A 144179-nucleotide genomic window follows, 5' to 3' on the forward strand; every position below is an offset into this window, starting at 1 on the left:
GAACCAGGTTTTCTACCAGGGAACTTCTCTCCTAGTGGGTAGTGGTGTGCTCGTAAAAGTTGATTCTTCTGGGGAGGTAAAAGCCCCAGTTTGTAGTGTATACTGATTTCCATAGTGTAACTGCTTCCACCATGCTGACTTCAAGCTACAGTGTAAGTGGGGTCACTGAGCAGAGATGAACTCACCTGTGTCTCAGCCTTAAAGACAATAGGAGGAAATTACCATCAATAAAGGGCTTCCCTCATAGCTCAGTTGGTAAAGAATCTGCCTGCAATGCAGGAGACCCGGGTTCAATCCCTGGGTCGGGAAGATCCCCTGGAGAAGGAAATGGCAATCCACTCCAGTATTCTTGTCTAGAAAATCCCATGGATGGAGGAGCCTGGCAGGCTACAGTCCATGAGGTCACAAGACTTGGACACAACTTAGCTACTAAACCACCATCACCATTAATAATAGTAAAAGTTGTGATTAGAAAGTCATGTTTCTGAGAACTTATTGCCATTTTTTCCTAATATTCATTTAATTTATATGCTTATATGGTTTGATTTTATAGTTTAAATGTAATGTTTAACAACAAGCACAAAATCTCTGGACTTTTCACAATAGACATTGGTGAGCCCACCAAGCCAGCTCCAGCACACTCATCAGCTCAGACATCTGGTTTCTCCTGCTGACTCAGGGCAAAGATGGTGGCAGGGGGGTAAAAAAAAAAGGTTTCTGGCAAAAGTGCAAAGGCTTGACAACACACTCTGTAGGTCAGGCCATGGGGAAGAAACTGACATGCACACGTTTTCAGGGGAGGAGGAGTGGGTTAAAATGGTGTGACCTCTAAGAGTAAAAAGCCTGGCTTAAAACTCAACATTCAGAAAACAAAGATCATGGCATCCGGTCCCATCACTTCATGGCAAATAGTTGAGGAAACAATAGAAACAGTGACAGACTGTATTTTCTTGGGCTCCGAAATCACTGTGGACAATGACTGCAGCCATGAAATTAAAAGACACTTGCTCCTTCGAAGAAAAGCTACAACAAACCTAGACAGCATATTAAAAGGCAGAGACATTACTTTGCCAACAAAGGTCCGTCTAGTCAAAGCTATGGTTTTTCCAGTAGTCATGTATGGATGTGAGAGTTGGACCATAAAGAAGGCTGAGCACCGAAGAACTGATGCTTTCAAACTGTGGGGCTGGAGAAGACTCTTGAGAGTCCCTTGGACTGCAAGGAGATCAAACCAGTCCATCCTAAAGGAAATCAACTCTGAATATTCATTATAAGGACTGATGTTGAAGCTCCAAATCTTTGGGGACCTGATGCAAAGAGCCAGCTCATTGGAAAAGACCCTGATTCTGGGAAAGATTGAGGGCAGGAGGAGAAGGGAGTGACAGAGGATGAGATGGCAGAATGGCATCACTGACTCAACAGATGTGAGTTTGAGCAAACACCAGGAGACAGTGAAGGACAAGGAAGCCTGGAGTGCTGTGGCTCAGGGGGTCGCAAAGAGCTGGACATGACTAGGCGATGGATAGTCTATGTAATGTTGGATAGTCTATGTAATGTCCACACAATGAAATGTAATGCAGTCATTAAAAAAGAAATAATTCAAGATATATTGTTAATTCTTTAAAAAGATGCAGTAAAATATATGTAAATACTCATCTATCCTTATACAGGCATAAGGCAATATATAAAATTAATAGTGTATTAGTTTTCTTACTGTATAGCTTTGCTTTCAAAGACACATACTATCATTCAAAGCCTCTCCAAGAATTAAAAAACCTACATATCAGCCTCTCAAAGCAGGTCAGTGGGTTTTTTTTTTTTAAGTAAATGTTTCCAATACCACATCATGAATCTGACTGTAATACTGTGCTCCATAAAAATTTTAGTATGGTTAGTGAATAGGCTTTGCCTGCATGACCACAAACTCTCTTCATGTCTGATGCTTGGTTACGTTGAATTTGATCTGCTGACTGTAGCATACAGCATCAAATCTGAATATTGACTTCAGCATCCACGAATAACAGAAATCACTCAGCTTAACTTTTCTATTTTTAAATTGAGCATCAGTGTGTGTGTGTGTGTGTGTGTGTGTGTGTGTGTGTGAGACCCTGCTACCAAAAACACACTAACACACATTTGCTATAAACTCAGGTTCAGCAGAAACCAATGAACCTTAAAAAGAGTCTTTTCAATCTTGGGCTGGGAAAAACAGCAGATCACAAGGAGCAAATCATTGCTCTAAAAGAAATTTTAATTGCTGGTTATACTTCGAATCCAGATTACTTTGAAAGAAAAGGCAATGCTGATACCTAGTGCTATCAAATTTGGAGGTCTGAGCAGTTCAGTCAAATAAATTATTGAGTCGCCCACTCTCAGCATCATTCTCTTGTTTTCCATCCTCTTAACCTCATGTGTCAAAGAAGGATGAATTCCTGAAATAAAGGAAGTCATCTAACATCTAAATCTCACATTGGAAAAATACTGAGGCTTTAATTTTTCATGGCAAAGCTATACTAAATATTCATAGAATTTGGCTTTCCTTGACACAAACGCAGGCAGCAGAAATAAAACTGACTGACAGTGGATAAAGAACACAGGCAGGCAGGCATAGTCCATCAATCTCCTGTTTGAACCTGTAGCCTCACTGAAGCTCCCAGTAATACACCTTCGGGGACAAGCTGTTCTGGATAGCACCTTCCAGAACCTTAGAGGCTGGCTCCTCTGGGAAGTTGTTCCCTATTTATTTGGTTGGCAGCATCTGACAATGCTAGTGACAGGTGTGTCGTAGGGTGTCAGCCACACTGTGGGAACTGCCACCCATGTGTCATCTCTCTGGACCGTCTACCCCGCCAGGCTGTGTAGTCCTGGGCTCAGCTGAGCAGCCCTCCTGAACGGGGTCTTCACCTTGAACTAAAGGTAATGAAATGCTTCCACCAACACCAGTCCCCCCAGAACTGTGTCTTTGAGCCAGCCTATCAATCTTCTTGAACGCTCCAAGCAAGGGGGAGTCTCCTCCTCCTTTGTATACGGGGGTTTGAGGGGTGTGTGTGTGTGTTTTATTCATCAGATCTCATGTTATCCTCATGGTGAAACGTAGGAGAATAGACACCAAAAGTCATATGGCTGGAAAGTGCTTTAAAACTGAACCTGCCACATATCCAGCCTACCACGTCTTTACTGGAGTGGATTCCAAAAGTGAAAGTCACATCTGACTCTTTGTGACCCCATGGACTATACAGTCCATGGCATTCTCCAGGCCAGAATACTGGAGTGGGTAGCCTTTCCCTTCTCCAGGGGACCTTCCCAACCCAGGGATCGAACCCAGGTCTCCTGCATTGCAGGTGGATTCTTTACCAGCTGAGCCACAAGGGAAGCCCAAGGGAGGGAGCAGATTCTAGAAGGGGGAATTTTTATGTTGGGAATGAGTGGGCTTTGTTTCATTTTGTCACTTTCTTTGGAAAAACCTCAAACTTACAAGACAGTTGCAAGTACAGCTATGTATCTTTTACTTACATTTCCAGTACTTTGGCCACCTCATACGAAGAGTTGACTCATTGGAAAAGACTCTGATGCTGGGAGGGATTGGGGGCAGGAGGAGAAGGGGACGACAGAGGATGAGATGGCTGGATGGTATCACTGACTCGATGGATGTGAGTCTGGGTGAACTCCAGAAGTTGGTGATGGACAGGGAGGCCTGGCGTGCTGCGATTCATGGGGTCACAAAGAGTCGGACACAACTGAGCAACTGAACTGAACTGAACTGAACCAATAGCTAACATTTTGCTGCATTTGCTTCATCATATAGATAAATAGGCAGGCAGACACACACATATATATATTTGTAATAATTATTGTTATAAAATTAATTAAATGTTGCAGACAGTATGACCTTTCACCCCTATAAATGCCTGTTTCAGCATATACTTCCTAAGAGTAAGGTTATTATCTTACATAGCCACAGCAATCAAATTCAGAAAATGTAACACTGACATACTACTACACTGAGGCTGTATAAATGATCTATTCCCCACTAAGCTTTGACTCAGTTTTAGTATCCATTGATATTTGCCAGAATCAATTATATTCATGATAGTTGCAAATAGTGGAAGAGTTTTTCACCCGCCTTCTACTCTGAGCAGGTTTCTCCAGTTATTTGTTGGTAGTTTGTTTTAAAATTCATATATTTATTCTTACTAAAACTTTATATTACTGCATACGGACTATGGATTGTGATGACGACTTACTTCTAATCTGTCCACCATTTGACCACTGGCAGTTTGCACTGTTTGGTTGTTATGAATAAGGCTGCTTTAAACATTCCTGTACAATTTTTGTTTGAACACCTGCTTTGTTCTTGGGGTCTTTCCTCTCCCATTTTAAAACCACTTGGCTATTTGGGTCTCCTTGAAATTCCTTATGAATTGTAGAATTGGCTCTTCCATTCCTATTTTTAAAAAAAAAAGCCATTGGGACTTTAAGAACAATTTGATTGACTCTATAGATCACTTCAGTTGTCATCTTAACCACAGATAATTTACCAGTTTTTCTACAATACCACCACCCTCTTTCGGGTCTATTCACTTTAGAGTTAGCTCTACACATGGATGCAATTTTATATCCTGTTTCTTGGAGTCTTTCTTTTTAAAACATGTACTGATTATTCATGACACAAACTACAACTCAAAGAAATCAAAAGTGATTCCTATAAACATTTCCCATGAGTGGAAATACATTTTCTGAAAATGAAAGTCATTCCGTAGTCCAAAAGCAGTGAAAAGCTATGAAACCCAGTGACCCAAGTGTAATAAAAAACAGGCATCCCAACGTAAACTGTTTAAGATGCTTAACAACAAGAACATTCTCCCTCTGCTCCCTCTTCTAAGTGGTATCTCCCAGAAAGAAGCTTGTACTCTACTCATCAGGAAGTGTCAACTGCTCAATCATGTCCAACTCTTCGTGACTCCATGAACTGTAGCCCACCAGGCTCCTCTGTCTCTGGGATTTTCCAGGAAAGAATATTGGAGTGGGTTTCCATTTCCTTCTCCAGGGGATCTTCCCCACCTAGGGACTGAACCTGGGTCTCCTGCACTGCAGTCAGATTTGTTTACCACTGAACCACCAGGAGAGCCCTCACCCTCCTCTGGCCCCGCAGTCTCTATGGCTGCTGCCAATCTTATAGAGCTTGCCTGGCTCTGGCGGCGGGCAGGGGCTTGTGCTGGTGGTCCCACAGGACTAGAGCCACTGGAGACAGGGTCCCCAAACAGTTACCAGCCCCCAGGAAAAGCGAGAGACAAACACTGGAGGAGCCCGGTCTTTCTGCAAAGAAGCACAGTCACTTACCTCACAGCTGCAGCCTGAGGGGCAGCTTCTAATCAAGCTTATCTAGGGCCTAATACAATCCCATCCAGAGACATTGGAGCGCTCCTGTCTTCTTCGTGTTCTCGTCCTCGCGGCTGTGCTACAGAATGCTGGTATATCCCAGAGGGCAGCTTTCACACGTGGCTGGTGTCCTGGATTTTGCAGCTGCTGCCCGAGGGAGGGGGGGGCGGAGGCAGGGGGAGATGTAATCCCCCTTGGTTACCTGGCTCAGGTGGCCACGGGGGCCTTGTGTTCCTGTGTCCCTTGGGACAGTAACAATCAGAGACAGTTCTTGGCAGGCTCCCAGCCCCAGGGCACCACAAAGACAGCTGATGGAAATGCTCCCAGGCTTTCTGTGAAAGAGGCCTATTTGCTTGTCCTGGAGCTTAAGCTCAAGGGCAGGCATCTCGTGTGGCCCACATCTCCCAGGAGGCCAAGGCCAGTGGGCATCGGCTTAGCGCTCTCTCACTGCCTTGCTTCAGCTTGTCAGCATCCCTTGGAAGTGAGCTTGTACGTGAATCTAGTGCCCTGGACTTCATGGCTGATACCCAGGGAGGTCCCTTCATTGCCTAGCTCTGGTGGCCAGCAAGGCTTGCATGCCAGTGTCCCACGGGATTGTAACAAATGGGGACAAAGTTTCTAGCCAGCTACTACGCAGGGCACAGCACAGAAAGCAGACTGAACACACTCCCAGTCTCTCTGAGAAAGAGAAAGGCTCACCCCGGAGCTCCAGGCTGAGGGGCAGGCTTCAGGTTCTCACACACCTAGGGGTGCACCGAGGTGCAATCCAGGGATGGAGACCAGTGGGGGCCATCTCTGCACTCTCCCTCTGCCTCACTTCTGGAAAGGAGCTTGTACACTCACCTGGCGCTGACTTTTGTGATTGCTACCAAGGCGACACCTCTGGATGGCCTGGCTCTATGGCCAGGGGACTTTTGCTGCAGTCCCGTGGGGCTGCGGGCTTCCCTGGTTGCTCAGATGGTAAGAAGTCTATCTGCAATGCAGGAGACGCAGCTTTGATCCCTGGGTTGGGAAGATCCCCTGGAGAAGGTGACGGCAATCCACAACAGTATTCTTGCTTGGAAAATTCCATGGACAGACAAGCCTGGTGGGCTACGTGTAGTCCATGGGGTCACAAAGAGTCAGACATGACTGAGCGACTAACACTGCAAAGGCTGCTGCCTGAGGAATCGGCTTCCCGTCAGCCCGAATCTAAGCGCTAAGATTCTCCACTTTGGACCTTGACAGGTATTGGCACACCCTCAACTACTGGGAGCCACTAAAACAGTCACTTAGACAATCACAAAAGTTTAAGGACAATCAAGAGCAAGGGCAGAGTTAACGCTCATTTCCTACACAAGGCCACTTCTTCAAGACGGGGAGAGGTGGCTACTTTGTTTAATGCATAGAAACAAACACAGAGAGTCAAGTAAAATGGAGACACAGAGGAACAGCCCAAAGGAAAAAAAAAAAAGGAAGAGTAATCACTTTAAATCAATTTATGAGGCCTACATTACCCCGATACCAAAACCAGAGAAGAACACCGCAAGAAAATAATAGGCCCATATGCATGATGGACAAGATATGAAATACTCGACAAAATACTAGCCAATGAAATTCAACAATATCTTAAAAGGATCATATGCTGTGACCATGTGGGATTTATTTCAGGGATACAAGGATGGTTCAACATTCACAGTAATCAATGTAATACATCATATTAACCAAAAAAAGACACAAATTATGTGATATCAATAAATGCAGAAAAAGCATACAACAAATTTCAATACCCATCTTATAATAAAACTCTCAACAAAGAGGATGCAGAGAGAATGTATCTCAACATAATAAAGGCCATACATGACAAATCCATATAATATGCCATGTATGACATCATAGTCAATGGTGAAAAGCTGGACGTTTTTCCTCTAAGACTGAGACAAGGATGCCCACTTCTGCCACTGTTATTCAACATAGTATTGGATATTCCAACCAGAACAATTAAATAAGAAAAAAATAGACGGTACTCACATCTAGAGAATTCCATGGACAGAGGAGTCTGGTGGGCTACAGTCTGTGGGGTCACAAAGAGTCAGACACAATGATGCGATTAACACTTTCACTTTTCACATATCAGAAAAGATTGTATAACTGCCACTATTTGCAGATGATATGAAATTGCATATGGAAAATCCTAAAGATTGCACACACACACAAACTGTAGAATAAATGCATTCAGTATAGCTTTGGGTTACAAAATGACTATACAAAAATCTAACGTGTTTCCATACACTAACCTTATGCGGTTTCCATAAATGTTATGGCCAAATTCAAATAATACATTTCTTTGGGTCATTTTTAGCCACAAGAAGAACCATTTCATTTCAGCAATCAAATGTCCAACTGACATTAAATAACCTTATTAATTTAAACCAATTCCTCTCCTCTAGCTTTGGTGTGATTTGACCTTGAAGGCTCATTCTGAGAAACTGCTCTGGTTTTCTGCATCTGCTTTCACTCCCTAGGCTGCCCTTAGCTCCCCCAGTGCTGAACAGGAACTGGGAAGAGCAGAAAGGAACAGTTGGCAAAGATGCTCTATGTGTTTACTGTACCATATCCTCTTCCTTAATATATGGGCAAACTGCACTTCCCAGCTTCCTCTGCAGTCAGTTTGGCTAATAAAAGTCACTTTCAGAGCAAGTCAGGAGCCTATATACCTGGCCCACTCATCCTAAGGTCTCTGCTGCAAACAGCCTTTGAGACCACATGTACTAGATGATATAGCAACAAGGCACCCAAACCCCATCCATCTCTATACAAGCACAGAAAGAGCTTTCACTGTGTTAAGCTGATGTGATTTTCAGTTAATTGGTGACTGCGGCATAATCAGTTCTACTATGACTGATACCAACAGTAGGTAGCTGCAATGATTGCAACCATGCATTGTCCTCTGGTGCAGCAATTTCCAGACATTGATTCTTTCTCACCCAGGGGCACTGCCACAAGACCCTCAGAGATAGCCCCACCCCTCAAGATGCAGGCAATGCCCCTCCTCTACCTGGCTGCTTTTGACTCCTCGGCCCTTGACCTTCCCCTTGGTCCCTTCAGCCCTCCAGACAGCCCTCTTGCACAGGGTTTTTAAAGGACTAGGCTGGTCATACCTGGTTCAAGGGTGCCACATATATGATGCTCCTAATACAAGCCCATCTTTCGCTCTTTCTGCTTCTCTAGCCAGTTATCAGAACCACCTGAGTTTAGATATTTTTTAAGCCATACATCAAATCCCAGTTCTTCTGTGACCTGCAAACTACAGGAGACACATCAAACTTTCTGGGTGATCCCCTCGAAGCCTCCCCAACACATACACTTGGCTTGAAATAAGGAGAAACTATTTCTTGCTCTGTAGCAAACACAGGAAATGCTACAGTTTTGTCCTGCTTTTCTCTTCTGAGAGATTCCTCCGCCAGGGTCTTGAGCCTACATTGTTTCTACTGGAAATGGATGACCAACAGTGCTAACCAATCTCAGTCTGTCTCCTTGGTCTTAAATTTGGACCTAATTTCAGTTCAGTTCAGTTCAGTTCAGTCGCTCAGTCGTGTCCGATTCTTTGCGACCCCATGAATCGCAGCACGCCAGGCCTCCCTGTCCATCACCAACTCCCGGAGTTCACTCAGACTCACGTCCATCGAGTCAGTGATGCCATCCAGCCATCTCATCCTCGGTCATCCCCTTCTCCTCCTGCCCCTAATCCCTCCCAGCATCAAAGTCTTTTCCAATGAGTCAACTCCTCACATGAGGTGGCCAAAGTACTGGAGTTTCAGCTTTAGCATCATTCCTTCCAAAAGAAATCCCAGGGCTGATCTCCTTCAGAATGGACTGGTTGGATCTCCTCGCAGTCCAAGGGACTCTCAAGAGTCTTCTCCAACACCACAGTTCAAAAGCATCAATTCTTCAGTGTTCAGCTTTCTTCACAGTCCAATTCTCACATCCATACATGACCACTGGAAAACCATAGCCTTGACTAGACAGACTTTGTTGGCAAAGTAATGTCTCTGCTTTTGAATATGCTATCTAGGTTGGTTATAACTTTTCTTCCAAGGAGTACGTGTCTTTTAATTTCATGGCTGCAGTAACGCTGAAGAAGCTGAAGTTGAATGGTCCTATGAAGACCTACAAGACGTTTTAGAACTAACACGCAAAAAAGATGTCCTTTTCATTATAGGGGACTGGAATGCAAAAGTAGGAAGTCAAGAAACACCTGGAGTAACAGGCAAATTTGGCCTTGGAATACAGAATGAAGCTGGGCAAAGGCTAATAGAGTTTTGCCAAAAAAAAAAAAAAAATGCACTGGTCATAGCAAACACCCTCTTCCAACAACATAAGAGAAGACTCTACACATGGACATCACCAGATGGTCAACACTGAAATCAGATTGATTATACTCTTTGCAGCCAAAGGTGGAGAAGCTCTATACAGTCAACAAAAACAAGACCGGGAGCTGACTGTGGCTCAGATCATGAACTCCTTATTGCCAAATTCAAACTGAAATTGAAGAAAGTAGGGAAAACCACTAGGCCATTCAGGTATGACCTAAATCAAATCCCTTATGATTATACAGTGGGAGTGAGAAATAGATTTAAGGGACTAGATCTGATAGATACGAGTGCCTGAGGAACTATGAAATGAGGTTCTTGACATTGTACAGGAGACAGGGATCGAGACCATCCCCATGGAAAAGAAATGCAAAAGAGCAACATGGCTGTCTGGGGAGGCCTTACAAATAGCTGTGAAAAGAAGAGAGGCGAAAAGCAAAGGAGAAAAGGAAAGATACAAGCATCTAAATGCAGAGTTCCAAAGAATAGCAAGAAGAGATAAGAAAGCCTTTTTCAGTGATCAATGCAAAGAAATAGAGGCGAACAACAGAATGGGAAAGACTAGAGATCTCTTCAAGAAAATTAGAGATACCAAGGGAACATTTCATGCAAAGATGGGCTTGATAAAGGACAGGAATGGTATGGACCTAACAGAAGCAGAAGATATTAAGAAGAGGTGGCATGAATACACAGAAGACCTATACAAAAAAGATCTTCATGACCCAGATAATCACAGTGGTGTGATCACTCACCTAGAGCCAGACATCCTGGGATGTGAAGTCAAGTAGGCCTTAGAAAGCATCACTACGAACAAAGCTAGTGGAGGTGATGGAATTCCAGTGGAGCTATTTCAAATCCTAAAAGGTGATGCTGTGAAAGTGCTGCACTCAATATGCCAGCAAATTTGGAAAACTCTGCAGTGGTCACAGGACTGGAAAAGGGCCGTTTTCATTCCAATCCCAAAGAAAGGCAATGCCAAAGAATGCTCAAACTACCACACAATTGCACTCATCTCACATGCTAGTAAAGTAATGCACAAAATTCTCCAAGCCAGGCTTCAGCAATAGTGAACCGTGAACTTCCTGATGTTCAAGCTGGTTTTAGAAAAGGCAGAGGAACCAGAGATCAAAGTGCCAACATCTGCTGGATCGTGGAAAAAGCAAGAGAGTTCCAGAAAAACATCTACTTCTGCTTTATTGACTATGCCAAAGCCTTTGACTATGTGGATCACAATAAACTGTGGAAAATTCTGAGAGATGGGAATACCAGACCACCTGACCTGCCTCTTGAGAAACCTATATGCAGGTCAGGAAGCAACAGTTAGAACTGGACATGGAACAACAGACTGGTGCCAAATAGGAAAAGGAGTACGTCAAGGCTGTATATTGTCACCTTGCTTATTTAACTTCCATGCAGTGTACATCATGAGAAACGCTGGGCTGGAAGAAGCACAAGCTGGAATCAAGATTGCCGGGAGAAATATCAATAACCTCAGATATGCAGATGACACCACCCTTATGGCAGAAAGTGAAGAGGAACTAAAAAGCCTCTTGATGAAAGTGAAAGAGAAGAGTGAAAAAGTTGGCTTAAAGCTCAACATTCAGAAAACGAAGATCATGGCATCTGGTCCTATCACTTCATCGGAAATAGATGGGGAAACAGTGGAAACAGTGTCAGACTGTTTTGTTTTTTTGGACCTGCTTTAGGGGGTAATTAACTTAGTGACAGTGAAAGCCACTCAGTCGTGTCTGACTCTGCGACCCCATGGACTATACAGTCCATGAAATTCTCCAGGCCAGAATACTGAAGTGGGTAGCTTCTCCCTTCTCCAGGGGATCTTCCCAACCCAGGGATCAAACCCAGGTCTCCCTCTAGAGATACTTACAAATCCCAACTGAACCTGAGAGGAAAAATAGCCTTACATCCAATTACATCAGTAAAACCATCACTGGGGTTTTTTTGTTACTTCAATTATCCAAAATCATCTAAGAGTTACTTTACTAAAGACTCTGCTTCTTCATCAATAAAATGGGAATAATAATAAAATGAAATCATGCATTCAATAAATAATCCTAGTTTTATTATCACATGGAAACTAAAGAGGATTGTGTGTACCAAGTGAGATAAAGCACGTAGAAATATTTTATAATATGGAACGGACTATTTTGTATAGGAAATATAGGAAACCTCTATTATTTACACAGGAATATGAGAAGAAACACAAACACACTGGCACAAGCTATGATGGTAAAAATTTGCTGTATTATATGGTACGCTTAAATGCTAGAAACACACACACATACAGAAGTTTCAAGGCAACCTATGAAAATGTGTTTTATGTAATCATTTAAAATTTATTTACGTATTTATTTTTGGCTGCACTGGGTCTTCATTGTGTGTGCTTTCTCTAGTCACAGTGAGCAGAGGCTACTCTTCGTTGCGGTACCTGGGGCTCTCGTTGCAGTTGCTTCTCTTGTTGCAGAATACAAGCCCTGTGGCCTTCCCAGTTGGTGCTAGTGGTGAAGAACCCTCCTGCCAATGCAGGGACGCAAGAGACTCGGGTTCAGTCCCTGCGTCAGGAAGATCCCTGGAGGAGGGCATGGCAACCCACTCCAGTATTCTTGCCTGGAGAATCCCCATGGACAAAGGAGCCTGGCGGGCTACAGTCTAGAGGGTAGCAAAGAATCAGACACCACTGAAGGAGTTTAACACGCATGCATGCACATGAACAGGCTCTAGGCATGCAGGCTTCGGTAGTTACAGGCTCAGGAATTGTGGCCCAAGGGTTAGTTGTTCAGCAGCATGTGGGCTCTTCCCGAGTCAGGGATCGAACCTGTGTCCTCTGTATTAGCCGGTGAATTCTTAACCACTAGACCACCAGGGAAGCCCCTACCAAGATTTCAAGCAGCAAAAATGCTAGGAACACCAACGCCTGCTGTCACCACTGCTCCCCTCCCTAAGAATCGCTCTATGCCCCAGAGAAGCCAGTAACAACTGACTGTTCCCTGGTCCCTATTCCATGCTGCTGCTGCTGCTGCTGCTGCTAAGTCGCTTCAGTCGTGTCCGACTCTGTGCGACCCCATAGACGGCAGCCCACCAGGCTCTCCCGTCCCTGGGATTCTCCAGGCAAGAATACTGGAGTGGGTTGCCATTTCCTTCTCCAATGCATGAAAGTGAAAAGTGAAAGTGAAGTCGCTCAGTTGTGTCTGACTCTTAGCGATCCCATGGACTGCAGCCTCCAGGCTCCTCCGTCCTTGGGATTTTCCAGGCGAGAGTACTACAGTGGGGTGCCATTGTCTTCTCCATCGAAATCCATATCCCCCTCTCTGGGGTAAAGATTTCTTCTAGTAGGCAAATACCACTCCTAAATTTAGGTTTTGAATAAATCAGAGTTGTATGTAACTCAGGCCTTTCTTGACTTTTGACTTCAAAAAGCCACAGTGTTGATTTGGTTTCTTTCTTCCAAGCTCCTGTTGTCTTCCTGAATAACTTTAGGTCAGTTCTTTATCAATCATTCAAGAAGTGAATTCAATTATTTCTGAATGAAATGTATTTTCTTTTCCAAATGTATTTCCCTTCTCAACCTCATTCAGAAATTATGAAGCTGGATGACTCCCATTTTGATGGCAAACTGCCTGGTTCCGTCAGTTTTGGCAAAAAGCAAGAACAAATCATTCTGACCTGAAGCTAATGGCTCCAGGCTTCATAGGACATCACAAATATAAGGAAGCTGAAATCCCTGCCTAATGAAGTGTTGGGAGGTTATAGAATGAATTATTTCAAATTTATGTATTTTTTTTCAGACACATGCATAAACCAACTAATTTTCATTATGAAATTACATTTATAAATATAGTTCAGCTTCTAGATCTATATTACAGAGATGCTGGCTCAAATATACTGAGATACATGCACAAGATACTTCTACCCTGAGATACTCGTTCAGTTTGCTTGGAACGCTCTTGGGTCAAATACTCACGTGGCTTGCTCCCTGACTTTACGCAGTTCTCTGTTCAATGGTACTTTGCAGAGAGAACTTTCCCGAACCCCCTACCTAAAACAGATCCATCACTCCCTATTCTCTGCCACTGTGTTTCAACAAGCCTCACTGGTCTACCAGAACACTGAACCGGCCAGGAAGTCATTTGCCCTGGGTCTCCATGCATGTGTAAACGTCCACAACAGGAAAGTTCTGGGAGCCTCTTTGCCTCATGATAGTCAAGAGATGTTTCCAGGTGCTGTTTTTGAAACACAAATGGATAATTTTGCTGACAGATTCAACTTTTTAATGTTCTAAAAATAGGCTTAAAGTCATAGAAGTTACAAAGAAAGCACACCTTGATATACCTGACTTAGCCGCTAGAAGTCAACGTCAATTCCTTTACGCTTATGTAACATTTTACAATTTAGCAAAACATTTTTATACAAATTATTTGCCTTTATCCTCACCCAAATCCTCTGATGCCAAGCAGACAATATCCTCATTTTACAAATAAGTAAACTAAAGCTGAGACTAATTATGTGTGTTGCTTACATTCACCCAGCTAAAATAGTACATTCAGGACAAGAATCCTGGGAACCTGATTCTTAATCCCTGACAAGTAATTAATGTATACCTCCTTACTACATTTTTTTTAATGGAAACTTATAGAATTTTACTTAATAAGGAAACACTAAAGTAATAAATTTATTTGTAGGTAGTCAAATGTTTAATGAAATAATGAGTGAATAAGCAAACAAAATATTTTCAAGGAATAGCAACCATTGTTTTCAAATACATAACAACTGAAAATAAGCAGTAAAAGAGATCTTCAGGAAATCTCTCACAATAAACAGACAAGTGGTCCTTCATGATCCGTACTTGCAACTTATGTATATATTAGGTTAGCCAAAAAGTTTGTTCTATTTTAAGCAAAAATGAAAGATAATTTTCATATTCACCAAGAACTGTATTGAACAACGAATCCACTAACCAAAGGAACATTTTGGCCAACTCAATATAAGACCTCCTTGTAAACAACTGTCTGTCAACCTTGAATGGATGTACTTAGGCAAACTGATACGTAAAAAGTAATTCAGCCAAATCCTATGGGAGTAATAAAACAATTAGAATCAGGGCAGCCAGAAGCTAAAGTTCTATATCTTAGGAGTGCTTCCTCCTCAGCTTTCCTGTCTCTAAATTATTAGTATGTTTCCCCAAGTTTAACTTCTACTTTTCTTTGTAGGTACCATAAAAAAAAATTCCCATGAAAATTAACTGCTGTCATGGGAAAAATTCCCCATGAAAATTAATTAGGATTGTAAAAATAAAGAACCAGTGCCTACCTAATACTGAGCATTGGTGCCATTCGTACTCTTTTCCTTGATGACGTTATAGGGAAAAACCATCTTGTCCCAGTTTCTTGCTGGACCACAGACATCCCAGAAGTGCAGTATCAGCAAAGTTAAAACAGGAAAGTAGGGATTTCACGGCCACTGGTGGGGGGCTCCCCAAGTGGCGCTAGTGGTAAAGAACCCACATGACAGTGCAGGAGACGCAAGAGACCAGGGTTTGATCCCTGGATCAGGAGGATCCCCTGGAGGAGGGCCCAGCAACCCACTCCAGGCTTCTTGCCTGGAGAACCCCATGGACAGAGGAGCCTGGTGGGTTACAGTCCATGGGGTCACACAGAGTCGGAGACATCTTAAGCCACTTAGCACGCACGCATGCAAGAGAGCTGATTAGGAAACAACTGTGATGACGAAACATAGCTCTGATAGGGCTGATCCAAAACTAGGTCTCCATCTAAACTTTTCTAATTATATCTATATTGTTGACTTAAAAATAGTCTTGTTATGATGTATCTATTTTCTGCCAGGGACAGGAGGTAAAGGAAAGGCTCTCTTATGCTAAGAGGCGGGGGGAAAAATGCAAACCTAAATCATGGCATTGAATATCAAGCAAGATACAAAATGCTTGGAGAAAAGAAAGGTCAGAATAGGTTGCAGCCCACAGGAAAGTGGACAGAATGAATGCACATATGCTAATGAAGTGGCAAGGCTGAGGGAGAAACTGGAACAGGTGAGGAAATGAAAGTGAAAGTGAAGTCGCTCAGTCCTGGCCGACTCTGCGATCCCATCGACTGTAGTCTACCAGGCTTCTCTGTCCATGGGATTTTCCAGGCAAGAGTACTGGAGTGGGTTGCCATTGCCTTCTCCAGGGGATCTTCCTGACCCAGGGATGACAATAAAGATAACAGGTGAGGAGGGCCCCTCAAAGGGAAACAGGGGCGACAATGAAGATAAAGCAGAGCTTTGGAAGCTCGGAGCTATGGATGAAAAACTATTGCCTGCCTTATCAGCAAACAAAAGATGCTGTGGCCTTTAAGCCATCAGCCACGCCCAGCAGTGCACCCTGAGGGGACTCAGGATGGAAAAGAGCAGGATGCTGGCCCCAGACAGCTGAGGCGCACGTCAAAGGAGCAGTATCACTGAGCCCAGACTCTTGCATCTTTCATATACATGCATGCTAAGTCCCTTCAGTCGCGTCTGACGCTGACCCCATGGACTGTAGCCCGCCAGACACCTCTGTCCATGGGGTTCTCCAGGCAAGAATAGTGGAGTCGGTTGCCATTCCCTCCCCCAGGGATCTTCCCAACTCATATATATGGAAAAGCCTAAATTCATTAACTTAAAATGCCTGGTGGGGAGTAGGAGTGGGAGGGAGGCTCAAAAGGGAGGGGATATATGTATATTTAAGAGCTGATTCCCACCACAGCAGAAACTAATATAACATTGTAAAGCAATTGAGTGAGTGTTAGTCACTGAGTCATATCCAACTCTTTGTGACCCCATGGACTGTAACCTTCCAGGCTCCCCTGTCCATGGGATTCTCCAGGCAAGAATACTGGAGTGGGTTGCCATGCCCTCCTCCAGGGGATCTTCCTGACCCAGGGATCAAACCCAGGTCTCCTGCATTGCAGTCAGATTTTCTTTATCATCTGAGCCACCAGGTAAAGCAATTATCCTCCAATTAAAAATAAATAAAATAAAATGCCTGGTTTTCTTTAACGGTAATCTTCTGGTGTTCTGACTACTTGGTTTTTATTACAAAACCCCCTATCCATCCTGGCTCCTCCCTTATGTCTTTGGAGCCCTTCCTCAGAGTGATCTGAGAGGCTGTCTTACAGGCTTAAGTCCTCAGAAAATCCACCAAATAAAACATAATTCTCAATGTTTAGGTGGTGCATTTTTTTCCCCAGTCAACAGAACTCAATTTCTAGAAGAATGGTTTTCCACTGATAGAAAACCAGCTTTCATCCTAATTTTAAACCTAAACATGTTTAACAGCAGTGTTTCAAACTCTTACCCACGTGTTCAGGCTTGAGACTGGGGGGCTACAGCTTAATGAAATGGAAAATTATGCCCCAGCCCACATGTCAAAATACATATACTCCATGTAGAAATATAGATGTGCCTTTATATCTGCTACCAAAGATACAGTCCTCTTGTATACAGTCCTGCTGAACCACGGGTAACACCTCAAGATGAATATCTAACCTAGATTACAAGCAAGTCTCCCACCCAACAGATGTATGTTCTTCGATAAGAGCAACCCCGGAGCATTTGTAATGTCAGCTACAAACTGGCCCTGCCAAGGGTGCTTGTCATCTACTTCTATAAGGACTGAATCATGAGCTGCTGCAGCTGCTGACCTTCAACACCTCCTGAAGGAGTTGAGGGTGGAGAGCAGAAAAGAGGCACTCTGTGCTCAGGGGGGAAACGGGCAGGACAGGTCTTCAGATAGTTAGATGTTCTCAGGAGTTGGTTTTATGAGCCCAGTTCTTGTCTCTCTTCATATCTAGAAAAGCACTGAAATCGTTCATGGTGACACTGTTCCTCGTGACTAGCAAAGTCTTCATGAGACTAACAGGAACCTTCTGGAAAATATGTGCTTGATTGCATGTACTCCCCCTTCACCAAAACCACATCTATACTGACCTTACCCCGTGCCTCTGTGGAGCAGTCTCTCAGAGCTATCTGAGGTGCTGTCTCCCAGGCTGCAGTTCTCATTTTGCCCCAAATAAAACTTAGCTCGCAGCTCTCACATTGAGCATCTTTTTAGTCGACAGCACATTCTTTAGTGCAGAAGGGGCTGAGTGGCATCTTCGGAGCTGGGACAGTACCCTTCCAAATCTATCTATCTCCAAGATAAGTACAGACATATGTCTAGGCTATCTGGGGAATTCTAATAAGACAAACATTTCTAAACGCCACTGAAACACTGAAGTGTGCCAAGCCCTTCTATATTCTCCTGAGGTTTAATTACAAAGTAAAACATTTGGGATGAGATGGTTATATCCATGCCTTAGAGAAAACCATTGGTAGAAAATAAAGTAAAATACCTAAATGTCTAGGTGTTAGCATTTCTTTAACTTTTTCTCTGAATTTATATAATCTAATTGAGTCTGTGTATATGTTTTCCAGTTCTACTAAGAACTAGTATAAAAACATTCCTAAGCTTTTTTTCTCATTACACATAAGCAACTAATCCCTTTAACATTTATCCATTTTTTTTCAAATATCATTACCATATTGAATTCTTAATTCCATACTTCTAAACTACTTCCAGAGCTTTGGAACCACTCACACTGCTTCACTCTACTCTCCCTCAAATCAGTTTTGTATTTAGCTTCAAATTGTTTCTTCCCAAAGCACCAGTGAGCTTCCCTGATGGCTCAGCAGGTAAAGAGTCTGCCTGTAATGCAGGAGACACAGGGGACGCAGGTTCGATCCCTGGATCAGGAAGATCCCTTGGAAGAGGAAATGGCAACCCACTTCAGGATTCTTGCCTGGAGAACCCCACAGACAGAGGGGCCTGGTAGGCTCCAGTCCATGACGTCACAATGAGTTGGACATGACGTAGCAACTAAGCATAGAGGAGCACCAGTACAATTTTTATTTAAAGTATCTTAATAACTGCATCATTTCTGTTCAACCAGGTAGCCCCCCTGCTTGGCTGAGCATCCAAAGATTCACCTGGAACTGATAAACCCCTAGTTTTGTAGTCTCCTCTCTCTCCCCCTTCCCACAAAGCTCTGCTCCAGCCCATCAGAAGTACTGCCTTCTCTGAACCAGCTGTGAACTTGGCTCCTTCTATGTGTTCTGTCCCTGCTCCTCCTTCAAGATCTGGTAAGTCAGGATCCATCCCTGAGCCCCCTCTCCTGGAAGCACCCAGGGGCACGGGCAGGAGTCAAAACCCGCAGTATGCATGGACCTCAGACTCTACTTCTCCCAGGGATGCCCTGACACGCCCCTCTCCTCGGCCCACCTCCTGTAGACTCTGCTGTCTAGTTTATCTCCCAGCCTTTCGCCCTTTAACCAGATGCTCTGGTTCCTCTGACTTTCCTCCTGTCGCTGGTTTATCCTCTGTGCCTCAACTCAGTATCAAAACAATCTCATCCTCCCTCTCCAGACTTTCCGCTGATTGTTTATTATTTCTTCCTTCCCCTCCTCTTGACTGCCTCCCAGCTACTTCAACCTGATCCTTTCCCCCACTCTTAGGAAGAACGGCTATGGAATCTCAACCGTCCTCCAGGAACCTCTAAAAACCCCACCCATGGTCCAGCCTGGAAAGGGTCAGCCAGTGGTTCCTGCAGCCCCTTCCTGGCCGTGACTGCCATCTTGTGGACACAGATAGTAACTGCACTGGGGCTGGCCTCAAACACCCACCTAAGAACCGAAAGACTTCATGACAAACAAGGTATCTTAAATACTGCCTTTTGCACCGTGCCTATACTGGGTGTTCCAGGCAAATGAAAGTTCTGTTATTGTTGTTCCATCACTAAGTCGTGCCTGACTCTGCAACCCCATGCACCCCACCAGGCTTCCCTGTCCACTATGTGCCAGAGTTTGCTCAAATTCATGTCCATTGAGTCAGTGATGCCATCCAACTATCTCATTCTCTATCATCCCCTTCTCCTGCCCTTCATCTTTCCCAGCATCAAGGTCTTTTCCAATGAATCAGCTTTTCGCATCAGGCAGCCAAAGTATTGTAGCTTCAGTATCAGTCCTTCCAGTGAATATTCAAGGCTGATTTCCTTTGTGAAATACAAGTTCCAGGTTTGCTCAAATACTACCCCTGGTAGAGGCATTGGGGTACAAATTTCATAAAACATCTCATATAAAACCCTCTATCCTACAGAGCACTTAGCACCAAGCTTTCTCCTGAGCTCTTACTAAATGTTCTGGAAAATTCCCAATCTAGCTGTTCAAACCACGGCCCTATAATTAACTTGGAGGCGACGTACCTCAACTGCAAATCAAATGCCAGGACGCTTTGCTACCGATAGACTAGATTCCAAAAGGCTATTTTTAGTTTCATGCGTTTTGTGAGAAATTTAAACTTGCAGTCTCTAGATGCAGTCCCACTAAATATGAGAATGGATCAGACCTTTGAAGTTTTAAAACAAGGCAGATTCTCATTTTCCTTGTGAACATGCATTCTGTGGACAACTCTTTTCTCTTTGTTTCATTCTGCTATGTTTTCGGTCTTTGCCCTTCGTCCTGGGGGTTCTGTTTGCCTCCCTGCCCTCCCCACCTTCCACCCACATCACATCTTTCTCTTCCCCGCTCTGTGGGGAAAGGTGCAAATGAAAGCCCTGAGCTCTCTGACTTCCTGTGGAGTTGGGTCCTTGAAAGGAAGGAACACCTTCAGGAAAGCCATGTATTAGCTAGCTGGGGCTGCATAACAGTAAACTGGCTTGACCAACAGAAGTTTAATTTCTCACAAATAGGGAGGCTACAAGTCCCAGATCAATGTGTCAGCAGTGTCTGGCTGGGTTGATGTGTTCTTATCAGGAAAATACCTAGATGGAGATAATAACCAGCCTCTTCTTTCCATATCTCCTGAGCCCCTGTGACTTGTGAATCAGTAGCTTCATGGCCGCAGGGGAGAACTAAGCCATCCTAGAACAGAATAGTCAACTTCTGAGTGAGGCAGTTAACTGTAAGGGAAGAATAATAGTCTGGAAGAATGGAGGAGGATTTGAGAGAGGCAGGAACTTGGGAAAGAAAAGTGTTGGGAATACTATCAACTTGCTTTTTTGTTGTTTATCAAGGACAAAATATGGATGAGCCGGCAATGCCATTTCTGGGTATTGATCTAAGGGAAATGAAAACACTAACTCAGAAAGCTATCTGGACCCCCATGTGCACTGCAGTGTTATTCACAAGAGCCAAGGCACGGAGACAACCTCACTGTCCATCAGGGGACAAACGGACGAAGAAAAGGCAGCGCACACCTGGGGCTTCCAGGTGGCTTGGTGGTAAAGAATCCGCCCTCCAAGGCAGGAGATGCAAGAAACACGCTTTCAGTCGCTGGGTCAGGAAGATCCCCTGCAGAAGGGGATGGCCACCCATTCCAGTATTCTTTCCTGGAGAACTGCATGGACAGAGGAGCCTGGCAGGTTACAGTCCATGGGGTCACAGAGTCGCCTGGCAGCTTACAGTCCATGGGGTCACAGAGTCAGACACGACTGAGTGCCCGAGCACATACATATACATGCGAGAGAGGTAGACAAACACTGCACACATACGTACATACAAACTGAGTGACTATTTCCTAATGCGTATATACACATGCTTATATGCACACATGCATATATGTGCGCATCATACCCATACACATGCAATTGGTATGTGTGTGCATATAAACATTTGTATGCATATGTACAATGTATGTGTCAGTTTAGATCAGTCACTCAGTCATGTTCCAACTCTTTGCAACCCCATGGACCGCAGCACACCAGGCTTCCCTTTCGCCATCTCCCAGAGCTTGCTCAAACTCATGTCCATCGAGTCTGTGATGTCATCCAACCATCTCATCTTCTGTCGTCCCTTTCTCCTCCTGCCTTCAATCTTTCCCAGCATCAGAGTCTTCTCCAGTGAGTCAGTGCTTCGCATCAGGTGGCCAAAGTCCTGGAGCTTCTATGATGTGACAGGAACTTCGTTAAATTTTTATGTATCGAAGTAGAGGTGGTACACAGTATTATGCTAGTTTCAGGCGTGCTGCTGCTGCTAAGTCGCTTCAGTTGTGTCCGACTCTGTGCGACCCCACAGACGGCAGCCCACCAGGCTCCCTCGTCCCTGGGATTCTCTAGGCAAGAACACTGGAGTGGGTTGCCATTTCCTTCTCCATCTCCAGCATCAGAGTCTTTTCCAATGAGTCAACTCTTCGCATGAGGTGGCCAAAGTACTGGAGTTTCAGCCTTAGCATCATTCCTTCCAAAGAACACCCAGGGCTGATCTCCTTTAGAATGGACTGGTTGGATCTCCTTGCAGTTCAAGGGACTCTCAAAAATCTTCTCCAACACCACAGTTCTCTTAGTCCCCTTCATATATTTCACCCACCCCCTCACCTTCCTTTCTGCTGGTAAGCCCCCTTTTATTCTCTGTATCTGTTCTCTGGGTCTATTCAGGTTTTGTTTTGCTTGTTTTCTTTTTATAGATTCCACATATAACTGGGATCATACGGTATTTCTCTTTCTCTGATTTATTGTACTTGGCATAATACTCTCTAGATTCATCCATATTACTTCAAATGATAAGATTTCATATTTTTATGGCTGAATAGTATTCCATTGCGCGTATCTTCACCACACCGTCTTTGTCCAGTCATCCGTCAGTGGACACTTTGTTTGCTTCTATATCTTGGCTATTGTAAACAGAGCTGCAGTGAACATTGGGGTATAATATCTTTCCAAATTAGTGTTTTCATTTTCTTCAGGTAAATATCTAGAAGTGAAATTACTATATCACATGGCAGTTTTATTTTTAATTGTGTTGAGGAACCTTGTGTAGAATAATTTCTCTTGATGCAAAGGAATTTATAATCTAACAAAGATGAAAGTCACACCATGATTACCTGACCTGATTTCAGTAGTACTTGTCAGAAGGCGAATGATGCAATTCACCATGAGTGTTAAATGGTCTTATTTGGAGAAACCAATCATGGGGGAGATAGCTTTGAGGAAAGGAAAAATTAAAGAAAAGCTAGAAGACGAGGATTGTTGTTGCTGTTCAGTCACTCAGTTGTGTCTGACTCTGCGACCCCCTGGACTGCAGCTCACCAGGCTTCCCTGTCCTTCACCATCTCCCAGATTTTGCTCAAACTCATGTCCGTTGAGTCAGTGATGCCATCCAACCATCTCATCTGCTGTCGTCCCCTTCTCCTGCCTTCAATCTTTCCCAGCATCAGGGTCTTTTCCAGTGAGGCAGCTCTTCACTTCAGGTGGCCAAAGTATTGGAGTTTCAGCTTCAGCCCCAGTCCTTCCAATGAATATTTAGGCTTGATTTCCTTTAGGAGTGACTGGTTTGATCTCCCTGCTATCCAAGAGACTCTAAGAATCTTCTCCAGCACCACAATTCGAAAGCTCTGATGGTTAGATTCTATTTTCCGAATTAGACCTCCCCAGGTGTTACATGTGCTCACAAGTGCAGAGCAAGCTTAACGCATGCTGTCAGGCTCTACCTGGTCAGACGATATGCTAAAGTGACAGCGTGAACTGCTGACATTAGAGTCATCAATTGACTTGGTCTTGGCACTTCAGGATTCAAAACAAGATAAGTCACAAGGATTCAGTTTAGACAGTAGTTACAAGCATGTTAGTTACCCCAAAGAGTTGAGGCTCTGCAAGAAATTCAACAAAGCAGAGCTTTGGAACTTAGAGACAGTAGAATAAGACAGTGAAATGGATCAAGAGCAATTTGGCATCTTCTCAAAGAAGAAGAAGGAAATGGGGAAAGAGTGCTAGTTTTTTTTATTCTACATCATTTGATTTTAAATGGCTCTGAAGCATACTGTCCTGTTTGTACAGTTCTGGAAATATTCAAGGCACCCTTGTGTGTCCACCGACACACTTATCCTAACAATATTCTGTCTTCTGCCAGGCACGTCTCAATCATCTCTGCAAGTTATATTATGTCATTTAATCTTTCCAGTAAACCCACAAGGTATATTCTAATGGAATTCTCATTTTACATGCAAGGAAACTGAGGTTCAGCAAGGTTTGATCATTTGCACAGGAATTTTACAGCTAGAAAATTACAGTTATTCTTTAGTCTCTAAGTCATGTCCAACTCTTTTTCAACCCCCTGGACTGTAGCCCACCAGGCTCCTCTGTCCATGGGATTTCCCAGGCAAGAATACTGGAGGGGGTTGCCATTTCTTTCTCCAGGGGATCTTCCCGACCTACAGATCAAACCCAGGTCCCCTTTATTGCCAGGCGGATTCTTTACTGCTGAGCCACCTGGGAAGCCCTAGTCCACTGCAGAGCTACCATCTAAATTCAACTTTGCTGGTACTAAGTGTCTACTTATACCATGAAATGGATTATTAACTAGTCATATGCCAGGGCCACCTTCTGGCTGTGCCACTTTAGGCACCTCATCTGTAAACTGGAAAAGCTGCATGCAGTTTGCTCTAATATCACTCTGGCTGTAAAATTATTTGGTGTCACTTAACAATGGTGCAGGAAGCAGATGACAAGAGCCCCAGGGGGAGATATAATTGTAATTTCAGAATGTGGTCACCAGATGACAGCATTGTACTTCAGGCTGACATGATTCTCAAGGACAGATTTTGCCATCAAGGAACTCTGCCCATATGCCTGTTAGGAAAAGCAGGATCTTTCTCCTAAAGGCATCTGCTCAGCATAGAATTATCCAGACTGTATACAAGCTGGGAACAAAGCAGTGCGAGGGCTTCCCTGGCGGCTCAGATGGTAAAGAATCTGCCTGCAGTGGAGGAGACTCAGGTTTGATCCCTGGGTTGGGGAGATCGCCTGGAGAAGGGAATGGCAACCTACTCCAGTAGTCTTGCCTGGGAAATCCATGGACGAGAGGCACCTAGAGGGCTAGAGTCCGACAGGACTGAGCCACTAACATTTTCACTTTCAAAGCAGGGCAAATCACCTCCACCCCTTCTCAATCATTTTTAAATAATTTGACTGTTCAAATTTTAAAAGAACATGAAAATAGTCATTCTGGTGAAAAAAAAATCAGAATTTCTTTGACTTCCTCACATTTGTTTACCATTTAAAATTGATTTCCTCTTATTTTACATGTGTTGGGCTGGCTACAGAAATATTTCTACTTCTTAGGGTCTTTAGAAGCCTTAGTTTGGCATTGATCGAGGGACTGATAAACAACATGCATTTTGCATCTTTTTTCATATTCACGAACAGTCTTTTTCAGAAATGTAATACTTCACAAGGAAAGATGTTGGCTCATTACTTCGAGTCAGAAGCTTCTCCAACTTTTTGCAGACAAAGCTGTGAAGACACTTTTTACTTGACCTAGATCCTCAAACCTCTCTCTTAAAAGATCCAAGACTTCCTGCCCGCTCTGAAACTTCTCTGAGCACAGAGAAGAAATCACTCCTTTTACTTGAACACCATGTTTCTTCCTTCTCTTTTTTTGTTTAGAATTAATTGTCTTCAATTAATTCTAGACCCTAAAACCTCCAGGTCTGGGCACTTTCTCCATCAAAATTAGGATTTCAGATACTCTCTCCCTTGCACTTCAGCCTGGAGCCCTGGGCGACAAGATGGTTCTGACGCAACTGCGCCCGCCCACCTGGTTCTCTTTAAGGTGGGCAGGGGCTGCCCACCAGTGACCCAGGAGAAACCGACCCAAGATTAATGTTGCCTAAAAATTCCCACTACAGATGTCAGTTCTGAGCTGCGAGAGTCCTGTAATCAGAAGGGAAATACAAGGTGGCAGGCACTTTCTCTCACTGCAAAATGTTAAGTAACCACACATCAGAGACGTGGAACAGACACACAAGGACACAAGGAGTATCATTAAACAGGGAGGGAAAACTGAGCCTCTCAAGAGCCACTGGAGAACAATCTCAAGTTTCATTTCAATGAGCGGTCCCAGGGAAGAGAGAACACACAGAAATTGTATTAAATGCATCAGTTCAGTTCAGTTCAGTCACTTAGTCATGTCCGGCTCTTTGCGACCCCACGAATCGCAGCATGCCAGGCCTCCCTGTCCATCACCGACTCCCAGAGTTCACTCAGACTCACGTCCATCGAGTCAGTGATGCCATCCAGCCATCTCATCCTCTGTCATCCCCTTCTCCTCCTGCCCCCAATCCCTCCCAGCATCACAGTCTTTTCCAATGAGTCAACTCTTCGCATGAGGTGGCCAAAGTACTGGAGTTTCAGCTTCAGCATCATTCCCTCCAAAGAAATCCCAGGGCTGATCTCCTTCAGAATAGACTGGTTGGATCTCCTTGCAGTCCAAGGGACTCTCAAGAGTCTTCTCTAACACCACAGTTCAAAGCATCAATTCTTCAGCGCTCAGCCTTCTTCACAGTCCAACTCTCACATCCATACATGACCACAGGAAAAACCATGGCCTTGACTAGACAGACCTTTGTTGGCAAAGTAATGTCTCTGCTTTTCAAAATGCTATCTAGGTTGGTCATAACTTCTCTTCCAAGGAGTAAGCGTCTTTTAATTTCATGACTGCAATCACCATCTACAGTGATTTTGGAGCCCCAAAAAATAAAGTCTGACACTGTCTCCACTGTTTCCCCATCTATTTCCCATGAAGTGATTCTAAATGTTGAGCTCAGGAAGCTATTTAAAGAAGGGAGCATCATTAAAACTCACAAGTGACTGTTGTTTTTCAGTCGCCAAATTGTATCCAACTCTTTGCAACCCCATGGACTGCAGTATGCCAGTCTTCCTTGTCCCTCACCATCTCCTGGAGTTTGCCCAAGTTCATGTCCATTGAATCAGTGGTGCCATTCAGTCAATCTTAGGAAATCAACCCTCAATACTCATTGGAAGGACTGATGTTAAAGCTGAAGCTTCAATACTTTGGCCACCTGATGTGAAGAGCCAGCTTACTGGAAAAGACTCTGATGCTGGGAAGACTGAAGGCAGAAGGAGAAGAGGGTGAGAGAGAATGAGATGGTTGGATGGCATCACAAGTGACAGTGGTCCTTTATTCTTGACATCTCTGGGGTTTCACCCTGAGCTCTAGAAAAGTGTTCTTGCCTAGAGAATCCCAGGGACAGGGGAGCCTGGTGGGCTGCTCTCTATGGGGTCACACAGAGTCGGACACAACTGAAGTGACTTAGCAGCAGGAGAGAAGGATGGTTGCCCTCTGCATTTCAAAATCCCCTCCAAGCTGCCCTCAACAGGATAGAGGTGGCAAATGAGAGCTCAAGTTCCCATGACCTCCGCTGGCCTCTTTGAGTCTGTCTTTGGCTTGACCTGACCTGAGGGATATATACTCAGGACCTAGCACACCTGTGTTTACTTTATTATTACCTCTTCTCCTGGATTCAAGATAACACAGCTGTCATGCCATCACCTCATTGTCTGGTTTCCAAAATAGACCCCAATGTTCACCCTCCTCTATTTTGGGGAGGAAATATCACCTATCCATGAGATCGACATAATAGTCATTTCAAAGCGAGACATTAATTGGTTTCAGAAAACACTGGCCCCGAAAATCATAACCAAAGAACACACCTCAAATTTATGAAGTAGATCATTCCATCCCTTAAAACAATTCCTAGCGAACTACTTGCCCACTGGGACAGGCACTGCCTAGTATAAATTGTTCGTGAAGCTTAATTGAACATCATAGCCTAATGATTGACTAATTCAGGATTCCTGATACTTCAGACATATAGGGCTCTCATTCATTCATTCATTCATTCACCAAGCTTTCATTCAATATTAATGAAGTGCATGTCTGGCACCTGCCACGGACTGGGGACAGCATCGTGGCAAGCCCAGTGTGCACTCACATGGAGGGGAGAGGCTGCCATCAGTGCCATGGTAGACACGTTCAGGCTGCCCCAAGAGCCCAGGAAGGAAGAGGGACGGGAAGATATGAGAAATTTTTAGGAATCTGAATGGGCTAGAGTTGGCACTTGGACCTAACGCTGAGAAGAATGTGTTAAAAACAAGTCCTAAATTTGTAGTTCAAGTTCACCTAACAAAGGTGAAAGCGTAGACTATGGAGAACAGTGTGGGGGTTCCTTAAAAGTCTAAAAATAGGGGGAAACTGCCCAGAGGCCTGATGAAAGAGAAGGGAAGCAAGCACCAGGTGAGGCCACTGGGCTGGTTTAGGGCCGCATGAAGAGTGAAGCCTCAGTTTCAGGCAGTCTTTTTGCAGAGCTCCAAGCAGAGTGCACATCAACTCGCAGCTGCAGCAGCAGGGAGAGGAGGCCTAGCATTGGGCTCTCCGGCTTGAGATGTGGTTGTATGAGTCTCATGAAATCAGGGACATCACCTGCCTGCGTCTCTGGGACCAGCGCCTGGCACGAGGCAAGAATACTGGAGCGAGTTGCCATTTCGTTCTCCAGGGAATCTTCCTGACCCAGGGATTGAATCTGCATCTCTGGGGTCTCTTTCATTGGCAGGTGGATTCTGCGCCACCTGGGAAGCCTCAGAGGAGATGGGTGTAGTCTCTGGGGAGTTTTGAGGAAAAGAATCAGTCACCAAAAGGAACACTCTAGCTGAACTGAGAAAGAATGGAGGTGGCCGGAATGGCAGCAGGCTCTGAGAGAGAGGCCGACCGAAGGGTGCTGGTGGGAACCGAGAGGAGCGACTCTCTTCTCACTCGAGACACTTTTCTTGGACAACTTGAAGCACTCCGGCTGCCACGGTTCTAATGGTCATTCATGTGCCGATGTCCCAAGGCTAATTCTTCCAGCCCAAATCTATCTCCTGAGTCTCAGTCTCACATATCCAAAGATCTACTGGTCATCTCCTCTTTCACTGGGTCAAGGGTGCCTCAGGCTGCCCTTTATCGTTAGTCTCCTCCTGCGCCCCATGTATTTCACTACTGAAGTCATGTGGCTATGCCTCTTATTAAAGGCTCTGTCTTTAAGAGGCCACTGCTAACTTACGTTAGTGGACAAATCTGTGCTGGCCCATGAATGCTCCATAAACACATCGTTATGGTTTTGTTGATCAGATTCTCTGCCCATACTGCTGGCTTGAAGGATTGAACATAGCATAGGTAGGTTTGTTTTGTTTTGTTTTTCAATTGAAGGATAACTATTTTATAGAATTTTGTTTTCTGTCAAACCTCAATACGACTCAGCCATAGGTATGCATATATCCCCTCCCTTCTGAAACTCCCTCCCATATCCTTCCCCATCCCACCCCTCCAGGTTGACGCAGAGCCCAGGTTTGAGTTTCCTGAGACATGCAGCAAGTTCCCCACTGGCTATCTATTTTACACATGGTAATGTAAGTTTCCATGTTACTCTCTCCATAGGTAGGTTTAACTGGGACAGGATGATGGGATGATACTTTAGAAGACAGTTAAGGACAGGGTGCCATAGAGGTCAGGTGTTGAATACTCAAGAGGATAGAGGATCAGAATTAGAGTGGATTCTTTATATTTTGCAGTTTTGACCAATAGGGGCTTTGACATTGGATATATAATTCTGACTTTGTCACTTTTGTTACAAATAGTAAACTTACCATGAAGCCAATACTCAAGAGTTAAGGCTCTGTAGATATTATGAAATTTTAAAATGTGAATTCAGTTTTCTTACATTTCTATTGGGAATTTTTTTTTGTCCACTCCCTATTATAATTTTAGAATTTACCATTCATTCTTTTGACTCTAAGCAAAGGAGTTAATTTTGTTCTGGAAAATATTTAGTTAGAAGGGTGTAAGATTCCCTGTTCTGTGATCTTTTTAAAAAAACGTATAATTTGTGTGTAAAGGAGCTTAAGAAATATCTTCATCTTTTTTTGTCTCTAATAAATGGTTTTTAAAAAGACTTCCTTTGTGGTCCAGTGACTGGGACTCCACACTCCAAATGCAGGGGGCCTGGGTTCAATCCCTGGTTGGGGAACTAGATCCCACATGCTGCAACTAAGCAACCAAATAAATAAAATAAGAAATATTAAAAAAACAAAACCTAAAAATAGAGCTACCATATGATCTAGCAATCCCACTTCTGGGCATATATCTGGAGAAAACTCTAATTCGAAAAGATACGTGCACCCTAGTGTTCCTTGCAGCACTATTTACACTAGCCAAGACAAGTTCAGTTCAGTTGCTCAGTCGTGTCCGACTCTTTGCAACCCCATGAACCGCAGCACGCCAGGCCTCTCTGTCCATCGCCAACTCCCGGAGTCCACCGAAACCCACGTCCATTGAGTCGGTGATGCCATCTAACCATCTCACCCTCTGTCATCCCCTTCTCCTGCCCTCAATCTTTCCCAGCATCAGAGTCATTTCAAATAAGTCAGCTCTTCACATCAGGTGGCCAAAGTATTGGAGTTTCAGCTTCAACATCAGTCCTTCCAATGAATACCCAGGACCGATCTCCTTTAACCAAGACAAGGAAGCACCCTAAATGTCCATCGACAGAGAAATCGATAAAGATGCGGTATGTATACACAATAGGATATTATTCAGCCATAAAAAAGGAATGAAATAATGCCATCTGAAGCAACATGGGTGGAACTATAGATGATCACACTAAGTTAAATCAGGGAGAGACAAATACCATATGATATCACTAGTATGTGGAATCAAAAAAACAGTAAAAATGAACTTATTTACAAAACAGAAAACAAATTTACAGTTACCAAAAGTGAAAGGGGGATAAATTTGGGCTTTGGAATTAGCAGATACAAACCACTGCACATTAAAGAGATAACAAGGACCTACTGTATAGTCCAGGAATCTATATCCAAAATCTTGTAATAACCTATAATGGAACAGAATTTGAAAAAAATATTTACAAAACTGAATCAATTTGCTTTAACCTAAAAGTAATAAAATATTGTAAAACAATACTGTAAATCAACTATCAGTTCAGTTCAGTTCATTTCAGTCACTCAGTTGTGTCCGACCCTTTGCGACCCCATGAATCGCAACACGCCAGGCCTCCCTGTCCATCACCAACTCACGGAGTTCACTCAGATTCACGTCCATCGAGTCCGTGATGCCATCCAGCTATCTCATCCTCTGTCATCCCCTTCTCCTCCTGCCCCCAATTCCTCCCAGCATCAAAATCTTTTCCAATGAGTCAACTCTTCACATGAGGTGGCCAAAGTACTGGAGTTTCAGCCTTAGCATCATTCCTTCCAAAGAAATCCCAGGGCTGATCTCCTTCAGAATGGACTGGTTGGATCTCCTTGCTATACTTCCATAAAAAAAGAAAAAAGTGATGGCATAAAGCATAATATAAAGTTGGCAACATAAATCACCATGATTTTTAAGATGATTTCTAAATCTATTGGTAAACACAGAAATATAGGAGGGGAGTTATTCAAAACGTCAGGGGACTGACTGCTTTCAAGTTAATATTTCTGAAGTTTAGAAATCTTAAACTTCAGCTCTTCCTAGGCCTACTAGTGCCGGCAATGGCAACAAGTGTTGGCCACATCTGCAAGGTCCAGGCCATGTTCGGTTCCAGTGCTAAGATCGTGAAGTCCAATGGCAAGAAGCCAGATGAGTTTGAGTCCAGCACCTCCCAGGCCCTCCTGAAGCTGGAGATGAACTTGGACCGCAAGGCCCAGCTGCGGGAGCTGAACATCGTGGCCGCCAAGGAAATTGAAGTTGGCGGTGGCTGGAAAGCTATCATCATCTTTGTTCCCGTTGCACAACTGAAGTCTTTCCAGAAAATCCAGGTGCAGCTCGTGTGTGAGCTGGAGAAGAAGTTCAGTAGAAAGCAGGTCGTCTTCATCACTCAGAGAAGAATTCTGCCTAAGCCAACTCGAATAAGCCTTATGAAAACTAAGCAAAAACATCCCAGGAGCCGCACTCTGGTCACTGTGCATGACAACATCCTGGAGGACTTGGTTTTCCCAAATGAGATTGTGGGCAAGAGAATCTGCAAGAAGTTAGACAGCAGCCTACTCATAAAGGTCCATTTGGATAAAGCACAGCAGAACAACACGGAACTCATGGTTGAAACATTTTCTGGTGTCTATAAGAAGATCACGGGCAAGGATGTTAATTTTGAATTCACAGAGTTTCAGTTGTAAACAGAAATGACTAAATAAAATATTATTCACGATTTAAAAAAAAAGAAATCTTAACTTCATAGTAACAATATTTTTGGAAGACACTTTTAGCCCATAAGGCAATGGTACCCAAAAAAGGGATGCAGATTACAGTAAGGATTAAGGAATATTTACAAAGCCGACTGTTTCAGTTCAGCTCAGTCGCTCAGTCATGTCTGACCCTTTACGACCCCATGAATCGTAGCACGCCAGGCCTCCCTGTCCATCACCAACTCCCGGAGTTTATTCAATCTCATGTCCATCAAGTCAGTGATGCCATCCAGCCATCTCATCCTCTGTCATCCTCTTCTCCTCCTGCCCCCAATCCCTCCCAGCATCAGGGTCTTTTCCAATGAGTCAACTCTTCGCATGAGGTGGAAGAATGTATTGAGTATCCATAATCAATTAATATAAATTAAAACTACTTGGTTTTATCTGCAAGTGAAAAGACATAATGTTGCAAATATCTAATACCATAAACACACTGAATTTTTGCGCACACACACACAAAATCAAAACTCCCTTTATTTATTGTATTTTAAAAGTCAGAGAAAACTGTGGAATACATACAGAGATTTTGCATTTCTGGACATCATTATTGACTGGTGGGCAGGAGGGTGACAATAATCATTCACCATCAGAACTGATCCTCGTTAACATCCCTCAGTATCCTCTGCTTGCTCTGGCTTCATCTTTCTTTCCAAACTGTGCTTGTCTCTCCACCTGGAATATCTCCTGCTCTAGAGTAAATGCCCTTTGTTCCATGTAATTTATAAGATTTTCATAGCATCAAACAACATCTGACAGGGTTGTTTTTCACGTGTCTGTTACAAACCCCATCACGCTGTCTGGATCATGGAGCTCAGACCACTGAGACACAGCCCCTTGTATCTTGGCAAATCACATCCTTGTGCCCTGAAGCAGACTGCTCTTTCATTCCTGCGGTGGTGTGATGCCAAAATGGATAATCATAATAACAGTTCTTTTAGACCTATCCCAGTGTTTGGATATCTCTGGTGTTTATGCTCTTAAAAAAAAATAAAACTTCTTTCAGGCAACATGTATCTTATTGAGAGCATGTGAACAACGGTTGCTGTACTCAGGGAGCGCACCATCTCTTGGAAAAGATTATGAGATGAGATGAGATGGATGAGATGGATGCACGTAAAATTGCAGTACACTTTCCAGGTGTGCGTGACAGAGCAGCAGAGCCTTTCAGCTCTGTGGGATCTCAGGGGGATGGCCAGGGGAGGATGCTGCTGGGGGCACCTCAGCAGGGGCTAGAGGCAAATGAACAGGGCAGAGAACTCCATCAGGAATAAAATAGGAGGGAAAAGCTAGTGCTAGTCTTCCCTCCCTCAAAGTAAAGAAATCCAAGCCACACGAAGTATATCACCTCACACCAGTCAAAATGGCTATCATCAAAAAATCCACAAGCAATAAATTCTGGAGGGGGTGTGGAGAGATGTGAACTGTCTTACACTGTTGGTGGGAATGTACGCTGCTGTAGCCACTATGGACAATAGTATGGAGGTTCCTTAAAACACTAAAGATAAAACTACCATTTGGTCTGGCCATCTCACTCCTGGGAATATATCTGGAGAAAAAACATGACCCAAAAAGATGTATGCACCCCAGTGTCCACTGCAGCCCTGTTTGCAATAGCCAAAACGTGAAAGCAACGCGAATTCCATCAACAGAGGAACAGATGAAGATGCGGTACATAAACACAATGGAATATTTCTTGGCCATTAAAAAGAATGAAATAATGCCATTCACAGCAACATGGATGGATTGTCATATGAGTGAGGTCAGAGAGAGAAGTATCAGATGATATCACTTCTATGTGGAGTCTAAAAAGGCACAATACAAATGAACTTATTTATAAAACAAACAGACTCACAGACTTAGAGAATGAACTTATGGTTACCAGGGTGGGAAGGGATAGTTAGGGAGTTTAGGACTGACATGTACACACTGCTATATTTAAAGTGAATAACCAGGATAGGGTGAGAGATGGGAGGAAGGATTAAGAGGGAGGGGACATATGGACACCTATGGCTGATTCATGTTGATGTATGGCAGAAACCCACACAATATTGTAAAGCAATTGTCCTCCAGTGAAAAAGATAACAAAAAATGAAATAGATAACCAGTAAGGACCTACTGTATAGCAACAGGAATTCCGCTCAATGTTATATAACAATCTACATGGGAAAAGAATTTGAAAAAGAACAGAGCCATGTATATGTGTAACTGAATCACTTTGTTATACAACTAAAACTAAAACATTGTTAATCAACTATGCTCTGTGCTTAGTTGTGTCCAACTCTTTGTGACCCCACGGATTGCAGCCCACCAGGTTCCTCTGTCCATGGGGATTTTCCAGGCAAGAATACTGGAGTGGGTTGCCATGCCCCACTCCAGGGGACCTTCCTAACCCAGGGATCGAACCCAGGTCTCCCACCTTGCAGGTGGATTTTTTACCATCTAAGTCTATTCCAATGTAAAATAAAAAGTTTAAAAAAAAAAAAGAAAGAAAGAAAGAAAAGAAATCCAAGCCACTAAGAATTGTTAACAAAAGTCCATTACAAAGCAGTAGGTGATAACAAGGTGTCAATGATAAGTTCATCAATTATAACCAATGTCCCCTCTGGTGGGGGATGTGAATGGCCAGGGAGGCTGTGCATGTGGAAAACTGGGGATTTATGGGAAATCTCTGTACCTACCTCTGAGTTTTGCTCTGAATCTAAAAGCACTCTAAAAGATAAAGTTGGGTTTTTAAAAGGGTTTCCTTTAAACACTGTTTCTCTCCAGCCCAGCTTCTCAGACAGTTGAGCGCAACCTGACTCCCCTGACTCCGCTGGAGGTGGTGCCCTGACCCGAGTCTTCTGTTCCATTTCCCAGTGGCAACTCTGCGGTGTTCTCCTTATAGGAACTTGGCCTGCACTCCTCAGTCCTCCCCTGTGTTTCTTCTCCTGAGGAACGGTGGGTGGATTTGTGAGGAAAGCATTCTGTCTGTTTCCTTTCACTCCGTGCAAATGTGCTCACGGCTAGGCCAGTGCCAGCCGCCTGCACTCCTCCGAGTGGGGCCACCCAGCAGCTGAGCTGGGCTGGGGTCCAGGACTCTGCCAGCTGCAGTTCCAGCCCCACTGGTAACATGACCCACACCAAAGTGTGTGCAGGGTGCTGGAGGGTCTGGGCTGCCAGCTGGCGGTGACTTGCCCACATGCCTGTCTTCCAAAGAAGACAGCCCTTTGGTCCAAGGAGTATGTCATGTTCTGAAACTGAAATCTCATCATGGGCCTGGCTGTTTTATCACTATCCCCCACTACACACTGCTTAGCAGGACTGATGGAAAAGCAATCCACGCTGGTCTCTGTCCCAAAATAAATAGGACAATCGGCATCACACTGATGAGTTTGGAGAGAGTAAGAGGAAAAAGTGACCTGCCAGCCAAGAGACAATGTTGAAATTTTTAGTCCCAATCCAAGACAGAGTTACTGGTGGTCGCAGTTTAGAAGACCATTTATAGAGACGGCCATTAGGCCACTTCTATTCAAGTCAAAGCCCACAGGATTCTTACTCACCAGTGAAGAGGCATAGGAATCAAGAACTCTGTCCACAGAAGGAAAGACAAGGTTAACTTATCACCCAAGAGCCCATCTGATCTTGCCTGCTGGGATGGCTGCTTCCCACAGGTTTCCATGGTGCTCAAGGGCGTTAGGGTCCCAGATGGGGGAGCTCAGGGCTTTAGGGATCATAGAGCTTGTCAGAAACCCATGAGCCACCCAATAGATCCCCAGCCTCTCAACACTTGCTGCCATAGCTCCTGCAAATGAGAATCAAAGTTTGGGATCGACATGTATACTCGGCTATATTGAAAATGAATAACCAAGGCCCTGCTGAACAGCACATGGAACCCTGCTCAGTGCTATATAGCAGCCTGGATGGGAGGGGAATCTGGGGGAAAATGGATACATGTATACGTATGGCTGAGACCCTTCACCATTCATCTGAAACTATCACAACATTGTTATTTGGATATACTGCAATACAAACGTTTTTAAAAAGTGAAAAAAGGAGGTGGGCTGCTTCCTCAAGTGATGGAAAATCTTTGATACGGTAGAAGCCCAGAATTTATCTCTCAGAGACACACATAATGCAAGACTTTGGAGGGGAAGCAGAAACAGAGAAACAGTATCATTTCTCCAAAGGCCATCTTTCCTGGAGGTGCATGTGAGCATGCTCTTTGCACATCCAGCTCTGCAACTTGGTGGTGATTTGCCCCAAAGAAGGGCCCTGGTGGCCTTCATGCAGACACAAAACTCCACTCTGTCACGCCAAGTCAAGAGATGCAAGGAGAGAGACCCAGCCAGGACAGTCTTCAGTAATTAAAGGGTCCTGGAAAACTCACTGTCATTGAGAGACCTATGGGTGCTGGACAGGAAATCATTTGTCCCCTCCAATCACTGAATGCACAGTGGGCCCGAGTGGGAGCCTGGGTCACCTCTGGGAGAACACAGAGGGTAGTTGTGTCATCTACCATCAATGAACGTTTGGAAAAAGTACATGCCAGTCCTAAACTGGACAAGGACCAGGGCAGGAATCTAGCCCTAATGAGGAAACAGCAGGACGGACAAAAAGGCCCCAACAGCTGAATTAGAATGAGATGTGTCCAGCTGGGTGATAGAGACACGTAGGACATAGTGGGAACGCAAAGAGGGGCACCCAATCCAAGGAGTGGCCCCTGAGTGCCATCCTCCACAAGCACAGAAGGAAGTGGGCCTAGGGAGAGTTCAAACCGTGATACCAACCCTGGTTCTGTCCACTCCAGGTACCTTGAGCAGGTCACTCGACCCTCCCGAGCCTCAATTTTCTATATAAACTGAGCTCAGTGATTTGTTCTAACATCAGCCTGCATGTTGCTGTTGAGGCATTTTGTAGACATGATAAACATCTACCATCTTGCCAAAAAAGGTCCGTACAGCAAAGCTATGATTTTTCCAGTAGTCATATGTGAGTCTGAGAGCTGGACCATGACGAAGGCTAACCATCAAAGAAGTGATGCTTTTGAACTGTGATGTTGGAGAAGACTCTCGAGAGTCCCTTGGACAGCAAGAAGATCAGACCAGTCAACTCTAAAGGAAAGCAACCCTGAATATTCATTGTAAGGACTTGCCAAAGCTCCAATATTTTGGCCTCCTGATACAAAAAGCTGACTCACTGGAAAACACTCTGATGCTGGGAGAGATTGAGGGCAAGAGGAGAGAGGGATGACAGAGGATGAGATAGTTGGATGGCATCACCGACTCAATGGATATGAGTCTGAGCAAACTCCAGAAGAGAGTGAAGGACAGGGAAGCCTGGCATGCTGCAGTCCATGGGGTCGCAAAGAATCGGACATGGCTGAGCTACTGAATAACAACAAAGTCAGTCGACTTTAAGTAGATTATTTCCAATAATGTGGGTGGGCCTCAGCCAATCAGCTGAAGGCCTGAAGAGCAAAGTCTAAGGTTTGCTTGAGAAGGAATTCTACCTCAGGACTGTAACTGAAAAGTCCCCCCTTGAGTTTCCAGCCTGTGTGCCCAATTGCTCAGTTGTATCCAAGTCTTTGCAACCCCAGGGACTGTAGCCTGCCAGGCTCCTCTTTCCATGGGATTCTCCAGGCAAGAATACTGGAGTGGGTTGCCATGCGCTCCTCCAGGGAATCTTCCCGACATCTCCTGTGTTTTCTCCATCACAGGCAGTTTCTTTACTGCTGAGCTACTGGGGAAGCCCCAAGTTTCCAGCCTGCCAGCCCCCAGAAGCACGTGAGCCAATTCCTTAAAAGCAAATCAACACATCTCTCCATCAATTTCTATCCCTCTCCCCTTCATTGGTTTTGTTTCTCTGAAGAACCTTGACTGATTCAAGGATTAATTCAGTAAAAACAAAAGTGATGAGAAGGGATTTAAAATTATGTAATTTCATAAAACTAAGAGATTAAGAGAGGAAAAATCCCTCTCAAAGAATTGAGCTGGGGACTTCCCTGGTGGTCCAGCGGCTAAGACTCCATGCTCCCAATGCTGGAGGCCTGGGTTTGATCACTAGTTGGGGAAATAAGATTCCATATGCTGCAACTGAGATCCAGTCCAGCCAGACAAATAATTAAATAATTATTTTTTACATTAAATTAAAAAAAAAAAAGAATTTCCATAGGCAGCAGCAGTGAATATTCCTTGTAGAGCATGAGAGCCGTCCACCCATGGATTGACTGAACTTTAAGAAGACATTTTTGGGTCATATGGATAAAGTTGTCATACAAATATACAGTGGAATATTACTCACTCATAAAAAATAGAACACATTTGAGTCAATTCTAGTGAGGTGGCTGAACCTAGAGCCTGTTATACAGAGGGAAGTCAGTCAGAAAGAGAAAAACCAGCATAGTATATTAATGCATCCATACAGAATCTAGAAAAATGATATTGATGAACCTATTTGCAGGGAAGCAGTGGAGACGCAGATGTAGAAAATGGACTTGTGGACGCAGGCGGGGAGCGGGAGAGTGGGACGAATGGAGAAAGTAGTATCAACAGATATACACTCCCAGGTGTGAGATGGATAGCTGGTGAGAAGTTGCTGTGTAGCCCAGGAGCTCAGCTGGCACTCTGTGGTGACCTGGAGGGCTGGGATGGGGGAGGGGAGGGAGGCTGGGGAGGGAGGGGATGTATAATCATGGCTGATTTGCCTTGTTGTATGGCAGAAACCAACACAACACTGTAAGAAGTTTTTTTTTAATATATTTAAAGAAAAAATAGAGTACATCTTTGACACAAAACTGGGGAAGTGACTGCAGCCACTGGATAGTTCATTTAAAGCCTCGTATCTACAAAAGCAGATCCCACGTGTTAATCCTCATCAAGCTAGATATGGGATTAAGCTGGACACCACAAAGAACCACCAAAACAGATGGAAGCTGCAATGCCCAGCAGAGGGAGTGATGCCTCGGCGCAAACAGTGGTCGCCAGAGGTCTCCTTGTGGCGGCTGACCCTGCCTGTTGGGGAGGACCTGGACACAGTCTGGGGACTTTCAGAAATCCCTGAGGGTGACTTTGCAGGAGTGGAATCAGCTTGAGCATGCCGGCACTGTGTGTTGCCAGCCAATAAAACACAATTTTCAGATAGTTTTGTTACTAAACCACAATCAACTGAAACGTTTGGAGGTAAATGGTTGCGGTGGGTAGGCTGTAAGCTTAAGTGCTGTGTTTTATGTATCATGTAATTCCTGCGTGTTTATTTACTCTTCAAAACATCAATATCCACAGAGCTGCAAATAAGCTAGTAGGACCAAGGCTCAGCCTGAATGAGGTTTTCTGTCTAAAGAGGTGTTAATACAGGGATGTATGCATGCTAAGTCACTTCAGTCGTGTCCGACTCTGAGACCCTATGGACTATAGTCCGCCAGGCTCCTCTGTCCGTGGGATTCTCCAGGCAAGAGTACTGGAGTGCGGAGCTAGTTCTTCTCTAGGGGATCTTCCTGACCCAGAAATTGAACCTGCATCTCTTGCACCTCCTGCATCGGCAGGCAGGTTCTTTACCACTAGTGCCACCTGGGAAGCCAAATACCGGTATACCTAAGTCAAAATGATCTTTTTTTATTGCACCCAGAAATCCATCTCTTGACAGTCGGTCCCTTGCTTCAAGGTTTAAACAATCTCAAAATCTTCACAGGTTTAAATACAAACAACCCTGCAGAGCACACAAAGAAAAGTCTTCCCCTCCCCACCCACCCCCACAAGCGATGACTCATTCTGTCATCTGGGACTAAATGGAGAACACATTTCAGGAACGAGAGCACGTCGGTGCATTTAATTCCGGCCTGGAGAAGGACTTGCAAACTACACCTCTCAAAGCAATAAGAACTTCAACCAAGAGGACATTTAGAGTCATTCTTATTTCAGGTCTTCTATCCTGGCCTAAAGTGGGTCACTGAAACTCAGATAAAAATTATAGAAGTGGGGACTTCCCTGGCAGTCCAGTGGTTAAGACTTCACCTTCCAATGCAGGAGGTGTGGGTTCAATCCCTGGTCGGGGATCTAAGATCCCACATGCCAGAAAAACAAAAGAGAAAATAGAAACAATATTGCAACAAATTCAGTAAAGACTTTTAAAAATAAATTACAGAAGTGGTGGTTGAAAATACCAATTGACTACATTGCTATTGACATATACACCCAAGCTAATATCTGCTGCTATAAAGTGTTCCTGTTTAGCCGCTAAGTTGTGTCCGACTCTGTGACCTCATGGACTGTAGCCTGCCAGGCTCCTCTGTCCATGGGATTTTCCAGGCAAGGATACTGGAGTGGGCTGCCATTTCCTTCTTTGTGCAAAACTCTTTTTTTCCTTCTCTCTTCCCTTCCTTTACTTTTTTCTTCCTTCATCACCCTGGACCCCCATCATGTACTTTCCTTAACTCTTAAACCCCCTCCTGCCCACAACCATAGGCAAAATAGAAGTGAATCAGCATGCGACCCATTGCTAAGTCTAGAGTAAAAACATCACCCAGATTATCTCTCCACTAAAATAGTTGGAATTCCCACAGTCGGGAAAGGAGAGGAGGCAAGTGACATTCCACCGTGAGTTTCTGGAGGACTGCTTCCAGTGGGAGTTACAGAGGATTGCCTAAGACTTCACAGGGCATAAGTTCTGTCCTCGCTGGAACTGTGAGAACATCTGTGGGTCATAAATCTTTGAGGAACAGTTGACATGCCACAGCAGTAGGCATTTGGCAAGAATCACATAAATCCATCAGTTGCTTAAATGTACCTATCAAATGCTGGGTCAAGTGATGAAAAACTAGATACAGAGGTTCCTGCCCTGAAGAGGTGTGTGGCTCAATCGTGGCAAAAAGTCCTAGAGATTTTCCTTCATTTGCTCATTTCCTACACGCCCAAATAATAGCGGAGTGTTTGGGACCCGGCCAGGAACAAGAGGGGGCTTCCCTGGTGGCTTAGTGGTAAGAATCCACCTGCTAATGGCAGGAGATGTGGGTTTGATCAGGAATATCCCTTCCTGAAGGAAATGGCAACCCACTCTAGTATTCTTACCTGGGGAATTCCATGGACAGAGGAGCCTGGCAGGCTACAGCCCATGGGATTGCAAAGAGTTGGACAAGACTTAGTGACTAAACAAGAAGGAACCAGAGAGACTCAGAAATGACCTCACCAAGAAACACCCAAGGCCAGTCGTAATGATACATAGAAAACAGGAGACAACACTGGAGAACTCTATTTTAAACATATAGATTTTAAAACTGGAAGGATATACCAAAAGATGTTATTGGTCATCTCTGAGTGGGGTATGATAAATATTCTCCTCTTCTTCAGGTAACTCGAGCAGCTCCTGCTCTCTCACCAGAATCAGACCTCTTCTCCGCTCTGTTGTGCAGCACAGCCCCTCCTCTCATAGGCATCCTTTCTGTGAGTTTGAGGCACTTGACCTTCCTTTCCCCGAGCAGAGGAAGGCACATGACCAGGACCAGCCAGAGGATGCTGGCCAATGGCTGCCCACTGTGGCTAGGTCAGGGATGTGCATGGGCTCTGAACTTGGACATCAGCACTTTCCCTGGAGCATCAGGAAAGAGGCATGTCTTCTCTCTGGGTCACTGTCAGCTGGTGAAAGTGAAAGTGGTTTAGTTGTGTCCAACTCTTGGCAGCCCTATGGACTGTAGCCTAGCCCACCAGGCCTCTCTGTCCATGGAATTCTCCAGACAAGAATACTAGAGTGGGTTGCCATTCCCTTCTCCAGGGGATCTTCCCGACCCAGGGATTGAATTTGAGTCTCCTGCATTGCAGGCAGATTCTTTGCTGCCTGAGCCATCAGAGAAACCCAAAGCTCAGCTAATAAGGCCGCTGTTAAACTAGAACTGACAACGTGACTTTTTCTTGTGGTGGTGGTTTTGCCACCTCATTAAGACAGCCTTCTGACATGAAACCAAGATATAGGAAAGTGGAAATGAAATGGGGAGAGAAAAAGAGAGACTCGCTCAAGAAATAGGACCTCTATGTAGGGAAAAACTTAGGGTTACCAGGGCTTCCCGGGTAGCTCAGATGGCACAGAATCTGCCTTCGATGTAGGAGACCCAGGTTTAATCCCTGGGTCGGGAAGACCCCCTGGAGAAGGGAATGGCAACCCTCTCCAGTATTCTTGCCTGGAGAATTTCATGGACAGAGGAGCCTGGTGGGCTCCAGTCCATGGGGTTACAAAGAGGCAGACACAAATGAGCAACTAAGCACACACACACACACACACCAGGGAGTAGTGGGAGGGATAAATTGAAAGACTGGGATTGACATATACACATGACTATATATAAAATAGAGAGCTAATAAGGACCTACTGTGTAACACAGGGAACTCTACTCAATACTCTGTAATGGCCTATATGGAAAAAATCTAAAAAAGAGTGGATATATGTATAACAGATTGCTGTACACCCGAAACTAACACAACATTGTAGATCAATTGTACGCCAACAAAAATAAAGAAATATGACACTGGGTTTATGGGAGGATGGATGCATGCGTGTGTGGCCGAGTCCCTTCCCTGTCCACCTGAAACTGCCGCAGCATTGTTGATTGGCTACACCCCAGCACAAAATGTGTTTGATGTTTAAAAAAATTTTTTTAATGTGATTTCTAGAAAGAATATCATCTTTCAATCCAACATTACCATCAATCCAGAGTTTTCTACTATTAGTAAAACCTCACCAAATCGCTTGACTTTTTTTGTATTGAGTCATACATTTTCCTGTGTTCAGATGAGTTTGGATGGGTTTCTCTCATCTGATAAGAAGAGATGCTTGACTGACACATCCTTTATGTACTTTTTTCACTTCCCAGATTTTGATTATGAATATACATTGTTCAAGTAGTCAGATATTATTGGTTTGTTTTTTAAAGATAATGACACAAGAAAGTCTGTAATTATGGTTAGAGCTGTCATACTGACTAGTCTATTGCATTTTTTTTAATTGGGAAAAGAAAATAGTTTTTTAATTGATTTCTCCTAGGTCTTCACAAAAATCTTTCTTAAAAATACTCTGTATTGACCTACATGAGAGAAGAGTCTTAAGAAGAGTGGATATATGTATATGTATAAACTGATTCACTTTGCTACACACCTGAAACACAGCAGTGTAAATCAACTATACCCCAATAAAATTCTTTAAACAGTTTTTGAAGTTAATATATCTTCTTTTGCACAAGGTGGTCAACCTCCAAGTACCCTATAAACCTACTCTCACGTAGCTCGTTTCCAAGAATCTAGCGTATTATCTGTGGATTGTTCGCTCTCTAACTCTTTCTATACTGAATTTTTTCTTATTTCCACTACCTAGCCTCCTGGTAGCCTCCTTTTATAAGTGACTCAAAAGCATCAAAGAGACAAATCAGGTTTTCCAAGCAGACAGAGGACAGTGATGTAATAACTGCAAGTCACAAGCCCCAGGGTATGACTCATGGTCTAAGGTGTTGTCTGACTTAGTCTAGACCCACAGTCCTTTACAGAGGTAGGACTTGTTCTTCCAAGCATCACAGATGTCAATCCCAGAGTTCGTCCAGAAAAATTATCAGAAAGTCAAGAATAATGTCTGAGTCTCAACTTCCACAAATCAAATAAGGAAGGAAAACAGACTACAGATTTGTCCTCTTGCTAATATTTCAAGTCTGCTTTTTAAGTGAAACAAAATAAGGCTGGGGAAAAAAAAAAAAAAAAACTTGCCAAAAAAATAGCACAAATCCCACGATGACAAGCGAACAATAAGTGGGTCGATCCAAGCCTTAGAATTTATGGTGAACGATCACACAGCATGTCATTTGGTAAGCTGCCAAAAAAGAGAGAGAGAGAGAGAAACTTTAAGAAAGGAGATTTTTCCTAAATCTGCACTGAAAGAGAGAAACCTTCAAACAACCCTAATATGGTCATGTTCTGAGTAATTGAACAACTAAATTAAGAGTCTATTGTAAGAAAACAAATTTGTTGAATGCAATGTGGCAAGTTCAAAAGAGAGAGAGAAAGAAACTGTAAGAAGGGAGAGGAAAATTACTTTTTCTGAGTTTTTTTTTAAAAAACAAAAGAGGAAATAAGGGAGAAATGTTCTCATCTGATTAAGCCCGCATAATGGTCCTGCTACAGGGTAACTATAGAGGAGAAAACTCAAGAAAAGTAAAAAAATATAAGTAATCATCACTGAAAATATTCGGCAGAAATTAAATCTCAGTGTCTACTCGGGGAAGAACTTCCTTTTCTGAAAATGACCTGATACTGCTTTTCAACAGCTTGAGTGACACCTAGTGTCCAGCCAGGGAAGTGAAGTAGCTCGCTAGTTGAGAATCACAGGAAAGCTTCACATCCTCTGTGAAGGATTAGTTAAAACAGACCCTCTTTGTTCCTTTCATCTCAGAAACATTTAACAGAAGCTGCAGGCAGAGTTGTTCAAGTGACCAGCATTGTCAACATTAAGCGTCATGACTGTGGGCAAGTCACTTGACTCTGAACTAAATGCCCCAGTGCTTTCCCTTCAAGTCACAAATGGCTATTTGTCTAAAAGTTTCCATGGAGAAATATACTGCAGAAACAGTTGGTTAAATAAATGCCGATAGGTTTCATTACTGCAGAATTTCTCAGTTTCTTTTTAAGTTCATGTGCATTGTCAATTTCCAAGAGAGAGCTATGAAATGCAGTGTCTTCCAACTTGACTGCATGGAGGACAATTTTTTTTCCCCCAGAGCATCTTAGAGGACGAGGCTCCTACAGAACTCTAAGAAATGCTATGCTGAAAGTCCCTTCAGTTCTAACATTGTATGTCCACATGTGGTTAATTATAAATTATTGAAGGCAATGCCGTCACTAAGGCTACACAGTGAAATGTCATAGTTTAGACAGACATGTTGTATCAAATTTTCACACACATTAAACAAAAGCAATCAAAGTCAAAATACATCAGTGTTTGAACTCTATAACTTATACCTTAAGTGCTTTAAAACCCAATTTGAGGGACGGAGATTCAAGAGCGAGGGGACATATGCATGCCTATAGTTGATTCATGTTGATGTATGGCAGAAACCAACACAGTATTGTAAAGCAATTATCCTTCAATTAAAAATAAATATTTTTTAAAAACCCAATTTCAATCTAAATTTTAAGGCAACTTTAGATTCCATCAAGCTTATTTTCCTATTACTTTTTGTTCCAAGAGCTGTTAAAGTATATCTCCTGATGGGCTATATAATTCATTCCATTTAAACTGTATCTTAATTCACTTATTTTAAAAAAAAGGCAGGAGGACAGGAGGTTGGGGAGGGAGAGAGAGCAGCCCCTTGATAACTCAGTTAGATAATCCTGCATCCTTAATTAGATGAGAAAAACCTTAACTTTATCCCCTATTTGACAGAAGCACAGAGATACATTCCAGATACTGCACCAAAAAGAAAAGAAAAGAAAAACCTTTAACAAACAGATGGTATCATTCTATAACTAAAAACATTCTCTAATCATATTTAAATTACTAATATGCATTTCAAAGCTTATTAACAAAATACAGTATTGATCAAGACCTTCTAAGGCCAATTAACATCTCCAATGTATAGATGTAAAGACTCTGCAAATACTTATCTCTCTACTTAAGAAGCAAAAGGATTGCTCTTCTTCCCACATCCTACTCCCAGCCCCCTGAACTCAGAGTCCCAAGATTTCCAGGGAAATCTGAAGTTACCCCAAAGCCCTCAGGTTCCTCAGTTCAGTAAACTCGCTGAGAAGGGAACCTCCCCACCCTTCACCAGCCTAAACTCCCTACTCCCACTCCTCTATTTACTGAGCGTTTCAAAAGTACATTGACTTTTCTGCCAGATATTTTATAGTCACCTTGGTCTAAACCTAATCCTCGCAATTGTCTGGCAGAAAGATGGGAAAGAGGTTGTCACCCTGTATATTTACCATGTGAAGACACTCAGGCTGGGAAAGGAGAGGGAAATCTAGGACCCAATCTCCTAGCGCCTCCCATGGGATTCCCACTCCACCATCGGGCTCCACACGAGGCTGTGCTCCCGAGCAAATAGTGGGATGCTTCTCTTCAGATTCTGACCTCACCATTTATTAGATGATGGCTTTGGTTAAGTTCCTTAACCTAAGTATAAAATGGGCATATTGTGGCAGACACTTTATAAAAAGAGAAGGATTAAATTGGTTAGTACATGCCAGAAACTAATCACGGATTTTAGAACATAATAAATGCTAATTAAAGTTTCTACTAATGACTTAATTTCTTTATTCTTCCAAAACGTGTATTGAGCACTCACTCTGTACAAAGCAAGGGAGCTGTGGTCATTGCCCTCATGGATGCTATAGTTCTTTTATTATCATTATTATCATTTACATGAGCTCTTGGGCTTCCCAGGTGGCTAGTGGTAAAGAACCTGCCTGCCAGTGCAGGAGACGAGGGTTTGATCCCTGGGTCAGGAAGATCCCATGGACAGAAGAGCCTGGAGGGCTACAGTTCATAGGATCTGCAACTGAGCACACTCGCACAAACATTAACATGATTTCTTGAGCTAATCCTCTAAAGCAATGTAATAATGAACTTTTTCCTCTAGAGGGAGCTCGAGGAACTGCTTCACTCCACCTTTAGAGAATTTTTTGTGTAGGTCAAGGACAAAAGAGAATCCTGATAGATATACAACTAGATCATTAATCACAGGTTATAACTTTTGTGAGAGTAGGTGTAGCCTTTATGGGTAGTATAAATAGAACTGAATTGGGAAAAAATTATATATTTTGGAATTCTTTTCTGCATGAAACCAATTTTTAATTGTTCTTGTCTGGTCATGTATATGGTATGACAGACTCTTCCAAGGACTATCCCTATCTTTTAGCCTTTTCATCCTGTTCATGGGGCTCTCACAGCAAGAATACTGAAGTGGTTTGCCATTCCAAATCAACCTTGAATATTCATTAGAAGGATTGATGCTGAAGTTGAAACTCCAATACTTTTGACCACCTGATGTGAAAAGCTGACTCATTGGAAAAGACACTGATGCTGGGGAAGATTGAAAAAAAAAAAGAAGAGGGTGACAGAGGATGAGATGTTTAGATCACATCACTGACTCAGTGGACATGAGTTTGAGCAAACTCTGGGAGATAGTAAAGGACAGGGAGGCCTGGCGTGCTGCCATCCATGGGGCTGCAGAGAGTCAGACACTACAATAATCCCTATCTTTGGAAGCCCAGAAAGAATAAAGGTGGGCTTTGAAAAAAACAAAACCAAAAAACCCCAAAGCAGGTATACAGTAGGATGCTTTGGCTTTCCGCTAGTCTAGGTAACAAGGTTTATTATCCTGCTGGCTTGACCACGTTAACAAACCACATAGTGGGTTTGGCTCTGATGTCTCACTAGGATTAAGGATGTATTTGGCTCAAGAGCGCTCCATTCACTTAACTCTTAGGACCCTCATAGGACTGAATGCAATGACGCCAGCATTTGTATACTGTTCACAGACCAGCTAATAATACAAAGGAGAATTTTGTAACTTTTGTATAGACAGAAAACAGACTTGTGCTTGCCAAGGGGGAGGAGGTGGAAGAGGGACAGATTGGGAGTTTGGGATTAGTAGATGCAAACTAGTTTATAGGATGGATAAACAAAGTCCTACTGCATAGCACAGGGAACTATGTTCAATATTCTGTGATAAGTCATAATAGAAAAGGATATGAAAAAGAAGCATATATATATAATATACATAACTGAGTCACTTTGCTGTACAGCAGAAATTAACACAGCATTGTAAATCAACCACACTGCAATTAAAAAAAAAATCAGACCCATATAATGATCCTGTTTCTCTAAAATAATGAAAACTAGCACTAGAAAGATAAACTCATTTGCTTCAGGTCACAAATCTAATTAGTTTTGAACAAATATCATCAGAATGGTTTGTAATAGTTTAATAGTTACATTATTTCAACAGGAACTCCAATTTTCAATAAACTCTAATCAAAATAAGTGACTTGAGACAAATTAGGATAGGAAGCTACTCCAAAAGGAAAATTATTTTAGTAAAGATGATGGAAGGTATTTTTGTTGTGTTGCCTTTGTTTTGTTCTTTTTAAGACAACAGAAGGACTCTGAGTTCATAAATCAATCTGAATGAAAGAATTTTCTTTAGAAGCCTGGCTGACAAGGTTGCCAGGAAATCAAGATGTCATGCATTTGAAGAAGTGAACTCGCTCAGTAGTATCTGACTCTTAGCGACCCCATGGACTGTAGCCTACCAGGCTCTTCCAGCCATGTAATTTTCCAGGCAAGAATACTGGAGTGGGTTGCCATTTCCTTCTCCTGGGGATCTTCCCAACCCAGGGATTGAACCTGGGTCTCCTGCATTGCAGGCAGATGCTTTACCATCTCAGCTACCAGGGAAGCTGTGTCTGAAGAAAACCACTTCTAATTGTGCTAATGCCACAGAAGAGTGCAACTCAAAGCAATTATTTTTAATGCAAATTATTTAATATTTATGAAAATTGTTACAAAACACGCCTGCTTTTCATTTAGAACCAAGATCAAAACTATTAACTTAATTTTATCCTCCATATGCATGTTCAGACTTAGAACATAAATACACCCCAATACATACCAACACACATACAGTATATACACGCGTGTCCTTGTGGACGTGCCCATATATGACATTTCCACACAGAGCACTAACCTCACTCCCTTCCTGATTTGTGTTAGCTTTCTCCCTTCCCTCCTTTCACCTCTTCTCCTTTCAAAGATGGATTCACAATCATTAAGGCAGGGTGGTGACACAGAAGCTTGATGGAGGCAGAAAAGATGATTGCAGTGGAGAAAAGGGAAATTTGCAGAATGTTGGATGAAGTAGATGGGAGATGAAAAGGGTTGTTCTCTAATAGCACTGGATTCCTTTATTACCCACCTCGACATGATGTTAAGTGACTAAGATCTTATCAAAATTTCCTTGTTATGAAACACTATCAGAAATCACATTAATGAAGGTACTCAAGGTTGCCTCCATATTGTAATTCTAAAACAAATGGAAGTGAAAACTGGACTTTTGTTCTTTTCTTTGATCCTAGTCGATCTATAACTGGTATGACATCACTGGTACCATGTCTAGATTAATAATTCACAGAATCAGAGGATTTCTGCTTCAGGAAGGAACGTAGCCCAATGCTCTGCTATAGCAACTAGAGGTAAAAAAAAGTGGATGAATTACCAAGAGCATACTTCAAATAGGGCTTCCCCAAGGTCTCAGTGGGTAAAGAATCTACCTGCCAGTTCAGGAGACACAGCAGACACGGGTTCAATCCCTGGGCCAGGAAGATCCCCTGGAGGAGGAAAAATGGGCAACCCACTCTAGTGTTCTTGCCTGGAGAATTCCATGGACAGAGGAGCCTGGTGGGCTACAGTACAAAGGGTCGCAAAGAGCTGGATACAGCTGAGCAACTAAGCACGAATACTTGAGATAAAGCAGAGTGATGAGGTGTGATGGGAACTGGGTCAACAGGAGTTGCAAATCAGGGCAAGTCTTTCCAGGGGGAGGGGGTGGGGTCTGGGCTGATTCTGGATGAGGACTGAGGAAAATGGAATCAGCAAGGATTCTGGCAGTCTGATGGACTGAACAGAAATGTGAGATGTCCAAAAGGGGGCTAGGCTTTCCCCCGAAGGACTCATGCTGGCTTCTGGCAGAACAGGCAGGAGGCTGGGAAATGAAATTCCCCATAACTGATGTTTCAGGAAACACAGTCCCTTTAGAAGGATGAGGTCTGCCTCAAACATATGAAGCAATTGGAACTCTCACATATTACTACCACACTGGAAACCCCTTTGACAGAATCTAGCAAACACATATATGTGATGACCCAGAAATTCTGCTCCTGGCTAACTACCCAAAGATATGGACAAGGATGTTATTTGTGATATCCAAAACTGAGGGGAAACCCGAATAGAGTTGACAAGTAGAGGTATATTTATGCAATAGAATACAAAGCAAATGTTTTTAAAAATTACCACTATTTTCATCAACATGAGTGAATCTCAGACAAAATATTGAGGAAAAAACTCCCCCCAAACAAAAAAAGAGTGCAGACTGCATGATTCCATCTTTAATGAAGTTTAAAAATGAGCAAAACTAAAAAAAAAAAAAAGGGAGAGCAAAACTAATCTTTAATTATATAGGTCAAAACAGTGGTTAGTTTTATGGAGGTATCAGTCAGTCAGCGGCATGAGGAAATGTGCTTATATCAGTCTAATGGTACTTCCCTGGCTATACACACACATAAAAATTCATCAAGCTGTACATTGATATAAAACCTCAATTTAAAAATTAGAGGGAAAAAAAACCCTACATGGAATAATTTAATTTTAGAACCAGAAAGAAGCTTAGTGATCATCTTAGCCAATTTTTATTTTACATTTAGGAAACCAAGTCTCAGGAAATTAAGAAACTTGTTGATACCGTGCAGGTAATGTATTCACTTGTTCAGCAAGTAATTACTGGAAGCTTACTCTTTGCTGACACCGTATGAAGATACAGGTTATCAAGACAGACATGCCACCTGTTTTCACGAAGCCTACAGTTTAGCTGTAGAAACAGAAATTAAGCAAATAACCTAAAAAGTAAACACGTAAGGGCAGATTGTGATGAACGGTGTGAAGGACCAACACGGGGTGTCTGAGGGATCACACCTGGAGCACAAGCCCGCCTGGTGGACAGATTCCTGCTCCCTTGATTCCAACACTGCCTTTTCCCACCAACTTTGAACTTTTAAAAAACTAGGAAGAAATTCTAAATCTTCATGAATTTATTCTGGAGAATTTCTCCAGACTTCAAAGGGCAACCTTTAATTACAAACCACAGGCAAAACAATAAATAAATGTAAAGGGGGGTGACCCTCTCAAGAACTGCCAGAAGGGACTCCATTTTGTCAGGAAAGGAACTGCTCAAATGTGGGGACTTGACATTAGCTTCCTGTCACATCTCAGCTCTTTAGATTCAAGAGGTGGATGGCCTGGCAACAGTATCTCAGCCACTCTTCCCTCCCTCTCTGTTTATATGACATTTATGTGGGTTCAATTGTTATAAATTAGCCAGCTTGGAAAACAGGACCAAGACAAATCAATATCAAGACAGCCAAGATCTCCATAATAAAGTTAAAATACACACCACGTCTGATTTCTTCAGCAACTCGCGGTCTATGACTTCGGGGATTTGTTTCAAATGACTCCGGCTTCCGCTCAGGCAGATTCTCTTTCCAAAAAAGCTGCTCAGCTTTGCCTGCAACAAACACGAGTCTTTAGTGAGTTCAGTTTTCTTTGATAAGAGACACCCATAGAACCACTGAACTTCCCAGATGGCTCAGCGGGCAAAGAATCTGCCGGCCAATGCAAGAGACACAGGAGAGACGGGCTCAATCCCTGGGTCCGGAAGAGCCCCTTGAGGAGGAAATAGCAACCCTCTGCAGTATTCTTGTCTGGAGAATCCCATGGACAGAGGAGCCTGGCGGAATACCAGAGTTGGACACAACTGAGTGACCAAGCGCATAGAACCACTATCTTAAAAGTTTGGGTTTCTGAGAAAAGTTCACTCTGAGATGAAGATTTGAATGAAAGTAGTTCATTTCAGAGCTTACCCAAGAAATCACTGGCGGGGAGATGGCGGGAGTGAGAGAGAGAGATGGAAGGGAGGGACAGTGCACACCTGAAATCAATCAGGCTGGTCATGATAAGAACCTCTGGATTGGTCCACCTAAGAGCAAGGAGGCTGGGGTGCATATCACCATCCATTACCAGCCATCAGCGTTTGAAAGCCTCACCTGGGGACCTAGCTCCCTGGTGCCTCCAGCTAGCCTTGTGTGGGCTGAGCACACAAGTGGAGGAAAATGGCAAATGCTAAGGGGTTATGAGTGCCCACCAACAACGCTGGCCACACGTGTAACAAGTAGCTAAGCATTAGTGCAAGAGTGAGCAGGAGGTTGGTTCTTAAACACAAGTGTCAGGCGTGTTGAGAAAACGCTGGTTAAATGGTTCAATAGAATTCAGTTGAGAGGATCTAAGAAACTCCAGTACTTTGGCCACCTCATGCAAAGAGGTGACTCATTGGAAAAGACTCTGATGCTGGGAGGGATTGGGGGCAGGAGGAGAAGGGGACGACCGAGGATGAGATGGCTGGATGGCATCACTAACTCGATGGACGCGAATCTGAGTGAACTCTGGGAGTTGGTGATGGACAGGGAGGCCTGGCGTGCTGCGATTCATGGGGTCACAAAGAGTGAGTGACTGAACTGAACTGAAGGCACATTCTTAGCTTCCCAGGTGGCTCAGCAGTGAAGAATCCACCTGCCAATACAGGAGACAGAAGAGACATGGGTTTGATCCCTGGATTGGGAAGATTCCCTGGAGAAGGAAATGGCTGGAGAGTTCCATGAACAGAGAGGAGCCTGGCGGGCTATACAGTTCACGGGGTTGCAAAGAGTCGGATATGACAGCACACACACAAGGCACATGTCTTGCTTTAAAAATTGAAAAGCAGTATGTGAGTTCAGATGGCCAACAGGCAAAGGAAAAGATATTCAACATCACTAATTATTAGAGAAATGCAAGTCAAAATGATGATGAGGCACCACCTCACTCTGATCAGAATGGTCATCCTCAAAATGTCTACAAGTAACAAATGCTGCAGAGGGTGTGGAGAAAACGGAACTCTCCTACACTGTTGGTGAGAATGTAAATTGGCTCGGCCACTATGGAGAACAGTATGGGGGTTCCTTAAAAAACTGAAAATAGAACTACCATATGATCCTGCAATCCCACTATTGGGCATCTATCCAGAGGAAACTATAATTAGAAAAGATATTTGCATCCCAATGTTCGTAAGAGCACTATTTACATACAATAGCCAAAACATGGAAACCTCAATGCCCATGAACAGATGACTGGATAAAGGTGTGGTGTGTTTATACAATGGACTATCACTCAGCATAAAAAAGAAGTGCCATTTACAGCAACACAGATGGATGCAGGGATTATCATACTAAGCAAAGTCAGCCAGACAGAAGAACATCATATGACCTATAGTGGAATCTAAAAAAGATACAAACGAACGAACTTATCTACAAATGGGAAACAGAGCCACAGACAGAAAACAAACTTACAGTTACCAAAGGGGAAAGGGGTGAGGCAGCGGCAAATTAGGGGTTTGGGATTAACATATACACACCACTGTATACAAAATAGATAACCAACAAGGTCCGACTGTAGAGCACAGAGAAGTATATTCGATATCTTGTAATAACCTATAAGGAAAAAGAATCTGAAAATAAAATACATAAGTATATATTCTGTAGCCCACCAGGCTCCTCTGTCCATGGAATTCTCTAGGCAAGAGTACTGGAGTGGGTAGCCATTCCCCTCTCAGGGGGTTTTCCTGACCCAGGGATCAAACCCAGGTCTCTTGCATTGCAGGCAGATTCTTTACCATCTAAGCCACCAGGGAAGTATATATATTTTTGTACGTATATTATTTATACATATATATATACTTCCCTAGTGAGAAGCATAGATATATTATAGCTATATCTTATATATATATATTAGTAGATATATTATATATTATTATATTTTATATTATATAAAATAAAATATATATTATACTCTATAAAATATATATTTACAATATATTTTAATAATATAATTATACTATATAATTTTATATATTACATGATAATATATTTAATAATAGTATATTTTATAATATATAATTATAACATTGGGTTATATTAATTATACATAATATATTAATTATATATATATATAACTGAGTCACTTTGCTGTGTACCTGAAGCTAACCAACATTGTAAATCAACTATTATTATACTTCAATAAGAAAAGAGAACAAAAAAATTTTAAAAATGAAAGCAGTATGTGAATAAAGCTATCTCTTCTTCTGTTATTACTTAGAACTGTGGACCATCTGTGATCCAGGTGTAATAATCAGCAGAATTGTTTTTCCCAACTGGACAGTGACTCCGGATCTTCAGAGCTGCAAGAGTTGTAAGAGTCTGGTGATCACTTTCAGTGGAAGCATGAGTAAACAATGGTCATGCCTGGTATCTAGGGAATTTATATATGTAACTTCATTCATTTTGAATTTCATGAAAGAAAATGAAACTAAATGGAAGCTAAAGGAATCTTTACACTTTAAATAAACCTTTATCATAAGAAATTATTTTCTAATGCATTCCTTGAGGGTTAAGGAAAATTTTGAAATCAGTTAAGGGATTGAAACCTTTGGGTTTTTTAAAAACTAAATCTTTCAAGTTAAGATGAGATTAAATTGTCTTTCTCTAATAAATGAAGTCATTAGCACAATGTCATGTCCTCAGCCCCATCTCCTGATTTTTATGCTATGTTTTTACTTTGTCAAGACAGAACAACTCGCAGTCTTTTCATTAGCCCAGTTTTTGCAATGACACCATGTTCACTTGATACTCAGGTGAAAGCACTGCTCCTCACTGGGCTTCCCCGGTGACTCAGCAGTAAAGAATCCGCCTGCAATGCAGAAGTCGCAGGTTCAATCCCTGGGTTGGGAAGATCCCCTGGAGGGGTGCATGGCAACCCACTCCAGTATTCTTGCCTAGAGAATCCCATAGACAAAGGAGCCTGGCAGACTACTGCCCATACAGTCGCAGAGTCAAACCTGACTGAAGTGACTTAGCACGCACGAATTGCTCCTCACCGATCATTACACTACAGTTTCCCAACAACCTCTGTTCAGTTCAGCTCAGTTCAGTTGCTCAGTCGTGACCCCATGGACTGCAGCACACCAGGCCTTCTTGTCCATCACCAACTCCCAGAGCTTGCTCAAACTCGTGTCCATTGAGTCGGTGATGCCATCCAACCATCTCATTCTCTGTCATCCCCTTCTCCTGCCTTCAATCTTTCCCAGCATCAGGGTCTTTTCAATTAGTCAGTTCTTCGCATCAGGTGACCAAAGAATTGGACCTTCAGCTTCAGCATCAGTCCTCCCAATGAGTATTCAGGACTGATTTCCTTTAGGATTGATCTTCTTGCAGTCCAAGGGGGACTCTCAAGAGTCTTCTCCAGCACCACAGTTCAAAAGCATCAGTTCTTCAGCACTCAGCTTTCTTTACTGTCAACAACCTAGATTCTTTATCTTTTTAGTTGGCTGAAGTTTCCAGCCAAGCAGGTTTTCAAAGAAGGGCTCTTGACCATTTTTTTATGATAGCCTTTGTCCTTGAGTGACATCTTGGCTGGAAATAGCATCCTTCCTTCACACTTTGCATCCTTCAGAGCTTCTCCAGGGCCTTTCTCTCTTACCTTAGGATGTCACACACTGCTCTGAAGGAGTCTGACACCAGCTCCAAGTTCTACCTCCGTAAAGGACTAGCTCTCAGCCTAGGACTTTCAAGAATTTTTCTTTGATTCTTGAAAATATCCCTGGTGAGTATATGTATCCATTTCCCTAGAAAATGATGAGATTTCTAAACGTGTTTTGTTTCCTTTCTGTCTCCCTGTTTTCATTTCTGTAAGACCAGGTTGTCATGTCTCTGAAAGGAGCCCTGTTTCCTGTTTCACCTATTTCTACCCTACACTGGAGCCAGAAGACAATCACGACACTTCTTCATCCACCTTTCTCCACGTGTGGGTCAGGATTCTGTGGCTTCTGAGGAGCAGAAGGGAAAGCAGTCACTTCCCATGCTTTGTGGTCATTTTCTGTTTTGTTCCCTCTGGGGTCTCCTGTTTCTTTTCGTTGCTGCCACTTTTTCTGGGTGACGGCATTCTTTTACTCCTGATGATGGTTTTTGCTGGCCTTTTACTATGTCTTACATTTCTTATTCTGTAAGGCAGTCTGATTAGTCCATCTTAACCTAAGTGTCCCTGGAATTTATATACTGAAGTTCCCCAGCTAATGCACATGCCCACAAAGAACAGTGATGGATGTAGGTGTGTGGTCAGTTGTGTCCAACTCTTCTGCGACCCTATGGATTATAGCCCACCAGGTTCCTTTGTTAATGGGATTCTCCAGAATACTGAAGTGGGGATTAGGCACGGGGCTTCCCAGGTGGCTTAGTGGTAAAGACTTCTCCTGCCAAAGCAGGAGACGTAGGAGACAGGGTTCAATCCCTGGGTTGGGAATATCCCCTAGAGAAGGAAATAGCAACCCACTCTAGTATTCTTAGCTGGGGGGGGGGGGGGGGGACAACAACAACGGAGCAGGTTGACATTTCCTCTTCCAGGGAATCATCCCAACACAGAGATCAAACTCTATCTCCTGGGATTCCAGCATTAACAGGTGGATTCTTTACCACTGAGCCACCTGGGAAGCCCGATGTATGTGTTCTTATGCCCGATAGTACTACTCACTTTTCATACTTACCCTCTCTGAGATTCAGTGTGACTTTCTCTGCAAACGGAGAATAAAGTCTTCCTGGCTACAACTTGATTGTGAAGTTGTGATGACACACGTGAGTTAACATGTAGTCACATATTTCAGAAAACTTTCTCACGCTCAAGAGAGCCAACAATATGATTATATTTTCTACTTTCTCTTTACATAAACTGAAGAATTACTCAAATTGGGGTATTTAGTTTCTACACCAGTTTGGGTCCTAGAGTTGCTAAACTAGTTACCAGATTTTTCAGGGATTTCATTCTCTACTACTTTTTAGTTAGAATAGTTGTTACTGTGGATAAATGTAAAATTCCTTCCTTTTTTGTAATTTTTAATAGTAATTTTTTATAGACCTTAAACCCTGAAAATAGTCAAAGTGGCGCAGTTACAAAGATTATTTTTAAATGGCCGATTCATTTACTTGTAACCAGAAACCATGCCATAAATGGAGTCTAAAGCAGCTAAAGGAGAAAAAAGAGAAACAAAGATGAGGCAGTAACTTCTCTTTACAATACTGTTCATGGTGGGTGGGTGACTGCAGAAAAACAAAGCAGCAGAAAGAATTTCTCTCCAGTTCCACCCCAGGGACAGGCAAAGCCCAAGACAAAGAGCTGAAAACAGAGTTGGGAGGTCCGTGTGCGTTTTACTATCTATTAAGCCAGGAAGGTAAAGGGCATGAAATACACACTCCCACTAATTCCAGTATTCTTGCCTGGAAAATTCCATGGACAGAGGAGCCTGGCGGGCTGCAGTCCATGGGGTCACAGAGAGACAGACATGCCTGAGCATACATGCACAGCTAATTCCTAGGACCAAAAGCTTTGTGCTGGCTTGCAAACATAATCAGGGGGAGGACCACCTCCAAATGAAGTTCTGTTGGCTCCTTTAAAACGTCATAACTTTATCAGATGCGTTTATTTTTATGGCTGAGTTTTCTTGTGTGTTCAGTCACTCAGTTGTGTCCAACTCTTTGCGACCCATGGACTGTAGTCCACCATGCTCCTCTGTCCATGGGACTCTCCAGGCAACAATAATGGAGTGGTTGCCATTTCCTTAGGATTCTACTAATATCGCACCTACCTGTCGAGTGCAGTGACAGATAAACTTTCTTTTCACCTTCCAAGAACTTATCAGTATCTCTGTTCCTTGCTGTAGACTTTGCATCTCAGAAAGACCATGAAAGACACCTGGCTTCCAAACCTACTTACCTTCACTTCCTGAGATCAAAAGGCCACTTCTTAGCACACACAAGCTTTTCTGCTCATGCCTCAGGAACCCGTATCCCACAGCTGTGTTCAGACAGGGTCAGTGACGGCCCATTAAGAAATGCTTTCAGGATCCCAGAATCTAGAGGTTTGGAAAACAGCCTTGGGATGCCTCGTGGACCCATATGGAAGGAGCCAAACAGTAGGGTGACGAAAACTTGGCTTAAAATGACAACATGTTTCAAAGCTGGGTATATTTTATTTATAAATAACATTTAGATACAGAGGTTAATCAGAGATTCTCCAAGATCCCCCAGAGTATTAGCACAGACACACCAGAGAGGAAAGAGAGCATGTTTATGGGTTTCTGCCATCTGGCAGCTAAACCCAAAGCTGCTTCTATCCAGACATCTCAGTAGACAGAGGGCCGGATCACTTGCAAACTACAAGCAATGGATTTATTTTTTCAATCGTGGATACTCCTGACTCAGTTCCCTTAATACCTACATTCCTATTATCGAGGTTGTACAATTATATTCCATCCATTGTATAACTTCGACTTAAACTCGTTCTTCAACTGTCCTGAGTATTACAGAAAATTATGAATAAACCACAGTTGAAGGTTCACCCCTCTGCTCCCTCCCTAATCATTATCCCTGTAAATTTATTCCATCACATTCCACATGGTGTGAGAGTGTCTAACAGAACTGATGAGACACTGTTCTCATTCATTTCTCAACAATCTCCATTCTGGAAAGTGTAAATTAGTGGGATTTTAGAAGTCTGTCAATATCAGTCACACTTCATTCGCTGGTACTTTGCTTTTTAAAAAACCATCAGATGTAGACACTGACACTCGAAAGCCCAGAAGTTTCTAACAAAGGTCAGACTCTTCCTCTGTTCTCAGAAGCACCAGCTCAGTACCTGTTGGGGGGCCCAGGAAATAGGACTGCGAGGACACAGAGGGCTGCACGGCCCCCACGTGGGAGGGGAGCAGAACTCATTCTGTGGCAACACAGCTGGCTTTATTCATTTGCACACGTACATTCCCACGACTGCATTCACAACACGGTCGCTTTGTTGATCTCACCGTATTTTCACATTTCAGAGAGTTGAGAAATGATTTTTCCCATTTTACATGTCATTCGTTCCAGATAGGTATGATATTCATAGTCTCAAAAAACAAAAATCTAATTTGTGGATGGGAGCAGAAAAGTTCCTATTTGCAAATTACTAGTGTATATGCATAGTCTGATGGCCACACGGCATTTATGAGGCCTCAGAGCTCCTTGCGAGGACCCCGCATCCCATAATCAGACCCCAGGGCATCTCAGGATGGAATCTACGATTCCAGCTGTTCTTCACTTGTGCACTTAGGTTCACCTGTCTTACTTTCACTGCGAAATAGAAAAAGAAATCTGTAATATTTTGCAAGGCTTTCTGCACAGGGAGAAAATATCAACTACCAAACAATTGAGAGAATTGAAACTGAGTTCTTGAAAATCTAAATTCTTCCTTTTTTTTTTTTTTTAACAAAATAATATAAATACATGCCTCTGTAAGATCCTGAGGGACTTAGAATTTACCTTTTCTTAATATGATCTTGGGCCTGAACCCACTTTATTAAAGCCTTCAGTTCCATATTTGAGGAGGACTGCAATGCCCTTCCCTCACCTTTCCAGCAAGCCTTGTTTAATGCTGTAAAGATCACAGTAGGGCAGTCGGTGCTTCAGCAGAAAGAACTGGTAAGTTAAGTTACAGGCAGAATGCATACAAGGCCAAATTAACAAACAAGACAGAACCATTTTTTAAAAAGAACTTTAGAAATGAATTGTGCTGCAAAACTACATCTGTAACGGCAGTGTCTTGCCTGCCTGACTATTTCAGAGGCACTGCATTAATATAAACAGAGTTGTCTAATGCACTTTCCAGGACAGAGCCCCTCGGCCAAGGGCTAGCTCGAATCCACCCTGCTGCTAGGTGTGAATGATTCTTCGGCTTGCTTTACTGGCAGCGCTTTTGGTGGCACATCCTATACTTTAAAAAGGGCTGGAAACCAAGCATGTGATCAGAGCCCCATCCGTGGGTTACTTCTCGTGCTTCTTGGCTGATTCCCCTGCCCCCGGCCGGAGGCTGCCCCGGGCAGTGTCGCCAGCCCTGGTGTCCCTCCTCCGGCTCTGGCTCTCCCGGGAGACCTGCTGCACGGCCCGCAGGATGGCATTCTGCACGATCTGTCTGCTGGTGGTCTGCAGCTTCGCCTCTTCGGGCTCACTTCCAGGCTTCTCACCTGGCCAAGAACAGAAAGGGAGGGGAAAGCACAAGATTAATTGGGGGTGTCGGCGTGGGTGGGGGGTTAGACAGGCCGGGGCTAGTAGGAAAAAAGAGGCTAATAAATAAGATCTCTAGAGGGGCCCACCCCATTAGTTGCGAGGAGCGCACAGCAGGGGCTACCCTGGTGGCTCCAACAGTAAAGAATCTGCCTGCAGTGCAGGAGACCCAAGTTTAAAACCTGGGCCGGGAAGATTCCCTGGAGAAGGAAATGGCAACCCACTCCAATATTCTTGCCTGGAGAATTCCACAGACAGAGGAGCCCAGTGAGCTACAACCCATGGGTCTCAAAGAGTTGGGCACGACTGAATACCTAATGCATACCACTCTTGTCTCCCTGTCTCCCTTTTCAGCAGAATCTCCACGGGTCTGCCCCAGTGACATGCCCAATTTCTACTCCCATCCTCCCAGCATCCTCTGGTGGTTCTGCTCCTTCAAGAGCAGAGCCTGCCTCCTTCCATCTCATTGCTCTGTCGCTTCTGACTGCACCGCCCTCAGCCGCATGTTGTTGTTCAGCCGCTCAATCATGTCCCACTCTCTGCTATTCAGCCACTCAGTCATGTCCCACTCTCTGCGACCCCATGGACTGCAGCACGCCAGGCTCCCCTCTCCTTCACTATCTCCCGGAGTTTGCTCAAACTCATATCCATTGAGTCAGTGATGCCATCCAACCATCTCATCTCGGTTACCCCCTTCTTCTCCTCCCCTTAATCTTTCCCAGCATCAGGGTCCTTTCCAATGAGTCGGCTCTTCACATCAAGCGGCCAAAGTATTGCATGAGTGGAGCTTATTAATGCAGAGCCCCTCTGGGGCTGGAAGGAAGCCAAAGAGAAAAGGCAGGGCAGGGCATTTTCTTTGGAGGAACTGTGGCAGACCCTGTGAACATCACTCTGCTCACATTTTACTGGGGGAAATGGAGCCATGTGGCCACTCTTACCACACAGAAGACCACAAAAACAGTCACCAACCAGACAGCCATGTGCCCAGCTTTCAACTCAGGGAGGCTCTATCACTAGAACAAAGAAGTGAAGACTTCCATGCAACAGCAAGGCTAAAGTGAAAAGCAAGAAGATGTACACCGGCGGCAGGTCCCAACTGACCCTCAGGGAGATCAGCCTATGCCTACCAAACAGCGTAAGTCCGTGGGCAAACAACGAAGTACCGAAGGTCCAGGGATGCTCCCAGAAAGATGATCTCAGCCAAGCCAGATCTGTGTGCATTCGCAAATGATCCCTTGCGTGAAGTCACTTTTCACTCTTTGGGTGGAGGATGGACAGCTCTAAGGGTAAGAACAGGATGAGTTCTTAACAAGAGACAGAGAGAAAAGAAAATCTACTCTGAATTTATGTGACCTAACATCCAAGCTAAATCGTCTTCCCCTCGCTCCATCCATTCTGAAGAAAAATTGATTAAGAAGTCAGAGGCAGTCTGTGAGATTCTGTGTCTGGGGGATCCCTTTGGGGATTTGCAAGGCAGGTTTAACCTTAACTGCCCTCATCACCACTTTGTTCTGGGTCAGGAATTTCTACCTATGGCAGAGCATGTGGGACAAAAAGATGTGCAACGAGCTCAAACAGAGAAAGAGAAGGATGAAGATGAGGGTAAAAGTCACTCAGGGCATTACGAGAGGAAAAGCAAAACAAGAAGTTATACACAGAACCACAAAAGATTCCAAATAGCCAAAGAAGTTCTAAGAAAGAAGAATAAAGCGCGAGGTGTCACATTTCCTGATTTCAAGCTATGTTATAAACACTACAGTAATCAAAACCATACGGTGCAGGCATAAAAACAAACAGGAAGACCAAGGGAACATTAGAGAGAGCCCAGAAATAAATCCATGCATGTACAGTCAACTAATACTCAACAGTGGAGCAAAGGATACTCAGTCTCTTCAATAAATGGTGTTGGAAACATGGATGGACCCAGGGAGTGTCATACTGAGTGAAGTAAGTCAGACAGAGGAGAAATATCATATGACATCCCTTATATGTGGAATCTAAAAAGAAATTATACAAATGAACTTACTTACAAAACAGAAAGAAACTCACAGACTTAGAAAATGAATTTATGGTTGCCGGAGGGACAGTTAAGGACTTTGGGAAGGTCATGTACACACTGCTATATTCAAAATGGATAACCAACAAGGACCTACTGTACAGCACATGGAACTCTGCTCAATGTTAGGTGGCAGGCTGGATAGGAGGGGAGTTTGGGGGAGAATGGGTACATGCATATGTATCACTGAGTCCCTTCACTGTTCACCTGAAATTGTCACAACACTGTTAACCAGCTATACCCCAACACAAAATAAAAAGTTGAGAAAATATAAATTTTTTTTAAATGGTGCTGGAAAAATCGGATATTCACAGGTCCTATCTCATACCACTCACAAAAATGAACTCAAAATGGATTAAAGACTTAGATATAAGACCTGAAACCATACAATTCTAAAAGAAAACACAGAGGGAAAAAGCTCCTTGACAAGGGTCTTGGCGACAAGTTTCTGGCTAGACACCTACAGCACAAACACAGCAGAAGGCAGAGCCGCAGCGGAAGCCCTTAGTTTTGCCATTTACTTACATGCGTGAAACTTACTTGAAATTAATGAATCACCTACACGTTGCAGGTGGCCTACGCCTTGTGTTAAACGATGTAAACGTCCGCTAGCCTACTTAGCATTTACCAAATCGTTTTGGTATTTCACAAAAGATGATGAATCGATTTAATTAGCTCTAAACTCGAAACGCCCAATATAAACACGCTGAAATCAAGAAACTGAGATGTAACTAAATCTGTCTTCAGCATCTTTCCACCCTGAACGGTAACCCACTCCCCCATCCCCCCACACGCAGTCAGGCATCCATCCCTGTGGTCAGTTTCTGGAGAGACCTCCCCACCCCCACCCCGTGGGGCTTGCTTCCAGAAGGCTGCCGTGAGCCCTCGTGTTCGCCTCCTCCCCTCAGATCCTGCTGTTCCACCGGGCACCTCCCCCAACCGGAAGTCATCAGAGGACCTCAAGTGCAAGGTGGTTAATAACAGGTCTTAATTCCCTATTTATATCCATCAAAACCATGCTTCTGAGGACCTTAGGAATATCCTTCTGATAAAAATGTACAATGTTTCCCCCCCTAACAACCTAAGTGTCATTTGCCTCTATGACATTAACTCTATTATGTTCCAGTTTGGCGGATTTTGGAAAAGGTCAGTGTTCCCATTTTTGAGGCCAAATACGATTAGTGATTTTCCCTGGATCGCACAGAGCTGGTGGTAAAGGCTGTATAAGAAGCACCATCTCTAGCTGTCACCTTTCCCCACTGGGTCACTAAATATACAAACTGCAGACATCCCTATCAGGGCAGCTCGGCTTTTGTTTTTTGTCATAGACACACACACACACACACACACACACACACGGGGGGGGGGGGAAGCTTTTCACTCAAGGAAACTGAGGCAGGAAAAATGCTTGTGAAAATGCCACCTTGGAAATGTATTAGGTATTTAATGTTCTGAACACTTGGATAGCAAATAACTCCATCAAGACTGGGTTGTGAGTTCAGAGAGACCCAAAAGGCTGTTCTGATCTCCACATGGATTTCTGCAAAATTCAGCTACAAGTTTCCCTCCTTTCACCCCAAAGATGCAGGAAACCAAGTCCTCCAGCCCCCACTTTCTTGCAGTGGGCAGCAGCTCTAGAATTTCTGTGCAGGAGAGATTCAGAAAGGGCAATGCAGAGGGACAGGGAAACCAAGAGTCTGACTTCAAACTAGGGTATATGACACTTTTCACAAGAATGAAAAGACGTCCATCCTCCACCTGTCCGTCCCTCCAACAGCATGGGGTGGGAGGGACAGACCGCCCTGTGACAGCCACCGCCCCCATTTCTCACAAGTGGCCACGTCACCCACTGCCCCTCCTCCCCTCCTGGAGCCCCCAAACGACCCCAGCTGGCCCAGACTGTGGGCTCCTGCAGTCCCCCACCCCAGGGATGTGTCAGGAAAGGAGAGCAGGTAGGGTCACGGATGGCCACTCCAGGAGCATGGGAGCCAGGCATGAAGGGGACAGGAAAGTAAAGGACCATGTGAACCCGTGTGCTTAAAAGGTGACTTCCTAGGCCCGAACAGGAAGCAGAACAAACTTGGGGATGCTGGGGAAACTCGAACTCTCCTCTCTCTGGGAGCCAGGTCCCTACCCCAGGGGTCCACCCCAAGAGGCTCAGCGCCCCCCACCGCCCCTCCAGCGGGGCCGGCCGGGTTCGGCGGCCTCTGCTGCCCCCTGGTGGCCACTCCTGGGGTTGCTGCAGACCGGGATGGAATGTCCGTAGACATAGAGCTGTCTGCCCTGCTCCCTAGATGGGGTGTGGGTGTGTGCACGAATGTTTATATGTATGAATGTGTGTGTGAATGTAGAGATGTGTCAGTGTGTAACTGTGTGTGTGAGTGTTGTCAGGGGAAACCTTTGAGACAAGACTGTGGTTTCATTTTATCACACACACTTAGAATCACCAGCGTATCCACAGTGCTTTCTGATCACAGAAAGCCTCTGTGCTGTGCCTGGTCATTCACTCGTGTCCAACCCCATGGACTGCAGCCCGCCAGGCCCCTCTGTCCATGGGGATTCTCCAGGCAAGAATATTGGAGTGGGTTGCCATGCCCTCCTCCAGGGGATCTTCCCAACCCAGGGATCGAAACCAGGTCTCCCTCATCACAGGCGGATTCTTTACGTCTTAGCCACCAGGGAAGCATGAGGTCATTTATAGTTTGTCCTTCCAAGAGCTCTGGAGCAGCTAGAAACACAGTCCAGAGGTTTCCTGTCCTCATTCAGATGAGAATTACTTGACCGAATTACCAGCTCTTATAAATATTTAACGAAAGGTTCTGAGTTCCTGGTCAAAACTAGGCTCACACTCTCCCTTTTTACTCAAGATGGAAAGGGGAGAAGGAGGCAAAGGAGGAAGGAAGGAGAGAGGAAGGGAGGCAGGAAAGAGCTGATCCTTGCTCTCTGAGTGCCTTCAGAGGAATCCTTAAAAGACAGAGACAAAAGTCCTCTTGTACTGTCCTCCTTAAAGATGAACAGCATAATCCTCACAATCACCATTTTCTGCTAAAGAAGGAATCAGTTTCCCAGCTGTGACAAGTCATCAGTGCAAGATTAGATTTTAATATTTTACCTAGATAATCTCCCAGTAGTAATTCTTTGTCCCGGGTGGGGACAGGCGTATAGAGCAGGAGCCTGAGAAGGACAAGCAGAGGCGCACTGTGCTCTAACAGAAAGTAAGATCTTTCTTACTCTCCTTGAAGGAGCAGTTCCCACCCTTTTGAAGATGATTCCACTGTCAGATTAAAATATTTCACAGATCTCCTCATGCACAACCCAATGACAAAAAGAGGCTATGAACTGAGAAATGTATTTTGACGGATATGAATGCTATTCATCTCAACAGAAAAGGAGTTCTGTGAGACTGTGTCTTCCAATCACAGGAAGTGGGAGCTACAGGCATGGGATCCCCATCCCCTGAAACAGCGCCATGGCCCCCGGGTCCTTCTGGCTCCCATATAAGCCGAGAGATGCCGGAAGCAGTGAAAAGCAGACAGATGTTAAATCTATGAATTGCTAACGGAGGAACACGCACAGGAGCTGGGGCGCAGTGTGGAACTAACCTTCCTCCAGCCGTCGTCCAGTTCTGCCCACTCCAAAGGGGCACCTGACCCTGTGCAGCAATGCCCCACTAGTGTTCCGACCTCAGCCTGGAGAAGAAAAGCTACTTCCTTACGGGGTAGCTCTCAGGAAGTCTCCCATCAAGAGGGAACGAGTGAACAAATAGCCGTCAGGAATGAACCGGCCACCCGTCTGCCGACAGTGGCCTGACCTGTGCCGCTGGTCTGTCCCTCCTCACTAGACCATCAGCCCCCAGGACACGACCCCATCTGTCCTAACCCCAGAGCCCAGCCCTGGTCCACAGCAGACAGTCAGGATCTGCTCAGTGAGGGACTGCTGCCCCGGGTGCCCAGGTTCCATTCTCCAACCTGTTCCGTCTCCTCCCTTCCCTCTGCTCCATTCACTCCCTGCTCTTGGCTGCCTTTGCTGCCTTTTGCTGCTTCACTGTATCCAGCTCAGGAGGAAAGCGCCTGGGAGATGATCTTCTGACACCAGCTTCCGTGCAGAAAGCACCCTGGCATGAGAATGTCAGAAAGGCTGCTCCAGTCTCCTGGCCACATCTAACCTGGTCAGTTGCCGCTTTGGAAATTTTACAGCAAGTTCTTCTCTCTCGTTTCCTACCAGCCAGTTTTTCTTCTTTCTCTCCTCCTTTCCCATCCTTACAGGGCCCCTTTGTGTCAGTTCTCAGCACCCTCTGCTTGGTTTCAAATACTCTTCAGAGCAAGGCAGTGTGGAAAGGCCCATCGGATGGTGCCGGGTAGTTTTACTCCTATTGGCCAAGCGTCTGCCATGAAGACTCTCCAGGCGTTTATCAACCCCCTGAACCCTGCACCCACCAGGCTCTATTGAATCAGCTTACATGCAGGTGCTGGGAGGCCATCAGCCTGTGCAGAGGCCCTGGCCTAGAAACATGGGGTTCAAAGTCCACCTTTGAGCCTTTCTGAGCTCTTAGGAACAAGCCTCCCCTTAATCACACAATATACACAGAAACCTCTGATTCATTTTTGAAGCAGAGGAGCGAGAAGGCAAGTCACCATTGCTTCCTCTACAAATCGGACAAAGAAATAAGAGAGTTGCCTTCCTCAAATACGATGTCGAGTCTCCCTTAGGGCAACAATCTAGCAGATGTGGCTTTTCTTTTATTCTGCGTTTTACAGAACCATGAGAATCTTGGCTCTTGTCACTGTGTTGGGGTTAATTAGAAAACAAGAACAGGTGGCTGGAAATAGAAAAGGAAGTGAAAAGCAAGATCAGATGCTTTATGTTTTTTTTTCTTTCCAGTGATATTTCAGAAGGAAGAGAGACTGAAGGAAAATAAACCCCGATGTGAGGAGCGGCTGCCAGACCCACGGAACCTGTGTCTCACACTGGGTCTCAGGGAGCCTTGGCGGTCAGCCTCAAAACCCCAAGTCATGGCACAGCAAACACACTGCACACTTGGTGCAAGAATCAGACTTAGAGAAAAGAAGAAAGGGAGGGAGAGATGAAGGGAAAGGGCAACAGTACTACCGAGGATGCAAATGAGCTACCCCAAAATAAAACTAAATTACTAAATTCCGATTGAAACTGCCTGGAAAAGTTTCCACCAAGTATATCTCAGTCAAGCTACAGGCACTCTCAGGGTATCTCATTCCTCAGTTAAATCTGATTTTTATATTAAATCTGATATATTATGCTTCAATAACAAAATGTTTTGATTATTCAGAAATCATTTCAAAAGGCACTATGAAAGGTACAGAATGAAGACTTTATATTATGTTTTAAAAATATGATCTATGGAAAAGCTCCTCATATACATGCTTGAAACTCTCTGTATGTTAAAGTCATGTTGTCTTCTTAGCAGCCTTCAAGCTCTTTTTTCAATATTTGATTGGCGTTAACAGACATGGATTAAAAGGGATTCTAAGAAGTACGAAAACTAGAAGATACACTCCTAAATCTCTGAATCATTACCAGGTAGAATATTTGCAAATGAGTTTTTAAAACGCTGGCAGATAATGTTAACAGTATGTGTGTTCAGGAGGCTGAACAACATGACTCAGTATCTTCGGGATCCATCTGGTAGACTTATGGGAGTCACATAATGTACTGGGCAGTTTATTTTAAAAATCCAACAGTATAACAATCAGGCTTTTCTAGAAAACTGGGAAAGGGGTAGAGGTTGTCATTCTATCAAATGAACAGAAAAGATGATATGCATTTGAATATGTAGCATAGGCAGATATTATACACGGAATATATTCTCTATTTGTGAATATATTTGGACTATATTCTCTAACTGTGTGTAGAAAATTTATAGCAAGACGAGAAAAAGGATGGCTGGGGGAAGAAAAAACAACTTATATTTTAATTTAAAATTCACATGGAAAAAAAAAAACCAAAAAATAAATACACATGGAAATGATTTTATGTAAAATCATGTTAACCCAAGGGGGAGGAATAAATTAATCCCAGTAAGATGACAAAAAGATAAATAAAAAATATGCCCTATTAGTGCCTACTCTTATTACAAAGTTCATTTGCCTTTACAGAGTAGAATTCTGTGAAGTTGAAAGTGAAAAAGTGAAAGTTGCTCAGTCCTGCCTGACTCTTTGTGACCCCAGGGACTGTAGCCCACCAGGCTCCTTTGTCCAAGGGATTCTCTAGGCAAGAATACTGGAGTGGGTAGCCATTCTCTTCTCTAGGGGATCTTCCCAAGCCAGGGATGGAACCCAGGACTTCTGCATGCAGGCAGATTCTTTACCAGCTGAGCCGCCAGGGAAGCCCTTCCGTGAAGTTGAGAAGTAAGTAATTTACTGCTTGTGACTGATGCTGAAGCTCCAACACTTTGGCTACCTGATGTGAAGAGCTGACTCATTGGAAAAGACCCTGATATCAGAAAAGATTGAGGGCAGGAGGAAAAGGGGGCAACAGATGATGAGATGGTTGGATGGCATCACTGACTCAATGAACATGAGTTTGAGCAAACTCCGGGAGATAGTGGGGGACAGGGAAGCCTGGAGTGCTGCAGTTCATGGGGTTGCAAAGAGTCAGACATGACTTAGCAAACAAAAAGCAACACAATTTAGAGCCACTGGTGGTTTCAGATTTATGAAAATTTTGTACTTGTTTTACTAAATGAATTTTTCATTCACTCAAAAGAAAATTAACTCAGGAAAAGCAAGTGAAAAATGTGTATCTAACTTCCCCTTCACTGTGTCTAATCCAGTGAACTCAACTGTTTTGCAGTGACCACACACTGGTTGAAAGTGACCTTGGCTAATCCTCAGTCTCCACCCAGTGCTCCAGACAGCCAGGTGATTCGTAGAGAAAGCAGTCTGCCTTTCCTACAAAGCAGAACCCACACTGGGCATTGTTAAAAGTCTGATATGCAAATCCAGCTCTGCTCCTAAGCTACTGAGTAACCTGACACAATGCACTTGACCTATCTGGGTTCAACCTTCCTTTTCTAAAAATCCTCTCATATTCAGCATTGTAAAATGTGCTATGCAATTACTGCGACTAGCTATTATTTTCATGGCTTTTAAACTATGTGGCTTTTAGTAAATCAATTAGAATGTACACAGTATCCAGGAAGATTATAAGCATCTATTAGTGAGAAGGTTTCCTGAACTAAATAATTACCTAAATTACCTAAAGTGTCCCAAGTCCTCCTCCAAACAAAGCCCCCTCAATTATTATATTACCAATTATTGGTAGAAATTAAAATTCTCACATCTTAAAGGAAAGCAGTTGTGGGTTTTTGTTTTGGTTTTGTTTTTTTCCTGCTTTGCTGCCACAAAATGCTAGAGTTTCAGTTTTTCTGAATTACTACATTTAATTCTTGAGGCTCTCGTTAGTTGCCACTTTTCCCTTTTTGTTTTGCCCTGGGAAGCATAAAAAGTCTTTGCTACCCTCCTTCTCCCTCCGTCTCTTCCCCCACATCAAGCACCTAGAACCACGGCAGAGGGCTGCTTCATGGAACAAGGCACTATTTTTTGTCCAAAAGCAGCAAATTTGATTCTCACCACCAATTTCCATATGCTCCATGGAATAAGAACCATATATAAACCACAACCCCACAATAAACACACAGGAAAGATGAAAGCTGCTGATAAATATCAATTCCAGAAAGAAAAGTTTGCTCGGCATGGATGAAAAGAAGGTCAGACCCGGATTTCATTCTTGGCTCCTACTTTATCAATCCACAAAATGACATTTGAAATTATTTGCTTCGAAGTTGGTAGAGTGTGATTTAAGGTTATGAGAATGTTAATCACAGTCAGTATCTTCAGTAACTCCTTTTGAATTAGTCATAGGCACTACTTTTAAATATGTTCCTGCCCCTAGAGTCATGATGGTTTTCACAGTCTGAAAATCGTAACACATGACTGGCTTAGATGGCAGTGACGGCAGTTTACTACTTTAACATATATAAATGTGCTGCTAGTTATTAAAGAATGGCCCCCTTGTCTATCGTATTAATAAAAAGTGAAGAATTAAATGATACAGGAAGAGCATTACATGTGATTTTCATTTCTACATATTCAAATGTTTTTAAATTAGATAATCATTAAGGCAGATAATCATTAAGGCAGAAACAGAAACAGAACACGCTAGAAAACCTGGAGCCTGACATTTGGTAAAGAAGGCAGTTTGAATAATTAGAGAAAGGTAGTAAGAAAACTAAGTGGTTTTTTTTTTTTTTTAATTTTTTAAATCTCTAACTCCAGATGGATAAAAACTGGTGAATGTTTTTCTAAAATGAAGAACATACACGATACGCATTACAGTAGATGTATATGGTTGGAGAGAGAAATGCCACTGAGGATAGAAGACAAAAGGGAAAAGAGAAAGTGAAAAACAAGGGCTCTGCATGGACCAGTGATGATGGTGTGCCATGAACTGAAAATGTCCTCAGTTAAATTTAACCCATTTGAGTGCACAAAGAAAGGGAGGAAGGGAGGATCAAAAATGTAATAGGAGCTGTACGTCGGATATAGGGGAGAAAAAGTCCTTCTAAGAATAAAGACAAAGAAAGAAACCACAAAGAAGATGGATAAGTTTTACTACACTACAATAAAGTCTTCCATATGTCCAGAAACACACAAACAGTTCTCAAAAGCAATAAAGTAGGAAAAATATTGGCTATACACGGGAAAAAGGATTGATATCTTAGTGTATAAATAAGGTGAGGTGAAGTTGCTCAGTCGTGTCCGACTCTTTGCAACCCCATGGACTGTAGCCTACCAGGCTCCTCTGTCCATGGGATTCTCCAGGCAAGAATACTGGAGTGTGTTGCCATTTCCTTCTCCAGGGGATCTTCCCGACCCAGGGATCAAACCCAGGTCTCCTGCATTGGAGGCAGACACATTAACCTCTGAGCCACTAAGGAAGCCCAATGTTCCCTAGTGTATAAACAGGTCTTGCAAATCGATGGCACCGCCAATATAAATAGGGATGAAATATAATGAGCAGTGGGGACGCAGCTCAGTGGTAGCACACATGCTTTGCAGGCACAAGGTCCCAGGTTTGATCCTCAGCATCTCCCCTTTAGCTGAACTTGAACTACTGTTCCAGCTAACTTCTCACTGTTTAATTCTTGAAAGGAATAATATTAAAACATAAATAATGGAACTATAATGAGCAATTTAGGAAAGAAACAACCAAACTGATCCACTAAGCCCAAGCATTAGCCTGTGTACTTTCCAATGCATAAAAATGTAAAAAAGAATAAACCCACAACCACAAAAAGAAGAGAAAATGGAACAGAGGACACCAATGAAGATAGACCTTTATAAATTTCTGAAAGAAAAGCATATGAGATTGAACAGACATAGGAAATGGAAAAAAAGCCACATTCTGAAATACACTATAAGAGGACTGCCAGGAAAGTGGGACTCAGCCAGCCCAGGAAAGCAAAGAGATTCTGGGATTGCAATCAACACTATTATGGAGCAGAAATAAGTAGGGTTTAACACAGGCAGAATGTGCAAAAACAACAGCAAGATACATTCATCCAGTATAAAAAATGGAGAGATGATGGAACATCTCTCCCCAGGCAAAACTAAGCCAATGAAAATAATAATAAAATGATGGCTAATCCCTCCCTCATGTCCACAATACGACTGCAGTAGATCCAGGCATCACAACTTCATAAAGCAATCTCCAGAGGCAGAATGTAGCTATTTCCAAGAGCTAGGAACTTTTTACTAGATGCCTTCTTCCTTTTCCACCCTGAACCAATCATTGGCAACAAGAACAGAACCACCATTATAGCCTAGATGGTTAAAGGCTACCTGAACCACATGGATAAAAGGTTGAAACCAGAACAAAAATAGGACTCTTACCCAGATGAAGGAGAAGTTGCTATTGTCTAGACGAGCATCAGTGTCCCCCATATCAATATTATTAATTTTGCAGAAATACCGGGCATCATCCTATCAAGAGTCTATACCAATTGACTTTACAACAGAAGTGATGTTTTACAGGGCAGTCTCATAAACCATTGCCAAGTCATATAACAGGAGTTTATTCATAATAAACATATGACAATATCTTGAGTTTATGACGTTGTCCTGGTTCTACTTTTCACCGATGCCCACTGAAAACTTTTCCCTTACAGTCTAGCTGGCGTTAGATTACACATCACATTTACTTTTCCCATGTTGCCTTCTTTCGTATTTCCCCTAGCCGACGTGCTCTATGCCAGTCTTTGATACTGCTGCCGCTGCGGCTGCCTCTAGGTAACCTGTACTGGACACCTGCCACAGTGAGCACGTTTCATGAATTTTCTCCTTTGTTCCTCTACCTGCAGGAAGTAGCACTGTTTCTCCTACAGCCAGGAAGAAAGATAGGACCTCAGGCATGGCAGGCTGTAGAGGGGACCACCATCCCTTTCCCTGCCCCCAACCCAACGAGTCCTCCCTGATTAAAACATATTCATATTAACCACCCACCATTACAGCCTATGCCCAGCAGGTAAGTTATTCTTCGCCTGCAGCCCCTCAGTCTCATAATGGCCTGAAGTTTTAGTAACTGAAACCACTGAAATTTTACATCGAGAAAATGTCAAATCTGCTTTTGGGAGCCAGCAGACAAACCCTGTTTTGCCCCAAGTTTCCAGGAGGATGACTCAATAAGCATTAGCTTAGCCAAGACCAGTGGAAATGGGCTTTTTCTAGGGAGAGCACTGGCCAAGCTGTGCCGACATAATGATCATCACAGAGGCATCATTGAGAAGAGAAAGTTTATTTGCAAAGAACTGGTCCAAGGTAGCGAGGCTCCCTCCTGCAGTCTCACGTCCGCATCTCAGCCTGTGGGAGTGGGCTTGGGCTGGGGCTTACCGGGCCCTGGGGTGGGAGGTAAAGGTTTCTGAAATGAACAAGGGCCACCCCCTACCACTTCCCAGCTCCCTCCTGCCACCTGATGACCTGGACTGCGCCATGTACTTCTCATCTGCCCACTTCTTCAGGTACAATCTCCTGGTACGGTTATAAATATTTGTATATGAGACTGGCAAGCCTTCACACATTTGGGATATTTAAAAAAATATTATGATTCTTAACAAAACTACTGCCTGGTGTGCATTATGTGGCAAAATAAGTGGTATTAGCAGTTTGGGCAGAATTTCTTCTGATCCTATCAACCACAAAATAAAAGCAGAAAAACCAATTTTGCAACTGAACACAAGTATACTACGAGATAGAGAAAAGGGCTATTTCTTCTGTAATCAGATCTATCTTTGATTCCAAAGCTCTCTAGAGACAGAGCATTCATTTCTTATCTTAATTAATTATTTAGAAGTCTATTTCCATGATTGCCAGCTCTGTAAGTTTCCAGAGTCTGACCTGAAATAATAAGCACTCACAACTTTGGTCTCATGACCTCAGTTCTTTCACTGGATGGCTGGGCAAGTTAGCCTCTAGCCCTCTGTTTTCTTATGCCGAAATTAGGGACAGCTGATAACTGAAGAATTCTCTTTCTAACCAAAGAACTTATACAATCCCCTTTGCACATTTTACATGCTCTGCAATAACAACAGCACATGTGCTTACTGCTTCATATGTGCTAAACATTTTATTTGTGAACTGACTCACAAAAACCACATCAAGCAGGTCAAAGGTTGTGTTTTCCAAAATGACCACAGCCATATCTCTGGTCTCCGATGTTCTTCAGAACCTTACCATCCCTTAGCAAGAGATGGATTCTATCCCCTTCCCCTTGACCTTGTTTGAACATTTGGGAAGGTCTCAATTAACAGAATATGGGATAAGGGATGGCTTGACTTCTAAGGATAGGCAATACCACATCCACATGGATTTTTCCTCCCTTGGGATGTTCACTGTGGATCCAGCCACCACAGTGTAAAGGAGGTCAGGCAACGTGGGAAGGGCACAGAGAGGTGTTTCAACCAATAGCACCCAGGTAGAATCTCAGCTGACAGCCAGCATCAACCATCAGCTGCTGGAAGTGCACATGGCTTCGGATATTCGTCATCCCACCGAGCTGATGCAGTGGAGCAGAGACAAGCTATCTCTGCCAAGTGCCCATCCCCAAATTGAAGATTCATGACCCAAATGACTAGTGTCCTGTTGCTAAAGCCACTACGTTTTGTGGTGGCTTGTGATGCAGTAATAATAACTAGAATAAGGTTAGTCATGTTTTATCTTTCTTTACACATGAGGAAACAGGCACAAAAAAAGACTATGTGAACTGCCCAATATCATACAGCTTGTAAACAGAATTCAAACTGAGGCAGCTGGACTCCACAAACTGGGTTCTCACTAGACTGTATAATTATTTAATAAGTAATTATTGATAGACGATTAGTCCTTGATTCATAGCCCTATCTATTCCTTGTGATACTTCACAGACCAAATTATTTAATATATTTTACATAATTTTAATATAATTATATGCACCGATATTTTCCTCCAAGAAATCATGTTACCAAAGGCTAAGACGATTCATAAAAACGTTTGAATAAAATAAAACATTTTTACGAAGGAAAAAACCTCCATCAGAAAGGAGTTTTCCTTGGTCTCTTTCTGTTAGTACTTTCCAAGAATGTAAGAAATTGAATTCTTACTGCCTGGAGAAGCAATTGTTAAGGCGCCTGACTCAATTCATTTATACCAAATCTATTAAACTCCCTCCTTCATATTAATTGTAAAGATCAGGGTCCTGCCAATGAAGAAAAAAGTCAAGATGGAAGAAAATAGAGATGGGATGTAGATAACACACTTCTTGTTTGAAAGTTTACAGCATAATCAGATACTTTGAAGAAGGGCAAAAGATTTGGTGAAAAGTCTCACTTAAATATTTTCTGAGTTCTAATGCATGAGGATTATTTCATTTCACAACTGTTTAAAAATTGTTTAATCATTAAAATCCTGCAAGTGGACACTGTAACATGCAAAATAAAGAGCCGAAGAGAACCATATTAATTACTACTAACCATGAAAATGCTCAGATCCTATCCCCAGAACCTGCTTTGACTGACCAGACACTGCTGCATAATACATGTGAATTTCCTTCAGATGTAATGAACACAATCGCTGAAAGCCTTTTGTAGAATTAAACAAAAGTTTTTAAAAGATCACGTTACGGAGCATAGTAGGTGTTTTCTGGTGTGTGTTGTATTTGATCGTGTAGCTGTCTCAACGTCTGCATAATTTTTGTTTTCCAAATCATTGATTCAAGTTACTGACATTTTCCCCACGTCCAAAAAGATGATCAGCCATCAGTGACATAAAAGACCAACAAAAGCAGCTGGCGACTCAATTGTGAGCCAGAACAGAAATGAGGGGCTGACTTTGGTTATATTCTAACTGGAATAAAATCATGCCCTTTCCTTTGATGGAAAAAACAGAGTCAAGACCCTGGGTAGCTGTTTTTCTAGTCTCTGTGACTAAGCATGATAAGCCCCCTGAGGGCAGGGGTCACGTCTGTTTTACAGGAGCCCAGATCTGGCACAGAGTGTTTGCCTCATAAATAATTAACAAGAACCAAGCTCTGGGACTTGCCTGGTGGCTCAGGTAGTGAAGAATCTGCCTGCAATGTGGGAGAATTGGGTTCGATTCCTGGGTCAGGAGGATACCCAGGAGAAGGGAATGACAACTGGGAAGGGAATTCCAAATATTGGAATGGCCCACTCCAATATTCTCGCCTGAAGAATTCCATGGACAGAGGAGGCTGGCAGGCTACAGTCCATGGGGTCGCAAAGAGTCAGACACGACTGAGCAACTAACACTTTAACTACGACTTTTTTTCAAGCTCTGGGAATTCAGAAAGAAGCTTCAGAGAATGGTCTTGAATGCTGGGAGCACAGAGCAATCATTAAGCCCTGGACCACCCGGAGGGCGGTCAGTAGCAGCAGCAGCTGCCATGGGAGCACTGTCCAGACTGGCCCTTCTTTGCCATCATCCCCACCCCTGCCATCTGCTGCGCACGGTTAGAGATCATGAAATGGGATAACAACCAGAAAAGGGGTGGAGGACTGATTCTGGGCTGTCTGGGACCTTTGCTCACACCCACCCCCCTCCCGCTGCACACATCCTGGTACAGGAAGACAACAAGCCAAGAAAGATGCCTGGAGCACTTGCCCTGGAACCTCCCTTCCCACCGCCCTCCCCTCTGCGCCCCCCTGCCCCAACCCCCAGTTCATTCCACATCTGCTCTCTGCTCCCTGCATTACATTCTCTGGCTGCCTAACCTAGCTCTTCACCCATGGACATTTTTTTTCCACCTTTCCGATGTGCACAAAAGTCACAATAGTGCTGTGGACCCTGGTACTGAAGATGATGCAGCCTGGCTAGGACAGCCCGGGAACCAATGAATGAGACAGACCAGGCTCTGGAGGGCCACCGCCTCTCACTGTCCTGCCCTGAGCGAGAGGCAGTGCTCTTGAGGGTTCCCTTTCAAGGGAGGCACTGCCTACTGGGACCCTGAGGGCCACACACCACATCCAGAAGCCGTCGAGGTCCACCTTGGAGAACTGTCCTCATCAGCAAGATGACAGCAAAGAGCAATAAACAGAACTGCCCGCTCAGACAAAGCAGAGAGGGGCCCGATGACTGCCGCGTAAGCCGAAAGCGCTGGTCTTCCATGAAGTGACCGCGACACGGAGGATCTCAGAGCAGAGACCACCAGGGGAACAGCTCCGCAGACAAAGAGAGAACTGGTCCTGTGTGCAGACCTCAGATGCTCTTCAGACACAGAAGACCAACCTTTCCAGCAGTGCCTTTGATGGGGGGCAGGCCTGGCTACCGCACAATGTTCAGAACATCCCTAGCCTCAAGCCAGGAGATATGCCAGCAGCCAGGGCCAGCTTCACGGGCATGTGACTGAGGCAGTCACATGGAGCCCCACCTTCAGAAGGCTCCTGTGCTGGATTTAATGCTCTGCTGTTGCTGCCTTAAAAGTCTTAACAATCATATCAATGAACTTGAGTTCTGTAAGTGAAGTTGGATGGGATGATAGAACAGAGACCGGCCCAGAGGAGATCCATGCAACACATCATTCTCAGCCACCCCATATGCATCTTTGTGTATCTTCAGTGATGCCCCGTGAGCACAGAACTGCAACGGACCATGATATGTGTTCCCAGGTGTCGTAAGTGGTAAAGAACCCACCTATTAATGCAGGAGATGTAAGAGATGTGGGTGCAATCCCTGGGTCGGGAAGATTCCCCTGGAGGAGGAAATGGCAACCCACTCCAGTATTCTTCCTGGGAAATCCCATGGAGAGAAGAGCCTGGCAGGCTACAGTCCGTAGGGTCACGCAGAGTCAGACACAACTGAGCAGGTACCTGTGATATGTATGAATTCAGTGAGATGCAAGGCCCCCAGGCAAGCACTATTGTGTTTTGTCTACAATAGAGGGAGGGGTTGAGTGGGGCAGCCACACTTGCTATTAGAACCACAGCCTGCTTAGAACCCAGGAAGAAGGCAGTGATGTCTGTGAAATGTGCATGACCAAGGGATCACATTCTTTTTCATTCCTACCACTCCCCTGTATTAGGCAACAACCTAAGCTGAAAACAACAACCCAGAAGGAGAAGGAAAGACAGGATGATCCTTAGTTCCTTTTTATCAGGCCCTCCTGAGTCATCAGGAGCATCAGGTCAGTGTTGGTAGAACATGAGCATATCATGGAGTGAAATAGAGACAGTTCAGTAAGTTTTGTGCAGTGTTTCCACTGTTCTGGTCAGAATATATGTGTGTTGCTGTTGTTGTTTCATCTCTCCACCATGTCTGACTCTTTTGCAACCCCATGGACTGCCAGGCTCCTCTGTCCATGGAATTCTCCAGGCAAAAGTACTGGAGTGGGTTGCCGTGCCCTACTACAGGGAATTGTCCCGACCCAAGGATGAAATCCAGGTCTCCCGCGCTGCAGGCAGATTCTTTACCATCTGAGGCACCAGGGAAGACCTAACACAGTGAATAAATATGTGCAATTACCTAAAGTATTTATGTCCCACCCCTCCACACCCCTTCCACACACACCAACCTTGGCATTCTCAACATCCCAGCTCCATTCCCACTAAGGCTACTAAAGGCCTCTCTCCCCAGGGGGTAATGACTCACACTAAGAGCTCTGCTCTAAGGCACTGGGAGGGAGAGCAGCTATGCCTGTTCTTTTTCCTGAATTCCATTCTCAGGGTCTTGAACTCCACCCTACTATCATTGCCCCAAAGGCACGAGAAAGAACACATAATGAACCTTTAAAAGTTGTCCTTCTTGACGTAAGTTAGCTTTAGAGCAAAACAACTATTATGGATTTGTATAGCATGGCCTGATTGGTGGTGAAATAGTTTATTCTGAACCATGAGTCAGATTGCAATTAAGTCTATAGGGCACTTCATTCCAAATTCCCTGGCTAGGGGTGATCAAAATCTCATCTACTATACTGCAATAAAGACTGGATTTCACTTTTTGCTCATGAAACAATGTAAATTTAAATGGGAAGGCAAAAAAAAAAAAAAATTACACAAGAACATTAGAAATAAATTCCATGGAGAGAAAAATGAACTCCTATCAGACAACACAACACAGATGTGGACTCGATGAAGGCCTCTTCTCTAAATACCAAAGAGATCATTCAAACATAGTTTATGAGACGTGCTCAGATGCCTTCATAATCTGAATATATTTCACATACTGAGGCTTAAGGTCTACTGGAAGTCCACCATCTTGGACACAGTTGGGCCTAATCACTTTATGTCGTGCCCTTGGGCTATGTCATTCTTGAAAAGGTTGTGCCCTGCCCCCTTCCTGTCTCATTCCTAACAAGATTTACAAAGGACCAAAGATAATGTTCAAAGAAGAGTATCTAAGAATTTGTGTGTGACCAATGACATAAGGTCACAAAATGGGAACTTAAGGCTCCAAGAAAAAAAAAGGCATAGAGAAGGTGAATCAATATCTCAAATCCCAAAATATCAATTTACCCTAAGTAGCAGTTAAACATGAAAAATACAGCAAATATTAAAGTATACCTTTACCAGAAAATCATCATTCAGATTTAATTTTAGAGACGATTAGAATCATTCAGATCAGCAAGACAGCCATCTGCTTTCAAGCACGCAGCTGTGCGCCTCTGAACAGCAACTTTCCATGATTCATAACTGATTCATCCCAGGATGCTCTGATATCTGCTTTATCATCAGTTCAGCTTCTCACAACACTTCACTTCAAAGTTTCATAACCTCCATCCAGGTGACACGGTGAACCAGTAAGGCAGTCTTGCACAGAGAGAATCAACTGTATAGCTCCCCAAGACTGAGGACTCAATCGTGAAATCATATACATGCACTGCTGCTGCTGCTAAGTCACGTCAGTCGTGTCCGACTCTGTGTGACCCCACAGATGGCAGCCTACCAGGCTCCCGTCCCTGGGATTCTCCAGGCAACAATACTGCAGTGGGTTGCCATTTTCTTCTCCAGTGCATGAAAGTGAGAAGCGAAAGGGAAGTCGCTCAGTTGTGTCCAACTCTTCGTGACCCCATGGACTGTAGCCTACCAGGCTCCTCCGTCCATGGGATTTTCCAGGCAAGAGTGCTGGAGTGGGGTGCCATTGCCTTCTCTATGTATACACACACAAGTGTATGAAATACACATTCTTGGGACGTCCCTGGTGATCCAGTGGCTAAGAGTCCATGCTCCTAGTGCAGGGGGAACCCAGGTTTGACTACTGGACAGGGAACTAGATTCCACATGCTGTAATTAAGACCTAGTACAGCCATATAATGGAGAAGGCAATGGCACCCCACTCCAGTACTCTTGCATGGAAAATCCCATGGATGGAGGAGCCTGGTAGGCTGCAGTCCATGGGGTGGCTAAGAGTCAGACACGACTGAGTGACTTCCCTTTCACTTTTCACTTTCATCCATTGGAGAAGGAAATGGCAACCCACTCCAGTGTTCTTGCCTGGAGAATCCCAGGGACGGGGGAGCCTGGTGGGCTTCCATCTATGGGGTCACACAGAGTTGGACATGACTGAAGCGACTTAGCAGCACAGCCATATAAATAAATAAACAAAATATTTTTTAAAAAATACACAATCTTAGTCATTGCCTTTTAAAACAATCATGTCAGTAATGGCTACTGTTCAATCCCCTGTCGGCCAGGCACTTCAATTTCACCTTCATCACCACTCTGGAAAACAGATATTCTGACCTTCAGCTAACACATGAACAAATCAGCAAGATAACATGACTTAGCCATGCCACTCAGTGTGGACATGGCAGAGCTGAGCTATTTGCATCCAGGCCAACTGGTCCCCAAACCCAAGCTTCTGCAGCAACTAACTTTGAATAACTGAAATATTCTCATGAGTGGTATGGAGGAGGAGAGACTATACTTAACCCAGTGCCATTTATTTTCAACCCAAGGAATGTCTTGTATATAGCAATTCAGTTCAGTTCAATCGCTCACTCGTGTCCGACTCTTTGTGACCCCATGAATCGCAGCACGCCAGACCTCCCTGTCCATCACCAACTCCTGGAGTTTCACTCAGACTCACGTCCATCCAGTCAGTGATGCCATCCAGCCATCTCATCCTCGGTCGTCCCCTTCTCCTCCTGCCCCAAATCCCTCCCAGCATCACAGTCTTTTCCAATGAGTCAACTCTTCTCATGAGGTGGCCAAAGTACTGGAGTGTCAGCTTCACCATCATTCCTTCCAAAGAAATCCCAGGGCTGATCTCCTTCAGAATGGACTGGATGGATCTCCTTGCAGTCCAAGGGACTCTCAAGAGTCTTCTCCAACACCACAGTTCAAAAGCATCAATTCTTCGGCTCTCAGCCTTCTTCACAGTCCAACTCTCACATCCATACATGACCACTGAAAAAACCATAGCCTTGACTAGACGGACTTTAGTCAGCAAAGTAATGTCTCTGCTTTTGCATATACTATCTATGTTGGTCATAACTTTTCTTCCAAGGAGTAAGTGTCTTTTATTAGTTAATATAAATGCTTTAGAAATGCTAAGGCCCTGTGTAAACCTGTTAGACCTTTTTGCTCTCCACGTAATCTTTTGCCAGTTCTGGCTTTCTACTGTTTCACTCTCCATTACTGACAGCTGCCAGGAGAAGATGAAGAATCCAGCAAGTGTGAAAGGACGGAGCTCGTTTCAGGGTGGTTGAAAAAGTACCTCGTGTCCTCTAACTTGGCAGAAGAGATGCTCAGTCCACAGAGATTCTCCTCAAAGGAGACTGGTTTTATCTATTTTCGTCTCTAACTCTAGTGCACAAATTGTTGCTTGAAATGTATTCTAAAATGACGTTGTGTACAGAAACAAGTGCATTTGACATCAAATCTTGGTTCTGAAACCTAAAATTGGTCAGGCATTCTGCACCTTACCTTTACCATCTGTAAAAATGGGAACAATGACAACTTTGCTCTATGCCTCTTTTAAAACTGACATGTAGAAGACAGCTAAATGGCATGATAACGGTACATCGTGTAAATAGTCATGTCCAATGACAAATAACAAGCATGTCACGATAACATTTCTGCTGAAAAAAGTGGGAGATGTAGTTATAGAGGCAATGTCTGAGAAGTTATATATATAATATTAACAGTTGCTGCTGGGTAATATTGTGATGTTTATTTTCTTTTTTATTATCTGTGCTTATTAAAATTTCTAGAACTATAACAGTAAAATTTTTCAATTGATGAAATACTGTTGAATTTTAAATGATGATGGGAAATTAGAAAATGCAGTAATTATACAAGAAAGACATCCCGGCAGTCAGTAGCTAACTTACCACCTTTAAAGCTCTACATGTGATTAAAAAGCAAGACCCAACAATATGCTGTCTATAAGATACCCACAGTGGATGCAATAATAAAGGTATTAAAGTAAAGGGATGGACAATAATATACAGATAATTCTCATTATTTACAGTAGTTATATCCTATAAAGTCACTGCAAATAATGAATTAACAAATATGGAACTAATGCTCCCAAGGAAAACACATGGATCAGGTTCCCACAAGCCTCTTTTCACAACACTGTTGCCAACCGATCAATATATAACTTTGTTTTATTTATGTTTCTGTTTAAAACCACTTTATTATTTGCTTCTTTGCTTTTATTTCTTTATGTTTTGGCACCCCCATACAGCTTACTGGATCTTAGTTCCCAAACAAGCTTGGAACTCATGCCCCTGCAGCGGAAGTCTTAACCAGTGGACTGTCAGGGAATTCCCAATGACACCTTATCTAATACATGATGCTGATTTACTAACATTGACCTCAAAACTAACAGCACTATAACTGATGTTTGAATGGAGCTTATCTAATAAATTCCTTCTCCACAAGACACATCACAACTTTATTACACTTAGAACATTAGACAACACCTCAGCATGACAACTGAGGGCCACCTTAAACAGTGAAATCACACACACACACACACACACACACACACAGAGCACCAATTTGTAAAAAACTAAATAGACCACAAAAAGCACATTTGTTTATAGCAGGAGAACTGAAATAAAGCAGCAAACCACCACCTTGTTCAACCTCAGCTAGGAATATTTTTTGGGGCTCCAAAATCACTGCAGATGGTGACTGCAGCCATGAAATTAAAAGACGCTTACTCCTTGGAAGGAAAGTTATGACCAACCTAAATAGCATATTCAAAAGCAGAGACATTACTTTGCCGACTAAGATCTGTCTAGTCAAGGCTATGGTTTTTCCAGTGGTCATGTATGGATGTGAGAGTTGGACTGTGAAGAAGGCTGAGAGCCGAAGAATTGATGCTTTTGAACTGTGATGTTGGAGAAGACTCTTGAGAGTCCCTTGGACTGCAAGGAGATCCAACCAGTCCATTCTGAAGGAGATCAGCCCTGGGATTTCTTTGGAAGGAATGATGCTAAAGCTGAAACTCCAGTACTTTGGCCACCCCATGCGAAGAGTTGACTCACTGGAAAAGACCCTGATGCTGGGAGGGATTAGGGGCAGGAGGAGAGGGGGACAACAGAGGATGAGATGGCTGGATGGCATCACTGACTCGATGGAGTGAGTCTGAGTGAAACTCCAGGAGTTGGTGATGGACAGGGAGGTCTGGCTTGCTGCGATTCATGGGGTCGCAAAGAGTCGGACCCGACTGAGCGACTGAACTGAACTGAACTAGGAATATGTATGTCAAACAACTCAAATTTTTTTTGCCATTCCACACATGTCTTTGAATGACACAGAAAAAGTGCTGTGAACACTGATTTCACTTGATGTGTTTTACTAATAGCTTTTAGTGAGTAGGAAAACTTATAAATATGGAATCTGTGAAAAACGAGAATCAACAGCACCATGCAAGCAGTACTCAAAGGAAAGCTGACGTGACAACATGACTATCAGTCAAAACAGACTTCAGAGTAAGAAAAATTACCAGAGATAAAGAGGGACACTACTTAATGATAAAAGAGACAAATCACCAAGAAAATGCAACAATCTTAAATGTATATGCACCTATTAAGAGAGCAGCAAAATACATGAAGAAAAAGTGATAAAACAAAAGGGGAAATGGAAAAATCGAGTTTTTTGCTAGAGGCTTCAACATTCTTCTCCTAGTAGTCAATAGACCAAGTATGCTATCAACTAGAAAAGAGAAAAATGAACAACATCATCACCCAACCATATCAAAATGACATTGATAAAGAACTTCACCTGAAAAGAGCAGATACACAATCTTACCAAGCACACATGATTCATTCACCGAGACAGACAATGCTGTTTCAAAATCAAACCTTACCTAGTTTAAAACAATTGAAGCCACAGAAAACTTTTTTTTTCTGACCATAACAAAATTAAACTAGAAATAAATAGAAAGATATGTAGGTGATCTTCAAATGATTGGAAACTAAACAACATAGATTTCACAAAATTCCAACCAAAATCTCAGCAGATTTTATGTACATATGGGCAAGCTGATTCTAAAATTTATATGGAAAGGCAAAAGGAACTACAATAACCAAATCAATTCTAAAAGAGAAAAACAAAGTTGAAGGACTTCCACTCCTTGATTTTAAGACTTACCATATAGCTGTAGACACCAATATGTATGGTGTTAGTGGAAAGATAAGATGAATGAAATAAAGAGTCTAAAACTGGGCCCACACAAATATAATCAAATAATTCTGGACAAGCCACAAACGTAATTCAGTAGAGAAACAGTGTCTTTCTAAAAAATGGATTAGAAGAGTTGGATATTCATATGCAAAAAAAAATAATAAACTTGACCTATAACTGATAGCATATACAAAAATCAACTTTGTTCTAAGTCATGTCCAACTCTTTGCAACCCCATGAACTGCAGCACAACAGGCTTTCCTGTATTTCACCATCTCCTGGAGTTTGCTCAGATTCATGTACATTGAGTAGGTGATGCCATTCAACCATCTCATCCTCTGTCACCCCCTTCTCCTTCTGCCCTCAATCTTTCCCAGCATCAGGGTCTTTTCCAATGAGTCGAGTCTTTACATCAGGTGGCCAAAGTATTGGCACTTCAGCTTCAGCATCAGCCCTTCCACTGAATATTCAGGATTGATTTCCTTTCAGTTCAGTTCGGTCGCTCAGACATGTCCAACTATTGCAATCCCATGGACTACAGCACACCAGGCTTCCCTGTCCATCACCAACTCCTGGAGCTTGCTCAAACTCATGTCCATTGAGTCAGGGATGCCATCGAACCATCTCATCCTCTGTTGTCCCCTTCTCCTCCAGCCTTCAATCTTTCCCAGCATCAATGTCTTTTCTGATGAGTCAGTTCTTCGCATCAGGTAGCCAAAGTATCAGAGTGTCAGCTCTTCAGCATCAATCCTTCCAATGAATATTCAGGACTGATTTCCTTTAGGATAGACTGGTTTCATCTCCTTGCAGTCCAAGGGACTCTCAAGAGTCTTCTCCAACACCACAGTTCAAAAGCTTTAAGTCTTCAGCGCTCAGCTTTCTTTACAGTCCAACTCTCACATCCATAATGACTACTGGAAAAACCATATCCTTGACTAGACAGACTTTTGTTGGCAAAGTAATGTGTCTGCTTTTAAATATGCTGTCTAGGTTGGTCATAGCTTTTGACCAACAGTTTTGACCAAGAAGCAATCATCTTTTAATTTCATGGCATCAGTCACTATCTGCAGTGATTTTGGAGCCCAAGAAAATAAAGTCTGTCACTGTTTCCATTGTTTCCCCAACTATCTCCCATGAAGTGATGGGACCAGATGCCATGATCTTAACTTTTTTGAATGTTGAGTTTTAAGCCAGCTTTTTCACTCTTTCACTTTCATCAAGAGGCTCTTTAGTTCGTCTTCACTTTCTGCCATAAGGGTGGTGTCATCTGTATATCTGAGCTATTAATATTTCTCCTGGAATTCTTGATTCCAGCCTTTGCTTCGCCCAGTCCAGCATTTCGTGTGATGTGCTCTGCATATAAGTTAAATTAGCAGGGTGACAATATACAGCCTTGATGCACTCCTTTCCCGATTTGGAACCAGTCTGTTGTTCCATGTCCAGTTCTAACTATTGCTTCTTGACCTGCATACAGATTTCTCAAGAGGCAGGTCAGGTGGTCTGGTATTCCCATCTCTTGAATAATCTTCCATAGTTTGTTGTGACCCACAGAGTCAAAGGCTTCAGCATAGTCAATAAAGCAGAAGTTGATGTTCTTCTGGAGCTCTCTGGCTTTTTTGATGATCCAGCGGATGTTGGCGATTTGATCTCTGGTTCCTCTTCCTTTTCTAAATCCAGCTTGAACATCTAGAAGTTTATGGTTCATGTACTGTTGAAGCCTGGCTTGGAGAATTTTGACTACTACTTTGGTAGTGTGTGAGATGAGCGCAGTTGTACGGTAGTTTGAACATTCTTTGGGATTGGAATGAAAACTAACTTTTTCGAGTCCTGTGGCTACTGCTGAGTTTTCCAAATTTGCTAGCGTATTGAGTGCAGCACTTTAACACGATCATCTTTTAGGATTTCCTTTAAGATTGATCAAGTTATTATGGAGTGAATGTTTGTTGTCCCTCCAAAATTACTGTGTTGAAGCCCTAAGCTCCTATGTGATGGTATTAGGAGGTGGGGCCTTGAGGAAACAATTAGATTTACATGAAGTGTTGACAGGGGGCATCTAATCCCATGATTCAATCTCAATATAAAATTATAAAACTTTTAAAAATTCTCCCTGACACTGGGTTAGGCAAAAAGTTCTAAGACATCATCAAAAATAAAATCTTTAGAAGAAGCAAACTGATAAATTAGATTGCATCACAATTTAAAACTTTTGCCCTTAAAAATGGTCAAAGTGTTAAAAGAATAAAAAGTCAAGCCACAATTAGATGAAAAATATTTACAAATCACCTATTCAACAACAGATTTGTATCTAGAATATATAAAGAACTCTGAAAATGCAAGTATAAGAACACAAACATCTCCCCACAAAATGGGCAGAAGATTTGAACAGACACTTCATTGAAAGAAGATACAACTTCAACAAGGACCAGCTGTATACCACAGGGAGCTCAATACTGTATAATAACCTATATGGGAAAATAGTCTGAAAAAGGGTGGGTACATATATATATATGTATAAGCTAATCACTGTGCTGTATACTTGAAACTAACACACTATAAATTACTCTATCCCCATATAAAGTAAAATTTAACTTACAAAAAAAAGATGCACATACGGCAAATAAAATTCTGAAAAAAAATTATCAAAATCATTGGCCATTAGGGAAATACAGAATAAAATGACAATGAATACCATTACATGCCTGTTAGAAAAACAACTGGAATTTGTAAACTGCTGATGGTAATACAGAATGGTACAAATTCTGAAGAACATATACCTTCTATAAGATCCAGTAGTTCCAAGCCTAGGTATTAATATTTATAGACTCATGAAAACCTATGTTCACACATAACATGTACAGAAATGTTTATCACAATTTTATTCATAATCACCAAAAATTGAAAATAACCTAAATACACCTAAATAGGTTACACACCCTATGATTCCATTTATATGATATTCCGGAAAAAGCTAATCTGTAAAAGTGGAAAATAAATCAGTGGTCACCAGAGGTTAGGGGTAGGAGAAAAGGGCTGATTACAAAAAGAGTAGCAGGAAAAGATTTTTTGATACAACAGAACTGTTCTGTGGTCATTACACCATTCTATGCATGAGTTATAACTCATAGAATTGTACATCCAAAAAGAGGTCAATTTAACTGAACATAAATGTTTAAAAATAATAAATTAATAAAAGTTATTAAAAAAAAAGCCTTTATGCCAACAGAAGAGAATTTAAGTTGGCAGACTGTAAACCTTACAGTTAAGACGCCTGCTATATAATTTATTTATTCATGGATCTCTCAGGAATTGGTAATAGGTTTCTGTAAATAAAGAAAAACTATAACCCTCTTGCAATATATATTTTCTTAAATACTTTTGACAGCTCTCTCTAGAACTATTTTTGCTGAATGTTTTTCAAACTAAACTTAGAAGTCAAGGGGATGTGTGTATACAAAGCCACTTCAGTTGTGTCCGACTCTTTGGGACCCTATGGACTATAGCCCACCAGGCTCCTCTGTCCTGGGGATTTCCCAGGCAAGAATACTGAAGTGGGTTGCCATTTCCTTCTCTGGGGGATCTTCCCAACCCAAGGATCAAACCTACATCTCCTTCTTGCAGGTGGATTCTTTACCACTGAGCCACCGGGAAGGCCCATGAATGGTATAAGAAGAAGGAAAAGGGTAGAACTGAATTGTCTACCCTGTGTAAAGTGAAAAAAGCACCCAAAGATCCTGCCCAACTTAAGCTCTGTCCCTTATAATCTGTAGATTAACTGAAAGAAGAGAATGCAAAAATATGGTAAGACAGTTATCTAAACTTCATTCCACTGTACTCTTGGACTTAAATTGGCTCCATGAATCCCTGTCACTTTTCACCTTGCCTTTAAGGTAAGCAGAGAGGTAGCAGGACAATTCAAAGACAGGCCAGTGTGTGCAGGCAAGGCCAGAACTAGACCTCAGGCTTCTTGCCTCCCTTTGCTAAAATCCAGGAAAGCTACAATGGGTTTTGAAGGACATATACCCACCGACCCAATGAACAGCCCATTGTTAGTTTGTTATTATTTTCATCTTGAATTATCTAACACTTTTAAAATTAATGTTGGTATAATCATAGCACTTGTTTCTGTTCCCTCCCTTCATGAGTGTCAGGTTGGCTTGGAGAAAGCAGTGGGGGAGTGTTTCCCTTGACTTAGTACAAAACATCTGGAGCCCCAGATTAAAGAGATTTAGAAGAGCAATAGTCCTAGAAATGGGACTGTGATGCTGAAAATTTAGCAGGGTTTAAAAAAATAATTCATTGTTCTGATTTTCTTTCAGAATAATGTCACAATGATCAGTAGATGAGCAGGTAATTGACATAATATTTTTAGCACCCTGTCCTTATCACCCCAAAATGCTTATGACTTTTCAAGAGAAATTCAAAATTGCAGAAATGACCCAAAAAGTGTTTCCCTATGGGTTTCCGTACATATCCTATTCAGGTCAATTTATGCCATCTCTAAGGGTTATAAAGAGATGGCACTAATACAAAACTTGGGGAGAAATGGAAAAATAAAGCCCTATCTACATAGTGGGCTGCTTAAGCCAAGTCAGTCCACTCCAGAAATTCCCCACCACTCATTTCACAACCTTTCACCCACAATCACACTTAGGAAAATCCCTGTTCAATCCCTGTTTTGGGAAGATCTGCTGGAGAAGGAAATGGCAACCCACTGCACTATTCTTGCCTGGGAAATCCCATGCATAGAGGAGCCTGGCAGGCTACAGTCCATGGGGTTGCAAAAGAGTCAGACATGACATAGTGACTAAACAACAAAATTAACATCACCCAGCAATCCTAATTCGACAACACCAGTCCATCTCCCATCTTAGAAGTGTAAGAACACTTCCTTTTCGCTATGTCTGATCTTGGACCCAAAGGCAGCTACCCCTGAAAATGGTATAGCATTTTGTCGGGAAGATAGGCCCTGAGGTATGGGGACGTGGGGAGGAAGGGAATCTGGAGTCAGAAAACTCCAGCTGAGGTTGACAAGATTACCTGGAACCACTACCATCCCAGGAGGAGGTAAGCTAGAGATGACACTGCTTACCTCAGAGGGTAATTTGAAGATCAAATGAGATAAAGACCTGAAAAATGCTTTATAAAGTGTTAGTCACTCAGTCATGTAGCCCACCAGGCTCCTCTGTCTACATGATTTTTCCAGGCAAGAATAAAGAAGTGGGTAGCCATTGCCTCCTCCAGGGGATCTTCCCCACCCAGGGCTGGAACTGGCATCTTCTGGGTCTCATGCAATGCAAGCAGATTCTTTACCTGCTGAACCGTGGGGGAAGCCCTATAGAGCATGCGCTCTACTACTGAGCTACACCCCCACCTATAAAGCATTAGGTAGTTTATAAACATATCAAGGAGCTGCTGTTTCCCAATTTTCCAGACCCTGGGTTGATTGAATGTCCTTCACTGAACAGAACCTGACCCACCTTGAGTTATTTGGGACAGACAGCTTTTCTCAGAGTCACTGCCTGCAGTGAGTGTCCTGACAGACAGACACTCACTCCTGCCTCCTCAGCTGGTTGCGGGGAGGTGGGTGGGGGCAGGGTGAGGCTTCCTTTTCTCCTGTTTTTATTTGAATTTTTTGAAGGCCAGGCTCAACTCTTACCTTTGAAAAAAAAAAAAAAAGTGCATTTTACCTTTCCTCCCTAGCTAGCTGAGGTCCACAGCCACAGCCACAGCGAATGCAAACCAACCTTTCAAGGTAAAGAATCACAACAAAGTTAAAGACTTTCAGACCTCTCTCTTTTCCTTTCTCCTTCCTGCCGACCCCCACCCCCAAGCGGTCTTCAATGATATTACTATCAGAGCCTGTCCGGAGAGAGAGCTTCCTACATTAACAATGGTCAAGTTCCCCTGCCACTCCCTAACTCGACTGACCTCAGCCGAAACACGCGCCCAAGTCCTTCCTGGGGCGGGAGGGAGGCCGGGACGGTGACTCAAATACACCGGCCCGCCGGTCAACCGCAGGCAAACCTGACTCTTGGCCAACTTGTAGCCACAGACAGCAGCAAAAGCACAGAAGTCCTTCACCGCTAGCTCCAAAAACACACTGCAACCGCCGGCGGCGCCGCAGTGGCAGCCTCGGTACCAGGTCCAATTCTTTAAGGAGTACGCGTCCCTCCTCCTCCCTCCTTCCCACTCCCCGGGCGGCACACACTTCTCCTCTCCAGGAGGTCCCTGGTCCCTCTGCCACTTCTACGGAGGGGGAAGCGACCCTGAAGAAAGTTCCCACCGAAGTAGCCCGAAGCCCATTACTCGGTGCCCCATCCCTCCGCCCTCCCGCTCAGAAGGGGGCGCGTGCTGCTGGCCAAGGCTCCCGTTCTCAAGATGCCGGAGTCCGACGGGACACGGAGGGGCAGGCAGGAAGCAGTGGTGGGTTCTTAGAGGACAGATGGGGCGGGTCTGGGGGAAGAGGGACACTCTCTCTCCCTCGCCGCCGCCCTCCGCCGACCCCGCCACCGCCCGCTCACAAACAGTAACTCCAAAACGCACAGGTGCCCCGTAAGGTAAAGGCCTTTTCTATCGCCTCTCTTCTCTCCCTTTCTCCCCTTCGGACACCTGGTGGAAAAGCAAGGTGCCAGTGTACCTGGAGCGAACACCATGATTTCCTCCAGCCGCCGCGCCCCAAGGTAAGGAGAGACAGACGGGCAGGCGGAAGGTGAAGGGCAGGCCACGGCTTGGGGACCGGTGCACGGCGCGCTGGGCGCGGGTCGGGCGGTCAGCACCTCGGACAGCTCTGGCTGCGCGGTCCCGGCCCCGGGCGCTCCGCCTCCACAATGCACCGCTCTGCCCGGCGCCGCGACGCGAGGAGCGGAGGCTGCTGCTCGGTCCAGCTTTCATACCCGCGCCAGCGCGGCGCACCCACTGCCTGGGGAGCAGCACCGCTTCCACCGAGAGGGACCGACGGATGAGGAAGAGAGAAAAGGTAAACGCCCGGCTTCCCGGCAGGGGGCAGCTAATTGCTTCTAATTACCTGCTGTCTCTCGCCCCCCCGTGGATGTTGGACTGACATTTAGGATGTTTGCCCTTTAAAAACTATATATATATATATATAATTCAAAAAGCTTTACTCTAGAGGCTGACTCGAGTTCTCCGAGTTGGGTCGGCTCAACAGAGGGGTGGGACCCCTCTGTTCAGTTAAGGGGTCCTTGGAGTCCATGACTCTGTTCTCGCCCCCACGTCCCAACCTAATGTCAGAAAGGATGCTGGAAGGAAGAACAAGTTGCGGACGGAGCGTGTGAGGAGTGCGCCGCATCAGGCCCCCTGCTCCCAGGCTGCTCCGAAAGCTCTGAGCTTGGACACCCTCAAGGTCATCGTGTGAGAGACAGCAGGGCTGTCCAGAGCAGAGGAAAGAGGCCTCGGTGAGGCAGGTCTCCTCCACCAACAAACACACACACAACCCCTGTGAAAGGTGGGGCCAAGAGAGTTCCCTTCAGGTGTGAGAACAGCCCCGAGACCAATCAAGAAACATCAGTGCTTTCCCTGCCTTTATCCAAATGAACGCCCAGCCAGGTGTACACCCAGTTCTACTCTGAAGTTACCCGGACGTGGCCACCATGCTCACTTCAAGCTTCTAATACACTGCTATTTTAAAACATTTTCTCCTGCCAAGAAGTGCTTGTGTGGTGTGGACAGCCCACACTAGATATTACCCAGCTTGAAACAAATCCATCTGGGTTACAACCCCCAAGCTAGGGTGACATAAGGATCCTCTACACTCAAAGCAAACGTCAGTGGCTTTGAGTTTTAGCCTCTGTTTTTGCAGCTGAGTGGAGTTTTCCAAGAATGAAAGGTGATCCAGGTCATTACCGGTGTTTCACTGGGGTTTCTTCACTTGCACCTCTCCCTAGAAAATGTAGCTTTTCTGAAAACACCAGATTTCTTACTAATTTGGTTGGTGGCCATAAGCTCTACACTCTTTTGGCAAATAGCAAGCATTCAAATGGCCTTACTGGCACTAGTTTTGTTCAAAGCCATCTGATAGATTGCAAATGCAAATAGTTTTACAGCTCTTGGACTACAGTTTGCATGGAGGCATATGGGCAGTCTGAGCAGAAAACAATCAGTACTGCTCTTAGCACCTGGCTCAATGCAGCCTTGAACAGATGGGGCTTGGCTCAGTAGCAACAAGACTCAAGTCATCTGATGGGCAGGATGAAGGGTGTATGCAGGATGTAGTCTTCCCACTTCTTGGGTTATACCAGAAACAGGAAACCAATGATGTTTCACTCTGTCTGCTTTATTACTGACAGAAGTGCAAGACACTATTTGAAATACTCTTTAAACAACTGAAAGACCTCTTTTAACATGCTCAAAAGGTCTCTCTTTCATAAGCTTAAATTTTAATGAGTTTATTCCCTTAGTGCATAAACAATTTACTCTTTATAAAGTTCAAGAAAAAGCAATGGAGTGTAGGAAAATAAAAAAGGCTTGGGAATCAGTCTGCCTCAAATAGAACATCTTCACTGTTTACTAGCTGTGTGACCTTAGATAAGTGACTTAACTGTATTATCTGCAATAGAAGGATTACGGTATCTTGAATGTTTGTTGTGAAGATTAAATGTGATAATGGATTAATGGATTTATTAAGAGCACTGGTGGTTTAGTCACTAAGTCGTGTCCAATGACCCCAGGACTGTAGCCTGCCAGGCTCCACTGTCCATGGGATTTTTCAGGCAAGAATACTGGAGTGGGTTGCTATTTCTGTCTCCAGGAAAAAATAATGGAATGTAGGAAAAGAAAAAAGGCTTGGTAATCAGTCTGCCTCAAGTATTAAACACATTCCAGGAAATTACTGGGAGTGGAGGACACCCTGAAAGTGAAAGTGAAAGTCGCTCAGTCCTGTCTGACTCTTTTCAACCCCATGGACTATACAGTCCATGGAATTTTCCAGGCAAGAATACTGGAGTGGGTAGCCTTTCCTTTCTCCAGGGGATCTTCCCAACCCAGGGATCAAACCGGGGTCTCCTGCATTGCAGACAGAGTCTTTACCAGCTGAGTTATGAGGGGGGACACCCTACAGGAAAGCAAACTAAATATGTTAGATATTCTCCGAACCTGTAATTCTCCGACCTGACTGTGCACCTGAATCCCATGGAGATCTTGTCAAAATGCAGTGATGACTCAGGAGACTGCAGGTGGGCCCAAGATTCTGCATTTCTAACAAGCTCCCTAGTGATGTCCACACTGTAGGTGCTGCTGGTCCATGGGCTACATTTTGAATAGCAAGATGTTGATGTATTAGCATTTAAAAAGAAATTACTTTTAGCACATCTTTTAAAATATTTAGAAACACACCCTTCATCCTGCCCATCAGCTGACTTGCCTCTTGTTGATGCTGAGGAAGGCCCCATCTGTTCAAGCCCATGTCCCTTTTTAGTCAGTCCCAACCCACCTCTGCATGTCCCCAAGTCCCTGATCTGCTTTCTGTCACTATAGCTTTTCCAGCTTTTTCTAGAATTTCATATCAATGGAATCCTATAGTGTGTGCTCTGTGGTGTCTGGTTTCCTTTGCTCTGTACATTGTTGAAATTTACCAATATTGTACCTCTATCTGCCACAATTTGTGTAGCTCAATAGTGTTGATGGACTTCAAGGATGTTTTAGTTTCTGGCTGTGATGAATAAGTTATTGTCAATGTTCTGCATAAGTCTGGGTATGGATCGTGTGCCCAGTCACTCTGTTCTCTGATAATCACCTAGGAGTGAATGAATGGGTCTTAGGGTAAGTATCAGCTTAATGCTAAAAGAAACTATCAAACTGTTCCAGGGTGGTTGTAACACTCTACATTCCCACCAGAGTTCTAGCTGCTCCTTGTCTTATATCTCATCAACACCTAGCATTGTCAGTCCTTTTACTTTTCCGCCTTCTACAGGGTATGTAATGATACCTCACTATGGTTTGAATGTACAGCTGAGAATGCACTAGCCAATGGGATCCAAGTGGTAAAGAAATTAAGCCATGGGGAACTCTCTAAGGAGGAGAGTAAGAGGTCATTCTGGATTAGGAGTTGTGAGGTTGAAAGATGAGCTTCACAAGAGCAAAGTAAGAAAGCTGCCAGGACTGGAGATAGGATTTCTTGGTTTAAGGTGGAGACCTGAAGGACAGCAAGGTCTCAAGAGCACCTCCATAATTGACTGCAGAACAATCCCCAGGGAGGAAGTGAGCGATGCAGAGGTCACTTCCTCCCTGGGGATTGTCACTCTGGAAGGCTGGTGGAGAAAGATGAGGAGATAATGGGCCTCACGGCTTGGCTTCCATCAGTGGATGCTGGGCAGGGGCATGGATAGTTAGAACTACTGAGAAGTTGCCAGATAAATCTAAGGAGAAGACAGTTACAAGGTCTTTGAATAAGCCAATAATGCATAACTAGCATGGTAACAGGCTTCTCCAGGGTGGCTCACAAGGTAAAGAATTCACCTGCAATACTTCCTTGGTGGCTCAGACAGTAAAGAATGTGCCTGCTATGCGGGAGACCTGGATTCAATCCCTGGGTAGGGAAGATCCCCTGGAGAGGGAAATGGCAACCCACTCCAGTATTCTTGCCTGGAGAATTCCATGGGCAGAGGAGCCTGGCAGGCTACAGTCCATGGGGTCGCAAAGAGTGGGACATGACTGAATGACTAACACTTTCACTTTCTTTCGTGGTAATTGATTTTTACACCACTTTAAGTAACAACAGTAGACCTTAGGCTAGATCTTACTGCTTCAGAGAGAGACTGACCTGAGTTCAGAAAATAAATAACCACTTTCCTAGCATCTGAATGTTAAAATAAGTGCTTGAAATGCAGAGCGGGGGCTAAAGTCTTGAAAGGTGAGGCTTTCAATCAATTGCCAGAGCAGAGGGGAAAGGTTTGGAGTCCCAGCCTCAAGGTTAAGCTTGTAACATAAATAGAGTCTGAATGAAAAACAGGAAAAAAGCATAGCCAGTTTTGCATTTGTTTTATTTTGTTTGAAAACTCATTCAAACCCCAAAGGAAATATTTTGCATTTATTTTGCTTGAAATCTCCTTTGGGGCTTGGAGGCAAGATTTTTTTTTTTTTTTTTTAAACAAGGATAGATAAGAAACTGTAGATTTAGCAAGGTCTCCAGACAAAGGGACTGTATCTCAGCCTGCTCCCAGCCCTGGTCAATCCATGGAGAGGTTGGGCCTGTCAAAGGGTTAAATCATGTGCTGCCACAGTTGCTGACCTTCAACACTCCTTGAAGGAATTGAGGGTGGAGAACAGAAATGAGGCACTCTGTACTCAGGGGAAAAGCTGGCGTGACAGGTCTTCAGATGTTCTCAGGAGCTGATTTTATGAGCCCAATTCTTGTCTCTCCTCATATCTAGAAAAGCACTAAAATCCTTCATGGTGACGACTCTTCCTCGTAACTAGCAAAGGCTTCATGAGACGTCACGAGAAACTTTTTGGAAAAATACGTGCTTGACTGCATATATTCCTCTCTTTACCAAAATCACATGTATACTGACCTTCCCCACTACCCCTCTGGAGCAGTTTCTCAGAGCTATCTGAGGTTGTTGTACAGGTCTTCACATTACCCCAAATAAAACTTAACTCTCATGTTGCGCATTTTTTTTCAGCCAGCAGGCCTCAAGGGGAAATGACTTGAGAACCCAGATGAACTTGGAAAAATCCCAAGATCTTCATCTGACTTCTAAGGGTTTGTAGCTCAGAAAGTCCTCCAGCCTCTTGAAAGTTTCCAGGCTGAGGCTAGAGGGATAATGTACAGATGGCGAAGTGAATGGTCAGGCACGTGAGCTTCAGGGTCACCTTCTAGGCCCCTTCCAGCCCTAGAGAATACTCACACACACAGAAGGGCTTGGACACATAGGGACAGGTCTCAGGCTCCATCTCAAGATGGGTCTTCAGGTCAGAATAAGGAAGGCTCCAGAGGGACCGGAGGCCATGCAGAGACATGGGTATCTAAGACGATGGACCAGGCATCAAGTTTCAAAAGCAAAGGACAGATAGTCATGCCTCAGTAACTGCCTAGGCAGAGTGTGCTTGCTCGGTCGCTCAGTCACGTCAGATTTGCAGCCCTTTGGACTCTAGCCCACCAGGCTCCTCTGTCCATGGGAGAATATTGGAGTGGGTTGCCATTTCCTTCTCCAGGGGATCTTCCCAAACCAGGGATCAAACCTGCATCTCCTGTGTCTCCTGCATTGAAGGAGGGTTCTTTACCTACTGATCAGGGAAGCAACACCAAAGGCAGAGCAGGTACCTGCAAACTGGACACCCCATCCCCACCCCCTCCCTTTGAGTTTATTTTTTATTTTTGTTTTTTATAGTTTATTTATTTATTATTTTACAATACTGTATTGGTTTTGCCATACATTGACATGAATCCACCACGGGTGTACATAAGTTCCCAATCCTGAACCCCCCCTCCCACCTCCCTCCCCATACCATCTCTCTGGGTCATCCCAGTGTACCAGCCCCAAGCATCCTGTATCCTGTATCGAACCTAGACTGGCGATTCATTTCTTACATGATAGTATACATGTTTCAATGCCATTCTTCAAATCATCCCACCTCTCCCTCTCCCTCAGAGTCCAAAAGACTGTTCTATACATCTGTGTCTCTTTACTGTCTTGCACACAGGGTTATCATTACCATCTTTCTAAATTCCATATATATGTGTTAGTATACTGTATTGGTGTTTTTCTTTCTGACTTACTTCACTCTGTATAATCGGCTCCAGTTTCATCCACCTCATTAGAACTGACTCAAATGTATTCTTTTCAATGGCTGAGTAATACTCCATTGTGTATATGTACTACAGCTTTCTTATCCATTCATCTGCTGATGGACATCTAGGTTTCTTCCATGTCCTGGCTATTATAAACAGTGCTGCGATGAATATTGGGGTACATGTGTCTCTTTCTATTCTGGTTTCCTCAGTGTGTATGCCCAGCAGTGGGATTGCTGGGCATAAGGCAGTTCTATTTCCAGTTTTTTAAGGAATCTCCACACTGTTCTCCATAGTGGCTGTACTAGTTTGCATTCCCACCAACAGTGTAAGAGGGTTCCCTTTTCTCCACACCCTCTCCAGCATTTATTGCTTGTAGACTTTTGGATCGCAGCCATTCTGACTGGTGTGAAATGGTATCTCATTGTGGTCTTGATTTGCATTTCTCTGATAATGAGTGATGTTGAGCATCTTTTCATGTGTTTGTTAGCCATCTGTATGTCTTCTTTGGAGAAATGTCTATTTAGTTCTTTGGCCCATTTTTTGATTGGGTCTTTTATTTTTCTGGAATTGAGCTGCATAAGTTGCTTGTATATTTTTGAGATTAGTTGTTTGTCAGTTGCTTCATTTGCTATTATTTTCTCCCATTCCGAAGGCTGTCTTTTCACCTTGCTAAAGCGATGGGAATACTAGACCACCTGACCTGCCTCTTGAGAAATCTGTATGCAGGTCAGGAAGCAACAGTTAGAACTGGACATGGAACAACAGACTGGTTCCAAATAGGAAAAGGAGTCCGTCAAGGCTGTATTTTGTCACCTTGCTTATTTAACTTCTATGCAGAGTACATCATGAGAAACGCTGGACTGGAAGAAACACAAGCTGGAATCAGGATTGCCGGGAGAAATATCAATAACCTCAGATATGCAGATGACACCACCCTTATGGCAGAAAGTGAAGAGGAACTAAAAAGCCTCTTGATGAAAGTGAAAGAGGACAGTGAAAAAGTTGGCTTAACATTCAGAATACAAAGATCATGGCATCCGGTCCCATCACTTCATGGGAAATAGATGGGGAAACAGTGGAAACAGTGTCAGACTTTATTTTGGGGGGCTCCAAAATCACTGCAGATGGTGATTGCAGCCAGGAAATTAAAAGACGCTTACTCCTTGGAAGAAAAGTTATGACCAACCTAGATAGCATATTCAAAAGCAGAGACATTTCTTTGCCGACTAAGGTCCATCTAGTCAAGGCTATTGTTTTTCCTGTGGTCATGTATGGATGTGAGAGTTGGACTGTGAAGAAGGCTGAGTGCCGAAGAATTGATGCTTTTGAACTGTGGTGTTGGAGAAGACTCTTGAGAGTCCTTTGGACTGCAAGGAGATCCAACCAGTCCATTCTGAAGGAGATCAACCCTGGGATTTCTTTGGAAGGAATGATGCTAAAGCTGAAACTCCAGTACTTTGGCCACCTCATGCGAAGAGTTGACTCATTGGAAAAGACTGTGAGGCTGGGAGGGATTGGGGGCAGGAGGAGAAGGGGACGACAGAGGATGAGATGGCTGGATGGCATCACTGACTCAATGGACATGAGTCTGAGTGAACTCCGGGAGATGGTGATGAACAGGGAGGCTTGGCGTGCTGCGATTCATGGGGTTGCAAAGGGTCGGACACGACTGAGCGACTGAACTGAACTGATAGTTTCCTTTGTTGTGCAGAAGCTTTTAATTTTAATTAGATCCCATTTGTTTTATTTTTGCTTTTATTTCCAGTATTCTGGGAGGTGGATCATAGAGGATCCTCCTGTGATTTATGTCGGAGAGTGTTTTGCCTACGTTCTCCTCTAGGAATTTTATAGTTTCTGGTCTTACGTTTAGGTCTTTAATCCATTTTGAGTTTATTTTTGTGTCTGGTGTTAGAAAGTTAGACACAGCCTCAGAAGAAACGTGCGCAGTGGAGATCCTGTATTAGCTATTTAAAATCCAGAACTTTACTCAGAAATTTCTGAGTAATCAATCATTTTGACTGAGCCTGCCTGGCAGTAACTAGATTAAGTTTTCTACTATCAGACAAAATGATAAAAAGATTGGCTCTCAGTTATTTAAAACAAAAACAAAAACTTCTGTTCCCCATCTGAGGTCTGCGACGCTCTACCACCTGCACTAAATGCTTTTTTTCAGTGCTTGTTTAGGACATGCACACAGCAGTTTTGGCCAACTGAGATGCTCTTCCTTCCATCCCACACACATCCGTCTCTCTCTCATCCCAATCCAAGTTTAGGTATCACTCCTGGAGAGGTTTGTCCTGTCTAACTAACCTTGGTATGTGTAACCACCACCTACTACTACACACACACAAATACACACACCGTTTATTTTCTAATAGGATCCTAGATTCATTTTTGTTATCGCTCCTTCCCCAACTTGGTATTTCATAGTTATTTGATGTGGTCAAGACTCCATGCTTCTGCTGCAGGGGGCATGAGTTCAATCCCTGGTCAGGGAAATGCCACGTGCCATGCAGTGTGGCCAAAAAGAAAAAGAAAAACAAACAAACAAACGTGTAAAGGTAAAGTTTAATGGACAAATACCCACAGACATCTGAGCCTCTGTCCACGGAAAAGCATTCATTTGACCCTGGTCTGATATCTGAGATTTTAAATGAACAGCCACTTCAACACAGAGGGAAGATATACACACTGCCAGTATCTTCACATATATTTACATCTGAACAAAATAACATCGTTGCCCACTTAACCTGTATGTACCCCACACATATGCATATACATACACGATATGTGTATTATATGACCAAAACTTCCCTGCCATGCAGACACTTGGAGTTCACACTTACACTTTTCATAAACCTTGGAAAGGATGGTGTCCGTTCCCATAAATCCTGCTCTTTCTCTATCTCTGTCTCCCACCTTCCTTGTCTCCCTCTCTGTGTGTGCATGCCTGCACACTCAGTCATGTCCGACTTTTTGTGACCCCATGGACTGTAGTCTGCCAGGCTCCTCTGTCCATCAGATTTCCTAGCCAAGAATACTGAAGTGGGTTGCCATTTCCTCCTCCAGAGAATCTTCCTATCCCAGAGATCAAACCTGCATCTCCTGTGTCTCCTGCTTGAAGGAGGGTTCTTTACCCCTGAGCCAGCCCCTCTCTCCCTCTCTGCTGCACTCTTATTTTTCCCTACAAGAAATAACTTTTTTGAGTGGTAAGCCGAGGAGAGAACCTGATACTTGCTGACTGACCCTGCTTCCTCCCTTGGCCTCCAGGGAGCCGGGAGCCTGCACAAGGTCTGTGTCTTCCTCTGTTCCCCATGTGATCACACCCTCAGGGACGATGCGGGAAGACCTGCAATGTTCCGCACTCCTGTGACGCTGGTGGGTGCAATGACCTCATCTGGGAATTCAGTATCACAGAGCCCGTTGGCTTGCTCCTCTAATCCACATTTACCAGCATCAGACTGACCAGTAATAAAACAATGTTTTAATCTATCCTGGCCTGACTCCTTGGCCTCATCTGCTAATGGGTTCGAAACTCCACCCAGCAAGTTCATCAGAACCCCTCCAAAGCCAGTGTCTCGGAGCACAAATCCGGGCTCAGGTGATCTGTAAGAACTCTTCCAACTCCAGAATGAAGCCTAGGACTTACACGCCTGCCTGTCAGCTGGAGGCAGCTGAGATGGAGACAGAACATCATAGACTCATAGATTCTAGAAGCGGAAGGAAAATAGGATAATCTGTTCACAGCTTTTCTGTGAAAAACCCAACGCTCAGAGAGAGAGGCTCACGTGGTTCCAACAGAACCAGGACTGTGTCCCAGGCCCCCTGACTCCCACCCAGTCCAGTGAGACCTGCATCTCAGGAAAACCTGAGTATCAATCCCACTCATTCCTGCAGAAGAAACAAAACAAAACAGAGTGAATGTTTTCCAGAATGTTTTTCTGCTAACGATCCCTACTTTCCCCACATGTTTATGCTGACTCATGGCATAGCAAAAAAAAAACAAGTAGAAGATAACGTCCCTCTTAAATACTTCTCTCTCGGTGGTTTTGGTCCATCAGAGAAAAAGCCTGTGATTTCCTGTAATCACCTGGGTAACTGAAGACATGTCGGCCGATGATTCATGATCACCAACCTCAAGAGCACCCTTGACGTTATTTCCTTGGCTGGTGCTTTTCTCACTCTTCTACCTGGTCTAAACCACAGACAGACACCTCCTGCACACACAGGTGGTCCTTCCTCCTTCTCAGGGACACTTAAGACCTTAGGCCACAGCGTCCTCTCCTCCCATGTCTGCCTGGACAAACCCAGCTGTACACGAGCCCAGATCCTCCTCCTTCCTTCCAGTTACAGCCGGTCCATACCCTTTGACCTCTGGCCACTCTTCCCATTGTCCTCCCACCTGCTCAGGTGATATGCTACCATCCACCTTCTCTACCCTCTCCTGTGTGCTCTGATGGTCCCTCTCACCTGGATCCTGCCCAGCAACATTTCAGCTCAAATCTCTTCCAACAAAAACAGAAAACATTCTCTCTCAAGGCCACTCCCACCTCCACTGTGGCCACATTCAGGGCCAGACCAGATTGCTCAGTGGACTGAGTACTCAGGCACCCTCTCCCACGTGTAAAGTCAACATTAAAACAAGGAACAGAAGGCCCAACAGAACTGTGAGCTGTTGGCGATGACTCCTTTAGTTCATTGTTTTAAATTGTCAAGTACTAAATTCTTGCATATTTGTTTTGCTATGAGGTTTGCCTTGAGCACACACTCAATCTGCTAAATGGGTGACCCAGAATTTTTGCCCGTTCTCTTATATTCACAACCAAACTAATTGGATTTTCTATAACTTCCTGTCTTCATTTCCTTATCTCTCCTCTCTCCATTGCATCAGTCTGGCTTCTGCCCTAATCACTCCACCATGAAGTCTATTGCCAAGGTCTTCCCTGACTTCCAAGCATCTCACGGGTGTCTCTCAGTCCTCATCTTAATTCCAGCTCTCAGTAGACTCTGACTTGATCAATCTCTCACTTTCCTTTTGGAACCACTCTTTTTTCTTGGCTCTGTGATTCTGTGATTTTCCTTCCTTCTCTGACTCCTCCCTCATCTCTGAGCCTTTAAAAGTTAAGGAACCTAAGTTCCTAAGGAACCCAGGCTCCTCCTGGATCCTCTTCTGTTTTTACTTTACAGGTTTTCTCTAGGGAACCCCATCCAGTTCTATGGTTTCATTTATCATAAATTTTTAGAACTCTACAACTGATCATTCAAAACAGAGCATTTTTAAAAGTAAAGGAGGGGTACTACTAGCAATTATGCCCAGACTGTTTAGGGCCAACTTGGATACACGGTCACCCTATCTCTATGCCAGTGAGTCCCAAATGCATTGCCCCAATGAAGACCTCTCCTCTAAGCTCCAGACTTATAGACCAACTTGCCTACTCACTATGTGCACTTGGATTCATTAATTCTCACTTTCAACAAACACTGAGATTTTTACAGGTCGAGCACAGCCCCTGATGATATGACAGGGAACCAAGCAGGCAACTCTCCTCTCCTCATTACACTTACATTCTCGTTGGAGAGGGAGGAATAAAAGCACAAACATATAGAAACAGGTATTTTTCACCAGGATGAATGTTGCTATGGAGAAAAATTTAGTGGGAGAAGGGAATAGGGAGTGAGTGTTGGGAAGAAGTTGAAAATTTTAAATAGTAGTGATCAGGTAAGCCCTTACTGAGCACAGAGCCAGATGACCTAACCCAATCTCCCCTGCAGTCAGGTGTGACAAAGTGACTGATTTGGGGTCAAAGGAATGAGTGCCAAGGATGAGCATCACTTCCAGTCTGTCCTCTGTTCTCTCCCCCATCAGCTGGATGTCAGCGCACATGGGGATGGAAGAAGAGCTGCTCTGAGCCTGGCTCCCTGCAAAGAAGGCTCACACCTTCTTTGCACTGACTGTACTTTACATTAGTAAGAAATAAACGTCTATTTGGTTAAGCCACTAAGTTTTTGAATTCGCTTCAGTCGTGTCCAACTCTGCGACCCCATAGACGGCAGCCCACCAGGCTTCCCCGTCCCTGGGATTCTCCAGGCAAGAACACTGGAGTGGGTTGCCATTTCCTTCGACAGTGCATAAAAGTGAAAAGTGAAAGTGAAGTCGCTCAGTCATGTCTGACTCCTAGCGACCCCATGGACTGCAGCCTACCAGGCCCCTCCATCCATGGGATTTTCCAGGCAAGAGTACTGGAGTGGGTTGCCATTTCCTTCTCCTAGGGTCAACTAACACAACAATGATGCTACTAGCCCAGTTAGAGATTCAGCAACAGAAGCTGATGCAGAGGTAAGGATTTCAACTTAGATTTAGATTGACCCTTTTGACACAGGGAAGCAGTTGAGAATAGTGGTCCAGAGGTGAGAAGAGAGCTGGAGGCAAAGATCTGAGAGTTTTGGAATACAAAGAAGTGGAGTCTTGTCCTAATTTTAGTAACAAAGGGACAGGGTGCACAGGAGGAAAAGATAAAGACCCAGGATGGAGAGTGCCAAATTCAACAAAGGCATTAAAAAGAGGGGCCAGAAGGTAAGAGAACATTTTCTGAAAATTTTTCATGATTGGTATTTTTTTACAATAAACCCAAATAGTTGGTCTTAGAATTCTGTCCTTTAAAGGACCACTTAACCTTGTTAAACTGAGAGTCACGGAAGCCATATTATTGCCTCCACTATTAAAATCTAGAGTTCAATGAATTCTTTAATGGTTTGTTTCCCACACTGAAAGCTCCGAAAATGCAATTAAACCATACTTCCCACCCAAAATGCCAAAATTCATTTAAACATTGTATCCAGCTTTGCAACCAACAAATGGCCTCTGATAAATCCTCCAACATTTACAATCTCTTTGGTAAAGACACTGTCTTACCTGTATCATCAACATTCTAATTTTTTATTGCTTCCAAAATGCTTGCACATGCATTACTCATCTGATTCCCCTACAAATCTGTAAAGGTTGGTGCCTATAGCTGGGGTTCCAGACGCACTGACAAATGATCAAGACAGACTGTCACCTTAGTATGGCGCCCACATCAAAGCAAAGCACATTCATTCCAGGAGGCAGGAAGACTGTCTCCTGAGGATATCTGCAAGAAAAATATAACCACTTAAAACGCTATTTCAATTCCATACGTGATCCATTCATCAAGCCTGTATAGTTTATGAGTCTCACAAGTCTTTTTAATGTGATATCAGGGGACAGCTCGCTTCCTGACTCACAGTTTGAGTCACTGTAAACGACGGCCCAAAGAGAATGAACAAGTGATAAAGGTACACGCTGGAAATAAAAACAACCATTCATTTGCTGGTCACGCTGTCCTTTGTTATAACTGCTTTTAGCAGTTTGAAATATATTCTGAGTAACCCGACCCAGACAGGGACATGGTTCTGCATTTACTTGCCTAACGGAAGTAACTGTTTTGAAATATTCCTGATGTCACTTCTTTTCTAAAAGATTTGTGAGTCAAATAAAAAACAACTTTAGGAGATGCGTTCTCCTACAAATCCCCACGTTTGCCTGGGCCACTTCTTTGAATGTCTTCAAGGTTAATTCTAAAATGACTAAATGTACATGTAGCTGATTTTATGTGTCAACCTGGCAAGATGATGGTGACTAATTGTTTGGTCAAAGATTGGTCTTCATGTTGCTGTGAAGGTGGGTTTTTTTTGGGGGGGGGGGGGAACGTGATTGACATTTAGAATTATTGACCTTAAAGTGAGCAGTTACTCTCCATGACTTGGGTGGGCCTCATTCAATCAGTTGAAGGCCTTAAGAGCAAACACTCTTTTCCCAGAGAATTCTGCCTGAGCTTTCAACTTTACATCTCACCAGGTGGTGCTAGTGGTAAAGAATCCTTCTGTCAATGCAGGGGACTTAAGTGATGCAGGTTCTGTCCCTGGGTTGGGAAGATCCCCTGGAGTAGACAATGGCAGCTCACTCCAGTATTTTTGCCTAGAAAACTCCATGGAAAGAGGAGTCTGGCAAGCTACAGTTCATGGGGCTGCAAAAAATTGGACACCACACACACACACACACACACGCACACACACACAGAACCCTGTCCAAAAGTAGGTGTGTACCCTCATTCAATATATTTTCAAGTCTTTTAGTTCATCTTGAGACTACACACACAATGGGCCTGGTTCTTGTTTGTAAAAAGTAGTTTTATTTTGGCAGGAAATACACTTGAAAGATATTTTCCTATAGAATATATCCACGAATGTACCCTTGATTAAAGAAAAACTAGAAATGACTAAAAGAATGTATTCATCAGGGTTCTTCAGAAAAACAAAACCGCCCTTTTGACCTCTTTTAACCTTAACTGCCTCCCTAAATGCCTTATTCTCAAATACAGTCACACTGAGAATCAGAACTTCAGTATATGAATTTTGAAGGGACCCAATTAGGTCCATAACACACTTTAAGAAACTTGATAAAGAAGAGCAAATTAAACGCAAAACTAGTAGAAGAAAGTAAATAATAAAGATCAAAACAGAAATAAGTGAAATAGATAACAGAAAAACAATAGATTCCATGAAATCAAATGTCTTGTTCTTTAGGGGGGAAAAATCCAACAAAATTGACAAACTTTAGCTAGACTGAGGGAAAAAAAAAAGATGTAAATAACTAAAATCAGAAATGAAAATGACACTGCGACCAACTTTACATAAAAAGAATGCCATGAATAATCGCTCACCAATAAATTAAACAAAACTGAAAAATGTCCTGCTGCTGCTAAATCGCTTCAATCGTGTCCGACTCTGTGCGACCCCATAGACGGCAGCCCACCAGGTTCCCCCGTCTCTGGGATTCTCCAGGCAAGAACACTGGAATGGGCTGCCATTTCCTTCAATGCATGAAACACACAAATTACCAAAACTGACTCAAGAAGGAACAGAAAACCGGCTGAACTGACCCAGTTGGAACGTGTTCCTTTCATTTATACAAACAGAGACGGCGTTAATCTTGACACGGTCCCTTCCAATCTACAGACGCTGCGCCACCTGGAGTTCAAGCTCATCTTCAAACATCTGACACTCGGGAAGCTTCCGCCAACGACCCACCCGACTTTACAGCCAGAGTTAAGTGTGTCAACTCTGAGTTACTTGTGTCCTCAGGAAAACAAAAACACAAACCTACCAAAGAACCAGCAAGGGCTTCATAGAGCCGGGAGGCTAGGATGCGATAGCCTAAGGCGTCAGGCACCTGGGAGGTTGGAAGCCTCCTGGCAGGTTGGAAGCCCCCAAAGGACGGCCTATTTTGCAAGCACGGCGGCCGGGGTGGGGGTGGGTATTAGAACTGCCTCCTCCTGGCTGTGAGGTCTTGGGCGTAACATGTTAACATCCAGGAACGTGGAACCTCAAAAAACTTGAAGACTGCGTGGTATATCGGGAGGGGCCGGGAAACCCGCAGCCTCCCAGGGATGCGCGGCTTCCCCTTTAAGCACCTGCGCGAGGACCCGCGGAGGGAGCCACCCGGAAGTCGCTGCGCGCTGCCACGGGGTCAGATTCCTCCGCCGAGAGCGGCGTCCGGTCCCGCTGCTCGGCCGCCAGTCTACCCTAGGTCTCCTCCCTTCCCCACCGTCCCCCGGCGTCAGGACTCTCGGCTCGCCGCTTCTGCAGCCAATAATGCTGGCGACCTTGCCCACGGGCGCTCGGGCCTTGGCCTGGCCTGGACCGCGGAGGCCGGACGCGCCGCCTCCGTGACCCGCCCCCGAGTGACACGCACTTCCGGCGGGGGCGCGGCGGCAGGCGGCGGAGCTGGGTGGGCGGCGGTGGAGGCGCTGGCGGTCCTGATGCGGGACGTCGTGGATCCGAACCACGGGCTGCGCAGGGATAAAGGCGCGCTCATGGACCAAGTTCGGCCGCTGTTGTGTTTGAAGGCCGACCTGCGGTCCCAGGCACGCCCGCCCGCCTGCCCTGTGGCTTTTCCCGAGACCTTCCGAGTCTGCGAAGGCTGCTGTAGTCTGCCCTGGACTATCTGGGCCACCTGGGAAGTGCCCGAGCTTGTCACACCCCCGGGGACACCGACGGAGAGCTGAGGCCCTGAGACGGATGCCAGGGTTCGCGTGCCTGGCGGCCAAATATTGACCCTTGTACCCTAGGAATCTGTTTTCCGCATACTTTGTTTCAGTTCTGAAACCACAGCAGTTTCAGAGATTGTGCCTTTTAGTCGGAGAAGTCCAGGCACTGGACGGTACATTTGAAAAGTACTTCCTTTTAAAATGTAAATATGTATTTTACATTCTTGGGGTTGCAGGAGAACCAGATGAGTAAGACCAAGTGTATCTCCACAGGAACACAATTGTGAGAAAGAAATTCTAAGTGCATGTTCTGATGTCGTGTGCAAAGAATGGCATATTGGATTCTTGTTTTATGGCCTTTTTTCACTTTTCACCTCATGGTTTTGAAATACATGTTAATATGACCGGAAGCCAACACAATACTGTAAAACAGTCATTCTCCAATTAAAAGTAAATTTTAAAAATTAAGTACATGTTAAAAACGTGCATCTTACAAGGAGGCAGAAGACTCAACGAGTAATTTTTATGTTTGCTCCTGGATGAGCAAAGATGGTATTTTTTCAATATGGGTGCAACTACCAGCAAAAAGAATGGCTGGGGTAGGGGGATGGGGGTTGGGGAGGCGGCGCGGTGTGCATTCTTTGAGCTGTAGTCGCTTACTCTCCTATTTTAGATAACCTGGCTCCCTTCCCTTTACGTAAATTACTTGATAGGTTTGGCCTCAGTTTCTCTTCTGTAATTAAAGGCATAACTTGATCATTACAATTTAGTTCAGAATTCTGTGATTCTCTATGGGGCCAAATAAGGGGAAGAAAAAGTATCGGAGTCCTTTTAAAGAAAGGAGTTCTTGAAATCCTCTAGGGACCAAAGTCTGTACTACCTTTCCTTAAATGTCCATGGATTTTTGTCATTCTGGTGGTCAGTACAGTCTCACTGAAATACCTTAAATTCCTAGTTAAGATAGTTTGTATTAAGAAAAACTCATCTCTTGCCACCTTGGTGAACAGTTTACATACATAAGGACTGTAGTGAAAACCTCTGATTATACTCTTGCATGATTTGGTTAAATACAGGTTATGGCAATTAAAATACAACACATGAACATATCTACGAAACAGATTCAGACATGGAGAACAGACTTGTCAAGGTGTGTGTGGGGGTGAGTTGGGGAGGGAAGGATTGGGAGTTCCGGATTAGTAGATGCAAACTAGTGTACAGGGAATGGATAAACAACAAGGCCCTACTGTATAGCACAAGAAACTATTAGTGTATTCAGTATCTTCTGATAAACCATAATGGAAAATTATATAAAAATGGTCACTTTGCTGTACCGAACAAATTAACACAAACTGTACAGTTGTACAGTACAATACAATTATTGTAAATCAACCACAATAAAGTAAATTTTAAAAAATAATAAAATTGGGCTTCCCTGGTGGCTCAGTCGTAAAGAACCCACCTGCCAGTGCAGGAGACATGGGTTTGATCCTTGGTCTGAGAAGATCTCATGTGATGCAGAGCAGCTAAGCCCGTGTGCCACAGCTACTGAGCCCGCGCCCTAGAGCTTGTGCTCTGCAATGAGAAGCCCATGCACTGTGACTCAAGAGTAGCCCACTGCTCACTGCAACCAGAGAAAGCCAGCAGGCAGCAATGAAGACCCAGTTCAGTTCAGTCATTCAGTCGTGTCCGACTCTTTGCGACCCCATGAATTGCAGCATGCCAGGCCTCCCTATCCATCACCAACTCCCGGAGTCTACTCAGACTCATATCCATCGAGTTGGTGATGCCATCCAGCCATCTCATCCTCTGTTGTCCCCTTCTCCTCCTGCCCCCAATCCCTCCCAGCATCAGAGTCTTTTCCAATGAGTCAACTCTTCGCATGAGGTGGCCAAAGTACTGGAGTTTCAGCTTTAGCATCAGTCTTTCCAATGAACACCCAGGACTGATCTCCTTTAGAATGAACTGGTTGGATCTCCCTGCAGTCCAAGGGACTCTCAAGAGTCTTCTCCAACACCACAGTTCAAAAGCATCAATTCTTCGGTGCTCAGCTTTCTTCACAGTCCAACTCTCACATCCATATATGACCACAGGAAAAACCATGGCCTTGACTAGACAGACCTTTGTTGGCAAAGCAATGTCTCTGCTTTTGAATATGCTATCTAGGTCAGTCATAACTTTCCTTCCAAGGAGTAAGCATCTTTTAATTTCATGGCTGCAATCACCATCTGCAGTGATTTTGGAGCCCCCCAAAATAAAGTCTGCCACTGTTTCCACTGTTTCCCATCTATTTCCCATGAAGTGATGGGACCGGATGCCACGATCTTAGTTTTCTGAATGTTGAGCTTTAAGCCAACTTTTTCACTCTCCTCTTTCACTTTCATCAAGAGGCTTTTTAGTCCTCTTCACTTTCTGCCCAGTGCAGCCATAAATAAATATTTTTTAATTTCAGGTGAACTTAAGGGTTTGGGGGGATGGGGCGGGGGAAGTGCACAAGTGTCTTATTTTGAGTTTGGTTTATATGGCTTTATTTGGGCTTTTTATAATTTTCCAGAAACTCAGGCAACTCTTCATCTATTCAACTAGAGAATGCACCTAGAGCCAGAGGAGTATCATTTTGCATAATGCTGCTTTTCCATCTCTGTCACGCACGTTGTTACAATTGGACTGTCTTGCCTAAGCTAAGTCTCATCTAATACATTTATTTCAGACCTCTTCATTTCCTGCCAACTAATTGAAGGTCATGGACCAGCAGAGCAGTGACTACCTATGTGATGCAAACTACAGATAACTATTCAAGCTCAGTGAAATCCTTCACCTTTCCTAGATCCTTTTCAAGTGGCCTGCTGTCAACAGTTGTCTGCAGTGATTCTTAAGCTTTCGGAGCATTACCCCTTCCTGAGGGACTTATTAGAAAGCACACGCTGCCTGGCCATATCTCCAGAGTTTCTGAGTGGGTCTGGGGTGGGATCCGAGAATATGCATTTCTGACTTCTAGTTTCTAGGTGATACTGATGCTGTTGGTGTGAGGGTAAAAGAAATTAGAAGTAAAAAGAATATCAAATGCTCCATGGTGCAAAGAAAAAGAGATCATTAACTTTAGAAAACTTCCCCTTGTGGGCTCTTTCTCTGTCTTTTGAAACGTATGTAGGTCTTTGTAAAGGCTAAGTAAGCCACTTGCCCATTTTACAATACAGGAATTTTCTCTTTGAAAGGGGCCCTGGAGCCAGCACTTAGAATGTAACCATCAAGAAAGCATAATAGCACCCCTCCCTCCCAGTTTCCTGGGAGTCTAGATGCCTAATTCCAGCGGTGGCAGGGGGTGGGGAGGTGGGGGTGGGGTTTGCTCTGTGTGTCTCTGTCTGTGTGTGTGGGTGTGTGCAACTAAGTCCCTTCAGTCATGTCTGGCTCTCTTCCGCGACCCTGTGGACAGTAGGCCACGAGGCTCTTGGGTCTATGGCATTCTCCAGGCAAAAGTGCTGGAGTGGGTTGCCATGCCCTCCTCCAGGGGATCTTCCCAATCCATAGATCAAACCTGTGTCTCTTAGGTCTTCTGCATTGGCAGGTGAGTTCTTTACTCCTTCAGTTCAGTTCAGTTCAGTTGCTCAGTCGTGTCTGACTCTTTGCGACCCCATGGACTGCAGCACACCAGGGCTCCCTGTCCATCACCAACTCCCGGAGTTCACTCAGACTCACGCCCATTGAGTCGGTGATGCCATCCAACCATCTCATCCTCTGTTGTCCCCTTCTCTTCCTGCCTTCAATCTTTCCCAGCATCAGGGTCTTTTCAAATGAGTCACTTCTTTGTATCATGTGGCCAAAGTATTGGAGTTTCGGCTTCAGCATCAGTTTTTCCAATGAACACCCAGGACTGATCTCCTTTAGGATGGACTGGTTGGATCTCCTTGCAGTCCAAGGCACTCTCAAGAGTCTTCTCCAATACCACAGTTCAAAACCGTCAATTCTTTACCCCTAGTGCCACCTGGGAAGCCCAATTTCAGCAGGTACCTGTCCCCAAATGCCTTCTGTCGTAAAAATAGAAGAAATTACTTTTTCCTTCATATGAAGGTAGTTAGTCCTCTCACTTGAGCATCAGTTACCCTTTATCTTGAAAACATGGAGGTAATGGGTTTCATTTTCCTGGCTACCTAAATGGGTGCGATTTCTTGACGTCTTTGCTATCTGTTTAGTGGCTTTTCTGTGATTCATATCACTTTCTGGTTTAATGCTTATTCAGAACAAAACCATTTTCTTTCTCTTCTATCTTTGTGAAGAGGTTTTCTAGGTTGACAAGAGATTTTATTTAGATTCTGTTTTCCTGACACCAGTCAGGGCCACACTTTGAGAACCGCTGCACAACAGGAACTGACCAGTTGAATTTAAAATTTCTCTCTAGAACTTTACCTTGTTGGTCTCAGCCTGTGGTATTTTATTTGATTTTCGGTTGGGCTGGATCTTTGTTGCTGCTGTGGACTTTCTCCAGTTGCTCTAGTTTTGATGCACAGGGTTCTCATTGCGGTGCAGAGCACCAGCTCTAGGGCCCCTGGGCTGTAGTAGTTGTGGCTTCCAGGCTTCAGTCAGTTCAGTCGCTCAGTCATGTCGGACTCTTTGCAACCCCATGGACTGCAGCACACCAGGCCTCCCTGTCCATTACCAACTCCCAGAGTTTACTCGAACTCATGTCCATTGAGTCAGTGATGCCATCCAACCATCTCATCCTCTGTCATCCCCTTCTCCCCCCACCTTCAGTCTTTCCCAGCATCAGGGTCTTTTCAAATGAGTCAGTTCTTCGCAGCAGGTGGCCAAAGTATTGGAGTTTCAGCTTCAGCCTCAGTCCTTCCAATGAATAATCAGGACCAATTTCCTTTAGGATGGACCAGTTGGATCTCCTTGCTGTCAAAGGGACTCTCAAGAGTCATGAGTCTTCTCCAACACCATAGTTCAAAAGCATCAATTCTTTGGCACTCAGCTCTCACATCCATACATGACTACTGGAAAAACCATAGCTTTGAGTAGATGGACCTTTGTTGGCAAAGTAATGTCACAGGCTTAATAGTTGTAGCGTACTGGCGTGGCGCAATTCATGGGGTCACAAAGAGTCGGACACGACTGAGCGACTGAAGTGAACTGAACAGGCTTAGCTGCTCTGCAGCATGTGGTATTGTCTAAGATCAGGGATCAAACCCATATTCGCCTTCATAGGCAGGCAGATTCTTTACCTCTGAGCCACAGGGAAGCCCCAGCCTGAGGCATTTCAAATCTTTGTATTTTCCAGTTCTGAGTCTGTCATTCTCCCTACTTTATATCAAAGTTGATGAATTGATGAATCTACAAAATTGATGAATCTACATTTTCCAAACCCACAGTCAGTTCAGGAAAGAGGCACCAAGGGTCCCTGTAACTGCAGTGCTTACATTATTAGTCACCAGCCAATCATCTATTACTTACTCTGCCAGGGCTGTGGACATAGTACTAACAAGACAATCCTGATTCTCCAGGAGATAAAGAAACTGGCCATCATCATGCTGCACTGCAGCAGGGAGGAGGCAGGAGGAGCGTGCCTGTGATGGCACCAAGGGGCACCCCAAGCCCAGCCATGGATTGAATGTTTGTGTCCCTCCAAAATGCACATGTTAAATCCTAACCCCCAGAAGGGATAGTTAGGGAGTTTGTACATGCTGCTCTATTAAAAATGGATCACCAGCAAGGAGCTACTGTACAGCACAGGGAACTCTGCTCAGTGTTAGGTGGCAGCCTGGATGGGACGGGGGTTTGGGGGAGAATGGGTACATGCATATGCACACAAGATTGCTCTGCTGTTCACTGAAACCATGGCAATACTGTTAATCAGCTATACCCCAATACAAAATAAAAAGTTCAAAAGAAAAAAAAAGAAACACTAAGCCCCCAACATGCTTGGGAGTAATTAGGTCCTGATGGTGGAGCCCACATAAATGGGATTAGAGGCCTTACAAGAAAAGACTGGAGAGCCTGCTTCCTCTCTCTTCCAGGTGAAGATGAGGAAAAGGAAGAAAGAAAGTGAAGTCGCTCAGTCGTGTCCAAGTCGGACACCACTGAGCCACGAACACTTTACTTTGGAGACAGAAATCGCGGACTATACCGATAAATGGATGTGGGGGGTGTTTCTTCTTCTCTCCCTGGTCAGGAATACTGCAGGCCCTATTTCCATTTTTCTGCATCGCCTTTGTTTCTCTCCAAGAAGGAAGGAGGGAATGAAGTGATTGGGCAGAGCTCACTAGTCTTCTGACATCTCTTTCCTTGTGGGTGTGTCTGGGGACACTTGTGGCCCCACTGTTTGCTCAGGCAGAGCTGGTCCTCTGGTTCTTACTGTCGCTTTGCAGTTTGTCACTATGACAACAGACTCCTAACTACATTCCTTCTTACTCCCCTCCAGCCCACTGTCTACACAGGTCATGGTTACTTTTTTTGTTTAATTTCCTCAATAGTTATTTGATTTACCTGATGAGACTTGGAAGTCTATTTTTGGCCTGTTAGTCTTATCTAACAATGTGGATGTTAGTAAGAAGCATTTCCAGTCAATTTTCTGCTTCTTGATGCAGAAATGATGCCATTTTAATGAAACAGTATTATTCACACTTTCCATTTTTCTCACTGGCCTCTACTGTTTGGCATCACCCCTTTGTCAGGAGAGTATAAATATCTGCATCAAAAGCTAAAGCCACACAGAATCTCCCGCTGTTTTAAAAATGAGAAATGAATAGGTTGATAGAGATATTTTCCATGTTTGAAAGGCTTATTAAAAATAAAACCCCAAGAATCCATTACAAGTTATGAAAAATGCATTGACTGACATTTGATGTTCACGCAGGCTCCAAAAGAGCAGGATAATTAAAGAAGATAAGTAAAAAGTCCAAGAAAATATATGAAGCTTGACTAATAAGCATGTTTAAAATAAATAATGCATCTTTGAGTTATTGATGTTCTTAAAATTCATGAATGCTGAGAAAAACATAACAAGGAGTGATTTGTAACAAGTCATCAAAAACAAGGAAGGGCATAACCAGCTCATTGCTTATCTTGTAACTGATTAAAGCTCTAAAAAGAAAGGGAAAAAAAGTAAAACAGGGTGGAGGGGATGGATAAACAGAAAGGAGTCTGATTGAATAATGTCTCCCCCCAACTTTTTTGTCCACCCAAGAACTTAAAACATGACCTTATATAGAAATAGGACCTTTGCAGATTTAATTGATTAAGTTAAATTGAGAACATGTTGGATTAGTATGAGTCCTAAATATAACAAGGCTGGTGTCCTTTTAAGAGGAGAGAAAGCAGAGAGCCATAGAAACATGCAAGGCAGATGGGTGAGTGGCAACAGAGACCAGCCATGCAGGGGAGGTCAAGGATGCCCAGGCAGAAGTTGTGAAAGAGGCAAGGAAACCCCAGAGGGAGCATGGCCCTACTGAAACCTCGACTGATGCCCCCTGAACTTTGAGAGAATAGATTCCTGTTCTTTGAAGCCACCCAGTCTGTGGTACTTTGCTATGGCAGCCCTAGTAAAGTAATCCAGAAGAAAAGAAAGAAAGGGAGGCAGGGAGGGAGAGAGAAGAAAGAAAAGAAGAAGAAGAAAGTAGGGGAGGGAGAAGGAGTGGGAAGAAGGGAGAAAAAAATTAGTGTGAATTTCAGACAGTAAATCATGCCTTAAAGAGCAGAGAAAGATCATGATCTGGGAGTCTCTCCCCTCCCCTGGCAAAGTCATCAAACTCATCTGACCATTGTGAAGGACTCATGGTCAGATTCTGATTTATTTTCTACTACCACGGAGACCTTAATAGGCAGAACTTGGTCTCCGCTTCTATCTCCCCAAACTCTGAACCTGAATCCCGTGCAGGGCTCCTCCTAGAACCCGGTCTGCCTGGCTCTGACCCATTCAAGTGAGATCTTACATCCTGAGACCCCGAACAGCCCAGGCACCAGGTCTCTGACTACCCGTCTCTGTGGACTGGTCCTTAAGACCAGGTCTCTGACTACCCTCTGTGGACTGGTCTTAAAGACCAGATCTGGTTGTTCAGTTTATCTGACTAACCAGCCTGGTTCCCCAAACCCTCGGGCCTGTTCTGCTGTGAAACAACCAGGTTTGGGTAGAAATATGAGTACTTGCCAGATTCCTCCCTGGAGGGGTTAATAGTGTAGACTTTGTCAAAACTTCCTATATATGCATAATTTCCTTGAATAGAACAAATGTTTGGTACTCTAGAAAACTTAACACATGAACATCTGGACGTGCAGAAATCTATGAGAGCCAAGTCTTTGTGTATAGTAAACTGCCAATGCCATTTTGAAATTATGAATTAGCTTCAGTCTCTTAGACGTATAGCTTTCATACTTAGAGGGATTAAACACACACATACACATACTGCCTTTTAACAGATTTTCGTGGGCCTAGAGGAAAGTGCAATTGCAAACAATATGGTTTGTTTATGTAATAATAACAGCAAATATCAACTGAGATCTGAACAATCTGTCACCATTATAGTGGTTTCAGCCCATAGAGAGGCAAGTTCAGAACGAAGTCTTCTTGAAGATTCACGTTACAGTTTTTAATGCCGAAACTCATTGTGCAAAAAACTAAATACCAGCAGCATCATGCTTTCAATGTTCCAAAGTAGCCATCTCTACTTTTTTTTTCAGGGCACTTAACTTCTTGCCTTGTTAAATAGTATCTGTGACTGAGGGATTACATTATGTCACTTTTCTCTGCCTCCAGACTTATGTCTAGAAACCAGAGACCAAGTTTTATTCATCTTTGTATCCACTTTTCTCACCAATATTCACAGCTTAGTGCTTTCCTTGTGTGTTTAATGCCCAACTGGGAGTTAATTTGAGAAACAAAAGTTGGAGATGGAGAGTTAGGGTGGATCAGTAAAGGTATGTGTGTATCTCTTTGTATCACTTCAAGATAATTCCTTCTTAGCTAATATGATAGTGATTCTCATATTGGAATGTTGTACACGTACCTTTTAAAATTAAAAAAAAAAAGATTCTCATCTATCTCTGAGGCTGGCTTCAATTATTAGAATGTCACATAAGCATATACAAATTAAGGAAACTATAAATCCTTCAGGTCAGTTCAGTTCAGTTCACTTCAGTCACTCAGTCATGTCCGACTCTGTGACCCCATGAATCACAGCACGCCAGGCCTCCCTGTCCATCACCAACTCCTGGAGTTCACTCAGACTCACGTGCATCGAGTCAGTGATGCCATCCAGCCAACTCATCCTCTGTCGTCCCCTTCTCCTCCTGCCCCCAGTCCCTCCCAGCATCAGAGTCTTTTCCAATGAGTCAACTCTTCTCATGAGGTGGCCAAAGTACTAGAGTTTCAGCTTTAGCATCATTCCTTCCAAAGAAATCCCAGGGCTGATCTCCTTCAGAATGGACTGGTCGGATCTCCTTGAAGTCCAAGGGACTCTCAAGAGTCTTCTCCAACACCACAGTTCAAAACCATCAATTCTTCGGTGCTCTGCCTTCTTCACAGTCCAACTCTCACATCCATACATGACCACAGGAAAAACCATAGCCTTGACTAGATGGACCTTAGTTGGCAAAGTAATGTCTCTGCTTTTGAATATGCTATCTAGGTTGGTCATGACTTTTCTTCCAAGGAGTAAGCATCTTTTAATTTCATGGCTGCAGTCACCATCTGCAGTGATTTTGGAGCCCAAAAAAATAAAGTCTGACACTGTTTCCACTGTTTCCCCATCTATTTCCCATGAAGTGATGGGGCTGGATTCCACGATCTTCATTTTCTGACTGTTGAGCTCTAAGCCAACTTTTTCACTCTCCACTTTCACTTTCATCAAGGGGCTTTTTAGTTCCTCTTCACTTTCTGCCACAAGGGTGGTGTCATCTGCATATCTGAGATTATTGATATTTCTCCCGGCAATCTTGATTCCAGCTTGTGTTTCTTCCAGTCCAGCATTTCTCATGATGTACTCTGCATAGAAGTTAAATAAGCAAGGTGACAATATACAGCCTTGACGTACTCCTTTTCCTGTTTGGAACCAGTCTGTTGTTCCATGTCCAGTTCTAACTGTTCCTTCCTGACCTGCATACAGATTTCTCAAGAGGCAGGTCAGGTGGTTTGGTATTCCCATCTCTTTCAGAATTTTCCACAGTTTATTGTGACCCACACAGTCAAAGGCTTTGGCATAGTCAATAAAGCAGAAATAGATGTTTTTCTGGAACTCTCTTGCTTTTTCCATGATCCATCAAATGCTGACAATTTAATCTCTGGTTCCTCTGCCTTTTCTAAAACCAGCTTGAACATCAGGAAGTTCTCGGTTCATGTATTGCTGAAGCCTGGCTTGGAGAATTTTGTGCATTACTTTACTAGCATGTGAGATGAGTGCAATTGTGTGGTAGTTTGAGCATTCTTTGGCATTGCCTTTCTTTGGGATTGGAATGAAAACTATGAGTTAAATATATGGAGCTTTCATACAACTATTAAAATTAAAAATTAAATATAAACCAAATTTCAAAACCAACAATGGGCTTAAACTCTATTTTAAAGAAAATAGTAGTATTACAGTTATGAATTATTAAGATTATGACAACCTAATCATCTAATCCACAAGAAATGTCTTGAGCTTCTATCATATGGAGGTAAAAAGAATGTACATTTAAATGGTTTACCTATAAATGTTTAAGGTACATGTTACTTTACCAAAGTTTTTGATTAAGTGACCAATCTTTTATTTGCTCAGTGCAATTTGCAAGATTGAAACTCTTAAGCACTAAATCTACCTTCATCCTTATTATTCCATGACAATACTAGTAGAATTTTCTGGTGTCTAAATACAAAAAGTAGAACTTGCAAGCAAATGGCAGTCATGCCTTGTTTATCAGGGTGCCTTCCACAAAATACTGGGCATTAATTTTTTATTATTATAAAAATAAAGATAATATTTAGAATTTTTTACAGAAAACATCCAGTAGTATTATGGGTATGAGTTGTTATGGGTAATATATTAATGAAAAATTTCATTCCTAAGTAAAAAAAATTTTTTTATAGGAACCTTCTAAATGAGAGTCTTAAAGACTCTCCAGGAAACCATTGAAAAGGTTATTCCACCCCTTTTAAGTGACTTTCACAAAATTAAACTGAATATGATACCATACAGAGCATGCAATAGACTGAAAAAGGAAGATTCTTATCTTCAAAGGATCAAATTATTATTGGTTTCTTCACTTTATCATGAAAAACTGAAGCTATTTCTATAACCCCATTGCCAGGAGAAATATCAATAACCTCAGATATGCGGATGACACCACCCTTGTGGCAGAAAGTGAAGAGGAACTAAAAAGCCTCTTGATAAAAGTGAAAGTGGAGAGTGAAAAAGTTGGCTGAAAGCTCAACATTCAGAAAACGAAGATCATGGCATCCGGTCCCATCACTTCATGGGAAATAGATGGGAAACAGTGGAAACAGTGTCAGACTTTATTTTTTTGGGCTCCAAAATTACTGCAGATGGTGATTGCAGCCATGAAATTAAAAGACGCTTACTCCTTGGAAGAAAAGTCATGACCAACCTAGATAGCATATTCAAAAGCAGAGACATTACTTTGCCAACTAAGGTCCGTCTAGTCAAGGCTATGGTTTTTCCAGTGGTCATGTGTCGATGTAAGAGTTGGACTGTGAAGGCAGAGCACCGAAGAATTGATGGTTTTGAACTGTGGTGTTGGAGAAGACTCTTGAGAGTCCCTTGGACTGCAAGGAGATCCAACCAGTCCATTCTGAAGGAGATCAGCCCTGGGATTTCTTTGGAAAGAATGATGCTAAAGCTGAAACTCCAATACTTTGGCTACCTTATGCGAAGAGTTGACTCACTGAAAGACTCTGATGCTGGGAGGGATTGGGGGCAGGAGGAGAAGGGGATGACAGAGGATGAGTTGGCTGGATGGCATCACTGACTCAATGCATCTGAATCCGAGTGAACTCCAGGAGTTGGTGATGGACAGGGAGGCCTGGCGTGCTGCGATTCATGGGGTTGCAAAGAGTCGGACATGACTGAGCGACTGAACTGAACTGAACTGAACTGACACCTGCTAGTGTAAGTGTTAAAAGAAATTGTATGAAACTGGTAGAAATATAAATAATACCACCTTTCTGAGATGCAAACTGGCAGCTGGTAACAAGACTTAATTTTTTTATATATCTTGACCCAACAAGTGATTTTTATCTTGATTAAACCAGTTAATCCTAAAGGAAATCAACCCTGAATATTCACTGGAAGGACTGATGCTGAAGCTGAAGCTCCAATACTTTGTAAACCTGATGTGAAGAGCCTACTAACTGGAAAAGACCCTGATGCTGGGAAAGATTGAGGGCAAAAGAAGGGGGCAGTAGAGGATAAGATTGTTAGAGAGTATTACCAACACAATGGACATGAATCTGATCAAACTCTGGGAGATAGTGAAGGACAGGGGAGCCTGCCTTGCTGCAGTCCATGGGGTCACAGAGTCAGACATGACTTAGCAACTGAACATCAACAAGTCTACCTCCTAAGACAAATCTGAGGGACATATCCTGTGCTGAGATGTGAATAAATATTTGGTCAGAATGGTGAGCTTTGGACACACAGAAAAGTTAAAAGTGAAGTGAAGTCGCTCAGTCACGTCCAACTCTTTACGACCCTTTGGACTGTAGGCCACAGGCTCCTGTGTCCATGGGATTTCCCAGGCAAGAATACTGGAGTGGCTTGCCATTTCCTTCTCCAGGGGATCTTCCCCCCCAGGGATCGAACCCCGGCCTCCCGCATTGCAGACAGACACTTTAACCTCTGAGCCACCAGGGAAATAAAAGCTTGAATAAATAATCTATTTCAAATACTGGAATACTACACAAAAACAAATTTATACTGTGCAAGAACAGTATTGCTACTGAAAAATGCTGTTCGATGAAAAAAGCTTGGTAAAAACAGGGTATATAACATGATCCTATGTTTATTTAAATATATTTTAAATACAGAATAGAAGGTAGCTTAAAAGAAGCTTCCCCGATGGCTAAAGAATCCACCTGCAATGCAGGAGACACAGGTTCAATTTCTGGGTCAGGAAAATTCCCTGGAGGAGGAAATGGCAACCCACTCCAGTATTCTTGCCTGAAAAATTCCATGGATACATGATCCTGGTGGGCTACAATCCACGGAGTCATGAAGAGTCAGACATGACTGAGCAACTAAGCACAAGCATAAAAGCAGAGAAGAATGTCTGGAAGGCATACTCAAAAATGTCAAGAGAAATTTACACAGGTCTAGGATTATCTAGGGCATATACTGTAAGGGATAAAACAGACTGAATTCCAATTATAATGGAGTTTGTATTCCAGTGGTGGAAAGAGAAAACAAACAAAATAAATTTCCACTAGTAAGATATAGCAGGGGAGCCTAGGAGGAGATCACTGTAATTTCCTGGCAAGAGAGAACTTAGAACTAGGGTGGTCAGATGCTGGCTTCATTGTGAAGGCTAAGCCAGTAGGGGGTTCTGGTGTCTAACATGTAGGATGCAAATGAAAGAAGAGGTTTTATAGCCTCAACAGGTGGGAGGATGGGGTTGCTATTCGATAAGACAGGAAAGATTGAGTGGGGAGATCTGAGGGTCAAGTCAGGAGGACGATTTTGAATTTGTCATATCCAAGATGCCTACTAGAAATCAATACGGAGACCACATGTAATGTAGTTAGTATGCAGAAATCCTTCTCTCCAGGAACCTCCCCTCACCCCAAGTATGAATTGGGTGCTCTTTCCCTGTGGGGGACCACCAGCACCTCATGCCCATACTCCCCTTGCATGAAACTACAATTGCTTACAGATCTTTCTTCCCTCACTCAATTAGGAGGATTCTCACTGTATTCCAGGCTCCTCCTATGGAACCTGGCTTGTAATAAAGTGCAGTAAGTATGGAGTTGGACCATAAAGAAGGCTGAGCACTGGAAAATGAATGCTTTCCAACTGTGTTGCTGGGGAAGACTCTTGAGAGTCCCTTGGATGGGTCTTGCTTGATGGCAAGCCAGTCAATTTAAAGGAAATCAATCCTGAATATTCATTGGAAGGACTGATGCTGAAGCTCCAATACTTTGGCCACCTGATGCAAAGACCTGAATCATCAGAAAAGGCCCTGATACTGGGAAAGACTGAAGGTGGGAGGAGCAGGGGGCAGCAGAGGATGAGATATTAGATGGCATCATCAACTCAGTGGACGTGAATTTGAGCAAACTCTGGGAGATGATGAAGGACAGAGGAGCCTGGTGTGCCGCAGTCCATGGGGTCACAAGGAGTTGGACACAACTTAGTGACTGAACAACAACAAAATATAACTGAGTTACTTTGCTGTACAGCAGAGACTGACACAACATTGTAAATCAACTATGCTTCAGTTAAAAAAATCAAATTAAAACTCTAAGAAAACCCCAAATAATCCAATTAAACATAGTCAAAGGACCTGAATAGACATTTTCCCAAAAATATATAAATGGCCAACAGGCGCATAAAAAAGGTGCTCAATTCATTGCTTCCTTGTAGCTCAGCTGGTAAAGAATTTGCCTGCAATGCAGGAGATCCCAGTTCGGTTCCTGGGTTGGGAAGATCCCCTGGAGAAGGGATAGGCTACCCACTCCAGTGTTCTTGGGCTTCCCTTGTGGCTCAGCTGGTAAAGAATCTGCCTGCAATGTGGGAGACCTGAGTTCAAACCCTGGGTTTCCCCTGGAGAAGGAAAAGGCTACCCACTCCCGTATTTCAGCTTGTATACAGTCCATGGGGTCGCAAAGAGTCAGACATGACTGAGCGACTTTCACTGCTTATTAGAGAAATGCAAATTAAAACCACAAGGAGATATCATCTCATGCCTGGTAAAATGCCTGACTTCTCTTATATGTGGAATCTAAAAAACAAAGCAAATGAATAAGCATAACAAAACAGAAACAGTCATAAAGAGAACAAACAGGTAGTTGACCAGGGGAGGTGGGGAGAGAGAAATAGGTAAGGGAGATAAGGAGGTGCAAACTTCCAGTTACAAAATAAATGAGTCACAGGTGTGAAATGTTCAGTGTGGGCAGTAGAGTCGATAATTACCTAACATCTTTGTATGGTGGCAGGTGGTAACTAGACTTACCATGATGCTCATTTTGTAATGGATGAACATACTGAATCACAATGTCATGGACCAGGAACTAACAGTGTTGTAGGTCAATTATACCTCAGAAACAAAGTCATAGGAAAAGAGATTAGGTTTGTGGTTATCAGAGGTGAATGGGAGGGGAAGGAAATTGGATGAAAGTGGTCAAAATGTACAAACTTCCAGTTATAAGATAAATAAATACTAGGGATGTGATACCCAACATGATAATTTACACTGGTATATGTTAAATATGAAAGTTTTTAGGAGAGTAAATCCTGAGTGTTCTCATCACAAAGAAAAATAAATTTTTATATTTCTTTAATTTTGTATCTATATGAGATGGATGTTCACTAAATTTACATGGGAAAAAATCAAGGAAACTCTTATGGCCTCATAATTCAAAGAAGTGAGTTTTGGGAAATAATGATTAGTTACATAGCACCTAAAATTAATTCACCCCTACTATTTTTCATTCCTCAATTCTCAATGCCACGTTTTATTACAGACTATCAAATATAATCTTATCTATGCTTATCAGACCAATTGATCCAGTAGCCTTCCAATCTGGTTAATACTTTCTGCTTCAGACTGGCTGAAAGCTTGCTGGAAGATTACATAAGAGCAGCTAAAATATTCTAAGATTTAGAAAAAGCCTGTCCTCATACACACACCTTTCACTTAATTAAATGTACATGAATGAAGTGTAATTAGTTTCCTCTTATCCGTCTAACCTTCTCTACAGGTCATCCAGTTTGAGGCCGGTAACATTTTAAACCAATTATATTTGATCTTGCAAAACATTTTAAAGCTAAACTTCCTGTCTGTTAAATTATGCAAAAAGTGAATTTATCTTTGAAATATTAAGCAAGAGTGGAGTCAGCTGAGCAAGGAATCACTGTTTGCATTTTGGCTGCAGAAATTAAGAGATTATGCAACCAGCCCAAAGTGGTGACAGCTTGAAAACAGTAGAGATAGAACCTGAATTCAAGTTTTCTAGCACCTTTCAGAGAGAAGGGAGTGGATGGGAGAACTCCTGACATAGGTAACCATTTTTATACAGATAAAGAGTTAATCCTGGTGCCAAAGTCGATGGTCTCTGGTCTGGTGGGATTTCCCTGGCTCACTGCATAACGGGACGTGTAAAGAAAGCAGACGGCTAGCTTTGTTATTTTGCAATCATCCATGACATTCTGTCTGCAGTTTTCCACATTATTTGGGGGCAGCCTCCAGACTGGAAAAGAGACAAAACAATGTAGGTTAGTATTTAGGCCCCTTGCATGGGAAACATGCACAGAAATTAAAATACTGGTACTAATTTATTGTACAAACTTAGAGGCAGCAGTTTACATAAATGCTCCCTCTGTCCTCCAGTTGCTCCCCTAACAATGGGCTGAGCGTGGTAAGAACGTGGGCAGGGTCAGAGTTGCTCCTCTGCTTGTTGGAGGGCATATAACACAGTGACTAAGGGCACAGGCCCTGGAGGCAGATGGACTGGTCCCTCAGTCATGGCTCTGAAAACAATTTGATGTTGGCAGCATTTATAACTTCTTTGAATCTGGACATCTTAATCCATAATAATGCGTACCCAAGAGTCATCAGAAATCATATAAAGAGATTGTCTGTATAGTGCCTGATACCTGGTAAACATTCAACATGTGCTAGTTTTTATGCTTTAATTCCTGATCCTCTTGGTATCCAGTGACAGAAGTTCAAAGCCACAGGTGAAAACAACAACAAAAAAAAAAAGGAAAAGAAATAGCCATGATCTGTAAGAATCACGTATAGGAATCATCTATAAAAGACTTCTGCCCTCTGATTGAAACCAAAAAAATAACCACATTCCAAGTAAGTGGAACAGCACAGGATGCTTTGCACAGAGCTCCATCGAAATGGTAGGGCACCTCATGGGGACCTAAAAGCAACAGATGAGATTTCATGTTTCCCTTAGCTTGCTTGCTACCCTGCCCTGACCTGTGCACTCTAAAGGAAGACCTCATGAATCTCAGTTGGATATCCTGTATTGCTCATAGAGGTCCCTTCTTCCCAGGTATTACTATCCTCGTTCAATGCTGTAGGAAGCCCAAGTTATCATGCTTTTACTCTCCTAATTTTCTCTACATCAGTACAGTTTAAAAAATATATATATATATTTATTTGACTGTGCTGGGTCTTAGTTGTGACATGTGGGATCTAGGTCCCAGGGATGGAACCTGGGCCCCCTGCATGCAGAGTCTTGGCCACTGGACCACCAGGGAAGTACCTAAGTACTCTTATTTGATAACAGCATTCATTATCTTTAAGAAGTAAACCATAGTCTCTTTTTACACACCTAGTTCCAAAATCCAGTATCAGTGAGAAAAGTTGAGAACCATTCTATGAAAATGGTCACATTGAACAAATATATTTCCTTAGTATACATTCAAAAGTCATCTGAGAATGTTTCTTTTGGACAACCAAACTTCATGACTATGCATTCAAAATGTTTACTTACATCCTAAAGTATATTCCATTAACTGCACTGAAATACACGTGAGAACAGAGTTTCTAAAGCATTTTTCACATTTATGATTTCTTGTAAAATTTAGTAAAACTTGGGAAAGTCATTGTTTAACTCCATCCTAGAACGAAAGCTTCATGAGAATGGGACAGGATTCGGTCCTGTTCACTTTTAGCTCCCAGTGTCCAGTCCAAGGCCTGGCACACACACGAGACATCCAGGAAGCATTTGTTAACCAATACTCTTTAATCTTAATCTACAAAAAGTAGTTTTATGTAAGATCTATGGAAATATCCTCCAAAGAGAAAAGCAAAGTGATTCAATACCACGGTATTCTGGAACTAAAAAAAGACCCGAATTCCTGAGCAGTAGTGTAAGTCCCTTTTGTGAGAATGCAACAAGTCATCCTGGAATTCTGGCAAACTAGAAAGGCAAAGGTCAGGTGTTGGCCAAATACATACAATATCTGAATAGTACATGTAAGCATATCTCCCCAAATGCATGATTTCTGAGAGGAAACTCATAAGCCAGCTGTCAAAACTGCAATTCTGACTCTGCCATCACAGATATTTCCGAATAGCAGGGAGCCATCTGGAGACCAGTGTTTACACTTAACCACACTCCCACGAACCACTTAAAGGATGGGAGACTATAGAACCAAAGACAACTCTTAGAGGAATACAGGAATTTGTGAGGACAAGGCTGTGAACTGGTTGAAGATTACAGAAATGCTAAGATAAACATCTTCTACAGGTATCACCTGATAAGAAGACTAAGTGAGATCTAGGTTGACAGCTTATGGCCAATGACTGACAGATGTCAGAGTCAAGAGAAATTCAATCTTGTTTCTGCTTCTCTATGCAGAACGCCCCTTAAGCAGGGAACACTTTTGGTGCACCTCAAAAGCAGTAGGTGTGTACTGGTTATCACTAATTTTTGCAGCAGACCATGAAGAAGAAATCCCAATCAACTGTTTTAGAAATAATGAAATGAAGGCTCAGGGCAGCTAAGAATTTGCCTAAATGTATGTGATGTGATGTGATCAGTTGCTCAATCATGCCGACTCTTTGAGAGCCCACCAGGCTCCTTTGTCCATTAGATCCTCCAGGCAAGAATACTGGAGTGTGTTGCCATTTCCTCCTCCAGAGGATCTTCCTGACCCAGCTATCAAACCCTCATCTCCTGCGTCTCTTGGACTGCAAGTGGATTCTTTACCACTGAGCTACTGGGGAAGCCTAAACACACACATTAATTGAAAAGGAGAATCGGGGTCCAATTCAAGTCTGACTTGAAAATTCTTCCTGTGAACCTACCATCCCTCCTTGCTATACTGAAAAGATTTATGTGAAGAAAGGTAACTGGGAGCATCTCTGGAATAAATCAAACAGTCACAACTGATGAAATCTGTTGTAATCCAGATAAATCACACCCAGGGCCCCTGAGATAAGATAAGTATGGTGATCTTTAAGGAATCAGAGGCAAACGCCATCTTTGTTTTTTAAGATTGCTTAAGACAAGACTTCGAAAGGGCTACCCTACTAGCCAGGGGCCAAATCTCCCTTTGTATCTCAGGGTTCAGCCCTTGGCCTCACACAATGCTTAATACACGCTGAATTAAGGACATGCTATCTTCACCATGGGCTGCCCTGGTGGCTCAGGTGGTGAAGAATCTGCCTGCAATCCAGGAGACCTGGGTTTGACCCCTGGGTTGGGAAGATGCCCTGGAGAAGGGAATGGCTACCCTCTCCAGTATTCTTGCCTGGAGAATCCCATGGACAGAGGAGCCTCAAATGGGTCACAAAGAGTCAGACACCACTACTCACACACACTTATCCTCACGTACCTAAAGCTTTCTCAAGCAGAGTTAAACCAATTTTGAATAGTTCCAAGGGGAAGAAGGTTCAAGGAGGTAGGCAAAAAACAGATACAGACTTCAAGCCACAGGGAGCAGTTAGAGGTCCCAGGACAGGAATGGGTGTTCACCAGGGGGCAGGGAATCCCTACAATTTCGAGTGCTCATGGGTTTCAGTGGAGGATTAGAAGGAAGGAGGGAATACATTTAGGCCCTTGTCTGTCCCTGGAATGATTTTCAGCGGTCACTTTGCCTGCAGTTAGATGTCTTTATTTGTTTCCCTTACGTTTGGTGGGGATGGGGAGTTAAGAGAGAGAGAGGCAGACAAATGCTCAAGGTGAAGGGCAGAGAGGAACCTGAGAGTTGTTCTCCCTTTTTTCCTTAACTCCTAACTCAGAATTCAAGACCAGAAGTTCTGTTAAACTAGTTCATTTCCACTTACACAAAAGGCCTTTACATCTGCTGGGGGAATTAATCACCACTAACACCACTACTTGAGAAAATTAATTCTAGGTTCCCAAAGATTTAAGTTCCTGGAGGAGGGAATGGCAATCCACTCTCATATTCTTGCCTGGAGAATCCCCATGGATAAAGGAGCCTGGAGGGCCGCAGTCCATGGGGTTGCAAAGAATCGGACACAACTGAGTGACTCAGCACAGCACACAAAGACTAAGTTGGGCCTCCCCAGTGGCTCAGCGTAAAGAACTGACCTAATGCAGGAAACACAGGTTTGATCCCTGGGTCGGGAAGATCCCCTGGAGGAGGGCACAGCAACCTATTCCAGTACTCTCGCCTGGAGAATCCCATGGACAGAGGAGCCTGGCAGGCTACAGTCCATGGAGTTGCAGAGTTGGCATGACTGAGCATGCATACACATGACTAAATTATAGACAACCTTACGCAACATAATCCATGAAGTTGGAAACTACATCAACCAGAATCACTCTCATAAACACCACCATAGCCCGCCCCCCCCGCCCCCCCCCGCCACAACAGAATAGGAGGAATTTGTTACTATCATTCTGACTTGATAGTGACCTCTGTGATTTCTAACAATTCTGAATTTGTGATCAAGTTAATGAGAAGGCAGATTACCTACATTTTAGACTGTCTAAAATTCCCTTCCTCAATCATTACTGAAGCCATGCAAGTTGGCATAAAAGCTACCATCAATGTTTGTAGACATTCTCTTTGAACAAATTGAAAAAAAAAGTAGACGGTTTTCATATAATGAAAAAGTGGTTCTAACAGTGGACAGAGAACCCTGCACCTGCTCCACAAGTGAAAGGTAGACTCAGGAACCGATACTTATAGTCATGCCCCTAAATGAAAGAAGGAAGCTGTCACATCAGCACGGCAAGTCTCACTGTATTTACTGCCCAGCAGGACTGTTTGAATGTCAGTAAGCTACAAGTGAACACAAAACACCCCACTTTCAGACTGGTGGCCCTGATCACAAGACTCAAAAAGAAGTGGTAACACACTTCTTGTGTGATGCACAGTGAAGTCCACCAGCCACAGGAAGCCAAGGACCCCATCTTGACTGACCTCCCTGGCATCAGTCCCATGGGAGTTCCGCCATGGGACATAATCCTATTATAACATGCATCTCCCCAACAATGTGCATGGGAAGCTGCTATCTTCCTTTTACATTCTACACACCTATCGGTAGGGACCATCTCAGATCAATGGTGTCCCAAGCTCTCAGTCTAGCCAAATGGTCCCATTTGTTTTATACCTTGCTAAAAGGCACCAAACCTCAGAGGGCAACCAAAACAACAAACAGCATTTTTTAAAATTAAATGACGTCTGATACTGCTGTAAGACAGCAGCATACCCACCCAATGCTAGGGGCCATCAGAAAAACCACCAGGGATGTACCCCAAATGCGGCTCCAATTCTGAGTTGCCAGGCTAGAACCAGGTAGACACTTGGATGCTTTGTGGGCTTTAAAAATAAATAAATTTTTAAAAAGTGATTCTTTAATGATACTGTTGCAGCTTCAAAGGGCTTCCTTGATGCCTTAGCTGGTAAACAGTCCACCTGCAATGCAGGAGACAAAAGAGATGTAGGTTCGTTCCCTGGGATGGGAAGATCCCCTGGAGGAGGCAATGGCAACCCACCCAGTAGTCTTGCCTGGGAAATCCCATGGATAGAGGAGCCTGGTGGGGTAACAGAGTGAGCATGAGCATGAGAACTTCAAAGGATTAAAATGTACCTTTAAAGAATATTAAAGTATTATATATATTTTCATTCTAATACTTGGTAAAACAAAGTAGTAATGTTGACATTGGCCATTTCCTTCCTTCTCACAAGGCAGATTCAGAGTAAGCATGTTTCAGAAGGAACTGGCTGGGAAGGGAGGTACCCTAGAACTGCTGGACATGAGGGCGTCACCATCCACAGGACACTATAGCCAGCTAGGTGGGAGAGAGGCAGGCTTCATGACCAGGAGACAGGAGAGCTGCCATGTCACAACCTCGCTGCCCAGAACACAACAAAAACATGCACCCTAAACACAGATGAGCCCAGCACCGGTGGTGGAAATTACAACACAAATATATTTCTCATGCAAAATACGAGCAATGACACATATTTACACGATGCAAATAAAGTGCTGAAAGAGCTTTCTTTTGGGGATACCACTGCGATTATGTGGTTTCAGTGAAGGTTAATGCCACATGGGGAACTTGCAACTCTTTATAGCCAAGATGAAGATAGTATAGAAAATGCACTTGGGTAGAAACCTGGGTGTGTGACAGGCTGCTAGGAAAAAAACAAAAACAGGAATGACAGAAGTATATTTTCTTTTATATACAAAAACAAAGGCCCCCGGTATGATTTGTTGAAGTAGCCATCCACAAGATGTTAGATCACTTTTCCTTTGCTTTGGTTAAAACAGTCTAGGAACAGCAATCGGTTCCCCTTCTATGAAGAGCATATAAACACAGCGACACAACTGCTTTTGGGAGAAAATAAACAACATTTAAGAAAAGAAATTAAATTAGTTTTAAACTAAATTAAACATTTACCAATAAATAAGATTCTTAAAAAGGTAACATCTTCATCCTACAATCATGGGCATAACATATACACCAGTTTAAAAAATAAACTTTCTCTCACAATAATAATAATTACAGGTGTTAATGCAACGAGCTAGGAAATGAAATTACTTTAATGTAGCTTAAGAGGAAAAAAAAACCCTAGCAACCAAAAATAAATTTTAAAAATCGACATTTTTTGAAAATGGTACATTCTAAAAGAACTAATTCTTTATTACAGAACATAATTCAAACTATTGTTGGTATTTCAATGTATTCCTAAAGAAATGTTTAAAAAGAAATTTCGTACACCAGAATTGGAACAGCACTTATAATTCAGTTTATGGCTATGAAAAGGCAATCATCTTCCACTTAAAACTGTAACCAGTGATGAAATATACTTCAAGAACATAAACATTTGGACAATCTTTAATATTGGTTAAAAACAGACTGTTTGTTTCTGATGGAGATATTGTTAATCCCATGTGCAAAAAAAGTGCAGCTGTCTATTTGTACTTGAGATACATAAGACCAACGCTTCTGTACTATTTACACAGGTAAAAGATTTTAAACATAATGATTTCCGGAAGGACATCGCATCTTCTTTATGGATAATCACGTGCTACCGAGAGCCCAAAAGCTTGATGACACTCTTTTAAGTTACACAAACGTACCCAAAGAGGTATACCTGCTCTTGGCCTAATTTTGATCCTAAACAAAAATCCAATTTCAAAATCAGGAATTATTTTGATCTAAGAAATCTTGGACTTGTTGCAAATGTGCAAACCTTGTCTCTGAGAACCAGGTTCCTACACTCCCTTTTCTAACCCTCTCACCACTGGTCCAGCCCACAAACCCCATCAGCTGCAGAGTAGCAATACCCCAAATAAGAGTGAAAAAACTCAGCCCTCAAGCAACTGACATGCCTTTAGGTCCTGTGACATCTTTAGGGGCTGGTACGGGCAATCAAAAAGGATGAAGAAACACTTCAGCAAAGCAACCATTATTTGTCCACAAAAACCATGAAAAACAAGTGATAGAAAATTAACAAACCAAATATATAAATCTGACAACATTTTGCATTTCCAGAACTTGTTTTCCTATCCGTGCACGCAGGGTTCTTGGTCAACCATCCACCCGTATTTCCTGCGTCTACACGAAGTACTTTTACTAAAGTTCTTAAAAATGTCGCTGTGACCTGTAAGTCACACAGAATGGTGATGGTCAGGAAATCAATCCACTCAATTATCACTCTGAACGGTGCACTCCCTGGTGCAGCAGGTGGAGAGGGGGACTTTTAAAAAGGGACAGAAGTCTCTCACTTCTGAACTGGGCCCAGGAGTTCTCAAATTAAAATCAGAAATCATTAAAAAAAAAAAAAAGAAAAAAAAGGTGGCGGGGGGCGGGGGCCGGGTGCTTACTGGCAACATTAATACAAGACACCAGACGGGACAGTGAAACAGTTTGGTCAGAACCAAGGAACGGTTATTTCCTTGCAAAGTTTTTGAAACACCCAACCAAGCACTGCCTTAGGTCCAGCGAGTACAAGTTCTCCGTAAGTTTCCACCGAAATGTGGCGGCTGGCGTTCATGGGTCGGGATGCCGGATGCGGATCAAGGATGCTGAGCATCCCTGCCGCGCGCATGCGCATCCCGGTCCCCCGCCTCTAGCTGCAGGCGATGGTCTCCAGCTGCTGCTCGGCCTCCGCAGCCATGGCCGCCGCCTGCAGCTGTTCGGTCTCGCTCTGCATGGCGCTGGGGGTGACTTGCTTGCGCTCGCTGTGCATGTTGTTCTCGTGCCGCTTCAGGTCGGACGCCTTGGCGAAGGCCTTGGTGCAGGAGCCGCACACAAAGGGCTTCTCGCCGCGGTGACGGCGCTCATGGTCCTTGAGGTGGGACTTGTGCTTGAAGGCCTTGTCACACATATGGCAGGCGAAGGGCCGCTCGTTGCTGTGCACCCGCTCGTGCTTCTTCAAGTCCGGGGCGCGGATGAACGACTTGCCGCACACCTCGCAGCTGTAGGGCTTATAGCCCGTGTGGATCTTCAGGTGCTCCTTCAGATGGGCCTGCGTGGTGAAGCCCTTGGTGCACATCTCGCACACGAAGGGCCGGTCGGCCGTGTGCAGCTTCTCGTGCTTCCTCAGCCGACCTTCGTCCGAGAACGTCTTCCCGCACGCCTGGCAGGCGATCTGCTCCCGGTGGTGCCCGTACAGCAGGTACTCGAACTTCATGTCACTGGCCGCCGTGGTCCAGCCTGGGGTCTGCTCATCCTTCACTTCACTCATCCCGTCGTTAAATGTTAAGGCCTGAGGGGTCTGGGACCCCAGGTCCTTGGACTCGGGGGTCTCCATCGACTCTACCTCCTGGCCGTAGCAGTTGACCTTCCGTACCTCCTCGCTGCCCAGCTCTTTCAGGATGGCCTCCTGCACCCTGAGCGTCGTCGTGGGCGATTTGCCGTCCTCCTGACTCGGGGGGGTGCCTTCTACCGTGTCATCCGAGGGGCTGTCGTCCTGGTCTCCGATTTCCTCCACGTCGTCATCCTGAGGGTCGGCAGCATCCCCAATGGGGCGGTTGATCTTCAGGCAGTACTTGCTTTTCGACTGACCGTTGTTTTCGTCCGGGCTGGACACGTCCCGCTTCTGAGAGCAGAGTTTATCCAGGAACCGGATGCCGAGAATCTGACCGGATGACATCATTAAGTTAACATCTTCTTTTTTCACGGAGATCTTTGCCGTGTACATGTAATTCAGGACCTCTTCAAATATATCGGAACGGAGGAAATCTATTTCTATTACTGAGGAACTATCTACCTCAAGTTTCTTGAAAAGCTTTTTAAAGTAGGTGCTGCAGGCAGCGAGAACACACCTGTGCGCTCTGAACTTCACATCCTCGACCACAATCGCGATGTCGCAAAATTCTCCTTCCAAGCGTTGCTCGTTGAGTGTTTTCAGAAACAGAGTTTTATGGTCATCGTCATTATATTTAATGGTTTCAGACATACTGATGAAAAACTCCTACAAGAAAATGTTTATAAAGAAAAAGAATTTTGGTCATTATGGACAGTACTTTTCCATATAAAAATTTCAGGGAGATTTCATTTTCTGATCACTTTCCGGTCCCTAACAATTTCAGAAAGTCACTGTCAGGAGGGGTTCAAGAATAGGAGGAGAAAAGACAGATCCAAATTTAGGGATTTCCACAGTTCCTTCTACTTATCTTCACTGTAGTCAGCTTATGCTTACTCATAATAACAACTCCTACTGAGCACGCAATACGTGCCTGGCATTGTGCTACACGCTTTTCATGTCTTCACAAAGGCAGTGATCAAGTGACCTTGAGAGATAGGCATTGTTATTACCCTACTTTACCAATGAACTGAGGAACCTGCCCAATATTCTAGCTATTTAGTGGACCAACAGGGCTCTAGCTCTAGCAAATCCAGGCACTCTAGCTCCAAAACCAGTGCTTCAACTAGAGGTAATAATGACAACTCAGCTTCAAGGTTTAAGAAAACCGTCTCTGGCAAGCATCTGCCAGAGCCCTCTGCTGTGTCTAATTTCATGCCGAGGAAGATTCAGTAAAGTAACTAGCAGCTCTCAAGGTTCTGCTTCCTTGACGGAAGAGACAGATCACTCCTGCAGACCCAGGGAGGGAAATCATTTCCAGAACACTCCATTCAGTGTTGTCCTCTAGTTTTTTCACACCAGTGTTGGGCCACTTCTGAACAAGGGGCAAGGTTTAATAGGACCCTCAGAGAATCAGATGACATTTGGGAAGGCAGTGACAAGCAGCTTCATTCCCCACTGGATGCCAGTCTATCTGTCATCTGGATCAAAGTGTCATCAGAACTGGATGCACTTGACAAGTGAGGCGGGGGTTTTATGAGAAAAAGAAATAGAACTGGCACAGAAGACATCTGCCACGTGTTAAAGAAGTGATCTTTTTAAAATTAATGTGTCCTAGGTGTTTCTTTTCAAAAACCTTGCTTTCCTTTTATTCGACCAAGCATTAAGTATGAGGAAAGTACCTAGTCCCCTAAAGAACGCTAATACATAACTGAGAGACATTTTAAAGCTGACACCAATAAGATTCTAAAGACTTAATATGCAAAGTCATAGTTACCATGAACAACTCAGGCTATTATCTTAATGCTTTGAACACCAAAATCTTCGGATCAGAATAACTCTGATCAGGGGCACGCCAGTCCTACAAGAGAAAAGGACATACAAGAGTAAAGTTGGCTCTTTCCTCATCCCCAGTTGCAAACAAGAATGTTTTCAAAAATTGATTTTTAAAAAGAAACTTTCCTTTTTTGTCCTGTCACTGGCACCTGTACCCATTTTCAGGTTGGGAACAAAGAGGAGGGTGGCTGGCAGCGTCGGGTTCAGCTCTGAACAGATATGAAGGAGAAAAGGTAAGGGCTGGAGCACTGGCAGCCTGGAGGGGGTGTGCGACAGGAATGGGAAGGATGGGCTGGGGAACCACTAAGGGATTTCCCCTCACAAAGCCTCTGTCTGTATTTGCAAGGATGATTGCTGCACAGATAGAGTAAAAGCTGGTAAATACCTCATTCCCCTACCATTTCCTGCTGGATACACAGCCTTCCACATTTTTTTCGGCTTGGCTTATATAAACATAGACTATTTATTTTTTACATCGATAAATATAGACAAAGTTAAGAAAAGTACATATACTCAACAGTTAAAAGTGGGGGAGAGGGAATAGTAGCCGTTTACTTCTGTCCACTCTTCTGTATGATGTAGTGTGCTGCTGTTGCTGCTAAGTCGCTTCAGTTGTGTCCAACTCTGTGCGACCCCATAGACAGCAGCCCACCAGGCTCCCCCGTCCCTGGGATTCTCCAGGCAAGAACACTGGAGTGGGCTGCCATTTCCTTCTCCAATGCATGAAAGTGAAAAGTGAAAGTCAAGTCCCTCAGTCGTGTCCGACCCTCAGTGACCCCATAGACTGTAGCCTTCCAGGCTCCTCCGTCCATGGGATTTTCCAGGCAAGAGTCCTGGAGTGGGGTGCCATTGCCTTCTCCGATGATGTAGTATATAGTTACTTAAATCACTCTGGTCTTGAAGCTTGCATTAGAGAACTCCAGGTGTGTCTGCCTCTATCCCTACAGGGAAGCTCAAAGGATTCTAGGTTTTTTCCAGTTTAAACTCCATTCTGCAGACCAACATCCTGAAAAACATCAAGCCTTCTCTATTGAACGGTGACCACACAAACTTGAGCGTGGCAGAACCAGAGTCCTGAAAACCCTCTACAGAAAAGCAAAAACATCATTAAGGTGTCTAAAGTGGCAGGCTGTTTTCTTACTTGCCAAGTGCGAGGACTGGGCAGAATAATTTCTAAGGGTGCACCCCAGCCTGAGGCCACCCCCAAGGGAAGGCAGCCTTCCTACCGGGTTACTTCCTACAGTCGCTCTCTCTGGAGCTTGTGGGATAAAGGTGCATGGACCAGGCACAGGAGAGGCGTACGGTACCCATGGCAACATACTTAGATTTTTTTTTTTTAAGCCTATGTGTTATTTGGTCCCACTCCCTCTCTCCATATCTCCATTTTCCCCCCTCTGTTGAGATGTTCCCATTGCTAAGTTCAGGTGAGTCAAACGGGAAGATCCCCGTTGCCAGTATCCCTACAGGTGGAGGACAAGATGCCGCTCCAACCACACCTCCTGGACGAAGCTGCCCCTGCATGTCGATTCTCCAAAGCGCCGGCGCGGGGGCCCCGGCTAAGCCGAAACTACAGAAGCCGCGGCGACCAGCCGGCCGCCTCCCCGACCCCGGGGCCGCCGCGACAATGGCGGCGGCACCACTTCCCGGTCAAGAGCTCGCCGCTTCTGGATGGGAAGGGAGCAAGGAACTGAGCGCATGACCCGGGCCACCTCCGGAACCTCTCCGAGCCTCGCTACCATCCCGCTCAGCCCGGGAGGTGGGGGACGGGATCCAGCGGCTGGCATTCCTTCCCGAACAAAAGCTCCCGCCCGGGAAGCCGGGCGGAGCACCAGCCGTTTTCTCTTTTAGAATCGGGCTCTTCGGCGCGGGCTAGGGCCGCTGCTCCGAGCGCGAGAGGGAGGACCCACGGCGGCCCTGGCGGCGGGGATCGGGAACGGGCGTGCGGCCGGGCTCCGCAGCCCCGCGCCGCGCCGCGCCGCGCCCCGCTCCGCCCGCGAGCCCGGAGCTCGCGCCCCGCGCACTCCCCGGCCGGCTCGCGCCGGGCCCTCCCCCGCCCTCCCGCGGCCGGGGGCGGGGGCGGCGCGCGGCCGGCTTCCCGAGCTCCGCAGGCGCTCCCGGGAGTGCGAGCGCGGGGGTCCCGGCCCCCTCCTCCGCGGGCTGCTGGGGGGCGGCGCGGCGGGGCCCGCGGCGCCGAGGGGCGGCGCCCGGCGGGCCGCGCTCGGCGCCGGGCTCCGGGCCGTCCCCACCCCCACCGCGGTGCACTGCGGCGGTGCGAGCGGGGGCGGCCATAAACTCCGCCGCCGAGGCTCGGCGAGCGCGCGCGCGGGGCAGCCACTGTCGCCGCCTGGCCGCTGCCCGAGCCCGCTCGCCGGCCTGCGCGGCCCCCGGAGCGCCCCGGCCCCACGCCCGGCCCCGCTCGCGCCGCGCCGCCGGGGCCGCCCGCACCTCCTGGAGCTGACGGGTGCCCCCGAGCGCGGCGAGAACGCGCTTCTTCCGGGCAGCCCCGCCGCGCCCGCCGCCCCCGCGCCCGCCTCGCGGCCGGCCCGGGCCCCTTCCGCACCCCCGGCCCGCGCTTACCTGCAGCCTGGCACAGCCACAGACACTCGCCGTGGGCTCCCCGCGCTCGCTGCACGCAGGCCGGGGACGGGATGGACGCGGGGCGCGGGGGCACGGTGGGTGGCAGTGTGTTTTGGATTTTTTTTTTTTTTTTGGAGTTTGGGGAGGGGGCGGGGTGGGGGGGAAATCGTGCACGTCCCTGATGGTAGCAGCCCTTCTCCTGCACGAGCACAGAATGTCTAGCCGGCCGCGAACACCCCCACCGGCACCCCCCCCTTCCCGTGCATGCGCGGTGCGGGCCAGGGGGAAGGCGCGCCGCCGGCTTGCGCAGGCACGGAACACGACCGGGCCTCTAAATGGGCGAGCGGGGAAAGGGTTAATCCGGGACCTTGCGACGCTTTCGTTGGAGTCTACGGGGCCGCCCCCGGAGGGCCCTGGCCTGCGCACGCGCGCGCACGCGCGCGGGTTGGGGCGCGCGGAGCCCGCGCGCGGGAGAAGGCGGTGGGCGGGACTGGGGCGGGGCTTAGGAGCGGAGGAGCGAATGCACGAGCGCCGCTCTCGGGCACCCGCCCCGCCTGCCGCTCCCGCCTCCCGCTCGGACTCCCGAGCTCCCGCCCGCGCCCTGCGCCGGCGCCGGCGCGGCACCGGGGACGCGGGAGCCCGGCGCTCCCGTGCGTGTGCATGTGCGTGGGCAGTGCCGCCCTCGGGCGCGCGCAGGCCGGGCGCCGCGGCTGCGGGGCTCGCCCGCGAGTTCCGGACGGGCGTTCCGGGCACCCTGCCTTCCGCGCTCGCCGGAGACAGCGAGACGCGCGCTCGCGGGCGTTGGGTCTTAGCGGGCATCGCCGCCGCATTTTGTCTATGGGCGAGTTATAGGAGCTCAGTAAGCGTTTGTAGAAGAGATGCAAAGGTGGCATCTTTTCATTTGGACTGTAAGGGGCGATCCCAATCCCAGAGACGAAAGGGATCATACACCCACACCCACACCCACACCCACACCCACAGCCCCAAAGCTCGGGAGCCAGTCAGGGACGCGCCCACGCTGCCGCATCTCCCTGGAAACTCGCAAGGAAAAGTCTCGGGGCTGGAGCCCGAATAGCCCATCCCTGGCGGTGGAGCCCCTGGGTTCGGCTTCTTTTTCACCTCCCTCGGAGAACTCTGATAACTCAGCGCCGTTCCTACATCCCTGTTGAGCAGAGTAAAGACTCCTGTGCTGTGGGAGCATCATCGCTCCCATTCAGTGACGGTCCCGGGGGAGTCCCTCCCGCTCCACCGTTTTCTGCTCATCTACGCACAGGAAGCTGGACGCCGCCGCGGCTCCCTCGCGTCGCTTGTGCAGCTTTATCATACCTGTTTTAACAGCGTTTTGCCAAAACATTCGTAATTCACATCTAAAAATTAGAGCAGGACTATCCTTGTGGGCTTGTGCGATAATTACAAAAATTAACGCTTGTAACGGGTCCATAATACACCGTGAAGAAATTATGATTGTGTTAAATTCCAAAGAAATTCTGTTTGTCCCAAGGTGATTTGTAGTACTAACTGATGTCGGTTTCAACGTTTCCAAAAATGCTTTTTATACACATCTTTTTTGATGTTCACAAAAGCCTGAGGGTCTACTGAATGAAACGAGGTAGAACAGACCAGTTCTAAAGTCAGACATACACACCTCAAATATTGGGTATATGATTTAGCTTCCCTAAACCTCACTTCTTGTTCTCTGATAAGAGCAGGAAATTGTGAGGATTAAATGGAGTAATGCTCAATTAAGTGATTAGCTCAAATACTAGCACGATGGTATTAAGTGACCTGCCAAGTCTGTCTGGATAGTGGGTTTCAGTGGCAAGAACAGAACCAGAACCACCAGGGGTCAGGCCCACACTTGATCCCTAGGTGGCCCACGTCCCCTCTGATGCCACGCTGGGCCTGATTATTCTTATGTGTTTGTTTAGTCGCCAAGTGGTGTCCTTTGCAACCCCAGACTGTAGCCCACCAGGCTTCTCTGTCCATGGGATTTCCCATAGCTTTTAAGGTTATATTTCAATCTTGTCTGTGTTTTTATAGGGGGATAATATTAGCAGTATATCATAAGATTATGTTATCAAGTGATAAAGCTGTCATTTCACTGAGCAGTGTGTGGGCATTGCTCTCTTAGTTATGGTTCATCGTTCGATGCAAACACTCCCTCCAAACCACTTAATTGCATAGCTTTATACACTCATTCTACATATATCGATTACCTATCTACTATGTAAAGACTGTCTCTTGGCATATGGCTAGGTAAAGTCTTTCAGGATTTGACTAATCTGATCCAATTAAAATGGCTCAGAAGAGTCCTTGAGCAGCAGAATGCAGTGCTCAAGTGACAGGTCCTTGACATCTTGATTTTGCATGAATTATTCCGCTTTTTCACTTGTTTTGTTGTGCTCATCATCTGGGCTCTGTCCCTTGCTCCATGGGAATCATGGGGTGAGTGTAAACAAAAGAGGAAATTCCGTGGGCTGGAGGAGGGAGGAGGGGAAGCTACAAAGGAAGGGCCTGACCCAGACCCGGCACACAGCAGCCTTACCTTGGCACCACCCAGCATCCCTTAGGCCCTCCATAAATAAGGGCTCACAGGTAAGTGACGACTCACACAGTACTGTGGGGAGTTACAAGGACACGCTGTGGGTTGATGTGGGCTCGGGAGCTTTCTGAAATTCACAGATCTGAGGCCCTTGAAGGAAGCCTTCTGCCTCTCCTGCTCCGAATGCTGTCACTCTGTGGGAGTCTCAAGCCAACAGCTATGCTGGGAACACACTGTTCCTCCCCCTAGGGTGCTCATGGCTGCCTCCTAACTGGAACCTGCTTGTAAGGCCGGGACCTCCCTGGTGGTCTAGTTAAGAATCTGCCTGCCAATGCAGGGGACATGGGTTTGATCTCTGGTCTGGGAAGGCAACTAAGCCCTGTGCCACAACTACTGAGCCTGTGTCTAGAGCCCGGGAGCTGGAACTACTGAACCCATACATTCTGAACCCATACAAAGCCTGCATTCTGGATCCTGGGCTCTGCAACAAGAGATGCCACCACAGTGAGAAGCCTGTACACCACAACAAAGACCCAGTATACCTGAAAATAAATAAATAAATAAAAATCTAAAAAAAATTAACTGTAAGGCAGGAATCTAGGGCGTCAGGGCCTAGAGTGGCTTTGGAATGGCCCCTGAGGGACATGGGTGATGTTAGATCATTTGCATGGAGTTGATGTCTCTATCACACTGACCTTGGGCCCTCTGATCAGTGGAAGATGTGCAGAAAAGTGGGCACATGTGCTCTGAACAGAGGCTTTGAGAAGCGGCTTGTGTTCCCCTCTTCCACCTGGGTTTGTGCGGTCTTCCGTGAGGACTGGGCCTAGGTTGCCACTGTCTCTTCTGCCTGGGCCTTCAAATGACAAGCAGGCCTCAGAGAAGGAAGCTGACTTGAAACCCAAGGCCTACCAAGCCCAGGCAGGCTACAGCTCATCCACAAACTTGTGAGTGAGAAAGAAACGCTTGCTTCGTTAGGCGCCAGAAGGCTGTGTTTTATGCTTTGTCATTGCAGTCAAACATAAAACACCTGTGCAAGGAAAAGTGTCCCACCAAGTGCCAGGAGCACTCTCCCCTTGATGCTCTGAAAACACTGGGCAGGGTACATGAACAGGAGGCAGACCTAATCCCAGATGATGCAGAGGTAGGGAAACACATTCAAACATGATCACATGAGTAATTTTACAACTGCACATTCTGATAATGCTACTAATAAAAAGGTACAAAGCTCAGAATGTCATGAAACAGAGGAACTCATTGTGGTTGCGAACTCAGTGAAAGCTTCTTCTAAGATGGATATTTGAGACCACAAGAGTGAGGGGAGACAGGCATCATTGGGGTTGGGGGCTAGCATTTCAGGCATACTGGGAATAGCATGAAGGAAAAGATGGAAGAGACTTGGTGGGTTGAGGCTCTAGGGGAGGACAGAGTGACCAAAGCTCAGTGGGCGTGAGACAGGTCAGTGGAACAGCGGAGCTCAGCACATCTGGGGCTTTGCAGTCCATAGTGAGGGCTGTGGATTTTACTATGCACAGTGAGCGCCATCAGAGGGTAAACTAACATTTACTTGGGTAAATATATTAATCTTACAACTAGGGTAAATGCAGGCTATGGAAAGCAGATATAGACTTTGAATTTCAAATACCTCCAGTGGTGTGACTGCTCATGTAAAACTTTTATCATAGTTCAGGTTATGGGAAATGATTTTTTTGACACCAGCAACTGAAATCCTATCTTTCTTTATCTAGAAATAAAAGTTAATAATTCACTCATGAAATTTTACTTTCGAATGAAATACATTCATCACACTATCCTAAGAAAAGACTCTGACCAGACTTCCGCTTGAATGACTATATGAGGACTTAACAACAGCATTGAAATGAAATGAGTGAAAATGCTGAATTAGCAGAGACACAAAACACTGCTCTGTTTGTGGATCAAGATAAGAAACTTGTTATTAATAGATAGCAACAATAGAAATACTATACATTATCTGGAAAGCAAATAAAAAGAAAGCTAATTACTAATGAGATTCACATTTACAGAATACATATTTACAGAACATTATCCTAAGAATTATGTTCCCATGAGGTTTTCACTGGAGTTACTGTATAAACACTTAAATGATAGCAATGAAACCAAAAGAGAAAAAGCTCAAACTCATTTTAGAAGAAAGATCAAAAATTATTATTGCTATGTTTCTGGATAATTTCAGGGTCTTGTTAAGAACAAAAACACCTTAATTATACTACCTAGAAATAGAATAAAATGGAAGTAATTAATTGATAAGATTCACATTTAAAGGATCTACAGTTATAAAACATTATTCTAAGAATTCTAATTATATCAGGCTTCCACTTGAACCACTGTATTATCTCTTAATTAACAGCAATAAAAGTAATGGACAAAAAAAGTTTTCTTCAGTAGAAAGGGGAAAGGCACCTTGCTATATAGTTCTGTATCTTCAGAAATACACTTATTGGAAGATGTGTCTGCTTACAAGATACTTCAATCTTGTTTTCCAGCGTTGTAGATACAAGATTTAATTGAGCCCTTGCTATGGACATTTCTTATTGCCCATTTTGGTTATGCTGGGCCAGGGAATTCCTTTGGTGAAGTGAATTTCTGGGGAGGTTTATTCTCATTTTCGAGAGAAAGAGAAGAACAGGGTATCCTGAGGAACTGCTCCTTGGAACTTCTCTGTCATACCTGACCTCTAAAGAGAGAACCTAAGCTAACAGCAACCTTTCAGGTGGGAGGTGTGGATCAAAAAAGTTCCAAACATCTTCCAAGGTAAGGAGCACAAGGATAAGCTTTGCTTTGCCCATGGGGAAACACTGTTGCACAAAGATGGATTGGCTGCCACCATAGGACCCTTCAGTCCCACTCCTGGGCATATATCCAGAGAAAATCATGGCCCCAAAAGACACACGCACCCCAGTGTTCACTGAAGCACTGTTTACAATAGCCAAGACACAGAAGCAACCTAAATGTCCATCAACAGAGGAATGGATAAAGACGATGTGCTACATGTATACAATGGAATATTACTCAGCCATTAAAAAGAATGAAGCAATGCCATTTACAGCAACGTGGATGGACCTAGAGAATGTCATACTGAGTGCAGGAAGTCAGACAGAAAGAGAAGTATTATATGACATTCCTTATCTGTGGAATCTAAAAAGAAATGATATAAATGAGCTTACTTACAAAACAGAAAGAGACTCACAGACTTAGAAAACAACCTTATGGTTGCTGGGGGGAAGGGATAGTTAGGGACTTTGGGAAGGTCATGTACACACTGCTATATTCAAAATGGATAACCAACAAAGACCTACTGTATAGCACATGGAACTCTGCTCAATGTTATGTGGCAGCCTGGATAGGAGGGGAGTTTGGGGGAAAATGGGTTCTTGTATACGTGTGGCTGAGTCCCTTCACTGTTCACCTGAGACTACCACAACATTGTTAATTAGCTATACCCCAATACAAAATGTTTTTGATGTTAAAAAAAAGATGGAGTTGGCTGAATGAAAGGATCCGTCCCCTGTAGGCTGGAACGTGGTGGGGAATCTGGTCTACCCTGGGTAGACCTTCACAACAAGACAGCCTTTGTCTTCCTCCTCTTGAAGCTGGTCATCCAGAGAACGCTCTCACGGTTCCCTTGGGTTAACAATAGAGGAAGCTGGGTGAAGGGTTTATAGGAACACTTTATAGTTTTGATAACTTCTGCATATATATTATTATTTCAAAACAACAAGGTTTTCTGTGTAGGTAATTTTTTTTCTCTGGTTTCTTTCAAGATTTTTTCCTTGTTTTGGTTTTTAGCATTTTAATTATGATATTTCTGGGGATGAATTTTATTAAGATTATCTTATTTGGGATTTACTGAGCTTCTTGAATCTGCAGGTTTATATATTTCTCTAACTGGGAGAACTTTTCGGCCATTATTTCTTCACTTTTTTTTTTCTTCAGCATCACATTCTTTCTCCTCTTCTGAGATTTTAATGATATAGACATTGGATTTAAAAAAATTTTTCTCTTAGGATTATAAGACTTCTCATTAAAAAAAAAATTTGTTTCCCTCTTGCTCAGATTGAATAATTTCTATTGCTCTATCAAGTTAACTGATTTGCCCTTTTTTCACCTCTAATCTGCTAGTTAGCCCACTCAGTGAGATTTTTCATTGCAGTTGTCTATTTCAGTCTAAAGTTTACGGTTTTACTTTTCGTCTTCTCTTTCTTTTCTGAGACTTTCTAGTTTTGTATTTAAGAGTGTTCCTAATTGTTTGTTAGAGAATTTTAATAAAACTGCTTCTAAGTCTTTGTTACTTAATTCCAACATCTTTGTCATCTCACTGTTACTTTCTGTTGACTGTTTTTAGAAGTGAATTCTGATTTCCTGGGTCTTTTCATACAGGGTAATTTTGAACTGTGTCTTAGGTATTTTAAATACTATGTTACAAGACTCTGGGTCATGTGAAATCCTATGGAAAAATGTTGATTTCTTTTTCTTTGAATTTTAGTAGACAATCAGCTAGGTTACATTCTGGTCAGTTTTTAACATACGTTCAGAGGGTTCTTGGGGGTATTGTGTGCTGTGTGTTCAGTTAGTGTCTGACTCTTTGAGACCCCTTGGACTGTGGCCTGCCAGACTCCTCTGTCCATGGAATTTTCTAGGCAAGGATATACGAGTGGGTTGCCATTTCATACTCCAAGGGATCTTCCCAACCCAGGGATAGAATCTGGGTCTACCCACATTGTAGGCAGATCCTTTACCATCTGAGCCACCAGGGAAGCCCCCTTGCTCGGTATATTTGGATGCTATTTGGATCTGTTGCGAGTGTTATCTTGCATTGGCCAGCATAGGACCTGGGCGGCAATCATTAGTTCAGGATCAGATCCTTCCACATGTAGCTTGAAAGTGAACCTAGGATTTATACACAGCTTTATGGCATTGCTTTCCTGGATTTCTCTCTTTCTGTGACTGCCTGGTAACTTCTGCCTTGCTGGGGCTCCTTTCTCTATTCAACCAGGAATTGGGGGCCCCTGCATCGAGAGCCAAGCAGTAGGAGAACCAGAATGAAAAAAAAAAATTGGCTTGGTGATAAGGTTGCTTGTTTTTGGATACGTTTATTTCAAAGAGCTATGTCTACATTTCCTCCTCAGGACTGCTTTTCCCTTTCCAGCTTATTTTTCTGTGTAGTATTATTTACATTCAGTTCTATGTATTTCTTAGGTTTCTTTATGACTTCCTTTTTAAATCATGTTATTTAGTAATCCAAGTGTGATAAATATTATTTTGTTTCTAATTATACGGAAATTGTTTGAGTTATCTTTTCTTGGGTAGCTTCTTATTTTGAAAGAATATAGTAAGAAGAATTTCTATAGTTATTTTGTGTGTGTTAGTTGCTCAGTCATGTCCAACTCTTTGCGACCTCATGGACTGTAGCCGCCAGGCTCCTCTGTCCATGGAATCATCCAGGCAAGAATATTGGAGTGGGTTGCCATTTCCCTCTGCAGGGATATTTATTTT

The 144179-nt window shown here is 44.0% G+C and overlaps 3 protein-coding genes and 1 non-coding gene across 8 annotated transcripts; 1 reads left to right on the top strand and 3 right to left on the bottom strand.

Moving 5' to 3' along the window:
- The first annotated feature begins 30162 nt into the window (after positions 1-30162).
- Positions 30163-35961, top strand: LOC101106223 (small ribosomal subunit protein eS7-like). The gene has a single exon (XM_060405584.1). It carries the CDS (start codon positions 31136-31138, stop codon positions 31757-31759), a length of 624 nt encoding a protein of 207 aa, XP_060261567.1. The 5' UTR covers positions 30163-31135; the 3' UTR covers positions 31760-35961.
- Positions 35962-48160: 12199 nt separating this feature from the next.
- TRNAC-GCA (transfer RNA cysteine (anticodon GCA)) lies at positions 48161-48232 on the bottom strand. The gene has a single exon. It is a non-coding gene; the product is annotated as a tRNA-Cys (tRNA).
- A 9458-nt stretch (positions 48233-57690) lies between these two features.
- On the bottom strand, positions 57691-90829 carry AKAIN1 (A-kinase anchor inhibitor 1). Its single transcript, XM_042239332.1, has 2 exons — positions 90631-90829; positions 57691-59738 (listed from the first exon to the last, which is right to left on the bottom strand). Exons 1-2 carry the CDS (start codon positions 90644-90646, stop codon positions 59539-59541), a joined length of 216 nt encoding a protein of 71 aa, XP_042095266.1. The 5' UTR covers positions 90647-90829; the 3' UTR covers positions 57691-59538.
- A 38019-nt stretch (positions 90830-128848) lies between these two features.
- ZBTB14 (zinc finger and BTB domain containing 14) lies at positions 128849-136321 on the bottom strand. 5 transcript variants are annotated; one of them, XM_027960755.3, is made up of 3 exons: positions 136106-136321; positions 133470-133553; positions 128849-132361 (listed from the first exon to the last, which is right to left on the bottom strand). In XM_027960755.3, exons 2-3 carry the CDS (start codon positions 133470-133472, stop codon positions 131015-131017), a joined length of 1350 nt encoding a protein of 449 aa, XP_027816556.1. In that variant the 5' UTR covers positions 133473-133553; positions 136106-136321; the 3' UTR covers positions 128849-131014. The 5 variants fall into 5 exon arrangements, with proteins under 5 accessions (XP_027816556.1, XP_042095098.1, XP_042095097.1 ...); XM_042239164.2 differs by having other exon boundaries at positions 133470-133737; XM_042239163.2 differs by lacking the exon at positions 136106-136321 and adding an exon at positions 135025-135543 and having other exon boundaries at positions 133470-133737.
- Positions 136322-144179: the final 7858 nt, after the last annotated feature.

The sequence above is a fragment of the Ovis aries genome, chromosome 23 (genome assembly GCF_016772045.2).
Source record: "Ovis aries strain OAR_USU_Benz2616 breed Rambouillet chromosome 23, ARS-UI_Ramb_v3.0, whole genome shotgun sequence".
Classification (NCBI taxonomy): domain Eukaryota; kingdom Metazoa; phylum Chordata; class Mammalia; order Artiodactyla; family Bovidae; genus Ovis; species Ovis aries.

Coding starts and splice junctions, on each gene's coding strand:
- LOC101106223 (XM_060405584.1), top strand. CDS start 31,136: ATGGCAACAAGTGTTGGCCACATCTGCAAGGTCCAGGCCATGTTCGGT.